The 137,500-nt window shown below is 41.1% G+C and overlaps 9 protein-coding genes across 20 annotated transcripts in view; 4 read left to right on the top strand and 5 right to left on the bottom strand.

The window, feature by feature from the left end:
- Positions 1-18,746, top strand: part of LOC306999733 (protein NLRC3-like) — a 33,310-nt gene extending 14,564 nt beyond the window's left edge. Inside the window, exons 8-14 of the mRNA XM_079614654.1 lie at positions 1,236-3,005; positions 4,561-4,734; positions 12,804-12,977; positions 13,858-14,031; positions 15,402-15,575; positions 17,385-17,558; positions 18,612-18,746. Of these exons, the coding sequence (XP_079470780.1) occupies positions 1,236-3,005; positions 4,561-4,734; positions 12,804-12,977; positions 13,858-14,031; positions 15,402-15,575; positions 17,385-17,558; positions 18,612-18,618 (2,647 nt within the window). The 3' untranslated portion in view covers positions 18,619-18,746. The remainder of the gene's footprint in view (positions 1-1,235; positions 3,006-4,560; positions 4,735-12,803; positions 12,978-13,857; positions 14,032-15,401; positions 15,576-17,384; positions 17,559-18,611) is intronic.
- Positions 18,747-31,378: 12,632 nt separating this feature from the next.
- Positions 31,379-34,586, bottom strand: LOC306999754 (ras-related protein Rab-20-like). The gene is made up of 2 exons (XM_079614702.1): positions 34,148-34,586; positions 31,379-32,588 (listed from the first exon to the last, which is right to left on the bottom strand). Exons 1-2 carry the CDS (start codon positions 34,335-34,337, stop codon positions 32,038-32,040), a joined length of 741 nt encoding a protein of 246 aa, XP_079470828.1. The 5' UTR covers positions 34,338-34,586; the 3' UTR covers positions 31,379-32,037.
- A 646-nt stretch (positions 34,587-35,232) lies between these two features.
- On the bottom strand, positions 35,233-45,734 carry cars2 (cysteinyl-tRNA synthetase 2, mitochondrial). Of its 4 annotated transcripts, XM_079614672.1 has the most exons (18): positions 45,639-45,694; positions 44,780-44,998; positions 44,536-44,643; positions 44,114-44,296; positions 43,967-44,017; positions 43,429-43,546; positions 43,227-43,298; positions 43,037-43,142; positions 42,844-42,924; positions 42,428-42,557; positions 40,722-40,855; positions 40,512-40,579; positions 40,364-40,430; positions 40,122-40,260; positions 39,537-39,660; positions 39,312-39,407; positions 36,879-37,103; positions 35,233-36,125 (listed from the first exon to the last, which is right to left on the bottom strand). In XM_079614672.1, the coding sequence occupies exons 4-18, from the start codon at positions 44,179-44,181 to the stop codon at positions 36,069-36,071; spliced, it is 1,536 nt and encodes a 511-aa protein (XP_079470798.1). In that variant the 5' UTR covers positions 44,182-44,296; positions 44,536-44,643; positions 44,780-44,998; positions 45,639-45,694; the 3' UTR covers positions 35,233-36,068. The 4 variants fall into 4 exon arrangements, 3 of the variants coding, with proteins under 3 accessions (XP_079470798.1, XP_079470797.1, XP_079470796.1); XM_079614671.1 differs by having other exon boundaries at positions 44,114-44,643; positions 45,639-45,734; XR_013797915.1 differs by having other exon boundaries at positions 35,309-36,125; positions 39,524-39,660; positions 44,114-44,643.
- LOC307000224 (inhibitor of growth protein 1-like) lies at positions 44,710-50,816 on the top strand (the record flags this gene model as incomplete). The annotated part of the gene is given in 6 exon segments (XM_079615657.1): positions 44,710-44,724; positions 46,498-46,555; positions 46,653-47,025; positions 47,027-47,074; positions 50,373-50,588; positions 50,590-50,816. Coding segments are annotated over 6 exon segments (810 nt in total). The 3' UTR covers positions 50,690-50,816.
- Positions 50,817-51,127: 311 nt separating this feature from the next.
- Positions 51,128-53,733, bottom strand: LOC306999758 (ubiquitin-conjugating enzyme E2 A-like). Of its 2 annotated transcripts, XM_079614708.1 has the most exons (7): positions 53,466-53,733; positions 53,203-53,398; positions 52,859-52,939; positions 52,538-52,563; positions 52,345-52,434; positions 51,851-51,939; positions 51,128-51,751 (listed from the first exon to the last, which is right to left on the bottom strand). In XM_079614708.1, the coding sequence occupies exons 2-7, from the start codon at positions 53,244-53,246 to the stop codon at positions 51,623-51,625; spliced, it is 459 nt and encodes a 152-aa protein (XP_079470834.1). In that variant the 5' UTR covers positions 53,247-53,398; positions 53,466-53,733; the 3' UTR covers positions 51,128-51,622. The 2 variants fall into 2 exon arrangements, with proteins under 2 accessions (XP_079470834.1, XP_079470833.1); XM_079614707.1 differs by having other exon boundaries at positions 53,203-53,574.
- A 460-nt stretch (positions 53,734-54,193) lies between these two features.
- On the bottom strand, positions 54,194-74,835 carry ankrd10a (ankyrin repeat domain 10a; the record flags this gene model as incomplete). Its single annotated transcript, XM_079614691.1, has 6 exons — positions 54,194-55,094; positions 56,270-56,356; positions 56,441-56,676; positions 68,874-68,965; positions 71,775-71,927; positions 74,638-74,835. The coding sequence occupies 6 exons, from the start codon at positions 74,833-74,835 to the stop codon at positions 54,727-54,729; spliced, it is 1,134 nt and encodes a 377-aa protein (XP_079470817.1). The 3' UTR covers positions 54,194-54,726.
- Positions 74,834-86,609, top strand: hsf2bp (heat shock transcription factor 2 binding protein). Of its 2 annotated transcripts, none has more exons than XM_079614684.1 (8): positions 74,834-75,185; positions 76,273-76,420; positions 77,784-77,887; positions 78,292-78,441; positions 78,591-78,732; positions 78,851-78,968; positions 79,330-79,433; positions 84,647-85,722. In XM_079614684.1, the coding sequence occupies exons 1-8, from the start codon at positions 74,883-74,885 to the stop codon at positions 84,871-84,873; spliced, it is 1,296 nt and encodes a 431-aa protein (XP_079470810.1). In that variant the 5' UTR covers positions 74,834-74,882; the 3' UTR covers positions 84,874-85,722. The 2 variants fall into 2 exon arrangements, with proteins under 2 accessions (XP_079470810.1, XP_079470811.1); XM_079614685.1 differs by lacking the exon at positions 74,834-75,185 and adding an exon at positions 75,665-75,856 and having other exon boundaries at positions 84,647-86,609.
- Positions 86,610-111,241: 24,632 nt separating this feature from the next.
- On the top strand, positions 111,242-118,109 carry LOC306999739 (serine/threonine-protein kinase SIK2-like). 7 transcript variants are annotated; one of them, XM_079614667.1, is made up of 12 exons: positions 111,242-111,679; positions 111,998-112,153; positions 112,363-112,479; positions 113,138-113,201; positions 113,320-113,481; positions 114,144-114,268; positions 114,377-114,500; positions 114,691-114,914; positions 115,507-115,870; positions 116,015-116,287; positions 116,380-116,563; positions 117,464-118,079. In XM_079614667.1, exons 2-12 carry the CDS (start codon positions 112,013-112,015, stop codon positions 117,693-117,695), a joined length of 2,010 nt encoding a protein of 669 aa, XP_079470793.1. In that variant the 5' UTR covers positions 111,242-111,679; positions 111,998-112,012; the 3' UTR covers positions 117,696-118,079. The 7 variants fall into 7 exon arrangements, with proteins under 7 accessions (XP_079470793.1, XP_079470795.1, XP_079470791.1 ...); XM_079614669.1 differs by having other exon boundaries at positions 111,381-111,679; positions 112,037-112,153; positions 117,464-118,109; XM_079614665.1 differs by having other exon boundaries at positions 111,413-111,679; positions 114,123-114,268; positions 117,464-118,042.
- A 1,081-nt stretch (positions 118,110-119,190) lies between these two features.
- cryaa (crystallin, alpha A) lies at positions 119,191-123,622 on the bottom strand. The gene is made up of 3 exons (XM_079614706.1): positions 123,234-123,622; positions 122,485-122,607; positions 119,191-120,128 (listed from the first exon to the last, which is right to left on the bottom strand). Exons 1-3 carry the CDS (start codon positions 123,423-123,425, stop codon positions 119,922-119,924), a joined length of 522 nt encoding a protein of 173 aa, XP_079470832.1. The 5' UTR covers positions 123,426-123,622; the 3' UTR covers positions 119,191-119,921.
- Between the last annotated feature and the right edge of the window lie 13,878 nt (positions 123,623-137,500).

The following is a 137,500-nucleotide window of genomic DNA, read 5'->3' as shown; positions in this document are numbered from 1 at the left end:
GTATGCTGCAGGGACTGTGAAGACACTGAATTAAACTCAAAAACAGCCCTCATAATAATCACAAATACACTTACATTTCTATAAATCAGTTTTTATGAATAAATGGCTTGTTCTAACTGTTGCTCTGGTCTTCGTCAACAACACACGCTTGCACCCCCTGCTGGTGAGGTTGATTAACAGCAGATGGAGATTATGCTCGGTAATCTACTGCTTTTCCTGCAGTTCCTGGATGTCAATGTTGAATTTACTGTCGAATTTCAACCACTGAATTTGTGGAAGCGAATTTATAAAGCGAAATAAAATGGACCGAAAAATTGCCTGTTGAATATTATAGGTTGTATTTTTAAACAGTTTGAATATTTTGGAAGTGAAATATGAAAGGTGAATATGGATTATTGAATTTTTATTAATGAAAATGTGTTTGAAATGTTTTGAATTGAAATATTCACAGCTTAAATATACAACCATGTTGAATTTCAGCCCATAAAAATGCAAGCCCTAAAAATACAATGCATTAAAATGCAAGCATGGTTAATGCAATGCATATTTTTTTCAAGTAGTGCAATTCAACAGGCTTTTTTATTTCAAAAACATTTGGCATTATTTTACTTCCATATGCTACATTCACCCTTATCACGTGACCTACCAGCAGCAGTTGCGTCGCGTCACCGCCATTCACAAATCCTATCCCGTGGCCTCAAAAAATAGTAATGTGTCCACACTTTAGAATCTCGCTGGAATAAGTAGGTTGTCCAGGTACTTTTTGCCTAATCTTTTATGAGTAGTGTGAATTTGGACATACTACTTTTGTCTATAGTACTGTTTTCGCCTACTATATAGTAGGGAATGGACTTTATGCACAGCTGCACTACTTCCTGAACTTTAGCCAGCTCCTTTGTTTCCTGTCTGCCATTATTGGACAAACTGATTAATCCAGGTGTGCCTGACCAACAACAATAATCAGACACACCTAGATTAATCAGTTTGTTCAATAATGGCAGACAGGAAACAAAGGAGCTGGCTAAAGTTCAGGAAGTAGTGCAGCTGTGCATAAAGTCCATTATGTGATTTGGGTACCACAGTGAAATTTGAAACTAGATAGATAGATAGATAGATAGATAGATAGATAGATAGATAGATAGATAGATAGATAGATAGATATGTTTACTATCACTTGTCAGAGTGTTGTAATCTATTTATGAATCTTCTTTTAATGGCACTCAACTGGTCCAAAGCACATTCAAATCAAATGTGAAGAAGAAGTTTCAGTGTATGTATGAAGGAACAGCAAAAGACGGATGCCCAGCACTCCTTAATGAGATCTACACAGAGCTCTTCATCACCGAGAGTGAAAGTGGAGGTATCAATAATGAGCATGAGGTGAGACAGATTGAGACACTATCCAGGAGAGCAGCAACAGAAGACACACCAATCAAATGCAATGACATCTTTAGACCGTTACCTGGACAAGACAAACCCATCAGAACTGTGATGACAAAGGGAGTCGCTGGCATTGGAAAAACCGTTTCTGTGCAGAAGTTCATTTTGGACTGGGCTGAAGGGAAAGCAAATCAGGATGTCCAGCTAATTTTTCCACTTCCTTTTAGAGAACTCAATCTAATGAAGGACAAAAAACTCAGTCTTTCAGATCTTGTTCAGGTTTTGTTTACTGAAGCTAAAGGAATGCAAATATGTAGTGACGAATATAAAGTTTTCTTCATCTTTGATGGTCTGGATGAGTGCCGTCTGTCTCTGGATTTTCAGAGCAATGTAAGGTTGTGTGAAGTAAGTGAATCAGCCACAGTGGACGTGCTCCTGACAAACCTCATGAAGGGCAATCTGCTTCCCTCTGCTCTCATCTGGATCACCTCAAGACCAGCAGCAGCTGATCTCATCCCCTCTGAGTGTGTTGATCGGGTGACAGAGGTGCGAGGCTTCAATGACCCACAGAAGGAGGAATACTTCAGGAAGAGAATCAGTGATCAGAGTCTGGCCAATAGAATCATCACACACCTGAAGTCCTCAAGGAGCCTCCACATCATGTGCCACATCCCAGTGTTCTGCTGGATCTCAGCCACTGTTCTAGAGGGAATGTTGGGGAAATCGTGGAAAGGAAAGATCCCCCAGACTGTCACTCAGATGTACACACACTTCCTGATCCTTCAGACAAACATTAAACATGAGAAGGACTATGAGAAGAAATCGAAAGATGAAGACGTGATTTTCAAACTAGGGAAATTAGCTTTCCAGCAGCTTGTGAAAGGCAACTTGATCTTCTATGAGGAAGACCTGAGAGAGTGTGGTATTAATGTGACAGAAGCATCAGTGTACTCTGGACTGTGCACTCAGATCTTCAGGGAGGAGTTTGGCTTGAATCAGGGGAAAGTCTTCTGCTTTGTTCATCTGAGCATTCAGGAACATCTAGCAGCTCTATATGCGCATCTCTCCTTTACAGACTACACAAATGTGTTCGATCAAACCACAGAACAAAATATCTTATCTAAGGTTTTAAACTGGATGAATAGTCATTCATTATCTGGGCTGCATAAAAAAGCTGTGGATGAGGCTTTACAGAGTAAGAATGGACACTTGGATCTTTTCCTGCGTTTCCTGCTGGGTCTCTCACTGGAGTCCAATCAGACACTCTTACGAGAACTACTGACACAGACAGGAAGCTGCTCCTACAACAAAGAGGAAACCGTTCAGTACATCAAACAGAAGATCAGAGAGAATCCGTCTCCAGAAAGATCCATCAATCTGTTCCACTGTCTGAATGAACTGGGTGATGATTCACTGGTACAGGAGATCCAAGATTATCTGAGATCTGGAAAAATAAGTCAAACCAAACTCACTTCTTCACAGTGGTCAGCTCTGGTTTTTGTGTTGTTGACATCAGAGCAGAAGATGGAAGAGTTTGATCTAAAAAAATTTATTGGAGGACACAACACAGCAGATGAAGTTCTTCAAAAACTGCTGCCTGTGATTAAAGAAACCAGATCAGCTCAGTAAGTAAAATTTACCATGTGTGACATTTGGTGGGAGGCAATGGTTTATAGTAAAGTTTCAAATTTGAGTTTATTTTGCTTAGTTTTTTGAAGCGTCAACTTTGCACTTGCATTATATGGACTCGCATATATGGATTATTTTTCTAAAAATATGTTTATGAAAACAAGTCATACATTTGGGATGGCATAAAAATAAAGTAAATACATTTTTAGTTGGAGTATCCCATTACAGTTTTTCTCGATTGCTTAAACACATTACTTGAAACTATGCCTCGTATTCTCAAAACAGTAAACACAAATCCAATTCCCCAAACATCCTATTTTCAGGTCAAAATGAAGCTCTACACTCAAAACCATTCACTCTAGCTGAAAAACCAAACTTTGCCCCCAGACAGGACACACAAGCCCCCACAACACACATACTACAACATAGTCTTACATACTGGTGTAATAAATTCAAAACAACATTTCCAAAACTGGTAAGTTATTGCATGTGGTCCACAAGCCCCCCATCATTTTCACATGATGAACACAAAATACACAACCAATGGATACATTGGCATATTTTTATTCGTTCATGTAAAACTCTTTTAAAAGTACTTTTTTTTTTTTTTACTCTCTCCTCTAATTTTTTGTAAAATATATTTACGTAAGTAAAATATATATTTACTTACGTAAAAGAGTAAAAGAGCACACACAAACCTTATTCAAATATGGAATTGTATTAGAATGGTAAAGAGTGTTGTACGTGACAGGAGCGCCTCCACTCAAGGACACAATATGATGAACAAGTCTAAGAGTTCCACATTGAAATACCATCATTGGCCTAGAAAGATAACATTCTGGGGAGTCAAGTCTATAAAGGAGGAAGGATGCTCTCCCTTCACTGTCACACTCTGCAGACACTGTGTGTGACTGTACGACTGCTGGCCTTTTCTAGCAAGAAAATAAACCTCATCAAAGACAATTGGAAATGTTTGTCTCTTATTCAGTGATAGAATTTAGTTTGCCACCACACCTCCCTGAAGCTTCTGATGATGGAGGTGACGTGAAGTGACTCAAATTTGGCCTTACTCGTAGCCCAGCCTCCTTCATAATCATACCATGGACAAGGACTTCTTTCTTCATGTCTTTCTGGAATCTGGATCCATTGTTCCAAAACTCAATAAACTGATTTGGGCCCTTTTATCTATCTATTGAAGAATCTGATTGATGTGTGTTAAATTTTGACTCTTATAGTTTTCACCTGTACGGCAATTGTGTGCTAACTGAGCTGAAGCTGTGCTGACTTGAGTGAACAATGCTGAATACCAGTGCTTTCTAAATGACCACATGGTGTAGGCAATGAGAAATGAAGGGATTTGTGTTTATAGTTTAGTGAAATGGGTGTGCTTTTTGATAAATGGCATTATGGTTTTGAAAATTTAGTTCAAAAGCCTGTTTATAGTGTTTAAGCAATCGAGAAAAACTAATATATGGTGTAAACTGGGTCTAAGAATATATTTAACTGCAGCTGGTATCAGTTCATCACTCTTATAAACTTCCATTTATACAGGTTGTGTAGGTGTGGTGTCACAGACAAAGGTTGTGATGTTCTGGCTTCAGCTCTGTCATCAAACCCCTCACACCTGAAAGAACTGAATCTGTCTGGAAATAAACTACAAGATGCAGGAGTGAAGCTTGTCTCAGATGGACTGAAGAATCATCACTGTACCCTGGAAACACTGCGGTAAGATTGTATGAAATCATCCTCATCCTCTTTCCCCAGCTACTGGGGTCAAGTCACCTTCATTTATATAGCGCTTTTAACAATATAGATTGTTTCAAAGCAACTTTACAGTGATACTAGGAATTAAAGTAACAAAGATTGTTTTGGCTTTACAGCAGCTCTAGGATAAAGTTATTGTCCAGCTAAAGTTAGTTTTGATTGATTCACTTCCGTTGCAAAGATCATTAGTTATAAACTTAGGGGCCGGTAACACGACACCGTTCTAACAGAAAACCCTTAACGCGCTCCGCCCGCTCATTCGCACTACAGTGCCTGGTGGCTCGAGAACATAAACCTTGAAATAGGTTCCAAGGTGCAATCCTTGAACAATTTTGAGGGGGAAAAAGTTATCTCTGCGCAAAAACGTAAAACGTGAACCTGTGAAAACGCTGACGGCATGCACATGCATATTACATGTTTAGCCTTTAGGTATGCACGTTTGTAGTTTATGTGCGCAAGTGTGTAGTCTTTACAAATTGACCTCAACAAATTACTTGTCTGGCCTTAATTTTATAATACATAATTTATCGCTTCCGCGTAGCCATGTGAACTGGATTTTTTTTTTAAACGTTTTATCTGTACAAAGGTAAAGGGAAGGGAAGGAGGCCTACACAGGGGAGAGACTAGATGACACTTCAGGACTAGTGTCAACTAGAACAGTAGACGCCATTCTTCTTATGATGTAGCGAATACATCAGGATTTATGGGAAGTGTAATTCTAGGTATTATCAACTGGCCGGATTTTTGAAATCGCAATAGACGTGAAGGACTATAATGCGTTAAGAGCTCGCTCAAGTACTGGGGAGCTAAACCATTTAGTGCTTTGTAAGTAATCAGCAATATTTTTAAATGTATACAATGTTTAATAGGGAGCCAATGCAGTGTTGACAGAACGGGGCTAATATGGTCATACTTCCTGGTTCTGGTAAGAACTCTAGCTGCTGCATTTTGGACCAGCTGTAGTTTGTTTATTATGCGTGCAGGGCAACCACCCATAAGAGCATTACAATAATATAGCCTTGATGTAACGAACGCATGATCTAATTGTTCCACATTTGTCATTGAGCGCATATGACGTAATTTAGATATATTTTTAAGATGGAAGAATGCGGTTTTACAGATACTAGAAACGTGACTTTCTAATGAAATAATGGTATCAAAGAGCACACCCAGGTTTCTAACTGACAACAAAGACTTTACAGAGCAGCCATCAAGTGTTAGACACAGTATTCTAGGTTATTATGTGAGGAAGTTTTTTTTCCAATAATTAGAATTCCACCCATTGGCCCTTGCCAATCATGGCCTCCTAATAATCCCCATTCACTGAATTGGCTCTATCACTCTCTCTCCTCTCCACCTATAGCTGGTGTGTGGTGAACCACTGGCGCCATTATACTGTGGCTGCCGTCATCCAAGTGGATGCTGCACATTGGTGGTGGTTGAGGAGAGATTCCCTGATATGATAGTAAAGCGCTTTGGGTGTACAGTAGTACATATGAAAACGCTATATAAATGCCTTCATTCATTGATTCAGAATTTTTCAATATTACAGTTTTTCTCGATCGTTTACACACATTTTCTGAAAGCATGCCTCATATTCTCAGAACTCGACACACAAATCAAAGAAACACACACACAATGGGCAAAACCCCTCAATTCTCCTGCAAAATTAAACTTTACATTCAAAACAATGTTATTTCTTCTCAAAATGTTTTTTTTTTTAAATGACACACACAAACCATCATATGAATAGACATTTATAAGAACCAGTTGAACACTGATGTGCTCAATGTAAAACACTGTGATGAATGGAAAACACTTCTTCTCCATTCATTATAATGACTATTTCAAGAATAAAGATATTTGAGAATGTTGTTTTTATACTCAGAACACACAAATACACTGTAACAAATATATATTATTTTTTCCACAAAAACAATGTACACAGTCACCGTGTACACCCCAACCAACACAAAGTTGCACATACAGTGGTTCTACATACAAAACAACCGAATAATTTTGAATTTTTTAAGAAAAATCCAATGTTGGCATCCTCCACTTCAACCAACCGGAACTGGACAAATACTCATGATTCATTCTGAACTCCTGACCTGTAATGCTACTGAATCATAATCATACATCGTTCACTCATTGGCCAGAGGAGAACTGGCCCCCGACTGAGCCTGGGTTGTCCCAAGGTTTTTTTCTCCATTCTGTCACCTGATGGAGTTTTGGTTCCTTGCCGCTGTTGCCTTACCTTCTGGCTTGCTTAGTTGGGGACATTTAATATTCAACAATATTATAGATCTGCCTTAAAGGTGGATGATGATAAAATTGTTTTTTGTATTATTTTCATGTTATCACTGTGAAGGTGCTTTGATACAATCTGTATTGTAAAAAGCACTATATAAATAAAGGTGACTTGACTTGACTTGACTTGACTTGACTTGACTTGACTTGAGGAGCTCACCTGTTGCCCTTTTATGCTAAAGCTCTGATTGCTAATTGTAAAACTGTGTGACGGGTGTTTGCCCATGTGATGAGTCAGTGTGCATATTTTAATGACAGTGTGTTCCTTGTGAAAACAAGAGATTGTCTGCATGAAAATTGTGCCAAATGCTGAGAATTGTGTGTAGTGTTTTGAAAAAGGTGTGTTTTCGAACTGCAATTTGAGTGTAAAGCATGAATTGTGCTTGTAGTTTAGCAGAATTGGTTCAGGGGGTTGGTGCATGAGTTACATGTTGTGGTCATTGTTTCTCAAGTACCAGTATTTGTGTGTAAACAATTGAGAAAAACTGTAAGTAGTAGGAAATGACTAGTCATACAGTTTTTTATATCAGCTATGCATTCCGTTAATTTTGGGAATTGGTAAGTTTCGTCAGGGTGTGAAGAAAGATAGAGCTGAGTATCATAAGCATAACAGTGAAAACTAATGCCATGCATCCTAAATATATCTCCCAAGGGTAGCATGTACAGAGTGAACCGCAACGGTCCTAGTACTGAGCCTTGTGGTACTCCATACTGAACTTGTGATCGATAAGACATCTCTTAATTTACTGCTACAAACTGATAACAAACTGATAACGGTCAGATACGTATGATTTAAACCATGCTAATGCAATTCCACTAATGCCAACATTATTTTCGAGAAGAATGTTGTGGTTGATAGTATCAAATGCAGCACTAAGATCGAGTAACACTAATAGAGATACAACCACGATTGGGTGATAAGAGCAAATCATTTGTGACTTTGAGAGCTGTCTCAGTACTATGGTACGGTCTAAATCCTGACTGGAAATCCTTGCAGATACCATTTCTTTCTAAAAAGGAACATAGTTGTGAGCATGGGCGTCGGAACCATTGTATATGGGTGGGTCAAGACCCATCCACTTTTTAATACCAATGATATTAGACCCACTCACTTTTACCGTCTCTAATTCAGCGTATGTATGTTCCCTTTTCAGCGCGCTGTCAGTCAAATCCATTCCACTTGAGGAATGCCGTAATACATTAAACTCCATTCCGCGATTTAGCTACAGCATTGATTTCCACGCTACTGCTCAAATCCATTCCACTTGGCTCACACCAAACCCTTACTTTACAGGCTAGATGAGCCCATGATGCGCATGTGCTGTCCTAAGCGCGAGTCTCAGGTTTCTATGGGAACCGGAGCTTCTAACAGATCGATGCAGTGATGCAATGACTTTACCAATCAGCGATTGGCTCTTTTACCTAGAAGGCGGGAGTCGCGGGACAGTTTCTCCCATTCATAAGTAATAGTAGTGGACTGGACTGTATTTCTAGTCTTTGATATCTAACTTAGCTCAGGTGGGTTCAGCTGTTATTTGCTCACTCACTATCACTGAACAAGCTGGTATTTGAGGTGAATGTTCATTCATAATTTGTTCGCCTGTATCTTTTAAGGGCATAGCGTTGCCAGCCGTTTTTTTGTGAAAATGTACTTCTAAAGTAGAATTTCCTGGTTTCAAATTAATCCGTTTCCGTCTACTGTTACTTTGTTTTCTTCATGGTTGTGTACATCCAATCCTGTGTCCGTAAATGGGTAAAAACGGTTAAAACAGTGGATTGGCCAATGCCAGGCGTTTACTTTTATTTGATTGGAAGCTCAACTTATCGCCTAGCAACTGCCTGTGCTGCGCGCGCGCATCAACACACATCCAGGATTAAACAGTGTGAGTTCAGTTTCTAGCTAGCTTTTAAAAAACGTTATATTTACATTTATTGTGTGAAATGGGGGGAGAGACGGACGAGGAGGATAACACAACAAAATCGGATGAGCCACCAGTGTCAAAGAAAAAACTATTTACAACCTACAACTCAGACTGGGCGAAAAGAGAAAACTTTTCTGAATGGGAAAATATTTTTCCCATTCCCCTAACACTACATATAGAAAATACCAATATGCCCCTATGCGCCGCATATAGCCTAGCCTGCATAGCGCATACCCACTTTTTGCGCAACTACTACCTGAACTCTTTTTACTGTGAAGCCACACTGTTGTAACATTTGAAGAATGAATCTTGGCATTGTCTTGCTAAAATAAGCAGGAATGTCTCTTAAAAAGATGTTGCCTTGATGACAGCATTATGCAAAAAAAAAATGTATCATGCTATAGCCAGACAAAAGTGTCAAAACACATGTTATAAAATCGCACACTTCCAGTTGTTGCTTGTTATTGGATGAGCTGTGTTCGATGCCATTGTAATATACTTTGTAACCACACAGTTGAGAGTCGTAAAAAAAAATGAGACAACGCGCAGCCAGTTGCAGAGGGGGAAAAAACTCACAGTTCGAGCGCCAAATACGCACAGCGAGAATCAGCTTCAAGAGAGTGAGACAAAGAAATCTATCATGTAACTTATCACATTAATACGAAGTTTAAAACATTTAAATAGACACATCAAGTTGTAATTCATGTATATGAATCTTTGTTGATTATAGGCTATAAGAGCTGGTTTGGTTGCTGAGAGACGGAGACGCGCAGAGACGGTAATTAATGCGCTGTTTGATTTGTGATCGTGCTGTGCAGTGCTTATTTCATTCATTCGAGTATCATATTGTACAAGGCTTAAATCATTTAAATATACATACAATAATTATAATATTTACGATATCATATCGTAGAAATATGATGTAGGCCTAGTAGCCTATACTTGAGTTGATACTTTTGCCAAGCTCTGATTTCTGAGAGATGCATGCCTAGACAGATTTGCGCTCATTTCATTTTTAATCTCACTCATTCCCTTCACTCATTATTGCATAGATTTTAAATAATGTATTTGGCTTCGGGAATCTACTCCAGTAAAAAAAAAAAACTGGAGTATGACCCACCCACATTTTTTTTGCTTGTGAGGATACTGCCTTTTCTAGTATCTTTGACAGAAAATGTAGATTCGAGATCGGCCTGCCCTTACGATAAAGAAATATACTTCAAGTTCATTTTGAAGTATACTTAAAGTATACTTAAACATATACTTGAACATTACTTATGTAGTAAGTATACTAATATCAATGTGTACTAGTAGTACAATTGTAAGTGTACTATTTCAATACTGCTTGGGACTAAATTGGCCCACTTTTAGTACTGTATATAAAAGTATACGTTTAAGTGTAACAGTAGTAAACCAAGTACACATTTAGGTTTCTCATTTGTAATGCATCTGTACTACAAGTGAACTTATAAGTATACTAGTAATTTACTATTTTAATACTAGTAAATTTTTTAGTTTATGAAAGTACACACTGAAGTGTACTCTGTAAACTACTAGTAGTTTATACTGCAATTATACTTGTATATATTTCTTCAAGTGAACAAAACATTATACTTATAGTTTACTATTTATATTATGTTTGCACTTGCAGTTGTCACAGTGTCTGGTGGTTCCCTGGGTTTAACATTAGAGGTCTCAGTTTTCACGGTGTCTAGGCTTTTTCACTACATTTCCCATAATCCTGTCTGTCACTGATTGTTCATTTCCTTCAGCTGTTTCTCGTCACCTTGTTTGCACTTGTGTATATATACCCTGTCTGTTTCAGTGTTTGTCACGGAGTCCTTGTATATTGTCCCCACACTTCCGTTCCTTGTTCATGTCGTGTGTCTTTGGATTGCTTATATGGATTTTGACCCTTGCCTGGACTAGTTTTGTGAGTACGGATTACCCTATTAAAGTATACTGCATTTGGATCTCTCTCTCCTGTGTGTGTTCCGTGACAGAAGGACTCCGTCATGTATAGATCCAGCAGTACGGGTTTTCGTATCCTTCCCCCCACCACTGAAAAGGAGAGGAGGGGAAGACTCAAGAATTTAATGTCCCTACGTCAGCAGGGTCAGTCGGTGGGTTGTCTGTCTCAGACCTTTTGGACTCTCTCTAGGGGCATGGGCTATAATGAGGCGGCATTGAAAGATTTTTTTAATGACTGCCTTGATGAACCTTTGCCTCGGTTGGAGATGAAGGGGCTGGAGATATTGGACTTTTGGGGGTTCACCCTATATCTACAGCATCGTAGCCAGTGGGATACACCAGCTACGCCTGTGGTCCCAGCCTTTTCCTGAGATTGTAGAGCCCCCAGAGGCGGTAAGCTTGATCCTACCGTCTTGCCATCATAAACGGAGGAGGAGGAGAAAGCAGGCGTTCACCCTTCGGCAAGAACTGGAGGCCGTCCCCTCCGAGCAGCCTGCTGTCGTCCCGGAGACCGTCCCCTCCGACCAGCCTGCTGTGGTCCCGGAGGCCATCCCCTCCGACCAGCCCGCTGTCGTCCCGGAGGCCGTGCCCGTGCAGCCCGCTGTCGTCCTGGAGGTTGCGCCCGAGCTGCTCGCCCTCCCGGCCCCGCCCGAGCCGCCCTGCTAAATAGGAAAAGGATCTACCGCCAGCAGTCGATTTTGATATTCTAGGTATTAGCTAGCGTGTTATGGGCAACAACTCAACCTGTAAGAAATCGAAAGGACATAAGTACTTGTTCATTCAACTATTGACCTATAACCCATGTTGAACTTGCAAAACCTACAATCAAATCTGAGATTTCTCAATGGCAATCGGGTGAAAGAGACAAATTTAGCCGTCTAGCTCCATAGACTCCCATTCATTTTGCACTCGGGCGATTGCCCCCAGTGGAACTCTGGTGGAACTACAACTACAATTCAGTACAATAGGACTTAATAGGGAGTGGCCAGGCTCTCCGTAGACGGGCTCTGACGTCACAATGAATCAGCTTATGACTCGTTTGAAAAACGATACATTTCATTGACTCAGAGTCGACTCTTACATTTGAAAGAGAATAACTTTATATGCGGTGCACTTTCCGATTTAAAACTTTGCAGGATGTTTTCATTCACTTAGAGCTATGTTGCACACTACATGAAAGGTCATTTTCAAAAATCCATAATATAGGGCCCTTTAACAACTACAAGTCAAGTATACTTTCAATACTTAAGTATAATTAAGTATATCTCGATCAAAAGATTGAGTTCAAGTACAGGCCAAATATACGTTGACTTTTCTCTCAATACAAGAGTGTAATTTTAAGTATTTCTGATAAGTACATAACGTATATTTTTGAGAAGTATATAAAATGTAGACTTTCTTATTTTTAGTTTAGAAGAAGCATACTAAACTAAATGCTTCTAAACATACAGAAAAAGTTTCTGTCGCAATATTGAGTTCTTGTAAGCTATCTGGGATGCTGAGGAGATGAAACTGATCTGGAATATTATTAATAAAGCAATCTTTAGTGGCAGAAGTGATAGGTCTAACATATTTTAAAAAAGCACAAATGTCAGGGCATGTCAAAACATCTCAAGGACCCCCAAATCACCTTAGACCCCAGAGGGTTAAAAAAAAGAGAGACCACTTAATCCAGTTAGGTCCAGTCTAAGGTACAATTCAGGACCTTAGACTAGGCCTGTTGATTGTGCAGTGGATTAAGTCTCTTTTTTATTATTGTGAAGTTCCTGCTTATCTGAGCTGTACATCCTGAACTGAGAGAGTGAAGAGAGTCAATGTTTTCTACAGATTGAGTCATTGTGGTGTCACAGAGGAAGGTTGTGCTGCTCTGGCTTCAGCTCTGAGTTTAAATCCCTCATACCTGAACCTTCTGGATCTGACTGGAAATAAACTAAAAGATCTAGGAATGAATCTGATCTCTGCTGTACTGGAGGATCCTCAATGTAACCTGAAAATACTGCGGTAAGATTATATAAATGTGTCAAAATCCTCTTCATGTGGTAAATAATTTCTCTTGTGGTAAATAATGAACAAAATTAAAACAAAAACAAGACTAAAAAGGGTCCTGTCATATAATTGAAGAGGATGTTGTTTTAATCTTCATTATATTCTTTCCAAGAGTATAAAGATGGTTGTGTGCACTCGCATAAAAAAAAAAAAATATATATATATATATATATATATATATATATATATTTATATATATATATATTTATATACATTAGTTGCTCAAAAGTGATCCATTTATTTTAAAGACCCTACAAGTTTGATTAAATCTACAAAATACGACGAAATATTTAATATTTTAAATATCAGGGTAGAACAAAACACAGAAATTGGTTAAGGTATTATTTATCTTACAAAATTATTTGGCAAAAAAAGGGGCAGACTACTGCTACAGCTTTATTTTTACTATGCAAAAAGTAATGCATAGAAAAACAAAAATCTCGGGAAAAAAAGTGATATTTCGTTGGTTCTCTTGATTTTTGCATGCACTTATAATTTCTTTGTATGACAGCCTGGCCAAAAATTATATCCGCACTATTTGCCATGTTTCATTGCGTTATAACAAATAATAAAATTGACTCCTAGCACAACTATGCAATAAGCTTAAAAAATCTTTAACAATTTTTGTAAATAATTTGAATAAAGGGTGAATATGTTAATTTTCTTACTATATATATTGTAATTAACACGCTCAAGCATGTAAAACCAGGTCTGCACCTTAGACTAGACTTGTTCATTTTGACATGGATTAAGTCTGTTTGATTGTTAAATGTCTGCTTATCTGATGATCTGTACATCCTGAACTTAGCGAGAAGAGTGTCATTTTCTTCTACAGGTTGATTGATTGTGGTATCACAGATAAGGGTTGTGCTGTACTGGCTTCAGCTCTGAGATCAAGCCCCTCCAACCTGAAAGAACTGAATCTGTCTGGAAATAAACTAAGAGCATCGGGAGTGAATCTGCTCTCTAATGGACTGGAGGATCCTCACTGTAATCTTGAGATACTGTGGTAAATCATGTCTCTGAGAGTAATTCACACTGTTACTCATTAAAACATGTCTCTGAGAGTCTTACACACTGTTACTCATTAAAACATGTCTCTGAGAGTCTTACACACTGTTACTCAAAACATATTCACAAAGAATTAATAGTTCTGACAAATATGTCTATAAAGTTTTATGCACATTAGAATATGTCCCAAGTGTAAAAAGGAGAGGCAAATATGTGTTTGGAAAAAAAAATCGTATTAATGCCTCTCAATATTCCTAAATGAAGTTTGTGAGGGAACTGCACTGGGTTCATGAGATAATGAAAAACTAATAATCAAATCAAATGTAAAATTAAAATAAATCAATGTGGCAGTAAAATTAACCAAAATAAATATAATTATTAGGCCTATAATTATAAAATAATCAGCTTTTATTTTACAGGACGATTGTAATTTACAACACTAATATATTTATATTTGTATAATTAGAGATAAAACTAATAATAATATGCCCCATATACGTGCATCCAATCATTAAAAAATAAAAGCACTTACTTCAACTTGCATGTCATGTGACTGAGAACTATGAACTTGAATGTTGTTATTTAAAAAAAAAAAATTATATATATACATATTTACTTTAAATGGCTGAAAGTGATGTCCGGAGTTGATATTTTGTTTTTAATCTAAATTTAATGGGGAATTTTTTTTTTTTATATATATATATATATATATATTAAATATGAGGGGTGAACAAAACACTAAACTTGGTTTAAGTATTTGTATGAGGAAATTATTGGCATTCTACAGCTACATGTTTTACTATGCACACAATGCTGCCTAGCCCTAGATAGCATTCAAATGTAGTTTATTACAATACAATTAATACAAATATAATCAATAATAATAATATACAAATATTAAATAAAAAGAAACGATCAATGAATGGATTCAAAAGACTGGGATGGCATCGATAAAAAGTTTTGTAGGCCTATATTATTTTGTTCTTGCATATATATATATATAAAAAAAATATATTTATCTAGTTACAGGTTTTTTTTTTAAACCGAGCTATGTAGGAAATTTGTAGCCTGTGTCAATGGTCAATTAAATACATTTATATGCAAATAATTATCAACATGTAAAATATTTTCATATCCTTCTGACATTTTAAGTACATGTTTTTCAGTACGTTTTCATATCATAGACGTGTTGAGGATTTTGGAGTACTTGCATTAAATATTTATTATTAAATTAATTGGGTTTGCTTCATACACTGGACCTGTTAATCTTTCCTTATATTTAGTCTTTCTTTTTGATTGAGAAGTTCCTGCTTATCTGAGGTGTAGATCCTGAACTGAGAGACTGAAGAGTGTCATTGTTCTTCACAGGTTGGTTGATAGTGGTGTCACAGATAAAGGTTGTGCAGCTCTGGGTTCAGCTTTGAGATCAAACCTCTCACACCTGAGACATCTCAATCTGTCTGGAAATAAACTACAAGATAAAGGAGTGGATTTTCTCTCTGCTGGACTGAAGGAACCCAAATGTAAACTAGAAACATTGTGGTAAGGTTGCAGTTTTCCTCCTATGGTTATAAAAGACTTAAAAAGTGTTCTGTCAAATATCTGTAGCGTATATTTTCTTAATTTTCATTAGATTCTTCCCTAAGTTTCTGACATAATTTTACTGTTAATACTTTGCAAGTATAGATTGTTTTCATATCACTCGGACGTGATGAGGAAAAGGAAGTTAAAAAAAAAAAATGATATTAACTCCCTCAAGCACTCATGTAGAACCAGGGGCCCGTTCTCCGTATGTGGATTACTCAGTTATCTGGATTTTACTGTTGACATGATCAAGGATTGTTAGGTTCTTCAAAGCTCATCCCAGAGATGCGTTCATAGCAACAGGTCTGTAAACTCAAACCTGCTCTGGACTCGGGAGCAGGCCTTTTTCGTGTAAACAGAACTCAAAAACTGTTAAAAAAAAATCAAAGCCATAAATCGAAACAATTTGTGTTCCAAATTTGAGGTTGATATCTCAAAAAATTAGCTTTCAGACAGATTTTGCTTAACAGATTTTCCTCATTAGATACAGCAAAACTCCACTGGTGCACACAGCGGTTGGATTTGTGATTTGCACCAGTTTTTTTCTCTCTAATATGCAGAAGCAGAAAATAGGAATAAAGCAACTATTTGTTTTATAGGCGAAACCAGAAAAAAATGGTACCATCTGGTGAAAAATAGTAAAATGTACATTTTAAAAGCCTTGCTAACAGAAGGAAAGCCTCTAAACAAATTGCATAATTTTACAGTTAAATGAAGTAATAGTTTATTAAATAAATAATGTTACTTGTGTAAAATAGATTTTTTTATTATTACTTTTTATTTATTTATTTTTTATTACAATACAAATACATACCTGTGCAGCAAAACTCCACTGGGACACAGTGGTGGGATTTTAGATTTGCAGTTGGGTTTTTCTCTCTCAAGATTATAAGCACACACACATTTTTTATTATTATTACATGCATACAAACCACACTCTGACATCCATACCAACACATCCACACAATTATCGCTGCATAACTTATTCAATTAGCTCTATAATATGAAATAAAGCGAGTATTTGTTTTATAGGCGAAACCAGAAAAAATTTGTAAAATTGTAAAAATAGTAAAATTTACATTTTAAAAGCCTTGCCAACAGAATGAAAGCCTCTTACCAAAGATTGCATACTTTTATAGATAAATGGCCCTGGGATTAAAAATGGCAAGTGTTGGGAGTAAAAAGGGGAGTTGCTTGATGCAGCGCAGGAGATGCAGATAACTTGGTAAAAACATGCTGTCTGCTGTGCCATTAGAAAAAAAATTCTTGACACCTAATAAACTTCAATTAATGCTGTCACGTCAAATCAGCATCATAGGTAAAATTAAATGAATTGCTAATTACAATAATAATAAAAATGTAAAGCCTGCACAAATACAAGAAATCGTGAAATAATGGAAATAATTGGGAATCGTGTAACATACAGTACACATTTAATTGATCTATTATAACTTTTATGTCACTTTGGTCATTTGGCTGTTTCCTTATAAAGGTCTACATTGCTGATCATGGTTTTGAGTATCAATATATCTGCACTTTCCAATGATTTTAAGAATGTGCAGTAATCTCAGCCAGATATTTTAACACAATCTGCAAATATGTTTCAATAACCAAATTAGCCAGAGATCAGTTATCACGATTAGAAGATCTGGCAGGTCTACAAAGCAGGTCTGCACATTATCTGGCCCTAGTAATCATGACATGGATTAGGTCTCTTTTTGATAGTGAAGTTTCTGCTTATCTGAGCTGTGTCATTGGTTTCTACAGGTTGATGGATTGTAGTGTCACACATAAAGGTTGTGCTGCTCTGGCTTCTGCTCTGAGATCAAACCCCTCACACCTTACAAAACTGGATTTGACTGGAAATTTTCTTGCAATGTCAGAAGTAAATCTGCTTTCTGCTCTGAAGGATGATCCGCATTATAAACTGAAGACACTTCTGTGAGTAAATTTTTTTGACATTGTTATAGTTTAAGGGATACTCACCCTCATGTCCATTCCAAACCCACTTGTTTATCTTCGAAACACACAAAAATGTATTTTTAATGAAACCTGAGAGAAATCTCTCTTCATTGAAAGTCCATTCCACCAAACCTTTGACCCTTCAAAAAATTATAAATCATAAAAGTAATCAATATGAATAAAGGAGTTTAATCCAAGTCTTCTTAAAGGTGCATTAAGCAACTTTTCATGTTAAAAATACTCGTTTTCTAACCCATACATGCTTAAACAATTGCCTGATGGGCTGAATGAGCCCTTCTCTGATCACTGAGATTGTCTCTATAATCCTGTAAAGTAAAATGAATAAGAGGGATTCGGGCCGGAATTTTAGACTGGGCGTGACGTCATGCGCGTTCACGGCACGCTCACATAGCTATGTCTGGCAGGTTTGTGTATTCGCCGGCATTCTCCGTAGAAGATGGATTGTAAGAGACCTGCTTGTAGTTCATTTCAAACACCAACGCAAACTCCACGTAAGATAAAAAAAATGAAAACTTTTGTCTAGTGCGTGCACATCTCTGGCTGCAGTTTCGTTTGCCGCCAGAGGTGGCATAGTTCTGCAAAAACTCAGAATCTTGCGCTATGCACCTTTAAGAAACATGATCACTTTATGTGATGACATATGTCATTTAGGCTTTTATTTGCTTTTTTTTCAACAAATTAAACATGTATTTTAAGGTTTGTTTGTTTTTTAATTTTAGAATGTGAGAATAGCCATTCCCAAGTGTTTCACCTAAAATTATGTATTTTAAGAAAAGATAGAGGTAAATATGTATTAACACTTTCATTATTATAAATGAAAACATTACACATAAGAGGACAGGTGTACTTAATTATAGGTAAGGGTCTAAGGTTAAATCCTAAATGGTTAAAAAGGGCACTGCTGGCACCATGCATCATAGGTTTATACTAATATCTTTTGCTAATAGAGCATTTTGAAGTTCTTCTATAGTGGACAATTCTCTCAAGCATTTGATTGTGTGTGTTTTACAGATTTTAGATATTGTATGACCTTCTCTGGATCAGCTGAATAAGAATAAAGAGCCTCAACATCACATTCAACAGAATCAACAGAGACAATTCCATAGTGATCATAACACAAGTCATTGCATGTTAGTAATTAATTTAGGTATTAAAAAACATAATATGATGTTTATTGTTTTATTGTACCATACAGCTCAGAGGAGCACTTGACAGTGTTGAGTCAATGAAAATCAAATCAAAACACAAATACAAATGAATCACATTTAAAGGGCACCTATTATGGAATTTTGAAATGTACCTTTCATGTAGTGTGTAACATAGATCTAAGTGAACAAAAACATCCTGCAAAGTTTGAAATATGAAAGTGCACCGTATATAAAGTTATTGTCTTTCAAAAGTAAGAGTCGACTCGGAGTCATTTTTATGAATCGTTAGAAGACCGAAGCTTTTTCTCTGACTAGATGACGTCAACTTGTCAAGTTATTTGAATACGATACGCCCACTTATTGCGCTCCAAGGCCAGGGAAAACATCATGGCGACGAGACGCTGTGTTCTGAAGTGCGGCTCAAAAGCCAACTTTTTTCATCTGCCCAAGGAGGAGCATTTGAAGACTAAGTGGCTACAATTCATATAACTATACCACAGAAGTATAGTCCGAGCCTTGTGCTTTGTTCGCGCCATTTTGAAGACGATTGCTTTTTAAATGCAATCAAACTTGGATTCGCGAGCCGGCTGATATTGAAGGAAGGTTCAGTTTCAAGTGTATTTGCATCAGCTTCCTCCTCCGTATCACAACCTGTAAGTGTTATTAATAATTGTTGCTTTTATGTAGCATGCTTACTTATTATTTTGTTTGTTGTGTAAGCACCGTTTAGCTTCTAGGTCTTCAATGGCAATTGTATTGAGATATGTGAAGTGTTTGTCGTTGTTTTCGGAGTTGTCTTAAAGAATAGAGTAATACCTCGTAGTAACGTAACTGCATTTTTTTTTTTGTAAAAACGTTATGTTTATGCATCGGGCTAATGCAAACAAAGACTGATTGTGCTTTTACAATATGAACTCTGGGCTATGCTCGCTAACATAACATTAAATTCGTTATCTTATTTTTAGTTTTTTACTACAAACTACAAAGCAGTGGACTATAATCATTATTATAACACGATTTAATTGATAAAATTATCATTGTACTCCGTGTTAAACAATAAGTATTATCTCTGTAAACACTGCTGGGTCATCTGACCGATCGCAGATTAGCGTCGCGCAAAGGAGGGGTTTGGAAAAATGAGTCGTTGAACGAATCATTTGGGAGTCGGTGAGCAAATCAGGTAAAAATAAATGCATATTATACGAAAACAAAAGTGTTTTTTGACATTGCATGCACGTAAAACTGTTGTTGGGGACTCCCTAAACAACATTAGGAACATTTTAAATGTCATAATAGGTGCCCTTTAATTGTGCACTGTGTTACTGCTCTTGGCCTATCACATTGGGATTCAAAAGAGAACGTCTCGGTTACGGATGTAACCCTCGTTCCCTGAGTAGGGAACGGAGACGTTACGTCGAAATGACGACGAATGGGGTTCGCTTAGAAGCCTATCCTCTTCGAATATTAATAAAACGAGCCAATGGCAAGCAAATGCCATGGGTCTGCTGAATTTGCATAGCGTAACTCCGCCCCACAGTGTGGGTATATAAGGAAGTGAGCCGGCAACATGCAGATATGTTTCTTCGCTGAAGGAGCCAAGCTGAACTCAGGCTGTTCCAGCGGTACAGCGGAAGTGGCAGGAAGACGTAACGTCTCCGTTCCCTACTCAGGGAACGAGGGTTACATCCGTAACCGAGACGTTCCCTTTCGTAGTCACTTCGAGTTACGTCGAAATGACGACGAATGGGGTTCCCAGTCCAATCACGCCACCTCGGCTGTCTTCCAGTGCCCTGCGTAAGTCTGAGCTCCCTGTCGTGAGACTAGCACGGACGAAGGACTCCTACTTAACACAGGAATACCAAGGTACACTGGGAAGCATATCACAGTGGAAATATGCAATCAGTGCCCGCCCGAAGGGGGGGGACTTAAGAAAACACATATGACCCGGAGGGGGGTGCATACGGATAACACTGGGGTGTCCAGCCCGTAGGGTGGAGTATTTCAACCCCAGGGGTGGCAGACTGGCTTGCCAAGGGAAAGACACATGCTCGAAGGAGGCTTACAGTGGAAATACACACGTGGGGGTCGCCCAGCGGGGGAACCATGCACATGGTGGCACCTAGCCAACGCGAAAGCTGCCGGAGGCATAACTCTGGCGTTGACGTCAACAGCGCTGGAGGAACTCAGGGCTTATCAGGCTCACCTGAGGAGAATATCGCACGTATCCAGTCCGTGGAGTGGAATGGCGAGCAAGCGAAGACACCTGAGCGGGTCCTAGCACCGGCTGGTTGAAGCGAGTACTCGGGAGGACACTGGCTCCACTCGGAGATTGTAGAATCTGGCGAATGTGTTGGGTGTCGCCCAGCCTGCAGCTCTGCAGATGTCTGTTAGCGAGGCGCCATGCGCTAGAGCCCAAGAGGAGGCCACACTCCGGGTGGAGTGGGCCGTCACACCAAGGGGGCACGGTCGACCTTGCTGCTGGTAAGCCAAAGCAATGGCGTCCACTATCCAGTGAGACAACCTTTGCTTGGAGAGAGCCCTTCCCTTCAGCTTCCCACCATAACAGACAAAGAGCTGGTCTGAGGTCCTGAAACATTGCGTTCTGTCTACGTAAGCACGGAGGGCGCGTACTGGACAGAGCAATGCCAAGGCTGGGTCTGCCTCCTCCAGGGGCAGCGCTTGCAGGTTCACCACCTGGTCCCGGAAGGGAGTGGTGGGAACCTTGGGCACATATCCAGGCCGGGGTCTCAGGATCACGTGAGAAAAGGCCGGCCCGAATTCCAGGCACGCTTCGTCTACAGAAAATGCGTGCAGGTCCCCTACCCTCTTGATGGAGGCCAGAGCAACCAGGAGCGCTGTCTTAATTGACAGGAACTTAAGCTCCACTGATTGCAGAGGCTCAAAGGGAGCACTCTGCAGGGCAGTTAGTACCACTGAGAGGTCCCAAGAGGGAACGAGAGGAGGGCGAGGAGGCTGTAGTCTCCTCGCTCCTCTCAGGAACCTGATGACCAGGTCGTGCTTTCCCACGGACTTACCATCAACTGCGTCGTGATGTGCGGCGATAGCGGCAACATATACTTTCAGGGTGGAGGGAGACAGCCTTCGCTCCAACCCATCCTGCAGGAAGGAAAGCACGACACTGATCGGGCATGATCTGGGGTCTTCTGAGTGAGAAGAGCACCAAGAGACGAAGAGGTTCCACTTCAACGCGTAGGCATGTCTAGTGGACGACGCTCTAGCGGAAGTGATGGTAGCCACCACCGCTGGTGGTAGGGTACTCAAACCTGCCTCGTCCCGTCCAGGAGCCACACGTGGAGGTTCCAGAGATCGGGACGAGGGTGCCAAAGGGTGCCCCGTCCCTGAGAAAGGAGGTCCTTCCTCAGAGGAATTGGCCAGGGAGGTGCTGTCGCGAGGAGTACAAGTTCGGAGAACCAGGTTCGGGTGGGCCAGTGCGGCGCAACCAATATGACCTGCTCCTCGTCCTCCCTGATCTTGCACAGGGTCTGTGCAAGAAGGCTCACTGGGGGAAACGCATATTTGCGGAGGCCCCGGGGCCAGCTGTGCGCCAGAGCGTCCGTGCCGAGCGTGCCCTCGGTCAGGGAGTAAAACTGGGCGCAGTGGGACGAGTCGTGGGAGGCAAACAGGTCTACCTGTGCGTCCCCGAACTGATCCCAAATCAGCTGGACCGCCTGGGGATGGAGTCTCCATTCTCCAGGAAGAGGCTGAAGCCGTGAGAGCTCGTCGGCTGCACAGTTCAGGTCTCCCGGAATATAAATGGCTCGAAGCGACCTCAGATGCTTCTGACTCCATAAGAGGAGGTGGCGGGCGAGTTGCGACATACGGCGGGAGCGTAGACCACCTTGTCGGTTGATGTACGCTACTGTCGCGGTATTGTCTGATCGGACTAGTACGTGCTGGTTCTTGAGCAGCGCCCGGAAGCGGTGCAGAGCGAGACGTACTGCCAGCAACTCGAGGCAATTGACATGCCATAGGCGGTGGGGTCCTGTCCAGGAGCCCGCGGCAGCATGTCCATTGCACATGGCACCCCAGCCCGTGGAGGAGGCATCCGTTGACACAACAACATGCCTGGAAACTCGTTCTAAGGGCACTCCGGCCCGTAGAAAGCTGAGGTTCGTCCACGGGGAGAAGGTCTGACGGCAGGTCGGAGTAACTGGTACTCGGAGCTTGCCCTGGTGCCATGCCCACCTCGGGACTCGATCGTGAAGCCAGTGCTGAAGCGGTCTCATATGAAGCAATCCGAGCGGCGTTACCGCGGCTGCAGATGCCATATGCCCCAGGAGCCTCTGAAAAAGTTTCAGTGGAACCGCACTCTTGCTCTGGATTTGTCTCAGGCAAGTCAGCAGTGACTGCGCGCGCTCGCTCGTAAGCTGCGCGCACATGGCGACCGAGTCGATTTCCATACCGAGAAAAGAGATCCTCTGCACGGGGCAAAGTTTGCTCTTCTCCCAGTTGACCCGAAGGCCCAGACGGACTAGGTGCCGGAGCACTAGGTCCCTGTGTTCGCAAACCTGGTCCCGAGAGTGAGCTAGGATTAGCCAGTCGTCGAGATAATTCAGGATGCGAACCCCGTGTTGCCGTAGCGGCACAAGGGCTGCCTCGACGACCTTCGTGAAGACGCGAGGAGACAGGGCCAGCCCGAATGGGAGGACCGCGTACTGGTATGCCTGCCCCTCGAAAGCAAACCGTAGAAACGGCCTGTGTCGAGGAAGAATGGAGACATGAAAGTAGGCGTCCTTCAGGTCGATCGCTGCAAACCAATCCTGTGGCTGCACACATTCGAAAATGCGCTTGGCCGTGAGCATCTTGAACGGAAGCCTGTGAAGGGAACGGTTCAAGACGCGCAGATCCAGGATTGGTCGTAACCCACCGGTTTTCTTGGGGACAATGAAGTAGGGGCTGTAGAAGCCGGACCTCATTGCGGCTGGAGGGACAGTCTCGATCGCACCCTTCGCCAGCAGGGTGGCGACCTCCGCTCTCATGACAGGGGCATTGCCACCGACCATAGTGAAGCGGACTCCCCTGAAGCGGGGAGGAGACCGCGCGAACTGAATCGCATAGCCGAGCCTGATGGTCCGCGCGAGCCAGCGGGACAGGTTGGGAAGCTCTAACCAGGCTCCCAAGGACTGTGCCAGCGGGGTCATGCGGACGACAGACGTCCCCGCGGGGGTGCAGCGAAGCGGAATGACCGGCCCGGACGTGGGTGGCATAGCGGCCCGGTGTGGGGGCACGGTCATTAGCCGCGTCCTGCCAGAGGGAGCCAGGGAAGGACCAGCGTTCCACGGGGGCGTGCTCTGGCAGGGGTCTGGCGACAGAAGGGGATGAGAGCGGCGGGGCCCGTGGGCGGCGCGCACTGTCATTCCCTTCTGGGGGCTCAGAGATGGGGATATCAGTTCTTTCTTTAACCACATTAGGGTGCTGCCCACCCGTGGGTGAGCAGCGGGGAGTGGAGAACAAAGGATTCTCCCCCGGCCCTCCACCGGGGGAAGGAGTGGTCCTGCTACCATCTCCTGAGAAGAACTGATGGCCATCTCTGAGCAGCCCGTCTCAGGAGCGCCGCTTGGCCTGGCGTTTAGCGGGGCGCGGGGCTGGAGAGGGCTGGGGCGCCTGCCTGCGGCGTCCTCCACGACGCGGCCCGGGTGAAGGCTGCTGCTGGGGCCGTGCGGGAGGGGCGGGAGCCGCGGGAGGGCGCCCTCGGCGGCGAGCAGGCTGAGGCGTCTGAACCGACGGCTGGGTGGAGGCAGCAGCGGGCCGTCGGGGCAGAATATGACGAATAGCCTCAGTCTGCTTCTGGGCGGTTGAAAACTGTTGGGCAAAATCTTCAACCGCTCCGCCGAAGAGGCCAGCCTGGGATATGGGGGCGTCAAGCAGACGAGTCCGCTCAGCGTCCCTCATATCGGCCAGGTTGAGCCAGAGGTGTCTCTCCTGGACCACACTAGTGGACATCACCTGGCCCAGGGAGCGTGCGGTCACTTTCGTCGCCCGGAGAGCGAGGTCAGTGGCGGCACGCAGCTCATTGAAGAGCCCTGGGTCAGTCCTCCCCTCGTGCATGTCCCTGAGCATCTGGGCCTGGTAGACCTGCAGAGTGGCCATGGCATGCAATGAGGCGGCTGCCTGCCCCGCAGCTCTATAGGTCTTCGCCACCAGGGTCGACGAAAACCTACAGGCCTTGGAGGGGTGCTTAGGATCACCACGGGAAGAAGCACTCTGTGGACACAGTTGCATCGCAACAGAGCGTTCAACCATAGGCACCCCAGTGTACCCGTAAACAGCCGCCTGATCGAGAGGAGGAAAGGCGGAGGAGGTCGCCGAGCGATCACGGGAAGACAAGGGTGTCTTCCAGGACCTCGAGACCTCCTCATGCACATCCGGGAAGAAAGGCATTGGGGTTGGACGCCGACGTGAATCGGCGGCCGCGCCCAAAAACCAATCGTCCAGACGCGAGCGCTCGGGGCAGGGCGGCGGATTGCACTCTAACCCGATGCTCGCGGCTGCCCGGGAAAGCATGGCCGTCAGCTCGGGATCAGGATCGGGCAATGCTGACGCGCCCGGAGGCGGCAGCACAGCCGACCCCTCATCTCCCGAGGACTCCTGCCCACCTTGTGATGCTGTGATCGACATAGCATCGTCATTAGGAGCGCCAGACGGCGCACTCGGTCCGCCGCCGACCGTTGGCCGGGACTGATCGAGCGCATCATCTGGTCGGCTCGCGGGTTGCGGCACTTGAGAGGGGGATGTGGCCCGAGGACGAATCGTCGGTTGTTGTTGCCACACCGTCACCCTCAGGTCACCCTGGCCACCAGCCGAAGTACCAGCTCTATTACTAGAGGGGGTAGATCGGGGTGTGGATGAGGGGACTCTCACTCTTTCGAGATCACTGAGTCTCGACCGTAGTGTCGCGATGGTCATGTTTCCGCAATGAAAACATGAGTCATCCACAAGCGCTGCTTTGGCGTGCTCTAAGCCCAAACACGCAAAACAGCGATTGTGCCCATCTAAATCAGACAGCCAGTGACCACAACCAGAAGGGCACGGGCGATGCATCTTTAAAAAGACGTGCCACGCGCTTTGCTCTTTTAGAGAGAAGGAGAAATCCCCGCAGATGCTGAAGCGACCAGGGAGAGAACACACACACACTGGCAGATCACTGCTCAGATCGCAGGGAATGTGCACTCGCTGGAACTCGCTGTCACACCAACACCTGGAGGGAAGCTCGTCTCGAAGAGGAATAGAGATGATACTCAGGATGGCTTGTGGAGTGAAGGATAAACTTGGCTCCGAAAGCGAAAACATATCTGCATGTTGCCGGCTCACTTCCTTATATACCCACACTGTGGGGCGGAGTTACGCTATGCAAATTCAGCAGACCCATGGCATTTGCTTGCCATTGGCTCGTTTTATTAATATTCGAAGAGGATAGGCTTCTAAGCGAACCCCATTCGTCGTCATTTCGACGTAACTCGAAGTGACTACGAAAGGGAACATCTCTTTAGTAGTTCAATTTAGGTATAGAACTGTTGCCATTAATTTATTTAGATAACAAACATCGAATGATTGATATTCAATACAAATGTTCAGATGAAAATCGTGAGCTGACCACAGAGAGTTGAAGCTTCCTTACTATTAATTAAAATTACTTTTAACATTCAAAAACAGACATGTTCAAAATCCAAAGCTTGATTGTATTTGATAGTAGACTGCCTTAATACAGGTGACTTTTTTTCCGATACCCTTCATGTACAGTATAAACGATTATTTTTTGTTTCTTTTATCATGTTTCAAAGGTTGTAGTTATAAACCAGAATGATTTACAACAGGTGAAATTGTGCCAATAGCTCCCTATATGCACAGCACAAGATTTGTTTTTTATAAAAACATTAGGCCTACTGTAAATCAAGGGGTTTTTCATGTCACAAAGCGTGTGATAGACCAGACTGACTTATTACAGATGGAATTGTGCCAATACCTTCCTGTAATTCTGCAATTCACCAAATGGTTTTTATTTTATTTTAATTTATCAAATTATATTATAATAAATTATACGTTTATTTATACAACATTTTCCCAATAATTCAGCATATAGCTAGTCTTTATTGGTGGAATTGCCAGACGTTCCCTTATGGATCATGCGCTGTGGTAGCGCGTCCAAGCATTCTCGAGTATAAACACGCAGCTATAATTCATGTAGGTTATTTTGAAGTAATATTTTATGTCGATATACAGTGGTTACACTGTTAAAACTAATCGTGGTATTGATATATTAAGACTGCTGACTCTGTATAGAACAAAGGCTAGGAAAACTAACTTTTCCGCGCTCCGAGAGCCCTCTGGTCGCGCTGCGAGAGCCCTCTAGTGGTCGGGAGCATTTCCGTTGTGTTGCGGCTTTCATTGTGTTGTAGATTTTCCGTTGTGTTGTGGCTTTATTTCATTGTGTTGTGGCTTATTTCCGTTGTGTTGTGGCTTTATTTCATTGTGTTTGTAGATTTTCCGTTGTGTTGTGGCTTTATTTCATTGTGTTGTAGATTTTCCGTTGTGTTGTGGCTTTATTTCATTGTGTTGTAGATTTTCCGTTGTGTTGCGGCTTTATTTCATTGTGTTGTGGCTTATTTCCGTTGTGTTGTGGCTTTATTTCATTGTGTTGTAGATTTTCCGTTGTGTTGTGGCTTTATTTCATTGTGTTGTAGATTTTCCGTTGTGTTGTGGCTTTATTTCATTGTGTTGTAGATTTTCCGTTGTGTTGCGGCTTTATTTCATTGTGTTGTGGCTGATTTCTGTTGTGTTGTGTGGCTTTATTTCATTGTGTTGTAGATTTTCCGTTGTGTTGCGGCTTTATTTCATTGTGTTGTAGATTTTCCGTTGTGTTGTGGCTTTATTTCATTGTGTTGTAGATTTTCCGTTGTGTTGCGGCTTTATTTCATTGTGTTGTGGCTGATTTCTGTTGTGTTGTGTGGCTTTATTTCATTGTGTTGTAGATTTTCCGTTGTGTTGCGGCTTTATTTCATTGTGTTGTGGCTTATTTCCGTTGTGTTGTATGGCTTTATTTCATTGTGTTGTAGATTTTCCGTTGTGTTGCGGCTTTATTTCATTGTGTTGTAGATTTTCCGTTGTGTTGTGGCTTTATTTCATTGTGTTGTAGATTTTCCGTTGTGTTGCGGCTTTATTTCATTGTGTTGTGGCTTATTTCCGTTGTGTTGTGGGTTGTGGCTTTATTTCATTGTGTTGTAGATTTTCCGTTGTGTTGTGGCTTTATTTCGTTGTGTTGTACATTTCCGCTGTGTTGTGGCTCGTTTCCGTTGTGTTGTAGATTTTCCGTTGTGTTGTGGCTTTATTTCATTGTGTTGTAGATTTTCCGTTGTGTTGCGGCTTTATTTCATTGTGTTGTGGCTTATTTCCGTTGTGTTGTGTGGCTTTATTTCATTGTGTTGTAGATTTTCCGTTGTGTTGCGGCTTTATTTCATTGTGTTGTAGATTTTCCGTTGTGTTGTGGCTTTATTTCATTGTGTTGTAGATTTTCCGTTGTGTTGTGGCTTTATTTCATTGTGTTGTAGATTTTCCGTTGTGTTGCGGCTTTATTTCATTGTGTTGTGGCTGATTTCTGTTGTGTTGTGTGGTTTTATTTCATTGTGTTGTAGATTTTCCGTTGTGTTGTGGCTTTATTTCATTGTGTTGTAGATTTTCCGTTGTGTTGCGGCTTTATTTCATTGTGTTGTAGATTTTCCGTTGTGTTGTGGCTTTATTTCATTGTGTTGTAGATTTTCCGTTGTGTTGCGGCTTTATTTCATTGTGTTGTGGCTGATTTCTGTTGTGTTGTGGGTTGTGGCTTTATTTCATTGTGTTGTAAATTTTCCGTTGTGTTGCGGCTTTATTTCATTGTGTTGTGGCTTATTTCCGTTGTGTTGTGGGTTGTGGCTTTATTTCATTGTGTTGTAAATTTTCCGTTGTGTTGCGGCTTTATTTCATTGTGTTGTAAATTTTCCGTTGTGTTGTGGGTTGTGGCTTTATTTCATTGTGTTGTAGATTTTCCGTTGTGTTGTGGCTTTATTTCGTTGTGTTGTACATTTCCGCTGTGTTGTGGCTCGTTTCCGTTGTGTTGTGGCTTATTTTCGTTGTGTTGTGAACTTATGTTTGCTTTTTAAATTTTGTTGTGTTGTTCACTACTGGGCCACCGTAGTGTAGGAATGGAGGAAGGCGAGTTCTCAGAAGCGCACGAGGACATGGCTACCCTTAAGAAAGACTACGAGGAGGCTGTTGTTGCTGATTCCACTGAGGACTGTGGGGAGGATGAAGAAGAATATTGAAAACATTTGTAGCCTACTTTGAGTGAATAAATTTGAAAGCATGTGAACCAGTTTTGTCTTTGGGATTGTTTGGGTGTTTTAGGGAGCATAATTCAGTTCAGCTGCCATCACATTTCAAAGTGGCGTGAGGTTCATTACATGTAAAACTAGCTATTATTTTTAAATGATTAACCACTTGTCACACACTTGCTTGTTGTGAACTGCTTCAAACATTATCTTTTTGAAACTTGGGGGGAGGAATGTTCAGTTGATGCTTGCATTTTTTTCCTTCCATGTCCCATAACATGCACGCTTCGAATGGACTTTTTTATAGTCTGTCTTAAAGGAAAACTCCACCGTTTTTTGAAATAGGGCTTATTCACCGTTTTTCCTACATTTAGATAGGTGGGCAAATGCATTTTTGTCTCAGTGCATGCATTGTTTTAGTTTGGCAGGGTCGCCGCTAGCTTAGCTTAGCATAATGAATGGAATCCTTTGTTGCCAGCTAGCATGTCCTGAGTAAAAGAGATAAAAAAATTAAAAAAAACTAATTACTTCTTGTGGCCTGCGTATTCACAACGAGTACAAATAGCTATGCAGATTAAGACTAGGCGATTTCCTAGGCAGATATTGACTTGGGACTATATTAGGGTGAAGCACAGGCGAAGCACTGCTACTTGGGCGCAGAGATATCACGCAACTGGCTTACTCATCGATAAGCCAGTCATCTACTGCATCTTTACCTCTAAGTTTTCAATATGTCCTTCCTGGCGCATGTTGGTCTCCAAGCAGCAACTGCTTTACATTTTAAATGCCATCAATCTACAAAAAACAACAACAATGACTTGTGATGTAGCTTGGAATCATAACAGAAAATAACTTGATTTGGCATGGATTTGGGACTTTTGGCTTGCAATTCTGAGTTTAAGTTTAAAAGCAGTACGAAGATCTTAGTTTGTTTCTCGTTAAGTTATGTTTCAATAGAAATTGCTAGCAGGAAACATTTAGATATTTCTCAGCCTTTAGAAAATATTTAATAGCCTTTCCCTGCTTTTTAAGAGTCAATTCTTAATTTTAAGAACTTCAGTTTGATGCTTAGAAGAGCCTATGATTCTAAATGAGTCTAATCTACCAAAACACTTCAACTCATTCTTCCACAACACTAACAAAGGTTTTCACCCAACAAACACACATCACTCATAAAAGACCAACCTAAAAAAAGTTTTTTTTTTTTTTTTTACAAAACAAGAATGACAGTTCTCTACTGCTTATAATTCACGGCAGTATATTACATAGTCTTAGGAATAATTTTGTACTGCAATGTAAACATGGACTAACGCCTGTTTAGGTGTTCAGCTACATCTAATTAATTTGATATAATGAAAAAATGTAGTACTGTATAAATATAGAAAATTGTTGTCTTATTCATGTTTGTATTCGGTTTTGAACTTAAATTTTACCTGTTTTGAAAAGAGTATGTAACTGTGCAAATTGGCCTGTACAGAGTTTTGGCTGTTTGTGTCTCAGTGAGAAAATAAATGTATGTAGTTATTTGAAAGATGTAGTAGTCATTGAATGCATTTTGTGCCAAAACAAAGATGATCCACAGTTTAGAGCACATATACTGCTGTTGTGCTCACTGTGTGAATAGTTTTGAAAAAGTATTGAGAAATAGGTGCTAGCGATAAAAAAATAATAAAAAAAAACTGTAATTACTTTGTCTAATGTCATGTACTTTCAAAACAATAAATTTGATACAGTCACTGAGAGAAGCTTGCAATTCATAGTCACTTGAATCAGTAGGTGAAGTGTGGCCAATGCACATTCCAGGCTCTGCTTCTCAAGTTAATGAGTGTTTAATTCAGGGCAAATGTTACACCACAGATTAATCTGAGCAGGAACAGTAGAGAAACCCAGATAATAAAAATTGTTGCATAAGTATGGCCCAAAAAAATGAATGTGACTTGACAAACAACTCCAAATAATTAAAGGGCACCTAATAATAACCTAATAATTTCCATTAGTGTGTCGTATGCAAGGAGCCCATATTTCGATTTGTAATGAATGTTTAGGATTCAGTGTGTGCTATTCTACAACTTCTATTCTATTCTTACTTCTATAATTACACAAGCACGCCATGCAAGCATGCATGCATTTGAACCTTTAGCCTTTTCTCAGTGTTATGCGACCTCTACTGGTGAGACATTGTAGTAACATTATTGCATAACGAACAAGGATGACCCAGTTTTAAATGAGTGCAAAGAATTGTAATGACAGGAGACTATAAAAGTGGAAAAGAGAAAAAGTTAAAAACAAACCTATCAACAACGTTATTGAGTGATAATTGTATTCATAAACCTTTATTAAATGACAATCACAAGTCAATAACAACAATTTACATACACATTTTCATAATTTACTTAAAGTTAATTCAAAATAAAATAATTTTTAAAAAGATTTAAAAAAGTATGATTAACTGTAAACGCTTGTTAATATTTGACACTTTTGTAAAAAGGCATACTATGTGTTCAGAAGAACATAAACAACTTGAGGGCTAAAACACTGAGTACCTTAAGTTCAAAGTCCTTGTGCTCGATTTGTGGAAAAACAAGACTATCTTGTAGATATAGAGAGATATATTTGATTATAGAGACTCTCTTTCTCTCTCACACACACACACTAATGAGCCAAAGCCGAGGCAATGTATTTGTTTAGTGACAACGTACAAGATTTGCTGTGAAAGTAAACAGTTATTTTTTTTTATTTTCTATTTTTATTGCAAATTAACCTAACAGTATCCATCAATGAAACACATACAGAAGAGTGAAAAACAAAACAAAAACAGAGAAAGAAAACAGCTAAATATAGATATCGATATAGTGGTGTATGCAGGCAGTTCTACATACAGTTCTGTTTACTCATCAAACAGATCAACAGTGTCTATAAACTGACAGATGTCCATGCATGATTCCAAACACTCTTCAGCAAATATTCTCATGTGCAACAGCCCCCTTTACTCTTCCTCCCCTCTTCATTATAGTCCTCCAAACACAATGTGGGTGACTCACTTTGGGAGCGTTTTTGAATGATGGATGGCAACACCAGATCAAAGAGTGTTTCGAACATAACATCCACATTAAATCCAGTCTTAGCACTTGTCTCAAAGCACATCTTCTCTGCTGGTGGACTGATGCCCTCTAGTGCCTTATAGCGTATTATGCGGTTGTAAAGTGCTATGGCATCGTCCCGATTCACCTGTTTGTGCAAGGGAAAGTCTGGGGGTGTGGGGCAGGATGGAAGGGGAAGTACACTACCTTCTTCTGCCCTGACTTCCTCTGGGGTCATAACATGGGCTTGAGGGTCAGTAAGGTCTGCTTTGTTGCCCACGATGGCAAATATGCTGTCACTATTGGCAGAGTCAGTGAGAGAGAGGAAGCGTTCTTCAAGCTCCACTAAGCTCTGCCAGTTTGTGACATCATACGTGAGAATGATGGCTGCAGCGCCACGACAATACATGGAGCCCAGACCATGGAACTGTTCACGACCTGATGAAATCAGAAGCACAGAAATACAGAGATGAATAGATCACATATATTAAAAACTGGCTACAGTCCAAGATTAGCATAATATATATTTCTATATAAATATATAAACACACACACACACACACGTATAAGTTATTCAGTAATCTTGCTCTCCAGTGAACTGTCACCCTGAGAACTGTTGTGTCAATAGCTGAGTCTGTAAGCTGTCAGTCCAATTTGTGACTCTTTAAAAATTGTATTTGTGTGACATGAAAAACATTAAATGTAATAATAATAATGCAACATTTTTATGTTTTGGTAACCTATTATTTTCCCTCCTTCCTTCATCAATGAGGTAAGTACATTGTGGTCAGTTCTTTTAACCATTACTAAGAATTAAATCAAATAATGTTCCTTTTTCAACCCCATCTCAAGGTCAAGTTCTCAAGATTTTTTTCTGATCATTTATGGGGTCAGTGGAATTTTTTCTTTTTTTGACAGTGCAGATTCAGCTGTGAAATTTCTGTTCCTCACTCAAAGACCTTTCACTTTCATTGTAATAGAGTATGAACATGTCATTGTCTAATTCTAGACTAGTTTCACAGAATAAAGAAAAGCATTGGGGTTTGGAAGACATGAGGTTGAGTAAATATGACTGAAATTTCATTTTTGGGCAAACCACCTCTTTACTAGAAGCGGTTCAGCAAAAAAAATCCACATTCATTGCTGAAACTACCAAGATTGCAAAATCCTGCATAAACACGAGATAACTGCAGTCATTGATGCAATATGGCAACGTGCTTTTTTGTCACTCCTCCACGCACTGGAAAAGACAAATAAATTGTTTCCCCTCGTAGAAGTGTAGATAATTTTGGCAGATCATACATAATTAATCAATCAGATTTATTTAGATTGATGAACGGAATTGACATCTCAGGAGTGTTGCATAGGATGGATCAGGGCCATTCTGGAACTACCACAAGACTATAAGGTTCGTCACTTGATTTCATCACAATCACATGTGGGTCAACCATCTCAATCTAAATACCACAATCTGACATTTAAAAGAATACACAACTAGAGCTGTAAAACTCTAAAATATATATGACCAATGTTTTAAAATAGGACTACAGGGAATATTTAATTTAATTGCCAGCATATTTTAATTGAAGATATGTCATAATAGCAACACTCTGAAAGATTTCTGAAATGTACATCTATTTTCATACTGAAAATAACAATTAATTACGAATAATTATTCAATTTAAAAATAACACTTGTAACAACATGCTACTTGGACCACTCTGTGCCAATTCTGGGGTGTTGGTCATCTTATCCCAAGGGTCTAATTTTATATTAATAACTTTTACTCTACAAATCCCTCATAAACAAATAGACATAAAATAACTTTGATATTCAACATAAAACGTCATATTGGCCAGAAACACAAAATTAGATAAATAAATCTCAAAACTGTTTTGACTGACTAAATCTCACAAATGTTGATTAAGATTAATTAAAAATTACGCAATTTTTATTTATTATTAATTAAGGTATAACATTTGGATATCAAATCTTACCAGCTGTATCCCAGATGGAGATGTTGTATGGACCCCACTGCTTCAAGAAAAATGCTCCACCAATTGTGCTCAAAGTATCCTTAAAGTTTCTCTCTGTGTACCTGTGCAGCAAGGACGTTTTCCCTACATTCATGTCTCCTATGACAACCATTTTAATATCGGGCTTTCTCATTTTCCCAGGTGGAGACATGATTTTAACTGAGAGGACACTCAAAATTATATTAGACTTCAAACTCCGCCTTCCATAACAAATGCGCGCCGTCCACGGTTTCTTCTTATTGTCTGGTGGTTATCAGTTTTGGCTTGTATCGTACAAAAACCTTGAGAAGCAGATTCTCACCAGGTCTTCCGAGATATTTAAGTGTTTTGAAATGGTCTTATTCGTGCTTAAAAACACGGTCCATGTCAAAGCACTTATAAGTTCATAAAATCTAGCAATGACGCAACAGGAAACTCAAGACCAATGGCACAATGCAAAAAAGTCCTGACTCCCGATTTTAACTGCAAATGACATCACATAATCAAAAGACAGATTTTTTTTTAAAAATAAAATACTTTATTTATAAATGAATCTTCTCGAATTGTCCCAAAGTTATTTATGTATATTTAGGTGTAAGACATTAGAGGAATGACTGCTTCCCAGGCCTTTAAATTTTGTTTAATATTAAGTATTTTATAATAATAATAATAATAATACATTTTATTTAATGCGCCTTATCAGGACACCCAGGGACACTGTACAAAGCAGATAAAAACATTAAAACAGTATACAAATAAAATAAGACACATTGAGGAGATATGGGTCAGGTGGAATATGACTGTCTAAACAACAGAGTTTTGAGTTTGGATTTGAAGAGATGAAATGAGTCAATGGTACGAAGGTCAGGAGGGAGTGAATTCCAAAGATGGGGAGCAGAGCGCCTGAACGCCCTGCTCCCCATTGTGACAAGACGGGCAGGGGGGACAGAAAGCTGGCAAGTGTGGGAGGATCGGAGTGAACGGGTAGGGATGTTTAAATGGAGGAGATCTGAGATATAAGGAGGAGCCATGTTATGAACAGCTTTGAAAGTAATGAGAAGTATTTTAAAAATGATCCTCTGTTTAATGGGAAGCCAGTGAAGTTGTTGCAAGATAGGAGTGATATGATGAAACAGACATTTTGACAGTCTTTTTATTTATTTTTATTCTAACATATTTTACTCTTATTCTTCCCCATTTAAGGAGGAAACTTATGACAGTGGTCCATTTTGATTTTCCATAACCAGTTTCAAATGTTATAGGCTACTGCTTACCATGTTGACAAACAAGCATTGTTGTTTTCAAATAGTATTGTATCATTTTCAGACATTATGATAGTTCATAGTCTATCTCACATACAAATGTCTGTCTTGCTAAAACAGTGGTATAATTCTTTTGAATGTACAGAGGTCTTCAGAGAAACACAACAGAAAATGCTCTAATATATCTAATGATAAATCTTTCCAGAAAAACATAAGATGTGAAATTATGTGAAAATAGACACTGCACACAAGTCTTCCACCAATCAAAGTAGCCAAATGTGAATAACTTTGCCCTAACTTGTAACATTGTTATGATTCGTGTGTACCATTCCATTCTGACCTTAAGGATCAGGTCATAGGATAAGGATCCTTTGCTTTAGTTATTTCTGTATGAGAATGGTTGAGAAAGGCTTAAGCTCTACTTGAGGATAAACTATGAACAACTTTGTTTTATTAACTTTTACAGATTCAATATGTGGTTATGATTACAGTTGTGTTCCAACTTTAGTTGAGGTAATAACTGGATTTTTTGTAATTGTCTTCAGTTGAACTGTAATTTCTTTGAAGAAAAACCGCTGAGATGCTTCAAACAGCATGTGCAAGTTCTAATAGATACAGGATTGGTCCAATTCAGTGAGTGGTTAATTCTTCCTCATCTCTCCTCTTGTAATTTCCCAAGTGGAGATTGTGCCTCTATCCTGAAACCAAAATCAAAATATTAACACCGTTAACCACAATAAGCCTTGCAATGTGCTTTGACAGAAGTTGTTGAAGTTGAAGGCTCTGCTGCACTTTGGCTGTTTCTCAATATGTGTTCTTCAGCGGTCTTGTGTCCTTGTGTTCTCGTACTACTTCATTATCAACCGTCAAAGTTCAATTCCAATACTCAAGAACGCAAGTACACAGGATGTGTTCTTGATATCGAGGATGCATCGAATGCAGACTTGAAAGAATCGAACCGTTAAAAATCCCAGAAGATGCTGCGAGCGGTCGACGTACGGAAGCCTGTAAGCTTTAAACTTCTCATTCTCACTTAAAGGATTCCCGCTGCAAGTTTGAAATACGTGACAGCTCGTGAAAGTAAACATTTGTCTGTCTCCTTTGCTTAATTTTAATAAAGTGATAAAGACCATAAGAAAGCGGCAGTATTTTTATTGGCATATTAAGAAGAATCTAACATTGACTTATATGAAAACAATGTCTATAATAATATGAAAGAAATGTTTAATTGGTTGTGATGCTATATTGTGTTTACTGTGCTTTGGTTGTTAATCGCTATTTGCTGAGATGTTCAGTTTAGCGGCAAGAACGCAGCACATCTCAATTCTCACACAGATGCGTTCTGTGCCCATGCGTCCTTCCGAGTTTGTTCTTTCAAGGTCGCCTGGCAAGACCATTTTTGCGTTCTTGGAATTGAGAAACAGCCTTAATCTAACAGGATGAAATCTTACCTTAATGTGTACTCCAAGTGGCGCTAGATTATTCCTGAAGGCATCACAGGCCTTCAGCAAGGGTATTCTGTCTGGCTGTGGATGACTCTTCTGAATTTCACTGCCAGGCTTGGGGTCTTGTGGAGCTTGGTCTTGCACAGAAAGTGCAAATTTACGAACCTCACTCCGAAAATGCACCAACTCCTCCACCACATTATTCAAAACTCCGGAGGAATCATGGACTTCCTAAGGGACACAGTGTAAAAGCATTGAAATGTACGAGTTCACACTTACATACAGTATAATTAAACAGTGTAAAGGTTATGCGTATTAGAGTTCTCAACGGGCCTGAAAATTACAACCCGACCCGACCCGGCCCGTGGCTTTTAAAGCCCGGACCCGAACTAACCCGACACATCAACATGAATTATCTGCCCGAACCCGGCCCGCGGCCCGACGGCCGTGTATTTTTTTTTCTCATACACGTATTGACCAGCAGACGGGAATTCAAATCAACCTTTAATGTCCACGCCTTTTAACAATACAAACAACTGAAACAATAAACTTTAAATATATAAATAGGCTATATAAATATGCCTTAGTCTAAATAAAAATCTTCACACAATAATAAATAAAAAGAACTCAAACATGTACCCAGCCAGCGAGCGGGCTGTACATAACCTGTAGAATTTCCATCAGAATCCAGCACCAGTCCAAACACTTTCCAGACCTCTGATTTCCCACTCCTGTAGTAGCGATGGTGAATTCACCTGCGGCAAGTTTACTTTTCACCAACTCCATCTTCTTCTCCAGGCTAAAGGAGACGCAGCGCGCAGCTTGCACGCAGGCGTCAGGTCTGCCCGCACCCCTCTCCATGATGCACGCCACGTTACACGCACACGCAGCAGCCAGACTTTTTACGGTGAACAGCAGCGATGATTAATAAATGTTTATTTTTTTTTCACTGAGCGGAAAAGATCAAGCCCGAGGTCCGACCCGACCCGAGTAATTTGCTTATATTTTCGACCCGAACCCGGCCCGACCCCGCGGGTCCCGTCGGGTTTGTCGGGCCGACCCGACCCGTTGAGAACTCTAATGCGTATTTGCCGGTGTCCGAGGGGAGGGCTCCGAGCCCGGAATTTGGCACGAATTCCAAGTTGGGATAGGAATAGTTGGGATCAAGTTGGGATAGGAATAGTCAAAAGTGAGGAGATGGGGTGGTGGAGGGATGCTGGAAAACTGTCATGGAACAGAGGTAAGTCTGCTGTATACTGTATATACCTCTGATGTCGTGAATTGAATTGATTAACTGAATGTGCTCCTCCTGTGTTAATTAGGTTCATTATCTGAAAGTGCTCCTCCCGAACTTTGTTAATAAAACATCATGTGTTGCAATGATTTAATAATTATAAAGAAAAATGTCAATGTCTACAAGGAAGAAAATAATTTATGTGAATATCTTGGCTGAGATGAAAACTGCGGTTTTCGGTCAAATGTTGATAATAATGTAAGTTATCAAAGAAATATGAGGCATCTACTCATCCTTGGATGTAACTTTGTGTCCAAGTATAATATGCCCATATTATTGTGTGGGAGTGTATACGAGTGTGCAGGTATGTTTGTTTCCTGTTCTCTGTGCTCATCAGTGTTTGACAAGCTGGCTGATTATATGGACAGATCGGAGAGGCTCAGGCCTTGTCCACACGAACACGGGTATTTTTATAACCGTGACTTTTTTTACGCGGTTCGCCCGTTCGTCCACACGGAAACGCAGTATCAGGTCACTGAAACCGAACATTTTTGAAAACCCCTGCCAGGGTGAGGATTTTCAGAAACGCCGGTTGCAGTGTAGTCGTGCAGACAGTAAAACCGGAGTTTTTGCCTTGCGACGTCAAAGTGCGCGCCGTTATCCGCTGTGTTTGACGTCAGATTGTGCGTCGCTGACAGCTTCTGATTGGCCAACGTGGCTTTACGGTTAGGGTTATATCGCCGACTGCTGGTGTGGAATGCTCTTGACGGCGCTTGATAGCGTGTTTTTGCGTTTTCATGTAGACGGAGATTTTTTTCAAAAACGCAGGAGGAAAAACTCCGGTTATAAAAATACCCGTGTCCGTGTGGACATGGCCTCAGAGTCGGCAGCTCCTGCTGTACTAGATAGAAGTGGTGTGAAGATCTCCATTCTTCAAGTTTCCCTCTCCTGCTTCAGACATGTTGCTGTGTGATCTCTTAGCTCTTGTGTAACTTGCTGTTTATTTAACTAACGCTTCTTGTGTGAAGTCAAAACTGTTGAACGGTGTACACGGGTGACTGTATTGAATTATTTATTTTAAGGGCGCTGTCTTTGTAGGGAGCAGGGTGCCAATTTCTTTTATATCACAATGTCTCCTATTCATGAAAAATTAACACATTTTATTTTGAAATGTTACATTGAAAAAAAAAAAAGTTTGATCTCACCTTTTCATCCAGTAGATCAACTCCAAAAACATCCATTATTTCCCTGACATAGGACAGCATGGCTCCAAATACAACAGGACTCCTAGGCCCATGAACCTTCCAAACACAAAAAAGACAGTAAAATGAGTCTTTGACTAATAAATATAAATTAATGTTTAAAATATAATATTTTGTAAAGAGGAAATAAAGAACGTGAGGCCTCAGTGACCTACCCTATGATGTTACCTTAGTAACAGGCTGAAGCTGACAGTTGCCATGGTGAATGAGGCTCATAATGGCATCCACAGCTTTTGGGGTGTCAAAATCATCAGCGAGTGCTTTCCTAACACTGTTCTGTGTAGCAGACAACCTTGACCAAACAAAGACAGTGAAGACAAAAAGGAGTTGAAGACAATTTTATCGTTCATCAACTGGAAAAAATTTTTATCAAAGTGATTCCAATGATATTGTTTCTCTATGCCGTTATCGTTGTGGTTTGGAGTTGGACTCTGCTATTCTTTTACATTGATAATGATTTTTAGAACTATATCTTTGTCGTTATAGTTATCATCCTTGGTGTGAACGGTCCTTAACACTTGCAACCATAGTGACAGCGTCTGAAGTAACTATCATAGATGGTGACATCCATAACACAAGGATTTGGATCACATCCAAAACACAAAACTGATGGGAGCAGTGACTGGATATAAAACCTTTCCATGACACACAGCTCCTATATTCACACATGAAAAAACAGAAAACACACAGGAGAAGTGCGTGAACCTGGCCTTATTCGTTTCATTCTACTGTCCAAAATGTATCTGTCTTTACCTCTCCCAGAGAAGTCCCTCCTCTATAGGCTGGCACTGTAAATGGCCCTGCATGTAGGCCTGTGCGTTGTGGCAGAAGGCAGAGATGGTGGACAAGGTAGATCGGGCTTCATTCATGCTAGCATCACTATAGTCAATTGCTGGAAAGGTTAAAAGACCCACAGAAAATGTATAGTAAATGTAGAATATCTGTCTCTTTGTAGGAGTATATATTTCAGGAGTCCCTTTCAGCATGTAACATACCTGATCTGTATTTGGTCAGAAGGCAAAAAAGTCGAAACTCATTAGCAGTGTAAGATGCCAGAAAATCCTAGATTATAAAGAGAGACGCTATTGTCTATTAAATACGTAAAAACATGCTTTGACAATTTTATTTTTTATCATTTGTTACCTTTATAGTTATATAATTCTTCAAGGATTTTGACATCTTCTCTACATTTCCTTTCAAATGAAGGTGTCCTTAAAAACAAAGTTCTCATTAAATAGAGCTTTACGAGCCGTAAAGCTAAATATTCACAGATCCTATGCTACAAAATATAGTATGCTCATTAAAATGTTACTACCCATTACTAATACTTAACCAGAAGACTGAGGGCATTACCGGAGTGCAGGAAGTAATTTCCCCATTGTTCACACTGATGATACGCCTCAGACTGGGCAATCTCATTCTCATGATGTGGGAAGGCAAGGTCAATCCCTCCGGAGTGAATGTCCAACTGACTTCCAAACACTGAGCTGCAGACAAGAAAAGCAACAACAACAAACAAAAAAATGGTATAGGAGTTATCGTTTCATGTGAAAATATGATTTTGTAATTCTGCTAAAAACTTCATTCATTCCTAATCAACCATTTAGAAAGATGCTTTTAACTTTTTTTGGGGGGGGGGGGGGGGGGGGTTGCTCCGTTGACACTCAACAAACCTAGCCAGTTCAGATAGTTCATGTGCTAGCTCAAGCACACCTGATGCAACTAATGAAGCCCTGAATTAGTTGCATCAGGTGTGCTTGAGACAACACCTGTTTTGCAGATTTGTGGTGTTGTGAGTGATTCTATTCAGGGGGTTGAAAATTTTGAGACTCCAGAAGTCATTAAAATGTGCATTTTCAGTTGAATTTGAGGAAACCACTTGAGGAGTTGAGCCTGAGTATGTAGATTTAGCCAATAAACCTGATTTACAATGGGGGTTGAATAATTTCGATTACAACTGTATCTGGATGTAACAGATTGTCGAAAAGGAAAAAAATATATATTTAAAATAAATTTAGCCTTCTATGAAACTAATTGTGAAATCACAGCTAGAAAATAACATTATGACTTTATTTCAAATATTTTTAAGACTAAAATCATTTTCCAAAATTAGTTTTCTACATCTGACCTTTGACCTTTTTTTTAGGGTGCCGTCATTTATAACCAACTTTGTCCTATTAGGGTAAATTATGTTTTACAAAAAATTGCAAATTGTCTGAAACTTTACCCACATTCAAATGCATTTTCACTATCTGAAAAGTTGTGAAAATGTCTTCGTGTTTAAAAAAAACATTAAAAAAAAGTTTTATTAACATTCCATTTCATCTTCTGCTACTATATTGAACTTGCATGTGAAAATGTCAAAAACTTGACACAAATTTGACTTGACGCTGCCTGGAAAATAGTGAAACCATAGTGTTTCAAAAAGCATTTAAAAAATAGTTTCTTTCTTGGAATTTCAAATCAATTATTGTAACAAGTGAAAAAACAACAAGATTCTTCTTTTTCAGTGTGGCTCACACTTTCCAGACGTAACTCGATGTTGACCTGTTTAGTCATCATTTATGGACCATCCCTGCTTGTCAGTGTAGTCATAGTGGGATCTCCATTATGTTGTGAACAATAGATACATTTTCTCAAACTACTACCTAAGACTAAATGTACAATTGGCATCAATTCTTAATAAGACACATCAAATCAGTGCAAAACAAATATCAAGATCACATTTGGTATAAGAAGTCAATTGGTTAAGGCACCCACACAAGATAATCGGGGGCTAATTTTGGGCCTAATTCTCCCCTTCCTACAATCCTAGTTAAGTCCCGTTTATGTTGATGGTTCAACAGACTATATTATCAGATTTTCCTGTGATGTGATGAGTGTTAAAAGTGATTGATAAATGTACTGTAAAAAGTATTCCAAACACTATTATAGTCATTTCTTCTTGCCCGTCATCCGCCATGTTTGTTTACTCTAAAGTCAGGATTTTGCGATTTTGTCATGTTTGAAAATCTGGTAAATCTTTTAGTGAAGGCCATTCCTTGAGGTAGAGCATTTACCTTGCAATTGTAGAACATTCAATGTGCCACCCAGGTCTCCCTTGTCCCCAAGATGAAACCCAATGAGGTTCATGTGGTTTGGATGCTTTCCACAGAGCAAAGTCCCTTGGATCCCTTTTATCCTGAACCCCTAAAATACAAGAAATTGTAAAATACTCTATTGGATTTAGGTCATGGTTTCTAGAGCATATTAATTATCCCAAAAAAAATTACATATCTTATCTACAGACATTACATATTATAAGTAATATTTGTACCACCAGTAGTTTTGTCAAGCAAGTTAGCTCAATAACACAGAAAAAGGTTATAATAAATGTGCAATGACAAATCATATGTGATTAAAGATTGAGGATACCCACATTTACTGTTATTGATGAAGACCTCCAAGACGAAAAAAACAGATGTCATAAACATACCTTGCTCCCCAACAATGCCTCCGAGATTCACAAGCTTGCCATAACGGCTACCAATGGACTGAGTGTTGAAGTAGACGTTCCCTGGGTCAACAAATCATACTGGATATTTAGTTTCATCTTCTCTTCATATTTAGGGGGGAAATAACTGGAAAGACTTGACCTTAAATTGTCAACAAGAAAGATAGAGAGGCACCTTGATTTGTGACATAGGCATGTCCATTTCTGATAATGCGCTCTATGAAAGCTACAATCTGGGGAATGTTGTCTGTCACCCTCATGTATACAGCTGGTGGAAGAACCTGGACAAATGAACAAAGACCAGACAAATTCACATTAATGTTTCAGTCATTTAGTCAAATCACCACAAACATTTTTGTATTTACCCGCAGTGCTTGCATGTCCCTTTTAAACTCTTCCTCATGCATTCTTGCAAGGACGGTGGGTGAGATGTTCTCCTGCAAAAGAAATTAAACCAAATAAATATTCTACATGTCTTAGAATTGCCCAGTGTAAACATCCTTCCACATAAATGTCTAATCTTGTATGTACTGAACCATGAGTGAAAGAGTATAACTTGATACTTACCTCAAGGCTTCTTTGTATGATTTTATCATCAATATCAGTGATGACCATAACATGGATGACATTGATTCCAAAAAGTCTGGATAAGATCCTTTGCAGAATGTCAAAACGGACATATGAGCTGCATACGAGGAAGAAAAGGAAGAAAATAAAGGAAGCTGGCAGAGCAATGCATTTACTGCTGAACAAAGACCAACCCAGGGTTATTATAGTAAACTAAAACTGTAAATAAAAGCATTTTTGATAATTGAAATAAAATAAATGTTAACTGAAATAAAATATAAAATAACTTTCAGCTAGCAGTCAAGGCAACATTTCACACTTTAATTTGTTTTACTTATTGCATCAAAAAAATAAAAATAAAAACAAAAAATAGCTAAAACTAAGACTTACTAAAATGTGCAAGTAAATGTTATAATTATAAAAAAATATATAATTGTAGGCTATATCAATGATATTACAATAACCTAAAACAAATTATGTTTCTATCAACGTAACCGCAACTAAACTCTACGACTAGCTAGCTAGCAGAGAAACTTACCACGCATGGCCGAGATGGGCATGGTCATAAACAGTGGGACCACAGCTGTACCTGGAATTGACTAAACATGTTATATACACACACACAAAAACACTTATTACATGTAAGATAATCTCAATTAACGTAATGGACCACTGTGTACCTTACCAGGAAGCAATTTTTTCTTGAGCCAAAACCAGAGGTTCTTTCTGCTTGGTAAGACTGTTGTAAGTCATTACACCGGTGTCATAGCCCACTGGTTTTATCCAATTTCTCTCTGCCCTGCTGCATATATTACAACTGGACAGCAATGACGTTATCGTAATTCCATTATTAATCCCATGCCTGATTCTAAAGCCAGAAAGCAGTTTTGCATTTGTAATGAATGCTAAAGGCAGCCTCATTTTCATTCAACTAACGTTACATAAATATTACACAAAACATTTGAACAGAGTCCAGGTGGTGGTTAAACGATTGCGACAATGCGATGAAATATAATCTATCTCTAGACATTTAAGCGCGTTTTCCCAAATGGACTGATGACATATGCTTTCCCAGTTCCTCGATCAGTTTCTTTTCAGCATAATTACATTGAAAGTTCAGCTTCTTTGGTCCACAACTGTTAAGGATAATTCATCTGTCACACCGACGCACGCATCTCTCTGGCTGTTTTGCAGTGGGTTCAAGATGGCCGCGTACTGAAAAGCATTCCGGGGGCAAAATAAATTAAAGACAGTAACATGAACAACTATGCAGTTGCGGAAATGCTCTCGATTATGGTGTACCGATCCAAATAACAAATTCAGTAACTAAGGGAAATTTAGTAACGTTCACCTTATGAATGTATTTGAGGGATGGAACTGTATTTTTAAGTGGGAGGAGTCTGTATGTGACGCAAAAAAACACCGTCATTCCGTTCCAAGCAAGTGGTGCTGCTCACTGCAGAACCAAATAACGTCCAACTCTCCCTCTCTGGACGTCACGAGCAGCTTGACCTGTCCAGCAGGTCCACCAGCTCCAGCTAATGTAATCCAGTACGTTACCATAAGGCATCTAGTAAAAGGGCAAGACAAGTTTCAGTTATTTTATGTGTGCGTTTCGAGCTGTTTGTGTTTACAACGAGAAGATATGTCATTTGTCTTTTCAGTCTTTTTCAATGGTTTTTTATTTTGTTTTGAAAGACCCGCCCCACAAATAAAGTGACAATTTCTTTCCCGCCCCAACCCGCGGGTTATGAGACGCGCAGCACTAATGCACGATACTACGATATTTCTTCAAAAGCAGATTAAAAAACGTGATATTGCACACCCCTAACCAGTGGTATTTAAACTTTTTCTGCCAAGAAATTTTTAAAAATTGTGATTAACACTGTACGGAAACTCTACACCATGTGTACGAACTCTTTTGAAAAGTAAAGTAAACAGAACGATTTTAAACTGATTTCATTTTGTTATACATTTATGTTAAAGGATTAGTTCACTTTTAAAATGAAAATTATGTCATCATATACTCGCCCTTAAGTTGTTTCAAACCTGTATGAATTTCTTTCCTCTGCTGAACACAAAGGAAGATATTTAGAAGAATGTCAGTAACCAGATAGTTTTTGGTTCCCATTGACTTCCATAGTAGGAAAAAAATATACTATGGAAGTCAATGGGATACTTATTATTATAAGTATATTACTTATACTTACTTTTTATTATAGAGTATTGTCCAGACAGTTTAATAGGCCCTATGCACAGCTGCACTACTTCCTGAACTTAAGCAGGGTCCTTTGTTTCCTGTCTGCCAGGATTGGCCAAACTGATTAATCCAGGTGTGTCTGACCAACAACAATAATCAGACACACCTGGATTAATCAGTTTGGCCAATCCTGGCAGACAGGAAACAAAGGACCCTGCTTAAGTTCAGGAAGTAGTGCAGCTGTGCATAGGGCCTATAAGAAGATATTTTATACATACAGTCAACTTCACGTATACAAGCAGAAGCCATCTTTGAAAAACAGACTCGATCAGTCAATCAACGAAACGCCGATCCAAATGCGCTGAACTGTGTAGAATCTCATATGGTCCAGTGCATTTAGATCAGCGTTTCGTTGATTGACTGATCGAGTCTGTTTTTCAAAGATGGCTTCTGCTTGTATACGTGAAGTTGACTGTATGTATAAAATATCTTCTTATTAAACTGTCTGGACACTGTCAAAGTTCTCAATGCTTCGGTTTGAAGGTAGGGACCCTCATTATGCTACCGTGTTAGTGTGGGGCTATTTTGAGCCTTGTTAGTGGTATTAACAAGCAATTTTTATTTGTCATTACTCTATGCCCCATATACTAGCGTTATACTAGCGTTATAGACTAAACTGTTTTTAGAGATAAAACTATTTACATTCGATAATCATGAAAACAAATCTCAGATAACGGTTGACTAGGTAACAATGTGTAATTAGACTAAAGGTTCATTTTGTGCTGGAGTTCTCCTTACCTGCCAGTGTAGTCAAATTAATTTCTTTACCCCATAAGACTCTTCTTCTTTTTTTTTAATCTGACCAACAGAAAGCAGCTTTGTATGAAAGTGACTTCTGTGTGAGCTGTGCTTCATACATCACTACCGGTACACTGTTTACAATAGACCATTTTTGCCTGTGAAATTTCACTAATGTGACACCACACCATAATGCATTCACAATAAATATTTTGTATAATTTCAGAGCTCCTCGAAGAGTTAGATGAGGCCTATATGAAACACGGACAGGAAGAGGACCCCATCCAGCGAAGCCGTTTGCTGCTCTTTATCCAAAGAACCCTTATCCAAAGTCAGGAACTGGGCGATGAGAAGATCCAACTCGCTAGTCAGATGGTGGAGATGCTGGAGAATCGTAGCCGGCAAGTTGACAATCTTAATGAGCTTCTGGAAGCCCGACATGAACCCCATGAAAGCGTGACAGCTACTACCACATCTTCCATTATTCCCAGTAAGAGAAAGGAGGAGGAGAAACAAAAAGAGGAATCCCTTGGTTCCATAGATGGGCTTTCTGGGGCTAACAAGCACTCCAGACGTCAGAAAAATAATAATAATGACTCTTGAGAACCCCTCCTTGAACTGCCACCTTAACGTGGTGGAGGGGTTTGAGTACCCGAATGACCCTAGGAGCTATGTTGTCCGAGGCTATATGCCCCTGGTAGGGTCTCCCAAGGCAAACAGGTCCTAGTCGACGGGTCAGACTAAGAGCGGTTCAAAACCCTTTATGAAGAAAAATACATCGAGGACCGTGACGTCGCGCGGTATGGCGCAGCCGGGGTCCCACCCTGGAGCCAGGCCCGGGGTTGGGGCTCGTATGCGAGCGCCTGGTGGCCGGGCCTCCCCCCGCGGGAGCTACGTGGGGCCGCCTTCCCGTGGGCTCACCACCTGCAGGAGGGGCCGTAAGGGGCCGGTGCTTAGAGGATCGGGCGGCAGTCGAGGGCAGGGGCCTCGACAACCCGACCCCTGGACACAGAAACTAGCTCTAGGGACGTGGAACGTCACCTCGCTGGTGGGGAAGGAGCCTGAGATCGTGCGTGAGGTTGAGAGGTTCCAACTAGAGATAGTTGGAATCACCTCTACGCACGGCTTAGGCTCTGGAACCACACTCCTTGAGAGAGGATGGACTCTTCACCACTCTGGAGTTGCCCATGGTGAGAGGCGGCGGGCTGGTGTGGGTTTGCTCATAGCCCCCCGACTCAGCCGCCATGTGTTGGAGTTTACCCCGGTGAACGAGAGGGTCGTTTCCCTGCGCCTACGGGTTGGGGATAGGTCTCTCACTGTCGTGTGTGCCTACGGGCCAAACGGCAGTGCAGAGTACCCGGCCTTCTTGGAGTCTCTGGGAGGGGTGCTGGAAAGTGCTCCGACTGGGGACTCCGTCGTTCTACTGGGGGACTTCAACGCCCACGTGGGCAACGACAGTGTTACCTGGAGGGGCGTGATTGGGATGAACGGCCCCCCTGATCTGAACCTGAGCGGTGTTCAGTTATTGGACTTCTGTGCTAGTCACAGTTTGTCCATAACGAACACCATGTTCAAGCATAAGGGTGTCCATCAGTACACGTGGCACCAGGACACCCTAGGCCGTAGGTCGATGATCGACTTTGTGGTCGTTTCATCTGACCTGCGGCCGTATGTCTTGGACACTCGGGTAAAGAGAGGGGCGGAGCTGTCAACTGATCACCACCTGGTGGTGAGTTGGATCCGATGGCGGAAGAGGAAGCTGGACAGACTCTCAGCGTACTGTAAGGGTCTGCTGGGAACGTCTGGCCGAGTCTCCTGTCAGAGAGATCTTCAACTCCCACCTCCGGCGGAGCTTCGACCGGATCCCGAGGGAGGCTGGAGATATTGAGTCCGAGTGGACCATGTTCTCCACCTCCATTGTCGAAGCGGCCGCTCGGAGCTGTGGCCGTAAGGTCTCCGGTGCCTGTCGAGGCGGCAATCCCCGAACCCGGTGGTGGACACCGGAAGTAAAGGATGCCGTCAAGCTGAAGAAGGAGTCCTATCTGGCCTGGTTGGCTTGTGGGACTCCTGAGGCAGCTGACAGGTACCGGCAGGCCAAGCGAACTGCAGCCCGGGTGGTTGTGGAGGCAAAAACTCGGGCCTGGGAGGAGTTCGGTGAGGCCATGGAAAAGGACTATCGGCTGGCCTCGAAGAGATTCTGGCAAACCGTCCGGCGACTCAGGAGAGGGAAGCAGTGCCCCACCAACGCTGTTTACAGTGGAGGTGGGCAGCTGTTGACCTCAACTGGGGATGTTGTCGGACGGTGGAAGGAATACTTCGAGGATCTCCTCAATCCCGCTGTCACGTCTTCCATGGAGGAAGCAGAGGCTGAGGTCTCAGAGGTGGACTCGTCCATCACCCAAGCTGAAGTCACCGGGGTAGTCAAAAAACTCCTCGGTGGCAAGGCACCGGGGGTGGATGAGATCCGCCCTGAATACCTCAAGTCTCTGGATGTTGCGGGGCTGTCTTGGCTGACACGCCTCTGCAGCATTGCGTGGCAGTCGGGGACAGTGCCTCTGGGATGGCAGACCGGGGTGGTGGTCCCTCTTTTTAAGAAGGGGGACCGGAGGGTGTGTTCCAACTACAGGGGGATCACACTTCTCAGCCTCCCCGAGAAAGTCTATGCCAGGGTACTGGAGAGGAGAATACGGCCGATAGTAGAACCTCGGATTCAGGAGGAACAGTGCGGTTTTCGTCCGGGCCGTGGAACACTGGACCAGCTCTATACCCTCTACAGGGTGCTGGAGGGTTCATGGGAGTTTGCCCAACCAATCCACATGTGCTTTGTGGATTTGGAGAAGGCATTCGACTGTGTCCCTCGTGGCGGCCTGTGGAGGGTGCTCCGGGAGTATGGGGTCCGGGGTCCTTTGCTAAGGGCTGTCCGGTCCCTGTACGATCGAAGCAGGAGCTTGGTTCGCATTCCCGGCAGTAAGTCAGACTTCTTCCCGGTGCATGTTGGACTCCGGCAGGGCTGCCCTTTGTCGCCGGTTCTGTTCATAATTTTTATGGACAGAATTTCTAGGCGCAGCCAGGGGCCGGAGGGTGTCTGGTTTGGGAACAACACGATTTCGTCTCTGCTCTTTGCAGATGATGTTGTCGTGTTGGCCCCATCAGACCAGGACCTTCAGCATGCACTGGGACGGTTTGCAGCCGAGTGTGAAGCGGCTGGGATGAGAATCAGCACCTCCAAATCCGAGGCCATGGTCCTCAGTCGGAAAAAGGTGGCTTGCCTACTTCAGGTTGGTGGAGAGTTCCTGCCTCAAGTGGAGGAGTTCAAGTATCTTGGGGTCTTGTTCACGAGTGAGGGAAGGATGGAACGGGAGATTGACAGACGGATCGGTGCAGCTTCAGCAGTAATGCGGTCGATGTACCGGTCTGTCGTGGTGAAGAATTTACCGGTCAATCTACGTTCCTACTCTCACCTATGGTCATGAGCTTTGGGTCATGACCGAAAGGACAAGATCCCGGATACAGGCGGCCGAAATGAGCTTTCTCCGCAGGGTGGCTGGGCGATCCCTTAGAGATAGGGTGAGGAGCTCGGTCACTCGGGAGGAGCTCAGAGTAGAGCCGCTGCTCCTCCACATCGAGAGGGGTCAGCTGAGGTGGCTCGGGCATCTGTTCCGGATGCCTCCTGGACGCCTTCCCTGGAAGGTGTTCCAGGCACGTCCCACCGGGAGGAGACCCCGGGGAAGACCTAGGACACGCTGGAGAGACTATGTCTCTCGGCTGGCCTGGGAACGCCTCGGTGTCCCACCGGAAGAGCTAGAGGAAGTGGCTGGGGAAAGGGAAGTCTGGGCATCTCTGCTTAGACTGCTGCCCCTCGCGACCCGGCCCCGGATAAGCGGAAGAAGATGGATGGATGGACTCTTGAGAACATCACCATAGTTCACCATGATGAAGGGATCAGTGGTGGCACTGCCAGGGAGAAGCAGAACAAAACCTCAAAGAAGAAAAAGAGGTCCAAAGCTGACAAAGAGCCTTCACCTACAGATCTGCCTATTGATCCGAATGAGCTTACTTACTGCTTGTGTGAGCAGGTGTCATTTGGAGAGATGATTGGTTGTGATTATGATGAATGTCCAATTGAATGGTTCCATTTTTCATGTGTTGGGCTTAATCACAAACAAAGGAAAGTGGTATTGTCCAAAATGTAGGGGAGGCACAGAGAAAACCATGGACAAAGCCTTAGAAAAATCAAAAAAGGAGAGGGCATATAATAGGTAAAGCCTCTCTCGGCTGATCTCTCATGCTTTATTTTCTGTTTCATCTGGAGACCGGTTTCAGATAATAATTTAGGAAGTATCATCCAAGTGGTTGAAATCTCTCTCAGAGGCAGAAATACTTTTTTCAAAAATTATTTATTTGAAATATGGATATTTCATTTGAAAACTAAATGAATCTTTAATCATGTGTTAGGTTGCATTGTTTTTGTGAAAACCGATTCTTTGTAAGTTGCGTGCAAGCATGTGGCTAGTTATAAAAAGCTTTCACATACAATAAATGTGTTTGAATAATTTACTACCGTATTTCCGGTCTTTAGACATTGAAAAAATCTCTTATTATCCCTTACTCTTTATACTAGTGTTCATACTAATATTTTGTGTTGATTCGTTTTTCTATTTACCATATTAAAAACAAGAAAATTAATACAGACACTGATCGTACACAAAAATTCAAAGTGTATTATTATATAGTACATAAGAGCCATTCAATAACAATATAGTACATAAGAGGCATTCAATTCAATGAAAAAAAAAACACACTTCCAGGCATGTAACAGAACACACAAAAATAGCATAGCAGGATCCCTTGAAGGTCAGAGTCAAGATCAATTCAATGATGGCAGGCCGGCACCGTGTCCGTTCAGAGGAGTTTGGTTCCTCTTCTTGAAAAAATAGCACCTGCATATATCCTCATATAGTCCAGGCTAACACAATGTATAGTCACTTTTTGGTTAGAAAATGACCAAGTGATATTGGCTGAGCACAATTTCTCCAAGGGGAATAGGGGATGTATTTTGGGTAAAGTGCATCATAACAGTATGAGAGTTGTGTGAGAGACAGAGATAGGAAAAAGAAAGAAAGAAAAATTAAACTTCCTCACAGTTCACTCAACTAAACTCCAACCACATAAAGTTCTGTGTTCTGCAGTGTAAGGTCAGCTGTCCCTCCAGCTCTGCTCGACAATAGCTGACACACGCTTCTCATACTCCCGTTTGTTTTCCTGGTAAAGTTGAGCTGCTTGGCTGTTAGCTGGACTGTTTGGATTTGGTTCATCAAGCAAAGACTGAGGATAATCAACAGAGGACAAAAAGCTGATCAAGCTGCGTTTTGATTTGCATTGATACTCATAATGGTAAAAAGCATCACCACTACAATGTTTTACCTGGATTGAGGTAAGAATTGATGACACGTCATATGTTGGACTCCAACGGTTTTGTAATATGTCAAGACATATACTTCCATCTGCATATACTAAGGTATCATTGAAAGAGAAAGGAGTGGTTAAAACACGTCAAAGAGGCAGTAGCCTTCGTAGGGCAGCGGAATTAAACTGCCATAATATGGAAGCTTGTTGCCGACAGAATAAAAAATAAAGAAAGGTAATTGCAACTTTTTACAATTTTGTATTTAAAAGAGTTCATATCTCACAATTCTGAGGGGGAAAAAAGTCTGAATTGTGAGTTTTAAAGTCCGACATGCAAGATATAAACTCGTAATTGTGAAGTACAAATTGGAAGATAGATACTTCTAAAAAAGTAAGAACTGTAAGATAAGTTGCCATTATTGTTCTGTTTTTATTTATTTGTTCCGTGGTGGAAACAAGCTTTCATACTATATTTGTGATTCTGAATGAATAAAAAAATAAAAAAATCTTACCATTAGGATGAAACATTTTTGAGATGAATCTAACTGTGGGTGGTTTGTTTGGGTATTCTTCTGTAAATTCTACTGTCAATTTGAATGTACCTAAAACAACAACAAAAAGCATGTATACAAAATACATAAAATCATATACATGCCTTGAATGTCAAGAAATTATGCATTTCAAGAAGTGAATGTTTATATTTACCATCTTCAAATGGAGTTCCTTCTGGTCTGTGAGAAAAAGAAAAAATTAAACATTTAAATTGGTAACATTTGAATAATCACAATAATGCCACCACGTCATCATTTGCTTTCAGTTTCAGTATATGAGAACAGGCACAGGTGGATAACAAATGCTCAAGTGACAAACACCAAATTTGTGAACTTTATAAAAGGACGGTCTCAGTTTTTGCAATTCACAGGTTTTCACGAACGACATAAACATGCTTGGGTTTCAGTAACGTGAATCTGACATAATAAACTTGGTTTAGTCCACAGCACAAATATTTTCACAAGAAGTACTTACCCAAATATCACTGCATTCCATACCATGATATTGTTTTCTGACGGTGCACCGCTAACACCTGCTGGAGGATCCTCTTGGAGTCTGTTGGGTTTGTGTCAAAACAAACAAGGGAGACAGGTCAGTTTTAGGAAACTAAGGTCAAAATAAACACAAAACAAACTAACGTTACTTTCTTTTTTAAAGACGATTTTCTTCATTTCTATTTGAATATGAATGTCGGATACGAAAAATAACTTTTCTTTAAAAAATAAATAAATAATCCCGTCTAAATATTTATCCGGTAACTTAACGTTACATCCGGGAGCAGTAAACAACAGCTCTTATAGTTTTATTTTATTATTCACCTTTTAAAATCCCTCATAAGTCGCCTTCGCGCTGGAGTAGACATTGCTTAAACCGTACAATTGTCAGATACAATTTTTTTGTGATATAACTGTTCCAAATGTGCCTTTTTCCCCACTTGAAAGGTCATCGACTCATATTCGCTTTTCGGCTCAGCTTGGAGAATTTCAACACGGAATTGTAGACGATACCACTTTCCTGTGGGGGAGTGCGACATTATTAACAGCCTATAACTTCGTTAATACTGTAGAGATTGTATAGTTACCTTGTACCATTTAAATAATCTACAAATGTAATATTTGCTATTTAATATACTAATGTACGCTTTTATATTCAGTATATAAGACCAGTCACATGTATTACAAATGTTTCCCCCTTTTACAAAGAATAAAATCGAAGATCCATCTGTTGAAGGCGGAGCGCTAATGACGTTAAGGTATCGCAGTAAAGGTCGACGCAGAAGACAAGTGACACCCGTGTGTCCAAACACGTGAGGCAGGAAACCAAGGTGGGCGTATCAGCTTCCCATGGGAACAGTTTGCTAATCAAATTTCACCTTTTGTTATTCACCACGAGCACTCTTTATTTCAGATACGGCATGTATTTAAAAACAAAACATTTTAAATATATGCAGTGTTAATGTTTACTAAGGAATAAGGTTCCATTTTATTTTGATAGTGGATCACTTTTTAAAAAATGTAATTGGCTTTCACATAGGAATCTCTTCACTTTCAAACTATTCTTGCCGTTATATGAGAGCATTATATACAAAATGCATGTCAGAAATAAAACGTTCCATGAAATAGATGTAAGAAAAATGTTGGAAACTTACAAGAAAATCTTCTTACAAGAAAATCAGCCAAATATGGCAAGGTGGGCTCTCTTCTCTTCTATGGGCTGACCTTAAAATAAAATAAAATTCCTGCAATTTAATAGAATAATTGTGTTCACGTGGCAATGAAAGGGGTTTCTTTTGTGTTTTACTTTTTTATTAGAACATAGGGTAGAAATATAAACAAAGGAATGTCATACATCTTTCAGCTTTCTTTTGTAAAAAAACACTGTTTTACAGTCAGCATGTCAGCTTTGCTTCTTGGGGTAGGGGGGGGGGGGGGGGGGGGATGCTGACAAGCATACAACAATTATATACAAAATTATCCTTTTCCAAAAAGCTGGTTTTCATTGGCACAAAACTAACGTTACAAACTAACAATTAATCCACATAAAAAAAAAAAAATCAACTCCTTGTACATTCTAAACTTGCATTAAAGGGAAAAAGAAATGCACCCAAATAGCTAGGTTGAGTTCAAAAACATACATATAATAAAATAAATTCCTTAGGTCAGATACAAAATGCAATACAATGCTCCCCTTTGGTAGAAAGATTTCCCCCTATATCAAAAACAAACGAACAAAAACTTTTATTATAGCCTGCATTAAGGTGCAAGATTTAATTAGTTTAAGGCGGATAGTGCTGCCACAGACGTGACCACTTCTAATTAAATGGACGGATATCATTTTCTCTTTTATGATCCATGGAACAGCTGCACGGCACTTAGAACCTCTTGGTCATAGTGCTGCTCTACTTTCACGGTGGTAGTGTGCTCGTGACAGCTGCTTGCATCTTCCAGGTCTTCTGCCGTATCTCCAAAACCATGGTAGTGTCCATAATGGAGATGTTCACCGGAATCAGGCAGAAAAGCACCCCATGCAGGCCGGTGAGACACGCAGCTGCTTGGGCTACCATTGAGGTGCAGTGAGCCACACATGTCGTTTCTCGATTCAGCTTGAATGAAAGGGGACTGATAGCATTGCCCGTTTGTGGCGAAGCTGTTGACAGTGAAACTGTTCTCCTGCCCATGACCATTCCTCAAACCTGTGGCTATGGCTTCATCTGTCATTTAAAACAAGACATGCGTCAGAAAGTGATGATGAACAAATGGCCTTGATTACATATGAACTTCAATAAGAACAGAGAAACAAAAACATTTTGCTAATACATTGTAGTTGAAAAAAACATTTCATTTTCAGTATAAGCACATTTTTGCTCATATTTCAAGTGGACAGTATATAATTATGGATGTCCTGAGCCGATCTCAAGGCTCGGTATCGGGGCTGATTAAGCATTTTCTTAACTGATCGGTATTGGGTATCCTAAGCCCCGCCTGTCCTTTATTTTACGTCAGCTGTAAGACAGGTTTTAACAAGATGACAAGTCATCAAGCAGACTTCTCTTCCAAATGGTCACAAGGGGAAAAGGGGTATAGTGCACTGGAACACCTAACTGCAAAAGTCAGCAGTGAGAAAATCTACAATGTTTTTCATTTTACTCTAAGCATAACCACTATCCAAAAAACAAAAAAAACAACATAAAATGTGCCTTAAATGTTTCAAATAAACCTATGTACCATTTCAACATAGAATTCAAGCAGATTACATTTGAAATCTTTAACGTGGTAAAATATTACCCTATGCATTTATTATTTTGTAAACAAGACATCATCTACATGAAATATCATAAAAATCCTTAAATGCTTTCATTGTGAAATATATTGCTGGAACTTTCATTACATACAAGCCTGTATTTAAGATAAGAACAGTAAGCTAATATACTTTTACAAAATTGATTCAGAATTACCATATACAGAATATATGGCAAAAGTAAATGGAAATAAAGCCAAGAAAACGCTTCTGTTCGTGTCTTTCTGTATTATACTAGCCACTTTGTCTTAAGTCAAATTCCATGTGAGTGCGCATACTTAAATTAAACGCTTTTAGATTAGGAAAAACGTACGTTTCATCCCAAATAATATTATATAGCAGATATATATAGAAGAATAGATTATCCCAGTCTTTCGATCTGTCAGCTTGTTGATAAGACTGGGGAAACGTGTTGATAACCTGGCCATCATAAATAAGCATAAGAGTTTGTCCATAGCCAGGGGCCAGGAACAGAAGTCATGGATGTGGGCTCCAACATTTTTAGGGTGGGAGAGGAGTTCCTCAAAGAAACACTGTCTTCATGTTGTTCAAAGTCAATAGAGATTGGTGGAGAAGGTCCAGTCCCACCTGATTGGTTTTCAGCAGTTGATTCCACATTCATACTCTCAAGCTCCTCTCCAATTCCATTGTTTGTCTTCACCGAGAAATTCATGCCTGAATGGAAAACATACAATATAGTCAGAAAAATATGGTTTTCCTTTGTTTAAAATTTATGTTTTGCACAGACTATTTACATACTCTCAGTTCTTGCTTTTTTCACATGGTTTGGCTCTGTGCAATCGAGAAATCTTTTCCTATTGGCTGTCCCGTTCAGAAGACTGCGGCCCTGGATGTGTGTGTGGTCAGTCCCATTATGAGCAAATCCATTTAGCTTATTTAGCTGGTTGTGTGCGTTAGAGAGGAGCTGAGCACAATCATGGAAGCCTTGAGCATGGGCCAGGTCGGCTGCTGTCAAACCACTTGCATTCCTCAAGCTGCACAGTGAGTAAAAAAAAAGATGATTAGTCGGATCTGGAATTGTCTGATTAGCACGGTTATGCTAATGTTATGCTACCATTTCACATTTAAGGCTGCAAAGACTTTCCCTTTTATTCTAGAGGCTAGTTTTTGGAAAGGCCCAAAAAGTTAGTTGTTCACACACTGCAGCAGGAAATAATATTGTTCTGAACCATTTTTTGTCTTAAAATATATGGCAAAATACTTTCTCTTACATCATAATTGTTGAGATCAAAATATAACAATCTGATACAGTTAAATACTAACATGATTTGGAGAATTGTAATTTTAAAAGTACCGAAGGCAGTCAATTTTTGTTTCAAGAGGCACTGTAGCTAAAACCAGAACAAACTGACCTTAGTTCATTAGAAAGTTACAGAAACGTTCAAAACATATTTATCTCCAAATGCAGTGTGTGCACTTAATGAGAATTCAGACATGAACCAACATGTTAAATTAATAAAAGATGTTTAGACAGTCGTTTTAATCAGATTACATTCTATATGGTTTAAAAATAAATGTTTGCCATTTTGCAAAAAAGGACATAAGATTAATGGAAGTTCACTTAAAAATGAAAATTCTGTCATAATTTACTCACCATCAAATTGTTTTAAACCTGTATGAATATCTTTCTTCTGCTGAACACAAAATAATATATTTTGTTTTGAAACAACTTGAGGGTGAGTAAATTATCATTTAATTTTCAGATTTTTAAGTGAACTATTCCTTTAAGCCCAGTCTGTTTGACATTGATATACAAGATACAGATTGATCCTGGCCTTTTAATGGTGCCTTGTTAAAAATTATCCCTTCAATTCTTTTTTGTCTTGAACATGTTTTAATTTGTATTTGGAAAACCACCCCCAAATCTAACGCACTTGTGACAATTTTAGTTTTTTTTGCAATGTAAAAGTAATGGAGAAAGAATAACATTTGGGTCAGCAGTTGGTTCATTTATGAATTCGGTCTCTCCCTTTGTATTTTAAAAGGGTTTTACATTGAAAAAAAGGAAAAATAAAAAGAACATAAAAAACATGTGACAATGCCTCATAATATTTAAGACAGTTTTTCAAAAAAGTTATATGATTGGTTTGCATTCACACATTCCTGCTTAAACATCCCTTTACTGTCAAATAAAATATTAAATGCTTCCAAGTATGTCAGATTGAATCTTTTAATCTTCCAGAAACATTCAATCTAAACATCAGACAATGCCAGACAATTCTTTAGCCTAGGAATTCACTGAACTAGTTAAGAATGACCATTTATATGCCCAAGTAAAAATGTCAAAAGTACTGGTACTTCAGTACCAAAATGTAACAATACCAGACTTTTGCTGATAATTTACTTGTGACATCATGTAATACGCAAGTACGTTGAAAAGGTCACGCTTGACGTAGGCGGGACTGGAGTCAGTGTTTACAAGTTGAACGTGCAAACAAAGTCAAACGCCGTTTACAAAAAAAGGAAGTTAAAGGTAAAACAACGATCTCGGACGATTTTGAACTTAGAGAAGATGAGATGGAGTTTTTTTTGGGGGAAAAAAACAAAAAAAGACTTCACATATAAAAAAGAAATACAACAAACATTTCCAAAACTGTAAAAGGTTATATAAAAATAAAACATTCATAAATTATTTCGTGATAAACATATGACTGTCTTAGGTGAACTCATTTATATAAACGCAAATAATAATAATTATCATTATATTATTACAGGCTACATTTAAAAAGACGCTGTTATCCAAAAAAAGGAACAAAGCATTTCGTCAAATGTCAGTCATAATCATATGTTGAAGATTGTATCTTCTGTTATAAATATGAAGATTGACATTTCGTTAATTAAAATATTATAAGCACATAATATTGTAAAAAAAAAAAATAATTTGTTCTGTTAGACGACTACTTTTTGTATAATTATATCTCTAGGAATTGAAGAGAGCCTATATTAACAAAAAATATAATAATAATAATATAATATATATTAAACTTTTATATAAAATATAAGCCTATAGCCTACATTTTTAATAAGGGCCTATTTTTTCCTGGTTTCGTTCGCCTCAAAATCCCTCAAAATTGACTGGTATCGCTACAAACCGGAGTCGCCGTCATGGCGGCTTGATTGTTTAGAGCAGAATAAGGTGAATAAGCGTGACCTTTTCAACGTAATTGCGTATTACATGACGTCACGAAGGCGCATCACAGAACAGAACAAGCATTTGTGCTTATAAAACTTTAAACTATTTATTTTTGAAATGAGCGATCGTTTCGCTAGATAAGACCCTTATTCATCGTCTGGTATCGTTTAAAGCCCTTGAACCGTTTGGGGCCCATTGAAGTCCATTGTATGAAGAAATGTTTTCATCAAAAACCTTAATTTTCAACTGAAGAAAAAGACATGGACATCTTGGATGACATAGGGCGAGTAAATTATCAGCAAAAGTTTTATTTTTATTTTAAAGTGAACTAATCCTTTAATGTTGTACACAAGGACATATTGTAGACAGGTTGTAGACAGAGGGCTTCTTTCAACTGATTATGCAGATATTTGTGCATATTCTCTCAGATGAGCATCCATGTCTGATATTCAATGTATTAATGACGGTTTACTTTTTTTAAGGCAATACTTAAAAATAGTAGTCAAAGGCTACATGTCATTCTTTTAATGCATTTATTTATTATAAAAAAAAAATAATTGTTAAAAATAAACACTTAAAAAGGAGTGTAAAAATAGCTTTTGCTATTGAATATTTGCTATTATACTAAAATGTTGGAGTTATAACAAGAGAAAATTTGTTTTTTTTATCGTTACCCTTCATCTCACTCACACGCAGAATCTGATTGCTAAAAACCTACTTGATCATTTAGAATACATTTTATTAACATCATCAGTATTTTTATTATCATCATCATCAGTATTTGTTAAATCATTGATCTAAATCTTTAGATAAAGATCACAATGTAATCCAAAAGTTGTCAAATCATGAATAAGGTATAATTAGAAAGTTTAAGAACCGTTTTGAAATTGGATGTTGCGATTCATTTCCTTGTGTTCTTTTGGGCCTAGTGGGCGGTGTCAGGTTTCATATTACAACATTTATTTGAACTACTTAATGATCAAAACCTTTTCTAATATTGACAAAGAATATCGTCGTAAAGGGCCTGAAGATTTCATATTTTGAGATAGATGTGATATTTTGACAGAAATATATTAATTTGTAACAGGAGAATGCATTAAAAAAAATTCAATGGAATGTGGATGACAACCGGTGGCTATTTTTTGGTACAGCGCCTAAACAAAATCTCATAGGAACTTAATATCAACTTGGCACACAACTTGGTTAGACATTTGGTTTTGATTTTTACAGTCACGGGATGCAATTTGCTCTGTTATGGAGAACCAGTGCCGCCACTCCCACCACGCGCAGTGCGTAGGGCACCAAGAGCTGAGGCGGCACCAAAAAAATAGCCTCCCGGAAGTTCCAGGAGTCTCCCGCATATTGATAGCGGCTCACTGATGCCCGCGAATTAGTTAAAATCTCCGGAATCTAGAGCGAGGGCGCCCGCGAGACAGACTGTGCTCCAAACCACCTAGCGCGTGCACGGCAGAGCGGGAGAGAGAGCAAGAGACCGCACGCGCCTCATGAAGCTTCTCGGGGTAGAGGGCATCATAAAGGAATTATGCTTAGGGCACCAAAATGGCTAGCAAAATGTGTTTAAAAGATCTAATCCTACATTTGAGAGTTGGCTACAAATATTTTCTTGTTTCACTCTGTCAAAAATAAGTTTAGAGGCCCGTGATTGTACCGTGGATGCGTAGATTAACTTTGCATAATCTGCAAAAGTCGTTTACAGCCATGTTCACTCCGGTATTTCGCACGCATCATCATGTGTTTACAGCAGGTTTACAGTGGAAGTTTGATCATAGATTGGAGTTCGATGCATGATGTCAGTGGTTCGATGCGGCTGTACAGGCGCATAACATACGTCCTAACTAAACTTATCTGATTGGCTTACGGGTAACCAATGATTTTAAACTTCAGACAAGTGCCCCCTAGCGAGAGAGAAAACACTTCTCTATTATGCCATTCCAGACTCTGTCTACGAAGCAAAGTGAAGTAGCAGAGTCTGGTATTACCAGGCTACAGACTGCCTGCGTTGCGTATGATATGTATTTATCCCAGGTACAGTGGCATATGTCAGCATGTCATATGAATATAATTTCATGGGTTTTATTTTTTTCAAAGATCGCGTAGCTCACATTTACAAGCCAGCGTCATTATAGTAACGTTAGACTATTGGCTACCGTTTTACATAATGGATAATATGCCAATTCAATTCAATGTTTGTGTGGTAGGTAATAACCATATATCGTCAATATTATAATATCAAACAACCATAGATGAATCTGCCAATTAGAAAAATCGATTTGCATTATAGCTTGAGGCAATACACTTTCACCAGAAAAATAAATAAATAGACAAAATCATATTTTAGGATAACTATCCTAATGACTGCAGGCTGATAGTCATGTTTGTTTGTCTAATCATGTAGCTATTACTAGTCCGACAGCATGACGGCCAAGTCAGCATCGGTCCCTCCTCCTCCTTTAGCTCACGCAAGCGAGCGAACGCTGGACCAATATTGATCCTCGTCCGGCCTTTGATTTTATCACTCTTTTTCTCTCCCTAGTCTCCGACAAAACCTTCGCCTCCTTCGGTTTAGCTTCGGCCGTGACAACAACATACAGACGCTATACCAGCCGGCAAACAAACGCTATTCGGCTCTCACGTCCGAATTTGAGCAAGTGGGAGGGGGAAGTGAGGTATGCCGTAAAGCAGTCGAATATTGTAGTTCTTTTTGTGCTCGGGTTACTTCCGTAGTGCCAGTAAAAGCGATACAGACCCCGTCAGTCTATGGCAGACGTGTCATTCAACCTATTGTAAGTCGAACCTATTGTACCAAGGGTCTTGGAAATATATTATGAAGGTTGAAAAACTACTTGGTGTTGCTTTAAATGTAGATAGTGCATTTCCACATCTATTCTCAAAAAGGGGGGTGACAGTTAACGGGTTAAATTCATGCATTTACTTTATGCTAAACCCTCTATTGGTCAATAAGAAGGTGGTCTGCACATAGAATAAAGTTCTAAATAAAAACTGGTTTGGCATGAAAGACGTATTGCTACAATTAATTGTCTGGCACTGAATATGAAGAGGTCCTACATTTTAGTATATTTGCTCAAGGAAGCATTTAATGTTTTACAACATTATTTTCTTTGTAATCTTAACATAGATTTCTAATGTTTTGCTTACAAGTGTACTCCTATTCAAGCTAAATTCAAGCTTATTACTGTATGATTAACATGTATTATTGAGCCTCCCCTTATTCTTGTTAGTTGAGAAAAAAATAGGTAAAGAAGTAAAAAAAATATTGCAGAATAAGTAACAAGACATTGCTGTCTAGGCAAAGCATGCAGGTCTAAATGCTATCATGACTGTTCTCCTAGAATCAAAACCAATCACCACAAGAAATACCTCGACAGATTGCCAGTGTGTAGATACTGAAGGGAGCGATAGTGTGAACACTCAATGTAAGGGTGTTCGCTGAAGAACGTGTGGCAGCAGTTTTTGGAATGCTTCCCCCCTTTTCTGGGCTTTACTTGAGAAAATCAAGTCATGTTCAAATTCAACCGCTGCAAAACATTGAGATGTGTAGGGATTTTCCTTCTCTGTAACGGTTCACAATGGATCTTCAATATTTTTTTTGCAAACATGCTACTTTAAAAAGAAAGGTAACAGATATAGTACACATCTAAGAGGCATAAAAACAAGCAGACATTCATGAAACTTATCTATATAAAGTGTTGACACATCCTTGCTTAAGTATGCTGTGTTCTGCTGCAGTAGAGCTATACCCTAGACCATCTTTAACTCTTATTATAGACAGATATTGTGCAGATCTGACTGGAAGTAAGTTCCACTTCCTATTTGCATTTTCTAAGAGTTATAATAAGCTCATTAGAAAGATGGACAAACATTTTTTTTTTTTCTATATGTGCCTATATGTTCAAGTCAGATGGGACACAACTAAGGCTGTCAGATATTAAGTTTTAAAGCACTCAGTTAATCTTTCTGGCTTACTGAACTAAACTGTATTATTATTGTTGTATTCTCTTTTTGTGTATTGTAGCACTTTGAGTATAAGAAAAGCGCATTAGAAATAAAATGATTTATTATTATTATTATTATTATTATTAAACGCTACACTATACAACTGTTACACCTTGTAGTGGCAGCAAATTAATTTACTTTTGTTCCAAGTTTGGATTTAATTAATAAAGTCAGAGTCACTGAATTTACTAATAAACCATTTTCTAATAAACATGAGCCCGCCCAACTATGGACTTTTGAGGTTTTAGTATTAAAACCTGCAGCAATGCTTTTTGAAAAATACATAGACTCCAACTGTAGTCAAGCAGAAAAGAATAAAACCATTTTAATTTCAAATTGGGATTTTTTATTTTTATTTTGCCAAATACAATTTAATGGCGTTTAACAAATGATCTCTTAATCTTTCAATACATTGACAGCCTTAGTGATTACATATTTTGATGTAACAGCTTGAAAACATTTTTCTTTGGTAAATGGTGTCACTCACTTTGGCTCTGTATAGTAAGGAAGTGTTAACTTAAATTACAACAAAACGAAGCACTGCTATGCTACATAGTATAGACAATTGTATGGACAATTATTTCAACCAGTCTTATTGACAGTTATAAATGACAATTATCACGATATATCAATTAGTGTTTTGATTGAAACTAAGTTGAAGAACTTGGCCAATTAAAATATACAAGCAAACAAATAAACACATTACAGACAATGCTGTACCTGTATTTTTCGTATGTTAAGCAAATGTGTCTACAAATTGATAGATATTTTAAGAATTAACATTATTATTATTATTTGTTACATACAGATGTTTTGAAGAAAAAAAAGACGATGAATAACCTGTGAATAATTTTATAAGTCAGCTTTACAAGTAGGTTCATCACATTATATTCAATTCAGAGATTGTTTTGTGTATACTAAAAGCAGTGCTTCAATTTTGTCAAAAACTACACAACTGTATAATTTTGTGGTCTCATTTGAAAAATTAGAAAAATTTCCAACACGTGTCAAACCAGTTCACACCAACTTTCCAAGGATATCTAACACGGATCCAGCTAAATTTACTCAGTCTGGTCTACAGAAGGTCCTTGATGCTAAATGCAGTATAACAGACTTAAACCACTGCAAAACTTTTACACAAGATAATTATTTCAATGGAAAAAACAGGCAAACTATAAAACATAAGAACTTATTTCACAATAGAGAGAGATATGTCTGTTTATTACTAATGTTTGCCAGATTGTTAGGCCGCGTGTCCACCAAAGCGTTTTTAGCCAGTTGAAAACTCTAGGCGCTCTGCAGACACCAAGCTGTGGTTTGAGAGCGTTTTGGCAGCGTAGCGTTTTTTTTCCAGTTGAGACGCTCTGCTTGTTATTATACATAATATCCGCGGAAGTGTTACTAGCATCTCATTTCACGGATAGTTTCTATATAAAAATGTCGATACAATGTGAAGTATTTGCTCTGGCTATTGTTTTAAATTACTTGGATCCATTATTATGCTTGTCGTCATCTTTTGACGTTGTACAAGCAGAGTGTGGCGGTTGGTCGTTGTTGTATTAGTCCCGCCCCTCCTCCACTGTGATTGGATGGTTGGGTAAAAAGTGACAGTGATGAGCCTTGCTTTTTACCCAAAGTGTTATGGTAAAGTTTTATAGGTAAAAAAAACTGAGCGCTCAGCGTGAAATAGACGCTCAGTGCCTCGGTACACTCCTGGAGTTTTAAAAACGTGGTGCTCCCGTTGAAAACAATTGGAAAAATACGCTAGCTGCAGGAGAAAAAAGCTTTGGTGGACACGACTTTAATGCAAGTTTGTGATCTTTTCTGGGGCATGTGCTGGTATACACTGACTGATGTATCCATGAACAGTAGCGGTTTGAGTGTGCCATTAACTCATAAGAAATTTCTGTATGATTTAATGAGAACTCAATAAAAATTTAGTTTTGAGCTAATCTGGAAAGAGAAGTCATTTCTTTGAGACAATATAATAAACATTTTATTTCATTAAACACACAAACACAAGGCAACATGCTTTTAAGGTTACCTACAGACATACTTTAAATAACAAACAAATGCACAATTACTCAAACATCCACCCATCTTTCAGCCTTCACATACGAGTGCCATTCTCAAAAAAACTATCCTTTATTTTTAATGGTTTTAGGACCAGTACTTAAAGAACCGCCATTCACTTACTGGATTTAAAGCAAAATGTAATTGCATTTTAAGAGGTCTCTAGTAATCCAGCACAGCCAATATGATAATCTACATACCTACATGTCAGTGTAACTTTATTGGCCAAGAGTGATACCTTTTTTTTTTTTTTTTTTTAAGGATCATTTATTTCTCATATTGAATATTTCCAAATTGCAGTTCACGTTCTATGCCAAGATTAGTAAAAATACCTCAGATCGGCTGGGTGGGAAAATGAGGAAATGTGCATTTGTTTTGTGCGATTTTCATCTTAACCTCAAACTGAATCACTAAACAGAAACACACCTTTTAAGCTAAATGAGGACAAAAAGCTTAGACACAGACAGTCATGTTAATTAAAGAAAAACTCCACTAAAAAAAGCTCTGCAGGCCTAATGCTGACTGTAGCTGCATCCAATAAAACAGAGCAGTACATTTAAAGGATTAGTTCACCCAAAAGTGAAAATTCTGCCATTCACGTCATTCCAAACCTATAAGATTGCCGCCCATCTGCAGAACACAAATGAAGATACTTTTATATTCTCTCATCATTTTATATTCTCTCATCATTTTTGTCCATCCATCGCAACCAAAAATTTTACTCAAGAAGAACAAAAAGTTTCCTTATGAATCAACCAATTTAATTCCAGTCTTCTGAAGAGACAATCGCTTAATATGACCAACATATATGATTTAGGCTTTAATTACTTTAAACATTGATTAAAGAAAATAGAAGCTCAACTGAGCTTGCTTGAAGCACGAGAACCAACAAGGCTTGTTCTTTTAAGTGTCACACAAGCACGTTCAAGCTTCCATGAGAACTAATGAGGTTTGTTCTGGCGTATCAAATGCAGTTGAGCTTCTGTTTACCATATTTTATGTGCTCAATGCATTTGATTTTTTTTAATGCAAATATAAGTTCAAAATATAGCTGCAAGCAGCCATTATCGGAGCCAAGTGCAAAGAAGACAATAAACTAGGGATGCTCCGATCGATCGGCAGATAATCACATTTTATGACTTGATCGGTACTCACTAACTTGGCCGATCTCAAAAACGGATCACAATTAGATGACTTCAACACAGGAGGACGTACATGATGCGCGTGGACTTAAATGATTTGGTGCAGCAGTCGGTGTGGAATTGCCATGTTTCGAGAAACAATGAAAAATTCGCTATTTGCAGTGTATGTTACTAGGAAATCTCAAGTGGAGGAGCATTGTCCAAAACATTTCATACGAAGAACCTGATTCGGCACTAAAGGACGAGCCACCACTCGCTCTGCTCGCTCAGCTCGCTCAGAGTGCCCTTTGTGACAGGCTGGTTAGAAAATATATGAAATAAGTAGGGCTGCCCGTGCACGATTAAAGTTTTTCTCTCTAGACGACTAGTAGTACATTTAAGCAATTAGTCTAATCGCATATTTATATTAATTGAATTACTTAAATATATATGAGAGAGAATATAAGCGCTATCGTAAAATATTGCCTATTCCGCATCTCAAGCGCATGCATAAAGCTTGCCACAAAGAATTGGAAAAAGTAATGATTATGCAGCATGATACATTATAATTGTGCTGCAAAGATAAAGTTTGCGTTGCTGACTCGCCATCTTCACAGTAGGGAATGCGCCTATAGAGAGAAATGCACACTTCGGATTAGCCTATACAGAAGCAGAGAGTTGCCCATTTCTATGCGATTTTAATTGGGGGTTTTATTTCAAGCTTTCTATAAGCCAACATATATTTCTCAAGTCTGTGAGGAAAAGCTTACGCTGAGTTTCTGTTCATTTCTGTGACGCGCATTGGTTTAAATTAAGATACAATTTATACAAAACGAAATTCACTTTTAAGAATGGCTTTCTACAAAGCAGAACTTAAGTGTTCAAAATCATGTCTGACCCACTCCAAATGTCTCCTGATTGGGCATCTTATGATCTTATACCCATCTGATGGTTCCCTTTTCATATAATCAACAGATAAAATGAAAAAAAAAAAAAAAATCATTATATTATTTAAACATAAATATGAAACGTATATTAAAGTTTGTTATATTTAAACGTCACATCGCTCCACTTTTCTCACGTGTGTAGCCTATACATGCATGTGTGTGTGCATATGGGGGAGGGGTGCCATTTTTGAATAATAATTGAATAATACCCAGCGATCTTAGAGTATAATTTTTGCTTGAAATGCCTATCCCTACTAACGAGTCGCATCAAACTACTCAAGTTTGTTCTTTTAAGAGTTTAAATGTTTATTTTTTGAATTAATTTCGTCCTGCTCAGACTTGTTTTGGACAATTTTTAAGTTACATCAGACTTTTCCATTTTAGGTGATTAAATGTTTATTATCAGACTGCTCCATTTTCTCTGTTTTGTTTGCATTTATCTTTGTCTTATATTAAGTGTATTAAACATTGGGATCGGTATCGGCCGATCACCATGACAAGAAATCGGTAATCGGTATCGGCTGCAAAAATCCTGATCGGAGCATCCCTACAACAAACCATGCCAACATGTCTGGAAGTTTCAGACAAACTGCAACAATGAGCAATTAAAGACATTAAGATAATTTTAGGCAAAATATGTGTAAAAAAAGATAAAGGTTTCGAAGATATTGGCAAATGTTTTTTCACAGGTTAATTTGGGAAAGGTTAATTCACAGCCCATTTCCAAAGGGACGTCGCTCAAATGCCTCTGGGCGCAATTGGATAGACCTGAAACCAATCAGAGTGATCGTCATCGTGTAAAGCCCGCCTCAACGTTTGTTATTGGTGCCTCGATTTGGAAAAATTGGAAATGGACTTGAATGGGCTCTTGGCCAGACTGACATGCAGAGCAAATCTCAAATTTGCTGGAAGTTCGTCAGGGTTTTCCCAGGCTAGAAGGATTGAGTTAGAGACTCCAAATTTGCTATGGTGACAGATCAGACGGTCCTCTATCAGAGTGCCAAATTTCATAACTTTCTCACAAGCGATTCTATGGGCTGCCATAGACTTCCAGAGCGGAAGAAGAATAAGAACGGCAACGATTTCAATAGGTGCCTAGCCTACGCACCTTCGGAGCTTGGCCCCTAATTAAACCTCTCCATCACATGGACTACTTTGACACAAGAAGTACAAAAAGATATTGTAAAGTTTTGGTTGCGTAGACTTTCAATGGATGGACAAAAATTATTAAAGAATATTAATAATACCTGTAATCATCTGTGTTCCGAATATGAAAAGAAGTCTTATGGGGTAGGAACGACATGAGGGTGAGTAAATTATGACATTTTGGAGGGGATGAACTATCCTTTAATTGAAATACAATTTAAGTGATTGTACATTTGCAGTTGTTTTTAGAATTGAAAAGTGTTTTGAAAGAAAAATCTAGGAATCTAGGGAAATGAGGAAAATGTAAATAACAAAATGACATTTATTTAGAAAATTTTATAACTATAGACATTGTACTACAAGGGTGACAATTACTAATTGCATGCTAAATAATTCTTGCAATAATATTTGCATTTACATTCTTCTGATTGTGGCATAAAGTCAAATGATTTTTCAGGACTCAATTAATAGAAGCGTCTAAGGATTTTAAAGCTTTCTTGAGCCGATCAGGTATAAATGTGAATTATCAAGGCTTTCTAGTTGCATTTCATCTGGTTTCATGACATGGTCAAAATCAAAATGCAGGCTCAATGGCAGAGCTTTTTTTAATTTATGGAGATTCCCTTTCACACTGTGATGTAACAAAAAGCGTCTCATGAAGTCACATGATAAAGCATTTAAAAACAAAACAAAAAAACAATAAGACAGTGACTTACTCCGGTTTGCCTCCCTGGACCAACAAGGCATTAATACACTCCATGTTACCGGCCCGTGCTGCTTTGTGAATGGGTGTTTCACCCACATAATCCTGAAACCATATGGTAAATGAAACATTTTGACAGGCTTTCACAACATTAATTGAACAGTTCTTCAAACTTGCCATGCAACAGACAGGCTGACAACATTCTGTACATCCATTTATTTATAATTCAAAAGCTTTAATGAGCACAGCCATCAGCATGGTTGAAAACAACGTGGATCTAAAATGCTGTTTAAAGGTCCATGTCTGCACCTCTGGTAGATATCACTCTGAAGAAGAGAAGAAGAAGAGAATCTAACAGAACACTGAGTGAGTCATAAGGAAGACATTGAACTCTTCACCCTAACACAACAGCTCCCCCTAAAGGTGATAAACTAAAGCACAGACAATAATTTGCTCCTAAATGACCCAGATAATACCACAAAATTAAGGTCAAACCACACAATTACTGCAGAAACAGTAATACAACAGGGATTGTTCATTCACTTCCTCTTGAACCAACACAATAATACAGGATGGACAGCTCCATCAGTCTCTGTGCATGTTTGTCTAGTAAAACATATGTGATGTTAAGTATGTCACTATTAAACAAAATGACAGTTAAATGCAAGTCAAGCAAAGACAACTTGAGCCTGATTTGGAATGCCTGATTGATCGGCTGCTTATTTAAATGGTCCAGTAATCACTTTTAAAGCTGCACGATTCAGGATACCATTTTCTGTTTAAAATAGAGATCACGATTGTGTCACAATTCTGAATAAACAACTATACAAAATAATATATTTACTAAAGGTTCTGATAAATAAATAAGAATCAGTTGCTGCAGTCTACAGCAGTTTTTTTTTTATAAATCAGTTTGAATGAATGATGATTCAATTACTCACTCAAAGACTTCACTTGATTCATTACTGGACGAATCAGAATTTTGGAACAAATCTCTTAAATGACTGATTCAATGACAAATGCAATTTTTAACAATCACTTGTCGACACTTACTGGTGTAACAATGTAAATTATACAATCTTTATTTGAAGAGTCAAGTTACTTTCAAAGCGTGGATTACTCTATTTTGATTGTTATCGTAACCATCAGTGTTTATATCCTCTTATCGAAGTACAAGTGATAATGGAAATATTGTAACATAAATAATGATACTGTGTGTGGTTGAAAAGATTTGTGAAGATGTTTTTATCATGCGTCAACTGTTCTCTCTGGGTCAGCGGCAGTGTAAAGGCAGATTTGAATGTTTCGCTGTGATCATACTTGTCAAAGGTTAAATATACATAGTCGAATCGTGGTCATTTTGTAATAGGATCGCTGGGTTGTTTGAATCAAGATAATCTTTTAACAATTAATCATGCATCTCTAATCAATTTCTAATGCAAAACACCTGAACCTATACTTTTAAGACTTCAGCATCACTTTCATATCAGTTGCAACTGCAACTGTGGAGAAATTAAAATCCAATGAAAACAAAATCCAAAAGAGCATGGGGGAACACAAAATTTGAAAGACTCAAACCAATCCAACAGTTAAGACAGGACACATTCTGAAGTATGTTGGCATTCTTAAACAACTCCTGAGCAAATGGCCTTAAACGGTTCAGTCTGCACATGTAATAATTAAATATAGAATGTTTAGATATTTAATATAAATTTAACAGACATTTATTTAAAGATAATTAGGCATCACTTTACAATAAGGTCTCATTTATTAACATTGAGCAATACATTTTTATATTAACTGTTAAATGTTACTTAATTAAAATGTTCTCAATAGTTCAGTGCATTTAGTAATGTTAAAAGAAACAACTTTTGACCTTAATGTATATAAATGTTGAGATTAACATTAAATAAGATTAAAAAATGATGTAGAACTATTGATCATTGTTAGTTCATGTTAACAAATATAGTCAACTAAAGTTAACAAATGAAAACTTGTAAAGTGTTACCGAAAATGACAATCTGTCATGCATGTCACCTTTTTTTTCTTAGTCTACTTGTCTTCATATGTTGTTAAGGGGTGAGTAACCTCTAATGCCCTTTAGGCTAATTCACAGACTTCAGTGCTCAACCCTTGGGGAAAGACGTCACCATTCAAAGATCTGTCTATCACAAAGAGGATCATCCCTAGCAATAGGATCAGTTTGGCAGAGATTTGTGCTCCAGGACACCGGAGAGAGGATAGAGAAATGAAGGAAGTGGAAGCAGGGATGATAAGTTAGGCAACTGATAAGAGGACTTTAAGGCACTTACTCAAGATAAATGGTATGAAAACAGTAACTAGTAATGCAACCATACCAATATTTTACCAAAACACTGAAACTGAAATTTGTTTTAATTTAGCTGAAAACCACAAGTTTAGTTAATAATTAATTACTGCATATAATAATTTAAACTGCACACAACACAAGGCAGTTTTATTTCAAAAATTGTATGTTATAATCGTTTCTACTCCAATTTGATCTTTAAATATATATATATATATATATATATATATTAAAAAAAGTGGCTATAACAAAAGTTTTCATTAAAGATTTATTCAAACATACATTGATGAAGACAACTGGTTAAAAATATAATGCATATATTTTCAAAATGCTCCTCTCTAGAGTTGATTTTTTTATAGCTGACCAGTAGATGTAACATTACATGACATACGGTTTCACAAGCTGTTTGGTTTTGACATCTTGGGAAATAAATTCATAAGGCTTATATCACCACAAATAATAAAATCTCAACTCATTTATCAAGTTCAAGTCACATATAGGACATCACAAGTCCTATATATTGTCATACCAGTATAGTATAGTACTACCCTCATCACTAATGCCAGCTATTATTGTACATGGACCAACCTGTCTGTTTATTTCAGCCCCAGTGTGTAGGAGCCACAGCAGGCATTCTGGGTTTCCTCCAAATGCAGCAATGTGAGCCGGGGTCTGGGCGAACCGTGTTGTCAGTGCATTAACTTCACATCCCACCTGCACCAGCCTCATAACACACTCCAGCTGTTTGTGACAGAGAGAAGAATTTTTTTTTTTTTAAATTAAAACCAACAAACCATTGAAATGACTTTGAACCATGCTTGTCAACAATAATTTCAGAACATTTTATGTGATAAGGAGTGAGCCTTAAACTGCAGTTTATATCATCAGACTTCAGTGGTGAACGGAGTAAAATATTCTCATCTTTTTTAGAAGTGGCTGTTTATAATAATAAACACGCATGAGTAAGCAGAGACATCAAGACAAGTATCTTACCTGACACTGATATTAACATGAGCAGTCTTCGCAGCTTGCACAATTTGGTTCTATTTATTAATTTTGTGATTCTATTTTTTTTTTGTCGGATACCATCCACATTGAAATGAAAGTATGCGAAAGATTGGTGTTCAAACAGTAGCTCAGGTAGTTCAAACCAGACACAAAGAGAACCCTTAGTAGAATACAACATCGCAATCACAGACATTCACATGCGGACGGGATCAGATTTCTCAGAGGGCCGTTGAGTTTGCCGAAAAACACTAGGTAATTTGCCCTGGAATTTTTACTGAGGTTTTGTGAGAAAACCACAGACATGGCAGGTTTGGACAGGATCAAAATCAAAGTACGCCTGTGAAACACAAATTTCTCTAACGCCCTCCATGAAAACTAGTCCCGTCTGAATAGGGCTTCAGAAATTAAATAGTTTGAGCCAGACTGACTGCTGATCTGTCTGACTAGGTATTTGAAGCTCATGTTCTCTGCTCTGCTGTCAGAGACCAGCAGCTGTGTTGCAGTTTCAACATGGAACACCATGGTGTAAGGGAAGTTTACTTTATTATAGCCTACACGTACTCCTATATTAAGAATTACACAAAATGTTCAAATGTGCATGATATGCTTGTCTGACTCTGCATATGTGTGCATCTTTTCCTTTACCGGTAATTTTCTGACTGCATAAATCTTGATATTTCCTATCTTTGGTCCTCCTTTTCTCTTTTTTCATTGTGTCTGTATGGGAAAAGTGTGTATTGTGTATTTTCACATTAATGTTTTGCTTAGTTTAAGTTAATGCATTGCTAATAACATTTATTTCACAGAAATGTTAAGGGCGAATTCACATTGTAAAATACTTTTATCAGGTGTGTTGTGTGTCATTCACCTTGTTAATTCTTTGTAAATGTATCGCCTTGTTTGTTTCCTTTCCTGCATTTTGTATGAGATTGGGAGAGAAATGTAAAGGGCGAACGCTGTAAAAGACTGCTTTATCTTTTATCAGTTGATGCCCATCTATTACACTACAAGACAACAATTTACAATGGGGCAACTTATTACCCAATTCTCTGGCTGTTCTCCCTTCTTGACATTAATCAAACTCTCCAACACATGGAAAAATTGTGGAGTAAATCCTTTAAACATTCTCTAAGTCCTACCACCTCTGTTATCAGTTTGAAACTGCTTCATGGCCAAAACATCTGTGAAATGAGCAAAATCAGCAGCAATAGGAGCAGAAAAACTTACATTCCTCTCCTCATCTAATATTTGTGAACTTTGAAAAAAAGGAGGGAGAGGATAAAGCAGCTAAAAATGTATGGCAACACATCACTGGTAAAATACGAAGAATAGTATTAAAACGTTTTTTTTTTTTAACTCAGATGTGTACAGAAGTGTAGAATGATCATCACGAAAAAAAAATAGTTGTATTAAAGCTGAGGAATTTGAGCCAGTGACAAATGTGTTGAAGTGTGGAAAACGCATTTTACAGGACTGGTTCTTTGCTCAGAGGGTTTCTGTGGAAACTTCCTACACCACTAAGGCTTTTCCTTTTCTCCATAATGAATGTTGGCATTGAAAAATAATGAGGTGATTTATTTGAAATAACATTAATTTTTAAGTCACTGTGGTTTGCATTTGTAAACTACTGGACTATTTAGGCATTAACATAACAAAAAAAAAATTATGTTACAGTAATTATGTGCAGCCTTAATAACCATTAGTGAATTAAATCATGAATTAAAACGCATGGCATGGAACTCTTAAATTAAAAAAAAGGACAACAATAAAACTCGAAGAAAAAAAAAAAAAGTTTGAATTTTAAATTCGCGTTTTTGGCGCGTGGTGTTTTATTGGTCTTCGCCCAGCCAATGAATGAATCAGTGAGCTCGCGCCTGTGCGTACTGGCGCCTGTGATGTTGCAGCCTTCCTGGCCACTGTCCATGCAAGTTGATTTGTCCAAGTAATGTGATCCAGAAACAAAGAAACAACCAGTACTGTCTATACTCGGCTTGATTTCTTCTATTCAACATAACTAGCCAGGTTTATCCGTAACAACATACTCGTTACGCACTTTAGATAGACAACACGGCCACTGGCGCTGTAGTCTGCTTCATCTCAGATATAATTCATAATGCTCTCACTCGCAGTTCAAACATGTATTAGTGATTAATCTCTGCCCAGCATGCGAGTTTGCACGCAGCCGCTGCGAATGTGACCTGTTTTCTGCCGATGGCCTTATTGTCCATGCAATACGTCAACCCGTTTCTTATTGATGAAATTTGTTAACATATCCGAGTTTTGTTTGTATATGCACATGTTGTGGTTCAGTTCTTGATGACAGCCCGCCTGACTAATGATGTTACACCCTCATTATTCCCTAAATCATCGCGTCTCCGGAAGCTAACGTCACTTGGAAAAGAACTGCATTAGAACATACATGAGATTAATGTTTGTCTGTTACCTTCCCGAAGTGTGCAGCCCAATGAATAGGGGTCCAGCCGTAAAACGAGTCTTCGGCAACCAGGTCCGCCTGGTTGGTGGAGCGTTGAAGTAACGAGCACAAAACGCCGACGTCTCCATCCCTGCATGCGCGGTGAAGCGGGTAACGTACGTTCAGCACCTCGTCGTTGGAGAAACCGGGCTCCAGCTCTACAGACATGCTCCAGCAGTTCTGCTGTGACGCGGAAACCCCGAATTATTTGGCTTATGAACGCCGTAGGGGTGAGCAAGGCGCTGTGCTCAGATAGCAGCACCGTCCACACCACACACACAAAGGAGGCAGTGAGACTGACTGAACTGCTGAGAGTGAACGGCGCTCACTCTCTCAAAAAGTATCTTGAGTGGCTGTTTGTAAATCCCGTGCTGGAGTTCTCCTGGGGCTGGGATCAGGTTGACCCAGGTCCCAGACAACGTAATGACGTATGGAAAAACCCGTCATGGACTTTCACCACCAGGCGTGTTCAGGATCTCGGTTTGAAACCAAAATACGCATTTCACAGAACATTGGTGGTAATAATTATTCAAATTAATATATTAATGCGATCCGGCCTAAATGTAAACTCAATAATGTGCGATATTTGTGGTAACATCTAAAGTAACTGGTTTCATGCAAGTCAAAATATAATTTAATCTGAGTAATTTATGTGAATAAATCCTGGAAGTAATTGCAGGTTACAGGTCCGGATTAATCACGTTCACCTTTTTGTTTTCACCAAGTAGGCCTACAACGTTTTCCTGGATCAACAAGTTTAAAGTTTATGTCAAGTTTAGGCTTATAACTAGGTTTAGGTGCTTACATCAGTATTATTCACCAGTCATTTCTCTTTGATTTTAGGGATAACTTTAGGGTAGGGATAGGTTCAGGGGTGGGGATAGTGTTAGAACCATAGACTGTAAAAAAATAGGTTAGAACGAAGGATATTTTTGGATGGGAATGTACGTTGTTCAAAATACATTAAAATCTTCGCGGAGGCGCCCCTGTTCTCGGTTAGGGGGATGGGTGACAGCAGGGAGATTACTTGTTTTGCGCCGAACAGTGGAGGGCGCTAAAGACATGGTTTACACATTTTAATAGGTCAGAGGTCTTTCGTCCAAATCCAGAGGTCTTTATCAAATTAGCACTTTTTGAAATGAAAACAACCAATACATCTTATGTGTCGTCTCTGTCATCTGCAGGAGAGGTAACTTTACCATTTTTACCAGTTCAAGTTTGTTGTTGAGGAAATTAACGTTAGTTCAGTTAAGTGGATGAAAGCTTTAGTGTTTAAGTAAGCTAATGTTTGTTTGATATTTCTATACCCCTGAAACCATATCAAGACTTGTCACCACAAAGGCATTTTAATGGTTTTCCAAGACAAACTCTCAGTTATAACGACGTTTTAAACTAGGATAGTTGTATCAAGACTAACGCAACCACCAGCATTACCACAAGATGTCATTGTTCCACCACTAACACACGTTCAATAATACACAATACACTTTGGTGGAATTTTGTACCGTACATACAGCAGATGGCCCTGTCCAATGTCAGACTTACACTGTAACGTTTGTCTACCTCTAACAGTAATCACAAATTATCCTGTCTGTGTGTTTAAAGGATGTGGGATCAGATTGCTTCGTTCGAGTCAGAAAGCGAGACTTGGAGAAACTGGAGGCAGAAGTCAGAACACTACGAGAGTTTATGCCAAAAGTAATCAATAGTGACTTTATTGATACTATCCATAAAGGACGGTCTCTGGACACATGTAAGCAAAAACTATTTTATATTAATAGAGCACAGTTATGACACAAAAGAATATGGACTAATATGAAAACAATATGTGTTGTACTTTGTTTTGTACATGCTACAGTCCTCGATATATAACGTTAGGCCTAGATAAAGCTGAACTGAAGATTTTAATTCAGGAGCTGGAATTTGAATTAAACTGGCCACACCTCACAGGAAGTTGAATTGAAATTTGAATTGGAATAACAGGAAGGGGAATCTACTACAATTTAAAAGAAACCAACCCGGTTAATGCATTCTGAAAAAATAAAGCATTTTTCCACTATAGACCTCATTCAGATCAGTGCCATGACATGTATGAAAGCTAGGCTGTTTTCAATGGCATCCACTGTAAAAAGCTGAATTTGTCTGAATTTTTTTTTCTTTTTGTCTACTGACATTTTGTCAGCAGAACAAACCAAAAACACATTAAATGACAGTACAATCCACTGAAAATCCCTCACAGTATCGCTTTCATTCATGTTAAAGGACAAGTTTGGTATTTTACACTTAAAGCCCGGTTTTCAGATAGTTTCTGATGAAATAGAATGGTTAAGATTGAAATTTGGACACATGCTGCTGGCCCGAGAATTTTCGGTTTCTGTGGTAGCACCCCCCACCTCCACAATGGCTGCATAGGTGCACTGGAACAATCCTTCCTAAAACGCATTCAACTTTCGTTTACAAAGACGTGAAACTCACAGAGTGGTCAGGGGTGTTCACTGATATGCTCACACAAAAATCGCTGCAAAAGATGCTTTCCAACAGGTTTTATCGTAGTTTTTGTAATACTGTACCTTACATCCAAAACAAGTCAATGGAGTGGAGTTGGACAAAAACTAAGATAAAACCTGTTGGAAAGCATCTTTTGCAGCGATTTTTGAAACGATCTGAAAACAGGGCTTTAAGTGTAAAATACCGAAAATACCGTCCTTTAACAACGCTGCTGTGAATTAGGTCAATGGTTTTCAGTACTAATACAATATTTGTCACTTGTTCAATATAGCTAGTTTAAAACATAGCTTAAAGCCCAACAATCAAAGTTTGTCTTTGCAAAGGCAAACTCTTCTAATTTTTAACTCTTCTAGTTAACCATTCCAGTTATTCCATTCACTTCTACTACTTACATTCAAATTCAAATAGCAATTTAGCATCCTGTTCCCTAGATCAATTTAAATTCAGGACAAATTCTGAAACTGAACCAAAATTTAAAAGACCTTCTCAATTCGGTTCTGAATGGTGAACAACCCTGTTTAGCAGCATTTGTAACACTACTAAATGGTGAATCTTAATCTTTTTATTCTGACTGTTGACTTATTAAAAAATGATTGATTGTTATATAGTCAAAGAACGCAGTGACCGTGAGCAGCAGCAACAGAGAGACGATTGTCTGCACATCCGTTCCAGACTAGATGCTGCACTGAGCGACTGTCAAAGAGAGAAACAGGTACCAAAATAGAGGAGTAAAGAAAAGGATGAGACCACACTGAAAAGAAACATCATGATTTATAGGAAAATTCTAAGAAAGCATCTGCTCAAATTATTCAAAATAAGTATAAACAAAAAAATATTTTATACATATGAACAGTTGGAATTGGAAACCCTAACCAATATACATGTCAAGCTCTACAATATCTTATCAGGTAGAAATTGCTGAAGTTTAGTTCAATTATTTATATTAATTTTATTTAATCATATTAATATACACATTTTAATATATTCATTTGTTATATATTGCCAAAAGTAAAATGTACCAGAACTATTTTGGGGACCTTTGATTATTATTATCTTTGACAATGAAGGGCCTAGGAGTCAAGAAGGTTGTTATGCAAGTATCTACTACATTTGTAGGAGAAGCTGGTTCTAAAGCAGCAGTTATGGGAGTGCAGAGAGCAGCTGCAGCAACAGAAAGACTTTTGCACTGAGCTGGGCTCTGCGTCTTGCACCCTGCTCTGGAGTGCATCTCAAAGGGAGGAAGCGATCAAAGACATATTGGCTGATGTAAGTTTGTACCATTTTGAGAGTGGACACTTAAGCGGTGACTTCCAGTTTAAGTGAAACCTGGGTTGTTTTGAGAAAAGAAAAAAAACCCGATACATTTGTTTTACCTCCACTGAGTAGGTTTACTCTGTATACACGTGTGTCCACAGGGTAAACTGGAGCCGTTCCTGAGCGTAGCAGGTCAAACCTTGGAGACGTTCATCAAGTTTATGGATGACGATGCAAAGCCACAACAGAGTTACAACTCGCATGAGCATCATTTCGTTCTGGCGCTGGCTGGCGTTGTTACCAGTGAGGGCACTGAGTTTGTTTTAAATACTAGTTCCATCTAACGGTCATGACTTATTTATATATTATTACCATCTCAAGAACATGTGAAATGGTAATTTCATCTATTCACTTGTTTTAGATGTAGCTGCTGTGTCTTGTGGACGAGACTTCCTGTCCTCTTCTGCCCACATCTTATTGGGTACTCTGATGCGGCTACTGGGACTAATGAAACCAGGAGTATTTCCAAAACTCAAAGTGTATGTCACAATTTAAAAGTACACATCTGAAAATGACTGATATTTGTGATTTAAATGATTTATTTGTGAAAATAATAAACACGATGTGGACTTTTCAGGGTGTAAGGAAAATATGTAATTAATTGGTTTGCATAATGGTTACACCACATGACATTTTTTGAGTCATAAATAAAATGTTTTAACTATATATTTTTTTTATTCCTTTTACCTGTGGACACTTATGTGATTGACCCAATATGCAGTCTTACTTTCACATGCAGGTGTTTTAGAAGAAATTGAGTTGTTATTGTACATAATGTTTATTGTAAGTTGATTTATGTGCTTCTTTCTGAAGTGTGCAACTTTATATTTTTGTTTGCAGATTGATGCTAATGGCTTTATATAACATCACTATCAGTGTGAACGGACTGAAGCTTATAAGTGAGAGTCCTGGACTTCTACCTCTTCTGTGCACGCTTCTGGAAGGTGTGTATGTATATGTTTGTGAGTTTCTGAGAGAGCTTCTCAAAGCTTTCGAGTTTATAAAATCCCAGTCAGACGGCATCACAACACTGTTCATGTAGAGCAGGGTTTCCCAAATACGTGTTTGCGAGGGAATTGCAGGGGTTTTGGTAGTTGACGAAATAAATAAATGCACAATTAGTCAAAATAAAACTGAAATCAAGATATACCTTAGTGTGTTATCAGATCAAATGCTGTGATTTAATTAAAGTCCCTGTAAAGGCAATTCTAAAAAAAAATTCTAAACACATTATAAATGTTAGAAATGTATTGCTATAACATATTAAAAAGACTGAACTATGAAGTACTGAATTGTGGAGTTAGACCGTTAAACAGTTTTTCACCATTGCTGTGTTCCAAATATTTTGGGCGGGGCTAAAACGGGGGCTCGATGACGCACTGAAGCCACTGAGCTCCTGGACACGCCCCTACTTGATGGCGCACTGGAGCCACTGACGCTGGCCCCTCCCCTAACAATAGAGCACATTCACATCAGTTTGCCGCTCAATCGCGAGTTACTGTCAGTAGTACTATTAGTTACTACAGCCTACAGTTTGCTAGCTAGCTATGCCTTCGTCACGGAAATGCATACTACGGTACCTGGATGCAATCACGAAGGCTACAAAACAGATCGGTGTCCTTATTTAAATTTCCAAAAAACGATTACACCAAGAAGATTATTTTGTGAAGAGCCACCTTGATGGAGAGCTGAGGATCACCGCCAAAACCCGCCTCTGTTGTTTTCATTTTACACGGGATAGTTTAATAAACTTTAGTCGATTCACTGATAATCCGCTGTTACTGGTGAGGTGAATGGGGCCGAACCGACTATCTCCCGCCTTGGCCTTGGTGTAGCGACGGCAGCTTTCCCGCAAGTGGGCGTAGTTTCAGCGCAGCCAGCGGACACGCCCCCGGCGTTTGAGAGCAGAGACTACTGCTCATTTTTTCAAGATTTTGATTGCTTATTTTATGTACTTGATGGCTTTTTTGTATCATTCAAATTTGGCTGGGTGGCTAATAACACATTTTTCTGTGATTTGACAAACTCAGAACACATACTTAATTTTGACTTTACAGGGACTTATAATATAATAATCCTATAGTCTGTTGACTTACACACAGTTTACAGTGTTTTCAGCATCAGAGCACCTTGCCTTCTCACAAACGTTATATCTGATTCTGTATGTAAAATGAGTTTAATGTGCATTTTGGCAAAGCAATGTGTGCTAAGTTCACTTTATTTACACATCTCCACAATTTTTTTGAATAGAACTTTACAACATTTCACCAGTATTCCGCCAAAATAAAAGCTTGCGTATTTGTACTTTTAAAAGTGAAGAATTGAAGACATAAGTACTTGTTTATTATTATTATAACTTGCAGTATAAAATAAAATAATCATTAGGTCTATAATTATGTATTTTATTTTACAGGACAATTGTAATTTACAACAGTAATAAACTGTATATCTTCATTTTTATTAATAAAATAGTAATAATAGTAAGCCTTTATATATGTACCGCCCTATATATAAATAATTTAATATAATTAATTAAAACATTTACTAAAAATAACTTGCATGTCATGTGACCTTTAACCAACATTAGAGAACCATCCACATGCAAATGTGATGTTCAATTATTGAAATATTAACTTAAAATCACAGTAGCTACTTCAAGTAAATACACTACTGGGCTTTTCACATTCTGCTTAAACCGGTTATCGGTTATCGTCGTTCTAAACACCGCTTTTAACCCCGGGGTTATTAAACTCTGCACCGCTTCTGCGGTGTTAACTCCGCATGGCGGTGCCAAACTTGTACAGTGTGAAACGATGCGGTGTTAGAATGTTTCAACTAGATGCTTAGCAACCGACAAGCAATTGCATGCCTTATTATTCACGCGCTTTGGGCAGTCACGGAAACACCATGCAATGTATATAAACAGTCGTTTCTGAGTTTGATAGGAAAAATGTCAATGGAAAATGTGTCCATTGGAGTGAAGAACAGACCATTTCATTCTTGCCTTCATAGTTTGAAAAGTTCACTCAGAAAAAACTTGATATTACAGTCAGCAATGTGTAATATGAGGACGCACAATGGAATAGCCTTTATGTAAACAGGCCACGTGCTGCGTTTGTCAAGTCAACACTGACACCACAAATAAGGACTTTATCCTGGGGTGTAGGAATGTGCAGTGTGTAACGGCAGCTTATGAATACCCATGATTAATTGTTAACCCTGGGTATAGTATGAGCAGTGTGAGACGTGAATAAAGATAACCAGGATTCCGTTTACCTGGGGTTTAGAATGACTATTTTAAGTGTGAAAAGCCCTTATATGGACAAAAGTATTAATTCTTGAATTCAGGTGTTTCAATCAGATCCATTGCTGTCACAGGTGTATAAAATCAAGCACCTTGTCATGCAGTCTGCATTTACAAACATTTGTAAACATTAGAAAAAAATGGGTCTCTCTGAAGAGCTCAGTGAATTCAAGCGTGGTACTGTGATAGAATGCCACCTTTGTAATAAATCAGTTTGTGGAAGCGTTTAGGAACAGCATTAACTCAACAAAGTAGAAGACCACATAAAGTCACAAAGTAAGGTCACAGGGCCCTATCTTGCACCCAGCGCAATTGACTTTGAACACCGACGCATGTATCATTCCTATTTTGCACCCGCGCACAGCGGACTTTTCCCTCCACAGACGCACGTCGGTAAATTAGGGAATGAACTTGCGCTCGCGGGGGCGGTTCAGCGCAAAGAGGAGGCGTGTTCCGGCGCAAAACTTCCCTGGTGCTATTTTCCAGTTTTAGAAAGCAATTGCGCCACTGACAAGGATAAAAACAGTCTAAAGACAGTGGCGCGTTGCGCGTTAGTCATGTGGTATTTTAAGGGCGCGTGCTTGGCCATAATGTAGCGTGTTAACGCGCATACCCTTTGATTCTCTAATAATTATAAACAGACGCAGCAGTTTTCATTTTTGCAAATCATACATTATTACAAGGAAAAATATTAACACACGAGGGAGGTTGTGTCCGTGAAGATGTGAAAAAGATCTATCTAGATTTTTAAAAAAATAATCTAGATTAGGCTACACATTTACCCAAATTATACGCCTGTTTAACGGAAGCTAATTTGGGTGGGTTTCTCCCATCATCCCCAATGTCACTTCTCTGTGTTTTACGGTCCTGACGAGAACGTCGGTCTCCTCAGCTGTGAACTGCTCCTGGCGTGCGCCGGCAAACCCGCCGTTATAATAGCAATCCGCCATGGAACAAGCGCGCCTGCTCTTAAAGGGAATGTGAGATGACGCTCTGATTGGTTTATTTCACGTTACGCCCAAACCACACCTATGAATAATGAAGCTACTTCAGACCAACCCCTTTTAGATTTGCGCCAGGCGCAAGAGTCGTTTATCCCGCCGGGAAAATAGCAACAGCGCCGGGATCCGCCCACAAAGTTACTTGCGCTTTGCGCTTTGACACTTGCGTTTCAGATCGTTAAAATAGGGCCCACAGAGTGCTGAGACGCATGGTGTGTAAAAGTCGCCAACACTCAGCTGATTCCATAGCTGAAGAGTTCCAAACTTCCAATGAGATTAATATCAGCACAAAAACTGTGTGGCGGGAGCTTTATGAAATGGGTTTCCATGGCTGGGCAGCCTCACTTGACTGATCCATGCACCAAGTACAATGCCAAGCGTCGGATGGAGTGGTGTAAAGCAAGTAGTCACTGGACTCTGGAGCAGTGGAATTGTGTTCTGTGAAGTGATGAATCGCACTTCTCTATTTCTGTCTGATGGATGAGTCTGGGTTTTGCTGATACCAGGAGAACCTTACCTGCCTGACTGCATTGTGCCAAACAATAAAAAAGTTTGATGGAGGAGGGATAATGGAATGTGGCTGGTTTTCAGGGGTTGGGCTTGGGACTTCCAGTAAAAGGAAAACTTTGGGCCCTTTCACACCTACCTTGTTTGGTCCGGATTTTCAGTTTGATCCGATTCAAAATTACAGGTGTGAAACCTCCCTCAGACCACGTTCCGGACCTAACAGACGAAATTTGGTCAGACGAAAAGAGGTAGTCTCGGTCCGGATCAAACTGAAAAAAGGTTTGGTTCGTTTCTAGTGTGAAAGCATTTTCTGTATGGTTCGGACTTTCAGACCATTTGCAGGAAGTTCCGGTGGTTCTCGCAGGATTGCTTGCAGTCTTCTCCTCCTATCCTGCCTGCGACGATAAAATGTTTGCACAACGAGGATGTTCATTTGGTGAATTTGAACTAGGCTCGAGTATAGTTGGTGCTGCTGGTGGTAATGCCCTAATAATAACAGTAAAGTGGCATCGATATGCGTCTGTTCATTCATTCTTGTCAAATTCACCCGCCGAATTGACAACACGCTGACGTCAGACGCACGTCCGTTTACAAACCAATCAATGTCAAGATGCAGTCCATATAGATGATGACAACAGGACGCAAGTATGTCTTGTAAAGTTCTTTAGTGCGCTCGCATAATTGCAGTGTGAAACCAAACCAAAACTTACCGAATGTATAAATTGTATCAAAATATGAACTTTGGTTCGGACTTTGGTGCGGACTTTCAGGTGTGAAAACGCCCTTAATGCTTCAGCATACCAAGACATTTTGGACAATGCTATGCTTCCAACTTTGTGGGAACAAATCGGGGAGGTCCTTTTGTATTCTATCATGACTGTGACCCAGTGCACAAAGCAAGGTCCATAAAGAAATGGTTGGATGAGTTTAGTGTGGAAGAAATTAACTGGAAAAGCACAGAACCCTGACCTCAACCCCATCTTTGGGATGAACTGAAACGGAGATTGTGAGCCAGGCCTTCTCGTCCAACATCAATCCCTGACCTCAGAAATGAATGGGTAAAATTCCTACAGAAACACTCCAAAATCTTGTGGAAAGCCTTTCCAGAAGAGTGGAAGCTGTTATAGCTGCAAAACACATATTAATGTCTTTGATTAGAATACAATGTCCTTAAATCCCTGTTGGTCTAAAGGTGAGGTGTTCCAATACTTTTGTCCATAGAGTGTATTTTGCATCTAAGGGGTTCAAGCTGACAAAAAGTTTGGGAAGCCCTGGTGCAGTGGATTACAGACGTATCTCTTACCCCATGACAAACAAAGAAACTCTCTCTCTCCCTCTCCCACAGACCCTGACCCAGAAGTGTGTCTGCAGTCATTGAGGCTCCTTCAGTCTTTACTGCTAGAGAGAGATGCCATGTCACACATGACCACTGATTTTCTCAGCTCTTTCCCACTCAATCGTATCCACCATCTAGCTTCAAGCCGCCACCCCACTCTCAAACAAACAGCCCAGGAAACACTGGAAGATCTGGCTAGCCTTACCAACACTAAAGTCGCAGAGAAGGAGCAATGAGTCCCAGGCTTTCATACTCACTTAAAAATGAGAGGTCTAAGTTTGAACTAGGTCCACAAAACCACATACTAGTTCTGAGACTTGGCCATGTTACAGGCATAATCATCTAAAGAAAAAAAGAGTTCCAATTGTAAGCAATGCTGAAGCAAGTGCTATCCTTTTTTGTACACACAAAAAAATTCCTTTTTTTTAAGTTTTCATCTTTTTACTGTGGCCCTGGAGATGTGTAAAATATATATTTTTTGTGACGTGAATTCTGACCACCACTATAGATCGATGTGCATGTCTTTTATAATATGACAGAGAGGCTGTACCACATTCTTATATACTTTGTGTTTCCTTTACATTACTTTATACAATGATTATCATCAAATCAATGTGTGTGCTGCCCTTTCTAGCACACCCACAACAACAGCATCTCTGTTGTCCAACATACGTGGAATTCTAAACTTAGTATCACTGTTAGGACAGCAGCAGAATAATCACCAGATAGGAGTTGGACGTCACGGAACCAATTTAACTACGGCCCTTTGGAAGTCAGCAGCAAAATGTTAGACATAATGGTGCCCAGTCTATCTAAAAAAGTTAAATGCAGAGCTTTTTAAGGTTGCACTTTCAGTTGATGTTTTTCCCCAATTGTTTGACTAATAGAATGTTCTCTTTTTATTTATTGCTTTGATTGTGGTCTTTCTCCTTTTCCTTTACACTGTTCATATGTATATTTATTTTGCAACGTTATGTTTCAGTTATACAATTAAAAGGTTTCACAAGTTTTTATTTTATTATTATTCTGATGATTTGTTCTGCAGTAAAAGTGTTTGTCAGTGAAGCAAGATTTCCATCTCAGAGAAATGCAACAAAAAAGACCATCAGCCAGGTTTCACATAGTCTTTCTCTTTCTTTATTACATTCTCACAACCCTCAATGTGTGTTGCTTTTATAAATTACATAATCATGTTGAATGGCAGATAATGATGATGGAAAGAGGAAATTAAGTCATTTGATAATATGAAAGCTGACGTCAATCAGCTAATCCGGCAAAAACACGAGGACTGCATCCGAGAGCATACTTCCCTACTATCAAAACGGTATGTGACCAAAGTATGTCTGAATTCATAGACTGCACTTTCCTGAGTAGCTGCTTATTTTGAATATGGTATGCACACATCAAAATCTTGCTGGATGCAGAAGGTCCTGGTACTTTTTGCCTATACACTCCAATGAGTACTCTGAATTTGGATATACTTTTGTCACATACTGTTGTTCACCTACTTAAAGTATTTGTGAATGGGAGAGGACAAGGAACACAGACCAAAATTAAAGGCAAAGATAAAAAAAATTATCTGTCTGAATGCATGGACAATATGTCTTGATTATTACTTAAAATTATAAAAACTGACCTTATCACGTCACTAAAAAAAACGGTGATTTAAAGGATAAAAAAAACATCTTAATGTCTATATGATGTTTCATGTTTTAACCAGTGGCTGTATAGTCAATTCATAATGAAGTGGAAGTCCATTAGCAGTCTTTTCCTAAAAAATATTAGTTTGTACAGTAGTCGCTGTGTATAGGACTATGTGCTGTAGTGGGGTAGATGAGACAACTGAATCATGAGATAAAAGCCCTTGTCAGCGAAAGCTTGAAGAGAAAGCTCCTTTCGTTGACGTATGTATTCTGCATTTGTCATGCAAATTCATGTCTTGTTGGTCTCTTTTGACATGTTATTGTTCAGCAAAAAAAAAAAAAGTGTATGGAAATTTTTAGGTTATTATGCATCCATGTTGATTTTTAATTAGGTAGAGATCAGATGCTTTGTAGCATCAAGCATAGAAGCAAAACAGCTTAGCCAGTAGTAAACATATACAGAATAATCATACACTCAACTATATATACGTACTATATACAGAAACTCGAAAAATTCGAATATCGAGCAAGAGTTCATTTATTTCAGTAATTCAACTTAAAAGGTGAAACTAATATATTGTATAGACTCATTACATGCAAAGTGAGATATTTCAAGCCTTTATTTGTTATAATTTTGATGATTATGGCTTACAGCTTATGAAAACCCCAAATTAAAAATTACAAAATTGTGAAAAGGTTTTCATAGCTGTAAGCCATAATCATCAAAATTATAAAGGCTTGAAATATCTCACTTTGCATGTAATGAGTCTATAAAATATACTGTATTAGTTTCACCTTTTAAGTTGAATTACTGAAATAAATTAACTTTTACACGATATTCAAATTTGTTTGAGTTTCACCTGTACAACTAACCCTGTGCTATCTTTATGTGCTTGTACACTGCTGAGCTAAAACAGTAATAGGTGATCCGAATTTCGTTCATCGTCTCATAACAAGGCCACATATTACTGCACTGTAAAATGTAATAAGTTGACTTTACTTAGAAAAAGTGAGGAAACCGATTGCCTTAAAATTTCCAAGTAATATAGTGTATTAATTTTGAGTTGGCATAACTTCATAACATTTGTATAGAAAACATACTCGGTTACCTAACGTAACCTCGGTTCTCACTAGAAGAGGGAACTTTAGGTTACTTACGTAACCCCGGTTCTCTGATAACATGAGTGAGGTATCTCACTATGGGAACGCCTCTGGGCGTGACAGATCTGAAAGAACCAATTACACCACGTCTGTTGACAGACCAATCACGACAGTGATGCGGGAGTCCCCTTCCCACATATTAACCACTGCCAGTGGTCCCTACTTCATTCTCTGCATATCTCTTCTCCGTGCACTGCAAGGAGGGACGTGTGGTGAGATACCTCACTCATGTTATCAGAGAACCGGGGTTACGTAAGTAACCTAAAGTTCTCTTTCAAACATTCGCTCGGTATCTCACTATGGGATATAGACAACTCCCGTATTGCAGATATGCTATCCGAAGCAGGCATGTCAACTAACTCAGTGATGCATGTAACATAACAATCCACAATGAGTGTTTTTTTTTTTGTTTTTTTGTTTTACACACTTAAGACGGAATGAGCCAGTGATGGCTCAGTGACATCCAGTCTATAAAATCGGACAAATGTGTGAGGCGAAGCCCAACTTGCTGCAGCACATATGTCCTGAACTGAAACGCCTTTAAACAGTGCCCACGAGGTAGCCAACCCTCTGGTAGAATGAGCCCTCAGCCCTTCCGGAGGACAGAGACCACTGCTATTATAACCTAATATAATAGCTTCCACTACCCAGTTGGACAGGCGCTGACGCGAAATAGGTTTCCCCTTATGAGAATCAGCCCATGAAACAAACAACTGATTACTCTTCCTTAGCGCTCTTGTTCTGTCCACATAGTGACGCAACGCACGGACAGGGCACAGGCAATAAAGCCGCGCATCCTCTGACGAGAGAAAAGGCTGCGGATGGAAAGCCCGTAAATTCACCTGCTTACAGGCGAGAGCTGACTCGCTAACTTTAGGGACAAACGATGGATTCGTTTTGAGAGTTACTCCCGAGTGGTCCATAGCGAACTGCATACAGGACTTATGCACCAATAATGCGTGAAGTTCACTAACCCGCTTAGCGGTAGAAAGAGCCAATAATAAAGCAGACTTTAGCGAAAGGAGCTTTAATTCAACACTCTCTATAGGTTCAAAAGGAGGCTGAGATAGTGCATTAAGGACCACCGACAGATCCCAGGGCGGAATCAGTGGCTTTGAAACCCTGTTCAAACGCCGTGCACCCCTCATAAACCTGCATACAAGCGGGTGTTGACCTATAGTGTTTCTGTCAACCCCCACATGACACGCAGAAATTGCGGCAAGATAAACCTTAACAGTTGAAAAGGCTCTGCCCTCATCCAAAAGTTCCTGCAGAAAACTCAACATGTCCGCGACAGAACAGAGAAAGGGAACAATATGTCTGTGTGCACACCATCGCTCAAACACAGCCCATTTCCGATCATATGCCGAGCGCGTTGAAGCAGCTCGCGCGTTCTGAATTGTCTCAATCACCCTCGGAGGCAAACCTGTCACACTCAAGTTTAACCTCTCACGGGCCAGGCCCAAAGAGCCACTTTGTCTGGGGCTGGGTGAAAAATCTCCCCGCGCGCTTGCGAGAGAAGGTCCCTGCGCAACGGGGCTGTGTGTAAAGGAGCTGAATTATCTCCGTCAACCACAACTTCCCTGGCCAGTTCGGGGCAATCATTATGACCGAGTGACCGCACTCTCTTGTCCTTCTTAAAGTTGGAAAGATCAGACTCAGTGGAGGAAACGCGTACAGTAGTGCGTTTGGCCACGGGTGCGCCAGAGCATCCACACCCATAGGCGCACCGCTTCTCGCCAGAGAGAAGAACAGAGGACACTGAGTGTTTTCGTGCGAGGCGAAGAGATCTACGGTAGCCCGGCCGAACCTCTCCCACAACTGGCTCACTACCTGAGGGTGGAGAGTCCATTCTCCATACAGAGGATTCCCCCTGGACAAGAGATCCGCCCCCACATTCATCATTCCCGGGACGTGGGTTGCCCGTATAGTGAATAAAAATGCTTCACGCCCCACAAGATTATTTTCTGTGCCAGACTGTGAAGCAGATGGGAACGTGTGCCTCCCTGGCGGTTTATGTATGCCACCGCCGTTGTGTTGTCCGACCTGATCAAAATGTGGGGGTTCCTTAGGAAGCGCACAAAATGATTCAGAGCCAGAAAAACTGTTAACAGTTCCAGGAAGTTTATGTGTGCGTTTTGTAGCGAGACGGGCCATTTTCCCTTCGCTATCCTGCCCTCGCACACTGCACCCCAACCTGTGAGCGACGGATCCGTCGTAACCACCTTTCTCAGAGAAACTGCTCCCAGCGAAGTCCCTGACTCGAGAAAAGAGCGATCTCTCCACTGACGGAGAGCGCGCATGCAAAGTGACGTCACTATCACTCTGCGGTTGAGGTGGCGTTTTGGACACAAGCCCAGCGCCGCCGTCCAGTTCTGAAACTCTCTCATTCGCAACAGTCCCAGGGGAATGACAGAAATTGTCGAGGCCATCAGACCCAGAAGACGTAAACACAGTCTGAATGAAACTCTGTTTCCTTTTTGAAAAAGGGATAGACAGCCGCGAATTGACCTGATGCGCTCCTCGGACAGAAAAGCTTGATATAGGTCTGAGTTTAGTCTGAGACCCAGGTAAATTATCTCCTGTGTAGGCACCAAGCAGCTTTTCGTTTTGTTTATCTTGAAACCTAAGCTCTGCAAATGAGACACGAGCATTGTTGACTCTCTCTCTGCCTGTTGCCATGACGACGCGCACAGCAGTAGATCGTCCAAATATGCTGACACTCTTAGACCCATTATTCTCAGCGGTGTGAGTGCTGCTTCTACACATTTGCTGAAAACCCTGGGCGCCAAAGACAAGCCGAACGGGACTGTCAAAAACTCGTAGGCTGTGTCTCGATAGGCAAACCTGAGGAATTTTCTGTGTGCTGGGTAGATGCTTATGTGAAAATATACATCTTTCAGATCGACTGACGAAAGCCAGTCCTTGGGATGAATAGTTTGAGATAACGTCTTTAAGGTCAACATTTTAAACTTGTATTTCCTGAGGTGTTTGTTGAGGTTCCGTAAATCCAGAATAGGACGGAGACCACCCCCTTTCTTGGGAATAACGAAGTACCGGGAGTAAAAACCCTGATGGCTGTCCTCCGGCGGCACAACTCGAATAGCTCTTTTGCTCAATAAAGAGGCTATTTCTTCCTCTACAACCTGAGCTGACTCCCCCTCTGCTGCTGACATTAACACACTGTTGAAAAGTGGAGGTTTTACAGCAAATTGCAGACGATAACCCCGGCTTATTGTGGATAAAACCCATGGGTGTACTGCGCATGCGCGCCAGCTCTCCGCATGAGCAGCGAGCGGACCGCAGCAGCTCTCGTCCACTAGCGGCCCGCCCTCTAGTGGTGGAGCTGGGGACTGCAGCTCTGATTTTGAGAATTTTGTTTTTGTGTGTGTTTTTATTTTCAAACATAGCTGTGCCCTTGGCCCACTGCCTGGATTCACAGGGAACGTGTTTATTATTTCCATAGCACACATGTCTTTTGGAAAACAGCCCTCTACCCTCTGTTGTAACCCCGTGGGTGGAGGGAGGGAAACTTTTTTGTGAGGCACTGGGGGAACTGGTGCAAACTTCACATTTGAACTGGTCATTATATAACTCGTGAACAATTCCCCTGTCCGACGCCTTCTCTTGGCGGGAGGGGGAGAAAATGACCGTTCTCTTTGAGGGAGGATAGCAACAGATACTCCGTGAGTGCTGTTGCTCATCCCTTTGTCCTGAACCTGACGAAATACTAGGTTGCTCGCCGTTTATTCCCTCCCTGAGGGTTTGCTGGACGGTGTCTGGCTGCAGCCGCTGCAAAGGAAGGTTTACCCCTCAGCTGAGCTGGCTTAGACTGCAGCTCAGAACGCTGAGGCTGAGAGGGTCTAGGGCCTCTGAAATCTGACCGACCACTCCATTGAGGGGCTTCAAACCTGGGCCGTGGTGGTTGAGAAGGCCTAACAGTGGATCTGCGAGGGAGGCAAGTCTGGAAAGCCTCGCCCTCCTGCTTCTTTTGATCACACCGTTCTCTCATAGCAGTGACCGATGCCCCGAAAAGGGCTTTGGGCTCAACTGGAGCATCCAAGAAATCTGCTTTCTCTCTGTCTGACAGCCCTGACAGCCCCAGCCAGAGAGATCGCTCGCCGACCACTGCCAAGCCCATGCTGCGGCCGCAGCTCTGGACCGCACCCCTGGAAGTTCTCAGGTTGAGATCTGCAATAACGCAAATCTCTTCCCAGAAGGCTGGGTTTGGTGACCCAGCATCCATTTGCCTCCCCATCTCTTCCATAAGCTCTGCCTGATAAGCAGTGAGGAGAGAGGTGGCATTAAGAGCTCTCTCTGCCAGTGCAGAAGAGCGATACATTTTCTGAAAAACTGATGCCGTTAGACGATCAGTGCGACCTGGCAGTGAAGCTGAAGCCGAGGAAAAAGCTGTCCTGTGGTTAGGGTGGAGATGATGTGCAACCGACAGCTCGACAGGAGGGGAATTTGACATCCCTAACTCCTCCATTTTATCCACATCCAGCCTAGAAAATCCCTTTATGGGAACTCTGTGAGAAAACGGCTTATCCCAGAAACGTTTCATTTCCGAAACGCACGCGGGGACCGCTGGAATGAGCTGCTTAGCTGGTGGGGCACGTGACGGCAGTCTCTTGCCGTCATATAGATCTCTCTTCGTCCCTTGGCCCGTCTGCTGTGATGGCCAGTCTATGGAGAGTTTTGCCGCCGCCCGCCGGCACATTTCCAGTAGGTCGAGCTCCGCCTGAGCCGGGGAGGGTGAACCCTCGCTTAACGTTTCGCCTCCTCCGCGGGTGACGGAGAAAAGCAGGGATCTCCCTTATTAGTGGCCGCGACACGCACTCTTCTCTCTAACACCCTCGACGGGAAGAGAGAACAGTGAGGACAGCCCTCGGGGTTAGCGAGGGCTGCCTGTGCGTGTCTCACCCCCAGACATGCGATGTATAAAGGATGAGGATCCTTGCCCGATATCATCGAGCCGCACGCACACGGGCGAGAAGTTTCTGCTTTCGGTCCGCCGTTTTCAGAACTTGAAGTTGCCATAATAATAGTAGGCCTATCTAAGCTCACCGTAACGTGCAACTCAGAATAAGGATAGGAATATCTAAGAGAATTCGCCGTAACATGTTAATTCTCTTAAAGTATACCAAAAAACAAATAACACTGCCAACAAAATAGCTGCGTTCAGCGACGTACCTTGACGGCTCGTCTAAGAACCGTTATACAACTATTTCAAGACAGGTACTGAAGGATAGCTTCCAATTTGATCTTCACGGGGAAGAGATCGAAGAATGAAGTAGGGACCACTGGCAGTGGTTAATATGTGGGAAGGGGACTCCCGCATCACCGTCGTGATTGGTCTGTCAACTGACAGACGTGGTGTAATTGGTTCTTCCAGATCTGTCACGCCCAGAGGCGTTCCCATAGTGAGATACCGAGCGAATGTTTGAAAGAGAACGAGTACTGCGTAATGTAAAATTACGCACCGGGTAAAGTCATCTTTGCTCGAGATATGAAGCCTAAAATTTATCCTTAAATTTGTATATATTGTCAACGCAGTGCAGCAGCGGCTGTCTTGCGCGCTCATTGGCTGCCTACCACTGAGCCTGGCGTGACGTCACACCCAATGAGGGCGCTTTGCGTGTCATAGCCCGCCAAAATGGGGTGGCTTAGTGTATAAAAAGACAGCTCCGGACTGCTTACCTCTGGTTTTTCATCGCCTGAAGCGAAGTGAGCTCGGGGCGCGACACGACAGGGAACGTAGTACTCGTTCCCTCTTCTAGAGAGAACCGAGGTTTTGCTTGGTAACCGAGTATGTTCTCTTACGAGAGGTTCTCTCGTACTGCGTAATGTAAAATTACGCACCGGGAACCCCTTGTCAACGCCGTGTGCGGCAAGCATTCACTACATGAATCCCAGGGGGGAACGCCTCGGGGGACACAGATAAGTGAGAAACAGGCGGCCAACATAGTGGGCTCGCACATGTACATAAGCACAACGAAGGGGATATACATACAGAACGGCACCGCCGGTCTATACTGAACTCATCTACCCTTATAGCGCAGCTCAACCAGGGCAGCCGTTAGAGACTTTAAACTGAAAGAAGTCTGGCTTGCAGGGTGGGAACTTCCAGGTTATAATACCTAACAAATATAGAGGGGGAGGCCCAGCCTGCCGCCGTACAAAAGTCATGAATAGAAATCCCACTGGACCAAGCCCACGAAGAGGTCATGCCTCTGGTGGAGTGAGCCCTGACGCCCAGAGGGCATTGCAGGTCTTTTGACGCATAAGCCGCAGCAATAGCGTCCACTATCCATCTGGATAGGCTATGTTTCGAGGCGGCGAGACCTTTGGTGCACCCACCAAACGAAACAAAAAGCTACTCCGAGCGCCTGAAGGCGCTAGAGCGCGTGATGTAAATTCTCAGCGCTCTGACAGGGCAAAGGAGGTTCGCGTCAACCTCGCTGCCGGATGTCGGCAAAGCTGAGAGTGAAATGATCTGCGCTCTGAAGGGGGTGCCGATGGTTTTGGGGACATAACCATGTCTCGGTTTAAGGACGACTTTAGAGTCATTAGGTCCGAACTCGAGACACGTGGCATTTCGGCGAAACGCTGCAATGGTCGCGACATATACTTTGAGCGTGGAGGGGGACCTGCCCATGTCCAACAGCTCTTGAAGGAAGCAAAGCACCCATAAAACTCCGGCAAGTTTGTGGTTCTAAGCCTTTGCCAGTGTACCATTTAGTATACACAGACCATTTTGACGCATAAAGCCGCCTGGTAGAGGGGGCTCTAGACTGCGTAATCATGTTCACGACCCCTTCTGGCAGAGCAACGGGTATCCCCGGATGAGGATGCCAAATCGACCCGCCGGCTTGAGAAAGGAGATCCTTCCTCACCCGGATCGGCCATGGGGCTGAGTCTAACAACCGCACCAACTCCGAGAACCATGTCTGGTTCTCCCATCGGGGGGCTATGAGGAGCACCGAATGACGCGTTTCCCTGATTCTCCTGATTACCTGTGGTAACATTGAGACCGGAGAGAACGCGTATAACGGGCATCTGGGCCATGTCTGGGCCAGAGCGTCCTCGTTCTTCGAAAAGAACCTTGGTCAGTGGCCGTTGTCTTTCGATGCGAATAGGTCGACTTTCGCCCTGCCAAAACGACTGTCTGTGGGTGCAGGGACCATTCCCCCGGGGGAACGTTGTACCTGGACAGTTTGTCCGGGCCGTCGTTCACGTACGACACCACAGACATGTTGTCCGTGCGAACCAGTACGTGTTGGCCCTGCAGAAATGGGAGGAAGAATTTCAAGGTGTTCTCGCCCGCTATCATCTCCAGACAGTTTATATGGAGGCGCTTCTCCGGGTCTGACCAGAGGCCAAAGACCGGTCTGCCCTCGAAAAGACCGGCCCAACCTAGGTTGGAGGCGTCCGTCGAAATAACTTTTCGGTACGAGACAACTCCCATTGTCACTCCCCGCTGATACCAGTCAGTCGCTATCCAGGGCTGCAGAGCACTCTGATTCGCGAACCGCCAGAGGCCCAGGCTCGGTGAGGTACACGAGCGCTCAACCAGCGTTGCAGAGGGCGCATACGCAATAGACCCAGCCGGAGCACTGCTGCAGCTGAAGCCGTTAAGCCCAGCATTCTCTGAAATGTTTTCAGGGGAAAAACACTGCCTTTCTGGAAAGACGAGGCCAGATGCTGAACACGGCGCGCGCGTTGGTCCAATTGACCGTGAGACCCAGGCTTTCCAGATGACTGAGTAGCACAGTTCTGTGAGACATGAGTCCTGCCTTCTGATTGTGCTAAAATCAGCCAGTCGTCCAAATAGTTCAGAATTCGCATACCCTTATGCCTCTGGGGAGCGTGAGCCGCGTCCATGCACTTCGTAAATGTACGGGGTGCTAATGACAGGCAGAACGGTAGGACGGTGTACTGATATACCTGACCGTCGAAGGCGAATCTCAAGCATGGCCTGTGACGGGGTATTATCTGGATCTGAAAGTATGCGTCTTTCAGATCGAGAGAAATAAACCAGTCCCTCGGGCGAATTTGCTCGAGGATTTGTCTGGTCGTGAGCATTTTGAACGGTCTCCTCATGAGAGCTTTGTTCAAATGTCTCAGATCTAGTATAGGTGCGTAGCCCTGCTTTTCAACATTCAGCACCCATTCTGACAAGCTCGGAATCGCTTCCCATGCTTTTGCACGCATAGCTAGGGGCAGAATGGTCTCCGGGTTCTGATCGCCGCACTGCGCGGGATCGAGAAACTGAGACGGAGATATCAGCGCGGCGCTCGCTCTCGATGTCTGAATAGGGCAGGATGTATGACAGCGACGGCCGGCTGTTTCACATTCAATGACTCGATCGCTTTGGACAGAGAACATTTTGTGGCGCGAACAGCGGGGCGCGTGAGCGGCGTTGGTGTTACGGTGTTTGTTAGTAAGTGTGAGTGCTCTTGAGCGGTCACAGGGCTTTCATTCACAACACGGCTGGTTATACAATGGTCTCCGTGTTCCGATCGCCGCACTGCGTGGGGTTGAGAACCTGTAGCGGAGGTATCAGCGCGCGTGCTCTCGATGTCTGAATAGGGCTGCTCGCTGACAGCGACAGCCGGCTGCATTACACCCAATGACTCGATCGCTTTGAACGGAGAACATTTTGTGGCGAGAACAGCGGGGCACGTAAGCGGCGCCGGGGTTGCAGTATTTATCAGTAAGTGTGAGTGCTCGTGAGCGGTCACAGGGCTTACGTTCACAACACGGCTGGTATACTTTAAAGTTTTCGCCCCCTGGAATAACTGTGTAACAGAGCGGGCAGTGAGTAGGTGTGGGCACAGCAACGTAGGCACATATCCTACATCTAACACTCGAGCGGCGCGTGCCCGCTTATGTGAGTGGGCTCTGTGACAGTGAGGAACACCGGGGGGATTGTGCTTGTGTGTAGGGGTGAACACAGTGTCGTGGGCACATCTTCTACACTCGAAAACACCATCGGCGTGAGCCGGAAAAACAGACATTACACTCTATATGAGATTTATCTGGGTCGGCGTGGAACGGCGTCTGTGTGCAGGCGAGTGGTTTGAGCAACTGGCTCATTGGCTGCGGTATACACTACTGCAGTAGCCTTTGCTAAGGGGACTGGCAGAGCGGGTCGCTTTGATGGTGGTCCGGCCGTGGCGGGACTCGCGCATCTTCTCCTCCGTGCTAGGAGGACTTCGCGGCTCAGGTTTCAACGCGATCTTGGGCCGGGGTCCTTTGTATCAGTAGAAAACCTGTAGTTTTTTCAAATTACTATGCTTCCCTCCCTCATGTCCACCTGAGACGAGAGATTTATGCAGTTTTTGTCTGGAAAAATTCCTCCGATGACGCAAAATTGTCATTTTGCGTCATTGGAGGATTTTCGGGCCAGAGGCTAGGGACTACAGCCAGTAGTAGTAGCTAGTTCCATAGAGGATGGGATCTCACTCACAGAATGTACAAATAGTGTCAGCCATCTTTTTTTGGAAGCTAAGCTAACAGGCTCTTGTTCTGTGGAGAAAGCTGAGTAGTAGGGGTTACCATACATCCTTTTTCCCGGACATCCGTCGAGATCGTCCAAAATGTCTGGGATTCGGCTTTTGCTTACTACAGTTGCCATTCATTGTTTACATGCACACCTTTTCAATCTAACTGAATTCATTCCGATTGGTGAATCTGAATGTAGGGTTTACATGAACGCTAAACAAGTGATCGGTTGATGTGCGTTTTAGCATTGCTAAGAAAATTCCCGCTCCTCCCTGAGAGATAGCCTACGAGACCGGTGCCGCTCACAGGTGCTGCTCATCAGCAATCACACCACCGGCCTCGCGTCGTTCTCCCCCGGAAACGAACTTGAGTTCGATTCAATCGAACCAAACAAGTCAAGTGTGAATACACCCTTAGTCATCAAGAGTGACAAATTTCTTAATACAACTAAACTGAGTATCTCCATCTGTAGTGCAGGACATGAAAATTATCATCCCTGGCCTATATACTGTGGCATTAACCTCTACCTACGAGGGGATAAACACCTCACTGGAACGGGTAAAATTTTCCAAGCTACCAGTACTATCTTGAACACCCTTGACTGACTAAAGAACAGAGTTTTGACCTGAACCAATCTCAGTTTCCTTCTTGAACAACCTGCCTGTCAACAGCTTAAAGCACAGCACCATTTGGTGCCTGTATGCCATAATCTTTGTGACATTTTAAAAATTACAAGTGACATGGCTTTTGTCTTTTAGTCTTAAAAAAAAAAGCTATGTTTAGCTTTAAATCGCATGGTCCAGAAGTTGACAACTGGGCCTATTTTTCTAAAAGCAGATGGATAGTCAACCATGAAATTGTGTTTCGGTCCTAAATGCAAGTTAGGGAACAACTCTTGGAAGAGTGTATGATGGTCTTGAATGAGAGTTCGGAGGTATATTGTGGCCTCAGTAGTCATGGATGGGGGAATATTTAATTTGCAAACAAGACAACTGTAGAAGCAGCAGTTCCCAGTACTTGTTGTCATGTGGTATTAAGTCACCTGTTAGAAGTGGAAGAAATCACAACAGACACCACATTTGCGCTGCAGTCTTGACTGATGGTTTATTGCACCTATCAAAAAAAACATTATCAAAGCTTGTTAACCTGTAGTTTACAGTATTCAGGCTAATTCAGGCTTATTACACCTATCAACAAAACCATTATCAAAGCGTGTTAACCTGTAGTTTACAGTATTCAGGCTAATGTGACCTTAAGCTATAAGTTCAGACAGCACTAGTTTCATCTCCTCAGGGCCAAACCCCATTTGAAACGCAGTGCGTGCTTAAACTTTGCTCTCCACTATAGCCCAGGGCAGGAGTCCCGAGGCCCGTACAAGAGTAAAGTTATGAGTCCTATAGAGGCCAAACCATGTTGGGCTCTCTATGGGGAATCAATGAATGGGTCTCAGAGAGGGCCAATCCTTATAATATAAAATAGGACCAATATAATTGGCCTTATAGTCCTGTGCTTAACACTTATTATATTGAAAGAACCTTAGCTTCCAAAGCAGGAACTTCCAAGTTATAAAATCTCATAAATGTGGATGGCGAGGCCCAGCCGGCCGCCACACAGATATCTTCAATTGGAACTCCACTCGACCATGCCCAAGATGAGGCCATGCCTCTCGTGGAATGAGCTCTGATGCCTATGGGACACTGAAGGCCCTTAGACTCATAAGCCAGCGAGATAGCGTCCACTATCCACTATCCCTTTGGAGCGGCCTACAAAACACACAAAGAGCTGTTCTGACTGCCTGAATGGGGCAGAGCGCTCTAAATATGCTCTGATGGCCCTGACGGGGCAGAGCAAATTTGGGTATCTTTCATCCTCTGACAAGGGAAGAGCTGATAGGGAAATGACCTGTGCTCTGATGGAGTGGAGAGCACTTTAGGAACATACCCATGCCTTGGCTTAAGGATGACTTTGGAGTCGTTAGGCCAGAACTCAAGGCAGGAAGCACTTACTGAGAGGGCTTGCAAATCACCTAGTCGCTTGACTGACGCTAGCATCAGCAAGAGAGTAGTTTTGAGAGAAAAAGGCTTCAGGTCAACAAGCTTCTTTTTCTTCGAGTCCGTTGCAATTTCAGATGTCGTTCTGCCAATATCTGGCCCAGGTCACAGCTGATGTGGTCGGTTCAGCCAGGTCCTGGGCGCTGCACTGGGGGGCGTTTTCACACTAGAAAATGGATGGGACATTGTCTGTACTGCTTGTGTGTTTAGCTGGTTCCATTCATCTTTCTAAATGTTGGTCCTTGCTATTTCTTTGGTTGTCTGGAGAGGTGTGACTGTCAGCAGGAAACTGGCTCTTGATTTCAGACGGGGTGGGGGTGCTATGTGTCCGTGCAGGGGGTGCCTGGTGTCAAACTCCTGTGCTCTCCGCTCGTCTTGGGCGACGATGGATCGTCTGATGGCACGGAACTGGCGTTGTCTTTATACACCCCGTGATAATGCGGCAGGTGTCGTTGAGGGCTGTGTCAATCAGTTTGGTATGGTGGGAGCGGCTCCAGCTTTAGCACGCGTTTTCGGCTGTGGGGAAGCACTGGGCTAGGGCAGTTGCATGGATGGTTGGTGGATCGGCACCCCATTTTGAGTTTACCAGTTTGCACAGGATGTTATTACGAGTGTTGATCTTGGCTTTGGTGGTCAACGTGCTGAAGTGGCTCAAATGAGGCTCCTTTCATGGCCTGCAGGACCATGGAGAGGTCCCCGACGGGGACGGAGGGGGGTCGAGGTGGGTTTAACCATCTGGCCCCTTTGAGGAAGCGCACTACTAGGTCGCTTCTCCCAAATGATTGCCCAGTCACATTAGCGTGAAAAGCTGCTATTGCTGCTACGTATACTTTGAGCGTGGACAGGGAGCGTCCCGCGTCCAAAAGCTCTTGTAGAAAGGAGAGCAACGTCGATACTCCACATGAGTAGGGGTCCAGGTTCCTAGTTGTGCACCAGCTGGAGACCACTGATCATTTTAATAATACATTTTATTTGTAATGTGCCTTTCTCAGACTCAAAGCGCTAATTTTACAGCATAAAGCCGCCTGGTCGAGGGCGCTCTAGCTTCAGTAATAGTTTTCAGAGATCCCCGGGTACCCGTTGAGGGGCCATACTTGGAGGGCCCACAAGTTGAGATGGGGGTGCCAGATCAGATCCTTCCGTTCGCCTGTGTGTTCGGCAGTGAGCGTTGTCTTCTGAGGCAAAGAGGTCGACCCCTGCCTCGCCGAAGATGCTCCATATCAGCTGAACCACTCTCGGATGGAGCGACCATTCCCCTGGGGGAACTTTGTCTCTGGATAGCATATCCACGCCCTGGTTCAGAATGGCCTGGCACGTGCGCCGCTCTCAGCGAGCACAGGTTGTGCTGAGCCCATATTAAAAGGCTTTAGGCCATGGTGTACAGGTTCACGGACCTGAGTCCACCCTGGCGATTTATGTAGGAGACCAACGACATGTCCGTCCGGACCAAGACCCCTCAGATATGGGAGAAAAACTTGCAGTGACAGAGCGACTGCTCTCATCTCTAGACAATTTATATGTAGGCACCTCTCTGGGTTCGACCATAGGCTGGAGAAGGGCCCCACTCGCACTCACTGTCTCAGGAGGGCGAGCGCTGCATCCATGCACTTCGTAAATGTACGGGGTGCTAAATATTGACCGAACGGTAGGACAGTGTACTGATAAGTCTGCCCCTCGAAAGCGAATCTCAAGAATTGCCTGTGATTAGTCGTTATTTGGATGTGAAAATCAGCATCCTTCAGATCCACTGAGAAAAACCAATCCCCCGGGCGAATTTGCACGAGGATTTGTTTGGTCGTCAGCATCCTGCATGGGCGCATCATCAGTGCTTTGTTCAGGTGCCTGAGATCTAGGATGGGCCTGAGGCCGCCATCCTTCTTTGGAACGAGAAAGTAGCGGCTGTAAAAGTCAAGTCAAGTCACCTTTATTTATATAGCGCTTTTTACAATACAGATTGTATCAAAGCAGCTTCACAGTGATAACATGAAAATAATACAAAAAACTATTTCATCATCGTTCACCTTTAAGGCAGATCTATAATATTGTTGAATATTAAATGTCCCCAACTAAGCAAGCCAGAAGGCAAGGCAACAGCGGCAAGGATCCAAAACTCCATCAGGTGACAGAATGGAGAAAAAAACCTTGGGAGAACCCAGGCTCAGTCGGGGGCCAGTTCTCCTCTGGCCAATGAGTGAACAGTGTATGATTATGATTCAGGAGCATTACAGGTCAGAAGTCAGAATGAATCAGAGTATTTGTCCAGTTCCGGTTGGGTGAAGTCGGAGTGGAGAGGAGGAGAGACTGGTTGACACTTCAGGTCAGTGGCGTCGTCGTGTCCTGGTGCTGGTCCTTCATCAGATCTGGATACGGCCTGGTTCCGGTGGACAGCGGTAAACCTCGGGATAGACAGAGAGACTAATATTAGCGTAGACGCCATCCTTCTTATGATGTACCAAGTACATCAGGATTTACGGGAAGTGTTCCCGGTCCCGGCTGTTCTAAACTATGCAGCCTAATTATAGAAGTCTATAATGTGTTATTTGTATGCTAGGCCGAAGAGATGTGTTTTTAGTCTAGATTTGAACTGACAGAGTGTGTCTGCTTCCCGGACAATGTTAGGAAGACTGCTATTATTATTAACTGGCCGGAATTTTGAGATCGCAGTAGACGTGAAGGACTATAATGCGTTAAGAGCTCGCTCAAGTACTGCGGAGCTAAACCATTTAGTCCTTTGTAAGTAAAAGACTGACTCGATCTGTGGCGATGGGACTGGTTCTACCTCCCCTTTTGCTAACAGTTTCGACACTTCGGTGACAAGGACGTGAGCCACTTTGCTTCTCACTGTTGTCTCGACCACGTCTCGAAAGCGCGGGGGTCTGTGAGTGACCTGCAGCGAGTAGCCTCGTTTTATTATATTCAAAACCCATTCTGATGTACCAGGTATGGCCTCCCAGGACTTGGCCCGCATAGCTAGGGGTTAAATTATCTCTGGGGAGGGGCCGCTTTGTGATAGGGACCCGGCAGCCCAGCTGCTTTGTGCTTGTGACACTTTGGGAACAGTGCTTATGTGCAGGGGTGCATACATCACAGTGGGCACCTGACCTACATTTATTATACTTCCAGCATGAGCAGGAGTAAGAATACACAGACAAATTCTCTTTTTGAGTTATTTGGGTCGCGGCTAGGGCAGTTTTCGAGGCTCTGGGTCCAACACAATTCTAGGTCTGGGAACTGCTGACGTTTAGCAGAACGAGAGCGTTGACGTACCTCAGTCGCTGGGCGAGGCTGGCCACAAGATGGCGTCGCCCCGTCACCCATTAAAGCCAGCATCATCTTGTGGTGGCCCGAAGCAGAACTGGAGCGTTTAGGAAGAAAGTGACACTTAGCCTGCAACGCTTTTTGAGCCTCGGTGTTCGGTGTTCGACGAAACCCTTGAGTGCTGGCCCGATCAAACCGGTGGTGGTAATAGGTGAGTCTAGAAAAGCTGCCCTATATGCATCCTTCATCTTCGTTAAGTTTAACCTTAGATGACGTTCAAGGACTGTCAAGTTCGCCATGCTCCTGCCAATTGCCTGGGTGGTTGCCTTAAGTCAGTTGCGCTGCGCAGGTCTCTGAAGGCTTCCGGTTCAGGTCCAGACTCATCCATCGATCGGAGAAGTTTGGCCTGGAAAATTTGGAAGACAGCCATGGTATGAAGCACGGCCAGCGAGAGCTGAAGTGACGCAGCAAGGCTTGGACGGGTGAGTCACTTTAGCTTTTCATCCCGAGCCGGTGGGCGGGCAGAGGTATGCGGCCACCGCTTACTCGAGGGGAGGTATCGAGTTTTAGACGAGCTGAAGTGAGTGACGACCTTAGAGAGTGCAGCTTCCGCGTGGTCACGGCCTAGGCAGGAAGCGCAGAGGATGTAGCGATCTCCGCTGAAGAGCTGGCCTCTGCATGAGGCACAGGAGACCCGAGGCATTTGGAACAATGCCTGAATTTTGCTCTTTTAGGAAAAAGAGAGTCACAGCGACAAACACTCTAGCTTTGAAAAGGATATAGCACACCGGATGGCACAGTAGAACCACGAGCTAGAGCAGGAGCCGGCCGCCGGCGTGCTCAGGAGACGGTGCTTGTTCCGCTGAAAAGGCCTTTTTGATGGCGGTGAAGGCTTCGAATCCGGAGGTCAGCGAAGTGAAGACTCATTGAAGGGGATTAAATCTGGTTTTATGGCGAAAATGGGCCCTTATATAGATATAAGCTACGCCCATTCTGGCGGGCTATAAAGCACCCTGATTGGTTTGCGCGCATAAGCCATAGGTTTGTGCAGTTGACGCAGCACAGACAATGACCGTTCTTGGCGTGCAGCTGCACTGCGTGTTAAAAAATGTGGCTTCAATATTCTCGAGGAAAGGAGTTCTCTTACGTAGAGTTCTCTCGTACTGCGTCGAAAGAACGCTACGGGAAAGATATTTCTTTGTCGAGATTGAAGCCTAAAATTAATCCTTAATTTTGTAATATTGTAAAACGCTTTTCTGAAGCATACAACCTAGGCGGAGCAATACAGCTCACCCATTGGCTGCTCTGCCAGAAAAGCACAGCCTATGCGAGGCCAGAGACGCTGACCAATGAGGACGCTTCGCGCCCTTCTGCGTCACCTCCCGCCCAAACAGGCGTGGCCTAGGCCTATAAATACGAGCATAGCTGTCTAACACGCCGATTTTCTTAAATTCACGAAGCTGCACGCATCGTTGGATTGGATTCGAGCCGCCACAGCCGTTTGGAACAAGCACCTCAGCAGGACGCGCCTCTTACCTGAAGCCGCTGGTCATCGCCGCCTTCAGCCGCCGTTCCCTGCTGCGCTTCTCCGGCGTGGAATATCCTTTACATTATGTGTGTGTGTTTTGTGTGTGTGTTCGCCGTCGCGTCACACAGTTTTTCACCACTAAAAGAGTCGAGCGTCTTTTTCAAGATGCCTCGCACCTCCTGTGGCTCGTGTAGAGCCCCGCTCAGCGACGGGGACCACGTGCTTGTGTTTCCTGCCTGGGTGTGATCACGCAGCTTCAGCTCTCGTCGATGGCGGCTGCCATCACTGTAATTGGATGCCTACGGTGACTCTGCGGACTCGCCTGGGGTTCATTACTGAAGCTGCATCTTTCCGCCCGCTGTAGTGCCGCGCCGTGAAAAGCGCCGTGCTCAGCGGAGCCCGGAACCTCCCTCCACCACGAGGTGCTCGCCGCTGCTGCCGCCAGCTTCTCCGCCCGCTTCGCTGGACTCTCTGACCGACGGACAAGGGCCGCTGTGTGCCGCCGCGTCCGTCATGGACGAGGGGGAAGCCGCGTCTGTGGAGGACGACTGCTATTCTCTCCTCGCTTCGGGTAGCGAGGGATGGGCGAGCTCCGAGGATCTCCCCTCCCCCGCCGCTCGTGAGCGTCGACGGAGAAAGACCAGCATCGATGCGCTTGCCGGCTGGATGGCTGCTTTTCTGCAGAGGAACGTACGTTACCGTCCTCACGACCCGCGCCTTCTTCTTCCTGAATTCACGAAGAAATCGCGGAGTCCCGGAAAGCCCCGTTTTCAGCCAGGATGCGCACTTCTGCTTCGAGGAAAGCTACAGTGTTAAAATCCCGCCGCGGCCGGATTTCACTAAAATGTCTCGCTCGCACAGTCCCAACATACGCGACCGTGCCAGTGTATTTTGCAGTCACCAAATCGGCATCAATGCTCGTTTGCCTGCACACAGACGCCGTTTTCACGACGCCCCAGGTAAATCTGAAAATGTATTTTCTGGTGTCCCGGCCACGGCCGATGGTGTAATGTGTGTATCCGTAATGCCCACGACCTAGTGCCCATTCGTACACACAAGCACAGCCCTACACAATACAGGGCTTGCACACATAAAATCGACTCGTGTCGATTGTGCAATACATGTAAGTTAGTGAACGTGCCCGCTTTTCAGTGCCCACAATCACTACACACTGCATGTCCCGTGGTTTCTGTAAAAACGAAACGAATGCACGGTCAGTCGGTTCTGATAGACAGTACTCTCTGTGCTACACGGTGTCCCGGCCACAGCCGATGATGTAATGTGTGTAACTGTATGCCCACGACCCAGTGCCCATTCATACACACAAAGCACAGCCCCACACAATACAGGGCTTGCACACATAAAATCGTCTCAATGTCGATTGTGCATTATATGTAGTGAGCGTGCCCGCTTTCAAGTGCCCACAATCACTACAAGCTACATGTCAACATGGTTTCTACGGAGCTCGCACCGCGTGCTCTCTCTCTCTCTCTCTCAGCTGAGAGAGCTGAGCGCGCGCGGGCTGCCCACTCGATAAGCGCGCCCCCGCATCACGCCATGTTACAGCACACGACTGCTCTCGTGTCGCCGCCATTTCGCGACCAGAGCCCGGTTTTTCAACCCGTGCAAGCACAGCCCCGTACAACACAGGGTCTGCACACATAAAATCGACTCAGGTCGATTGTACTTTACATGTAGTGAGCGTGCCCACTGTCCAGTGCCCACAACCACTACACACTGCACGTTCCGCGGTTTTTCTGTAAAAACGAAACCCAACGGACGATCAGTCAGTTCACAAACACAGTATTCCCGGTGTTATAAATGTGCCCGCTACCACGCGCCCACATTTATTCACAAATATACGAGCCCTACGGGCAGCCCCGTTCAACACAGGGTTTGCACACTTAAAATCGACTCAGATCGATTGTGCTTTACATGTAGTAAGCGTGCCCACTGCCAAGTGCCCACAACCACTACACACTGCACGTTCCGCGGTTTCTGTAAAAACGAAACTAACGAACGGTCAGTCAGTACACAAACACAGTGTCCCCGGTGTTATAAATGTGCCCGCCACCAAGCGCCCACGTTTATTCACAAGCATAACGAGCCCTACGGGACTCGTCCCGCGCGCTCTCTCTCGACACAGAGAGCCGAGCGCGCGCGGGATGCATACTGTGTTAAACATGCCCCCCGCCTCACACGCCACGGCGTCCATGTCACAGCACACGGTTGCTCTCGTGTCGCCGCCATTTCGCGACCAGGGCCCAGATTACATTCAACCCCTAGTCACACGTGCAGATGCATGGGAAAGACTTCCCGGGGTCTCAGAATGGGTGCTAGAGACTATAAAAAGAGGCTATTCGCTACAGTTTCATCGACGCCCTCCCCGTTTCACGGGAAAAGTCGAAACCACGGTGAAAACAGAAGTAGCACATCTACTTCGAGCCGAAATAGCGAAGCTATTGAGCAAAGGGGCCATAGAGCCTTTATCTCAGAGCGAAGGGGGTCTGTACAGCAGATATTTTCTGGTACCGAAAAAAGACGGGGGTCTCAGACCCATTTTAGATCTCAGGCATCTGAACAAAGCGCTGACAAAGCGAAAGTTCAGAATGCTCACGACCAGAAGAATCCTCGCGCAAATTCGCCGAGGAGACTGGTTTATGGCGATAGATCTGAAAGACGCGTATTTCCACATACAAATTGCGTCACGTCACAGGCGATTTTTGAGATTCGCCTTCGAGGGCTGGGCATATCAGTACACAGTCCTGCCATTCGGCCTGTCTCTAGCACCTCGTACATTTACAGTGTGCATGGACGCGGCGCTGGCACCCCTGAGACTCCGAGGCGTTCGAATTCTGAACTATTTGGACGATTGGCTAATTCTGGCTCAATCGCCGTCAGAACTCGCTCACCACAAGACACTAATACTCGATCACCTCGAGTGCTTAGGTCTGAGAGTCAATTGGGAGAAAAGTTCACTGTTTCCCAGTCAAAGGATCTCCTTTTTAGGACTGGATCTGAACTCACTGTCTATGACAGCACAGCTGTCATCACAGCGCAGGCGAAATACCCTGCAAATGGCGAAATCCTTCCGCAGCGGCCACATAGTGCCACTCAGGAGATTTCAGAAAATGCTGGGCCTCATGGCCTCAGCCTCAACAGTGCTGCAGTTGGGCCTGCTGCACATGCGCCCACTACAGTTCTGGTTGAGAACGCGCGTACCGCGCCGAGCATGGTTACACGGTCGTTATCGCCTCAAGGTCACTCAGGAATGCATTTCAGCCCTGACACCATGGAGAGCGTCAGACTGGTACCGGTCAGGTGTAAGCCTGGGGACTTCCTCGAGCCTGAAGGTGGTGTCCACGGACGCGTCCACCTCAGGCTGGGGAGCACTGCTCGACGGCAGACCGCTCTTTGGCCAGTGGGCAGAGCGGGCCAAACTACCGCACATAAACTGCCTGGAAATGATGGCGGTGGACTTTGCGCTGAGGCGCTTCTGTCCCCGGATAAAAGGACACCACGTCCTGGTCCGCTCGGACAACATGTCGGTAGTAGCCTACATAAACCGCCAGGGTGGCGTGAGATCCCGGAACCTATTCAGGTTAGCGGAACGCATACTGGTGTGGGCCCAGCACAACCTGCGCTCGTTAAGAGCAATGCACGTGCCAGGCCACTTGAACGTAGGCCCGGACAGACTCTCACGGAACAACGTTCCTACGGGAGAGTGGTCCCTACACACACAGACAGTGCGTCTGCTGTGGAAAACGTTCGGCAGAGCGGAAATAGACCTGTTTGCAAACCAGGAAAACGCTCACTGCCCAGAATTCTTTTCGAAGAGCACGAACGCGCTGGCCAGAGTCTGGCCCCGCCGTCCGCTCTATGCTTTTCCTCCTGTCTCACTCCTGCCTCAAGTGCTGGAGCGTATCGAGGAGAGCGGATGCTCAGTACTACTAGTTGCTCCATACTGGACGAATCAGACCTGGTTCCCAGCTTTGATGCGACTGAAAAGTACTGCCCCGTGGCCGATTCCAGTGAGGAGAGACCTCCTCTCACAGGCCAAGGGCTCGATTCTGCATCCTCACCCCGAGCTTTGGTCCCTACACGTATGGGTCATAAACGGGTACCCGCTAACCTCCCAAGAGGAGTGTTAGACACGATCGAACAAGCTAGGGCTCCGTCTACTAGACGACTCTACGCTTCCAAATGGTCGGTGTTCTCTGGATGGTGTTCAGATCAAGGTCTGTCACCACTTCAGTGTGGAGAACCGGAGATTCTCTCCTTCTTGCAAGAGCTATTGGATAAGGGAAGAACCCCATCCACGCTCAAAGTCTATGTGGCTGCCATATCAGCGTTCGTTAATCCAACGCTTGGCCGTTCACTAGGCAGGAACGACCTGGTGGTCCGCTTCCTTAGAGGCGCCAGGAGGTTAAACCCTCCAAGGCCTCCTTCAGTCCCCGTTTGGGACCTTTCTACAGTGTTGAACGCTATGAAAGGGGCCCCTTTCGAGCCTATTCACTCAGTTGACATGAAACACATGTCTTTCAAGACCGTGTTTCTTTTGGCTCTCGCTTCAGTGAAGCGTGTGGGAGACTTGCAAGCGCTCTCAGTGAGAGCTTCTTGTATGGAGTTCGGGCCAAACGACTCTGTAGTCGTATTGAAACCGAAGCATGGGTACGTGCCTAAGTCCCTCAACACACCGTTCAGGGCTCAGGTCATCTCCCTGTCGGCCCTGCCGGCCTCAGAGGACGGAAATAGCTCCCTTTGCCCGGTCAGGGCATTAAGAGCTTACGTGTCCCGCTCCGCTGTTTTTCGACAGACGGAGCAGCTCTTTGTTTCGTTCAGCGGGCGCTCCAAGGGGCGAGCCGCAACGAAACAGAGTCTGTCTCGATGGGTAGTGGACGCCATTGCGCTAGCCTACGCATCTAGAGGTTTGGAATGCCCTTTGGGCATCAGAGCACATTCCACGAGAGGCATGGCCTCTTCATGGGCTTGGTATAGCGGAATCTCGTTACAAGATATCTGTATGGCGGCAGGCTGGGCCTCCCCGTCTACATTTATTAGGTTCTATAACCTAGAGGTTCCTGCGTTGCAGGCTAAACTGCTCTCGGTCTAGAAGACTATGTATAAGTGTTCCTGCCCCGCGCTGCGGCCCAGGTCACTTCAATGTTAATATGTATAAGTGTTCCTGCCCCGCGCTGCGGCCCAGGTCACTTCAATGTTTAATATGTATAAGTGTTCCTGCCCCGCGCTGCGGCCCAGGTCACTTCAATGTTTAAGCATCACTCACTGACAATGTGTCCCATGAGCATGCTATTACCCCTCATATATATCTATATTTACATATATATGCTATTATGCCTTAAGAGGCACTACTATAAAAGGATGATGCTATTTTAGCCGCTCTCCCTATACTTCTTGGGGTAGGCACTTGTATACCAGGGCGCGCCCGCCCTTAGGTGTCTGTGTCGGTCCAAGAGCACGCACGGCGGTTTACATAGGGTTCCCGTAGCGTTCTTTCGACGCAGTACGAGAGAACTCTACGTAAGAGAACGTACTCGGTTACTAACGTAACCTCGGTTCTCTCTAGGAGAGGGAACGAGTACTGCGTCTCATGGCCGTGCGTGCCCACGCTGCGTCGCTTCATTGACGAAAATCGGCGTGTTAGACAGCTATGCTCGTATTTATAGGCCTAGGCCACGCCTGTTTGGGCGGGAGGTGACGCAGAAGGGCGCGAAGCGTCCTCATTGGTCAGCGTCTCTGGCCTCGCATAGGCTGTGCTTTTCTGGCAGAGCAGCCAATGGGTGAGCTGTATTGCTCCGCCTAGGTTGTATGCTTCAGAAAAGCGTTTTACAATATTACAAAATTAAGGATTAATTTTAGGCTTAAATCTCGACAAAGAAATATCTTTCCCGTAGCGTTCTTTCGACGCAGTACTCGTTCCCTCTCCTAGAGAGAACCGAGGTTACGTTAGTAACCGAGTACGTTTTTCTCATAAGCGTAAGCTTACACAATACGAGAAACCTCTCAAAAGGGAACGAAAGTTATTATGAGTATTGAATCTTTGAAGCAGATATCATAACAAATGGCAGTAGACCGGGAAGATATTAAAATGAGCGGTTCATTTCTAAATCCATAAATCACACCTTGATGCTGTGGAAATACAAACCAGAAGACAGAACACAACGAGCGGTGCTGAATTGGATCGTGACAACATACCATCCTGGTAGCACATTCCTGAACCAAATCATTGGTTGGTTGGTGTTTCACTTTTGTAATATATTTACAGTATTTTATTCTCACACACTACATAATAAAGAGCAATGCATATTATACAGGTAATTGTCACTGCAGAGTTAAAATACTCAGTCTTAATAAAATCGGGGCAAAATGGCATAATACATTTTTTAAAAACAGGTGTTTCTTTACAGGTGTCTTTAAGTATTTAATAGCATGCACTTTGTCCATAATGGATTGCCTAAAAACACTAATAGTTTTATTTATTTATTTATTTAAATCCAATATCTCTAAATATGGTATCTCCCATATTCTAAATTAACCTCAGGTGATGTGTGTCCTCATATGGTCATGCTGCAAGTGAATGCCCGTATAAGGGTGTGGCTGTATTGTGCAGTGGGTCATAGATTACAGCAGGGAAAAACAATGCTAAATGCAAGTGATGAAATGCAACTAACCATATATTGTGCATTAAGATAGCAAGGAACTTTGTTTTCTGTGTTAGTATGGTATTTTTTATGCATTTACAGAATTGTCAATATTAATAACCATATGCCCAACAAAATTATAATTTTGTTATACTAAAAGTAAACTTGTATAAAACTATATTTACTGTACTATAGTTTACTAGTTAAATACATGTAGCACATTTTTTAACACTAACAGTAAGCTGAGTACACAATTAGTTTAACACTTTTCATTTGTGCAGCAACCATATACAAGTGAACTTGTATACAACTATACTTAGTTTAGTTAAATACTTGAAGCACATTTTTTTAGTTTATGAAAGTACACTTTGAAGTATACTCTCAGTAAACTAAACTACTAGTATACCTAAAGTGCAAAAATAGTATATGTAGTACAGTGATGTTAAGTTCACCTAAAGGAAACGTACAAGTATACTTGCAGTTTAGTTTACTGAGAGTATACTTCAAAGTGTACTTTCATAAACTAAAAAAATGTGCTTCAAGTATTTAACTAAACTAAGTATAGTTGTATACAAGTTCACTTACAAGTTGTAGGGTTGTGGGGTCAGTCTTTTTGATAAGTCAGAAAAGAGTTGTGGTGATGTTATTAATGTCATACACTACAATAACTTTTTTAAGCTCACAGGAGAAGTGGCATGCCTGTGAGCAACATTGTAGGTTTTATAACCAAAAAAAACTGATGTAACGTGTTATTTTACGTAGCCTATATTTCTAAGAAGTAGGCTACATTAAGTATCCTTCTAAGAAGTACTGAAAGTATACTCTCTTATGTTTAGTTTAAAAGATGAATGACGCACTTGAATAAACTCTTCTTTTTTTTTGTAAGGGCGTATCTGAAACTCTCAGTAAATAGGGCAGATTAGGGAGGAGGCTAATTATCTGTCCAATTATTCTAGTGTTACACCCCGTTAATCGAAGTAACTGTCTGGCAACTTTTGCAATCCAGTGTAGTGCTGTGTAAAGTTGCTGGGCAACATGACATTTCGTATCAGATCTCTGACGCAAAAGTGACGTTAATAAAGTAAGAATGAGTTTGCAATGGTATGTTTGCATGAGGCGCAGAGCTGACTTCATCGCCCGAACTCTGTGGGAATATGCATGTCTGAAACGTAGCTACCGGTTTTTGGAGAGATGACAGCCCAGCGCGAGACGACTACTCTTACTGACTGCTCGTGAGATAAACAAGAACATTATTGGATTGATGATTTAATAAAAAGGTTTACTGGCCTTATTGATTTTTTTTAGCACATGATAATTAATTCGAGCAAAAATAATCAAGTGCTTTCTGGCTGTGAATATGAAAATCACAATTATTATTTTGATTCATTTTTTTTCCATTATCTATGCACATTTTAAAAGTATATTTGTCCGTTTAGGTTGTGTGAATGACGCACACGTTAATGCAGGCTTTAAACACTTTTTATTTCAGTAGCCATATGTAATGCGTGAATTTTGGTGGTCACTGTTCTTGATCACTAATCTTGATTCAGTCCTCCTTTTTCACAATGGTGATTTTGTCGGAGGAAAAGGCAGCGAGGCAGTCCGGGAGACCACTGCAAGTGGGTTTCTACGAGATCATCAAGACATTAGGCAAAGGAAACTTTGCTGTGGTAAAACTAGCTAGACACGAAGTCACCAAAACAGAGGTATGTTGTGGTTTTTGCTATTACTTAAAGTCGTTTCATCTGCCATGTACAATTATATTAGTGTAAATTAATCGAAATTTAAGGGGAATTATTGCTAATTAAATTTCATGTTAAATAAATTATTTTGTTTCTAATATTATTTTTTTTACCACACGTTTACCTTTGGGCACCTCCTTCACTAAATAATATTCTCTGATTGTACTTTACAGGTTGCCATGAAAATTATTGATAAAACTCGACTGGATGAATCTGATTTAGAGAAGATTAACCGGGAAGTTCAAATCATGAAGCTTTTGAAGCACCCATACATAATCAAGCTTTACCAGGTGTGTGTGTGTGTGTGTGTGTGTGTGTGTGTGTGTGTGTGTGTGTGTGTGTGTGTGTGTGTTATTCAATCATTATGGTTGATACCCATAGGCCTATGCATTAATTTATTAGGCACATCAAGTGTTAATAGACCTTCGTCAATAATAGTAATGCTCATGTTCACTTGAAATTAGAGTTTAATATTTCTTATATTGTCCTCTTAAATCTCAACCCATGATATCAACTGATATCTACCAACTATAAGCTTTGATTTTTCACTTCATTAGTTTAAGCTGGCTGAAAGCCAGTTTACAGTGAGTTTATTCTAATGCACCATGACTTTCCCATGGCTGCTACTTCCTCTCTTTACTGCTCTCTCAGGATGGAAGGAGGGAAATAATGACCTTACAATGGAAAGGTCATGATACAACTGCTTTCTCAATAATTATTTAATGTTGGTGTTCCAAGTCCAAATCGAGCAGGATTCCAATTTGTGTTCCCTTGAGAAGCAGAGTGTCATGCATGTGCACTACCTATTGTTCCATGATTCCAATAAAATGTAACTTTAATTTTGATTCATCACTTTATTTATAAAGATCTATATAAAAAATGTAATTAATTAACTTTTTTTTAATGACTGCTTGTCACTAGTATGAATAATTTGTTTGTATCATGTAGGTTATGGAGACCAAAGACATGCTGTATATTGTGACAGAGTATGCCAAAAATGGAGAGATGTTTGGTGAGTCTAAAGAAAATTATTTAATTACCTACAGATCAGAATTTTTTTTTTTTTTTGCTTTTACGTCATTGCCTCTCATGCTGGTAACTAATAGTGCTATTATCTTTCTTTTTTAAAGATTATCTTACCTCAGTTGGTCATCTAAGTGAAGCAGAAGCTCGTAGGAAGTTCTGGCAACTCCTTGATGCTGTAGAATATTGTCACAAGCATCACATTGTACACAGAGACCTGAAAGCAGAAAATTTACTCCTGGACAGTAACATGAATATAAAACTGGCAGGTAAGAAAGATCTTGTAGCCGACCTCTATTTTCATCCATCCATCCATTTTCCAAACCACTTATCCTCTGTAAGGTTGTGAGTTGTAAAAATATGATTGCATGTAAAAAGTATGACAATCAAACAAAAAGTAATTGAATCCATTGACCATTGTCATATTTATATCCATTTCCCAAACGCAGTAGTTCTCCCTGTTCCTTGCGCCACCCCCCAGCTCTGCACATTTTGCATGTATCTCTTATCAGTTCAGAGGTTTGTTTAGTTCGACTGTAAGTGCCATACAAATTTAACTTCACAGTTCAATTTGTAGATGTATCACTTATGTCTCACTTATGATGTATTCCAACATCATAAGTGAGATTTCAATCCGAAAGGTCCATGTTCAGTTCAAAGAGCAATGCTAACACCATTGGGAACAAGGGAACATCGATACATCACTTCACGAGAAATGGAGTGGGAAATTTACACGTCATTGTGTATCACTCCAGCACTTGATGAAGTTAGAATAAAATAAGGATTTGATTTGGATTTCTGCAGGACCGGGATTGAAAAGCACTGCACTAATGAGAGTGTAAAAAATGTTGTAAGAGACCTTATTGTTAATAAAAGTACCTAATTTAGAGACATCTAATGACTAATGTAGTCTTTCTTTGTATTTCTTCAGACTTTGGTTTTGGGAACTTCTATCAGCCTGGTAAATCTTTGTCCACCTGGTGTGGGAGTCCTCCCTATGCCGCTCCAGAAGTCTTTGAGGGGAAGGAATATGAGGGACCACCCTTGGATATCTGGGTAAGATCTTCAGCTTTTGTATAACTGTTCTGACCCTCTGAAAATTTCCAGAATGTCCTCATTTGACATTAAGAAAACATCTGAAATGTGTCTCTGACTGCTTCCTAGAGTCTGGGAGTATTGCTGTTTGTATTGGTTTGTGGCACACTACCTTTTGATGGCACCACTCTCCTTGCCTTAAGAAGAAGAGTCACTGATGGACGCTTCAGAGTGCCCTTCTTCATGTCACAGGGTATGCCTCAATATAGAAGGTTCCTCCTACTGTATATAGAGGGGCATACAACATTTACATATAAAGTTCCAGCACCATTCTCATGGTCGTCTTAACTGAGCATTAATTTTCAATATTTTAGTTGAGTGGTGTGTGGAAATCTGGTGTCTTTAGCTCTTCTTTCACCCTTGCTGTTTCCATCGTTCCACAGACTGTGAAAGCCTTATACGGAGGATGTTGGCTGTTGAACCTACCAAGAGATTCAGTGTGGCACAAATCAAACAGCATCGTTGGATGCAGGCTGATCCCTCTGCTATATGCCATTCCCCTTTACACTTTTCCTGTCTTGAGACTCATCTCCAACAAGGGACTTACAATGAAGCAGTTCTGAGTATTATGCAGACAGTGGGTATTGACAGGAAGAGAACTATAGAGGTGAGGAGCCCTGAGATCAAGGTCTGTGTGTGAAAAAGACACCTTAATTCACTTTAAAAAACATTCTGTCATTATTTACTCACCCTCATGTCGTTCTGCGAAACAAACAAAACATAACTTTTGGTGAAAAAACACACTGAGACCTTTCTCAAAAATGTATTTTATGTTCCACAGAAAAAAGTTATACATGTTTGAAATTACATGAGGGTAATTAGATTATGACAGAATTGACCATTCCTTCAAGTCTAAATCAGGGGGCTCTTCTCCTGGAGAGCTACCGGGTGTGTTTGAAATCGCCCCCTATATCCTCATTCACTATTCCCTACAGGAAAGTTTGGCTTTGTCCTGCATGCATATACATTAATTTGACTAAAATACCTTGGCATTGTGCATTTGCTCTGAAGACAGATGTGACATGATACAAGTATTTAATCCTTCAAATATTGGGTTACACATTCATTGTGTCATGTGTACTGGGACAGACAGATGAAGACTAGTAGCTCAAACACTATACAGTAGCTTGATTATAACATGTATACGCATGTACTTACCGTGCATCACTTTATTGACTAAAAACATCCTCTGTATTCAGTCTCTTCAGAACAGTAGCTTCAACCACTTTTCTGCTATTTACTGCCTGCTGTTAGAAAGAGTGATGAAGCGTCAAGCACTGCAACAAAACAAACTGGGAACTGGGTGGCTGAAAGTGCCGGGTCACAACCCTTCTGCAACAATGCTGCCTTTGGAGGACGATCTTAGCACACTAGAGTACACATGCTCTGCTTCTGCTACCTGCCAGCTGGAGACTACAGGATATCAAAAGACACAGCCGGGGGATCTAAAAAAGAGGGAGGAGGACCATCAGTCTACGATCAATCCTTCTGTGGGGTTCAGAAAATCACAGAGACACACACTCTCAAATGCCTGTGCCTCCCAGAACTTTTCCTGCTTACCAAGTAAGTTTGAAGGAATTTCTATAGATATTTCATTAATTATGATTAGTCAATTTACACTAGCTATAAGTACTGTCACACATTGATATTAGTGTTGCAGAGTGTGTCTGACTCTAATTTATTAGTATTCACTGTCCCTTGCTTCAGGTATAGTCATAGATCGTGTAGATGGTGCCACCTCAAACTGCTGCCTCAGGTCCACTCCCTCTGCTTCTACTAGTTCTTCTTTCACCACCCTCTGCACCCCATTAGAGATGAGCACTGACACCAATGGCCGCATGACTCAGGGATTACGTCCGTGTTCACAGATATTACTAGGGAATTCCGGCACTCCCTCATCCACCCTTGGGCACCAGAGTTGTCTGCCCTTACCCAGCTATCCGGAGGGAAGGAGATCCTCAGATACCTCTCTTATACAAGGTCACGGAAACAGTACACTGTGCACAGAGCAAATTATATCCTTGTTACGGTAAACAATATGAATTTAACAATATTTCCTCTTTTTTTGTTAGGTGTGAAGGCGTTCCCAATTTATTTGAGAAAGAATGCCTGTATTAAGAGCCAGCTGAGTTGGAATAAACCTAAGGCGCCTGTGCGTCCCCAAAGCAGTAGTACGTCTGCAGTTTTACCAAGCCCTCCAAGCTCTCCAGTGGTGCTCCACAGTGGTGTCCAGGAGAATGTTTTAAAAAATAAAAGGTGAAAATAATTCAGTGATTAATGATTTACCCTTGATAAAAAAAAAATAAGAAGACCAAAGGGCTTAATTGTATTGGATGTGCACTTATGGATTAAAACGTATATTTAAAAAAAAAAAACTGTACTTGCAGATAATATAATATTAATGCAATAAAAGGCCCCTTTTATGACTATGGTTCTTAACACACTTAAGAACACTTTTAAAAAGTGGACTTTGTACTCATGCCAAATTAAAAGTTTTACTTTAAAGTACATTTTAAATCATTGTTTTAAAAATCTTTTGTCATGCTTTAAAGAATTACACTTATGATGTGTTGACTAACATTTTAAAGCACCTGTAAAACAATTGATTCTAATTTTAACTCTAGTTATTCAATATTACATTTGAAGTTAATATATTTGAATTGTACTAAATTGCAACTGTAATATTAGTAATGTGTAATTAAAAACATTTTCAAATGCATGACATACAAGTTTCAGTAGAAATTTTTATTATATTTTAATTTACCATAAATACTTGTCAGTAAATTCAGCAGTACACTTATTTCAAAGACGATAGAAGTAATTATGAAAAGATAGACTGTTAAGATGTACTTAAGTCTTTCTTAAGTGCATCAAAAAAGCACCCTTAAGTGCATTTAATATAAATGTAAACTATTATATATTTTAATTGAATTGGGAATATGAAATTAAGTGTCCAAAAACATTGCATTCAGTTTGCACTTAAGTTTTCTTTTAGTAACATTACTTCTGTAATAAGTAACTTCTCTTTCAGTTGGTGTATTTCTTTTTCACAAGGGTACTTTCAGCCATTACCTCATAGAAGGCATTACACATTTATTTGTCAATTTCAAAGAGCTGAAATCAAATACCTATAGACTCTATATTTTTGTATTTTAGGATGGTTCCCTTCCAATGCCATCAGAGCCAGCATCAGCTTCTCCCAGTGGCCTCTACTTCTTATGTTCCATTGAAAAAAACCACAGGCCTAGATTCACAGAGCTTTTTCATGCCAGCTCTTCCCCCACAGTATCAGAGGAAACCCATCAGTCTCTCCGCCTGCTTGCTCCCACCGCAGTCAGCTCCTCGCCACTCTCTATTTTCTCTCTCCTCTTCTTCCTCCATTGTGTAACCAGCCGCAAAGCTTCTTGAGACTTGACTGCAGATTACTCCACAATCTCAGTCTCTGCCTCAGGCTGGGATTTACATTGGCATTGTATTACCCTGGTTTTACCCAGGACCTTAATAAATAAAATATAGTTTAGTATTTGTCACAATTGAGAGTTTAAGAGTGAGCGAATTGACCTAACTAATAAATAAATGAACTAATAATAAATAATTGCTGTGTTTGTAAAGAGACAAAGAGTTTTATTGATACATCATATTGCATTGTTGTCATGATTGTAGCTGCTTAGTCAATGTCCAGAAAGTGGTGTGAATATTATTATTAGTATACATCATTAAACAGTTTACTAAGATCTTGCTGTTGTTTTTTTTATTAGAATTTATTTGGTACAAAAAAATATGAATAATTGAAGACTACTTTAGTTGTGGTTCATACTGTGATTGGTTTATCTTGACCATTATTATGCCGTAATTTAGGGGGCATTGCTGTTTTTAATAGTGAAATACTATGCATAGGGCTATTCGTTTATTAATACACACATCTGTAATATCTTTTTTTTTTCTTTTTTTTTACCAAATAAATTTCATGTTTTATTACTGTAAAGGTAATTTAAAAAATCCCACACTTGCATTATTGGCTTGCATATTACCAGTCCATTGAAAAGTGGTAACCTGCGTTGGTATCTAAATTAAAATACCATTAGCATTCCGTTAACATTTATACTGAATTTAATTGAATTGAATTAGGTTACCAGAAGTAGGTACCATACATAATAATAATTAATAATTTGTTACATTTATATAGCGCTTTTTCTGGGACCTCAAAGCGCTTCACATATGGAAGGGGGAAATCTCCTCAACCACCACCAATGTGCAGCATCCACCTGGATGATGCGACGGCAGCCATATTGCGCCAGAACGCCCACCACACACCAGCTTACTGGTGGAGAGGAGTCAGAGTGATGAAGCCAATCAGTATGGGGATGATTAGGAGGCCATGATGGACAGAGGCCAAGGGGAAAATTTGGCCTGAATGCCGGGGTTACAGGCCTGGATGCCGGGGTTACACCCCTACTCTTTTTCGAAAGACATCCTGGGATTTTTTATGACCACGGAGAGTCAAGACCTCGGTTTAACGTCTCATTCGAAGGACGGTATACATGTTCCATATTTAAAGATTTAATCTACTGGCAACACAGTTTTACACTAAAAACACTGAGCCACTTACTGTATAGCCCCAATTGAAGAGAAATACCAATAGTCAATAGAAAAGCAATCAGTAGCTCTTATGACAACGAGCAGATGGCAACGGTTTTAAACATTTTGGATCGTTTTCAGATACCAGTTCAATAAAAATCTGGATATGTCTTATTTGTAATTATATAAATGTATGCATCATTCAACTTATCCACAATAATATAAATCATCTAGACATTTAATTATGATGTTTGGTGTGACATGTATTGTATTACATAGCATTAAAAAAAGACAAACATGGTGTGTCTAATGGTTAATGGTACAACTTTATTTTTTAATCATTTTTTAGTAGACTCCTGATGAGTCTGTGATGAGTAGAACAGGGCTAAAACCTACAAGACAGGAAAGAGTCAATGACAAGAGAGGTCTAGAAAAGAGGTCTTGACACAGGTAAGAGAGGAAGCAGAGGTCTGACTGGTGCCAGTGATGGAATCTCTCAGATCAGAAATCTTCAAACAGAGCCATTTTAAACCAAGCTCTCCACCTCCCCTTGACAACCTATCATTTAGTTCTCCAATTAATCATATACAGTAAAGGATTATGCTTTTAAATCATAATTACCCTCATAATATATCGCCCAGGATGACTATGACTGCTTGCCACTTGACATCTGACTAGAGAGAAGGGTAGAGGGTTGAGTAAAGAAACCTTACAATCTTTCACTTCAATCTTTAAGACCCCCAGCCAATCATCCTGATCCATTACCTGTGTGAGTAGCATGTAATGAAAAAATGAAAACAATCATAGTGGATTATGGAGATTTTTAGCTAGTATAGTCTAATGATAGAAGGTATTAGGCCAGATATACACTGATACCCTTTGAGGTGGAAGTGGGAGGAAGGGCTTGTTTAATGATAGACAAATAAAGGATTTGCTTAAATCTACCTTTAGATGCCCTCTGCAATTAAAGCCTAGCCCCCCCTGGGAGCCCCACTCACACCTCCAAACCACCACCTGGCTGTGGGGTGCTGCCCGTCTAGGAGGAGGAGCCTGAGTTGGTCTTGTCCTCGCGAGTAACAGGGATGGTGCGCTCTCCGCGGCCAGCATCTATGCCACCAGTCTTGGGTACACAAAGAGTGAGCAGGCCATCAGCAGTCAGTGAGCAGTTGATGGCAGACTGGTCCACGTTGGAAGGCAGACGGTAGCGACGGTGGAACTCACGGGAGATGTAGCCATGATCATCCTGAAAGCCAACCATGCAATAGAAACAGGTGAGTGTGGGAAAAGGCCACATATTCATAAACCCAGATATAATTTTTTATTATATTACAGATATTATTAACATACTTTGGTCTTAGCTGACCTGAAGAGAAGACTGTTCTATTGAAGTAAAGCTTTATTCAGTTGAGTTTAAATGAATTGAGATCCCTGTTCCAGTTCCAGGAAAGATTTAAATAGGCCATGAGGATTCATTTTAGCTTATAATTGAATGAATACTAAAGTAATAAAGTGTTTAAGTATATCAAAGTAATCCATCAAGAGGTTGACACCCATTCCAACTGTTCAACTCTGAAGACAGCCTTTTTCATGTATTATACATTTTCTCCTAAATTGGTCTGAATCTTACGAATCTGTTTATAGGATATGTTACTAGTTTGATTACATTAGAGTATTTGAGGCCATATACTGTAATACATACAGTAACTGTATGGAGTACGGTTCAACAAGCACTGGTGAAACATAGTAGTCACCCGACTTTAGTGTCTGCTGTTGGTCATACAGAAAAACAACAGCTTTAGGGTCAAGACATTTTAGCACACACTCCACCAATAAAGCCTGGAAAAGATTACCCAGAAGTTCTTTACTGGATTTTGGGACTCCAAATAGGGTGGCAGGCTATGACGCAGAAGTAACGTCAATCTGACGCAAACATTCTGAGAGATCTGCTCACTTTTTCCTCATATGTGCCTCCCTTAAGGCTACTGAAACAATGAATAAACCCACCATGCTGAAAAAGTGCCTATGGGGATGGGAGGATGGAGATAAAAATAGAAAAGGAACTGAAAAGAAAAGAAAAACACTACTGGGAAAAATGGGAGGAGATGTGCAGTGCTGCGTAGCAAGCAACTGATTACATGTAATCTGGATTACTCAGTTTCAAGAAAATTGTATTAGATTATAGAACACTTTAAAATTGTAATCAGACTACGGTTAATTTTTTGTTGTTGATTACAAGAATAGATGTTATTCTCATAAATTATTCATAATTCATTGATTCTCCCTACCACTTTGTTTTACTGAAATTAATTGAATTGCACACACAGACAAACCACTATTCATGAGCCTATCCCTGAAAACTGAGACCCACACTGCATTTGATCACTGAATGTACAGAAATCATTTCACTTTTAACGTGTTTTTAACATTGCAACACTGCATCTAATCAGCTCCTTATTACACACAGAGTCATTTAGACATGTATTACTGTCTTTGGAAAGCTTTTTTCTTTCAAACAAGGCCTTTGTCTGTCAATAATAAAAAAATAGTCAATAATAAAAACAATAATATTCAAATTAATTTAAACAAATTTATCTTTAAAAATATTTTTTAGAAAGTGATTTATTTTGATTGTTTTTATTTTAAAAGTACTATTATTACTTAATAGCTTTTTTTCTGTAATGTAATGTAATTTGGAATCTGTAACCAACTACAGTTTGTAATCTATCCAGCACTGGAGATGTGAGGTGGTAAAAGAGAGCAATGCAAAGATTATTGTGCTAGGAATGGCTGATGAGTTTTAAAATAGTTATCTCATAAAAGCTTAAATAATCCAAAAGATTTTTTCTTTATACTAAATAATCTTTTCACGTATAAAAATATTACTTACTCCCTAAATTTCAAATAATTTATTTTGCTTCTATAAAACCATTTCACTAGAACAACTGCGTTGAAATATAAGCAGTCTAGTATGACTTCCAAAGAGTTTGCTTAATGCCTGTCTGTGAAAATGCAGGGTCTTATTTATTTAGGATGGTGTGATTTCATGAAATCATGAATTATATTTTACCATGCACTAAAGTTATAGAAAAGTTCATTAGTCATTACACTCACTCCTATTCAAATATTCCAAATGTCAAAGATGCTCATTTCTGACATAATGTGATGCATATGAAACTTGCGATTTTTAGAGAGAAGAATTCAGACTGATCCACTGACAAGAATTCATCATAGGCTACTGCATTTGTTACACTATTATTTCTTCCAGGCTGTTGAACACACACATACAATGACTTATACTATTATATTGTTGTACTGTTCACTGTTCATAGTTCACTGCACACTGAAAAATGTGATGGAATAAAAAATTAAATCACTGTAAATGAAGCATTATACACAAATTTCAGAGTCAGATTAAATAATGATTTAATACTTTGTGTTCAACTACCAACTTTCTCCCACTATAAGAAAAAAATCAGCACATCAATTGATAAGAACATTTGGATGGTCAATTTAATTTAATTGCGAGTTTCTAATTGCTAACCTCTCCAGAGAAGATACAAATAGATTCCCTGTCCTGTTGTAATGAGCCATGACCTCACCTGTCTTTCTGCATGCTTGCCCTCGATCTCCACATAGTCATCTGTCACCTTGACATTGAGCTCATCAGGAGAGAAGTGTTTCACATCCAGGTACACTGTGAATTTGTCTCTGTCAGACCTCACCTGAAAAAATGGCAAGCAGTCGAGTTACATCGATATGGTGTCAATTAGTTTCACAAGTTTTGCATGCATTTTTGACGTGCTGTCCGAGAGGAGGACACCGAGCTCATAATTGTGCCCGAACCCAGAGGACTTCCCCCATATCTCTGGCTGGGATAGGAACAATCGAGAGTGAGGAGGTGGGGAGGTGGAGGGATGCTTAGAAATTGTTGTCCAGCCTTAACATTTACCATGTTTGGGTTGAATGTACTTTTCTGCTAGGACATTATCCATTTGATAATTTCTGTATTTGTTGATTTCTTAAATTTAGCCTGATTCTGTTTTGCCTTCTGTCACAGTTTGTGCATATTTCCAAAAATTATGTTTTGATTTTGATAAAAAAATGTATTGGTCTTATTTGTGATTTAATTCCTGGAGTCTGTAAAGAAAAATTCTTGAAAAGTATTTTCCGGAAATAAGTTTCACATCCACCATATACCTTACTTTGAGGTGATACTAATATTGTATATGCTGTTTGCCAAAAAAATATTAAATTGATTAAATGATAATCAAACCTGTATTGGGCTTTAGCATCAACAATGGCATTATAAAATTCTAAATCTTCTCAATTCACAATAAAGAATTCATACCTCAGAGATGCCTGAGTTGGAGAAGTCCGGGAAGTTGCGGAAGAGTGAATGTCGATAGTAAGGGCTGATAGTTGAGGCAGCAAAGGGGAAGAGGTCAAAGTCGAACAGGCCTTCTCCAAAGAACTGATCGAAGAGACGGGTGGGATAGCCCATGTTGCGTCTGTACCAGGGGTGTTGGATGGCAATATCCATAATGTCAGGCTTGGAATCTCTCAACTTTGATCAGCTAAAGTGGACTGGCAAATCTCAGCGATTTGAGTCTGGCTGTGACTATTTCCACTTGATGTTGAGGAAACTTTCGAAGGAGAAGATGTAGACTAAAGGAGAGTACGAGGAGGTTGATAGAGGCTGGTACAGTAGACAAAGATCCCCAAATGATGTGTGCCGTCCTCAGTGGAGAAAACCCCCTGGTTATATACCTGTGCTTCAGAAAGAGGGGCTTACAAGTGGATCTCTCTGGAATGGCATTATCTCATGGTGGGAACAGTGCTGTCAGCAGAATTGGTGGGGTGCACCCTGACCTGAGAATGACAGTCTAGCTTTGAATAGCTCCCGGCAATACTCTGGTGGCCAGCTATCACCGGAAAATAAGTGGCTGCCAAAACAAACCAGACCATACAGATTAAGTGGAGTGGCTGCAGAACTTTACTAATGGTGTGTTATGGCCACTTGGTGCACCTGATGTCTCTTAGGCCTGACTACTTTAAAAGTACAAGTCTTCAGACGCTTATTTCTTCCTCAAAATCGAAGCTTTACTAAAATGTTAATTTGTTATGCAAAATTCTATTGAAACCGACGCTAAAATGTCCTCTTTTGGCACTATGTTACTACAGAATACAAGTCACATAACATCCTGAATCACGTGTACAATACAGTTAGTAAAGAGAGGGATTAGTGCAGGGAATGTAGTGAATGACTGAAATTCCCATGCTCTGCAGAATCAAACTAAACATCAGTCTCATGTACATATTTTTAAACCTTTAAAGCCTGACATATAAACTAATATTCAGAAAAATATTTGTATGTTTTATGTTCACTTTTTAAGTTTATTGGACCCTCAGACAAAATATTTTTTTTTTCAAACAACTTTTTTTAAAGTATATTTAATACATCAGGCTTTTGTGGGTCATGTAGTATGATATGAGAATATGAGGCTCACACTAAAAGCACATACAATGTATTCAGATGTCCAAACTGAGCACAAATATTTTGTGCAATAATTTGGTGCAGTTGCTGATGTCTATAACAGACTACTCACATAAAGTGTTTTAGTTTTGTGTACAAAAGGCTGTAGTTTTGTCACAGTGTCGGGTTTGTGTATGTCCACTAGAGGTCCTCTTCCCCCACAGGTGTCAGTCACTGTTGGACTACAATCCCCATCACTCTTGTTGGACTCATTAGTCATCATCACACTCAGCTGTTCCCACTCACCTTGTTAGTGTCTGTCTATTTATACCCTGTCTGTTTGATCGCTGTGGAATCCTTGTATTTGTCACCCGCTTCCCAGAGTCTGTTCTCGGTTTGTTTAAGTGTTTATTTCGTGTTTTTGGACTGCTTTCATGGACCTTGACCGTTGCCTGTTCCTGGTATTGTGAGTACGGATTACCCATTAATAAACTGCGCTTGGACTATCACCCATTTGTGTGCGTGTCGTGACAAGTTTTGATTGAGGCGGGGCAAATCATATAATATAAAGCAATACATGATGAATGAGAGATACAAATAAACGTTCCTCAAAAGCCAGCGTATCATAATTGTATCACATTTTAACATTATTGTAGGTCGTTTGGTTAAATAATTATGCAGTTTGTTTATTACGAGCCACCGTACTGTGTCGTGGCATCCAATCAGAATGCCCTGTGGCCGGGTTGACTTTATCTCTGGTCTGTATCGGCTGGCAGTTATCTAATGTTGAGATTAAATGCATTTAATGCAGTCATTTACATTCAGTGTGATTTAGCTTGGCTCCCCCCTCCTACGTACTTCCACTCAATTTTAATTTTCCTTCAGTACTACGTCTGGGGTTGTGGTATATTCTTTGGTTTTCTCCAATCGGCGAACAGAGGGAGTGGCTGAGAACGATGATGTTGAGGTTGTACCGTGCGTTAGTTTGAGTCGTCACAACCAAACGTTAGCGATTGGTTATGGCAGATCCAGTGTGGCTCTGGGCAGAACCAATAGTTTGAAACTTCTACAGAGTACCCGCCTTCAATGAAGTTAACGCTTGTCAATGGAGAGAGGCCAGACTCTCTGTACAAATTAAATGTACGAGAGTCTGGTAGAACCAAGCTACATTGACTCATGCTAACATACTCAAACTTTCTACAATTATGTTTTAAAAAGATGTATAGATAATTAAGTAAATGCTTCAGTCCAGTGTTCATCTTGAAATATCATTAACAATATAAAAGATCAAGATTTTACTGCAAAAAGACACGTGTAACACGACCTGAAAGTAGACATTTTTAGAATTAGGGTAAAAGGCATCAGCCAACAGAAGTCATGTAGTAGATTGCAAACAACAGGTAATTTTGTATTTTGTTTTTTCATTGAGACAATGTTGATAATTTAGATGCCTTAGAAATGTATGTATCAAATATGATACAGCAGGGTTATAGGGTTAAGCATTCGGAACCATGGGCAAACAAACAAGATGATTATTGCACATAATGCAAAATAGATCAAAAAGTTTGAATACGTTTTGAGAGCTGTATAAAACTGTTTGTATCATTATTACTACAGTGAAGTGTCACATATAAATACTAATGTTCACTATATTTGATCTGGTCTCTACATACATTAGTTGATCAGTGATTTGATTTGAGAGTGAATATACACTTAAAATTTAGATTTGTATGGATTCTGTTTTACGCTCCTTTTTGGAGCTTGAAATATTTCAAGCCCTTTGACTTTCAATGTTGTGGACAAAAGCAGCTGAAGCATTATTCATAATATCTTCTTTTGTGTTATGCAGAAGAAGGAAATCATACAAGTATGGAATGGTATGATAGTGAGTACATGATGACAGAATTTTCAGTTTTGGGTGAACTATTTCTTTCAGGATAATCCTGTAGAGAAAATAGTAATAAATATCGAAATAATCCAACCTCAATATGCATGTTCTCTATACTTTTTGTTAGCTGCACTGCTGTTTTTTCATGGTAATATTTAATACTGTATATAGTAAGTGCATTGACACACATACACATACACATGTACAGTGAAATGGCTTAGCAAAGGCTTTAGGTGTGGAATATTTAACTCATCTACTATCTGTCCGACATACAGCTTTGAACCCATAATTCCGATCCTAGATGTGATGACTTCCCCTCTGGTCTGTGTGGCAGCATTAGGGTAATCCCTGGGGGCTTTCACCTGGCACGCTGGTGAGGCTTAACTGTAAACCACCAGCAAGGCCCTTTTTCCATACCACAGACTCAACAGCCTTGGCAAACAGCCCCAGCCGTGGGAGGGTTGAACAGGCCAATGGAGTGAGGATGGGCGACCAGGCCACCGGATGAGTGGTTTAATCTTTGGTCAGGTTTCAGCTCAGTCAGCAGCTTTTGTTTGAAGCGTTTCTCAGTGGACTATACCACAAACAGAACTATTACAAGAGCTTGGGGTGAAAGGATATTTGATGTCAGGCCTGGAAAGAAGATGCAAACATCTGTAAGCCGCGCTATATTGGTCCAATGAGGGTTTCCAATAACACGGGAAGGTTTCTTGCGCGTTCCGTCTTTCCAGCATCTCAAAGTAATTTGGGTTAAATGCAATACATTTCTCATATGTATTTACTCGTTATTTCATCTGACTCCATAAATGAAAGGTTTTGATAATATCTATGCATCACTAAAAGTGAGCGAATGTTTGATTATTACTTTTAGACTATTAAATGAACATGGTCAAAATCAGTTTGAATAATCAAATGTAACAATTTATTAAATCAGGTATCAGGTCAATTGTATAATCAATTCAAAGATAATCAATATAAAACATGAATAAAAAGAAGAGATGCGAACCCAACCTGAAGCAAATACATGAGGCTGGAAGCTCGGTCACTCCCAGCCATCACGGGCCAGTCTAGATACAGAAAAGCCCAGATTATCCTGCTGCATTCCATTAAATAGCCAAAACCTCTTTCATATGTTAACAATGGGAATTTACATTCAGAGTTGACACCTTTTGGGGGTAGGAGACCATTTGCCAGAGACAACCTTCCTTTGTGTGCCAGTTTCTCTAAACTTCTCAAAACCTGATTTCTTTTTGTTTAATCTAGTTGGAAATGAGACATTTGTACCACTCACTCTGAGACATTTTAAATGATACTAAACATAATAATCATTCACATTAAACCACATATATATTCTTGTGTGAGTCTTTGGTGTGAGAGGGAGTGAAACTGTATGGGGGAGGTCAGATGGTAATTTCCAGCAAGGTCCTTTGTCCAGACCAGTCTATCTCTCTAACCAGTTTCTCCAGCCTTACAGTCCCTCCTTGGCCCCGTGGGTCACATTCGGATGAACACTTACGGGGTCACAGTAAGGCGTTTGTTGTAATCCTTGAGATGTAACTCAAAAAGTGTCTTTGCAATGTTAGCATCTGTAGAAGCTCAGCGGGCTGTGTTCACCTGCAGAACACCTGGTCTCACCAGGTGTATGTAACTTGAGTTCAGCAGGTGGATGAATGCGTTCAGTTTTTTCTTCTTGTAATCCTGTGATGTAAGCAAAGTTCATAGAGTCAATCTGGATATTTGTGACTTGTTCAGTTCAGTGTCATTCCTCCATGGAGAAACTTCTGCTTCCCTGGCACCTTCTCCACGATGATGATCTGACCCTTCTTGACCAACCCTGTCACCTCCAGCGGTACGGTGGTCTGGGCAGACCTCAGTGGATGAAGGGGTTCTCCTTCGATCCACACTGCTTTGTGTGAGACACCTGAAAAGCATCTTAAATGTCCGCTTCACAATTGAGCACATATGAACTTACAGTCGTAGGGAAATGCATAGGAACGCATAATGCAATAAAGCAAAATCATGTCATGTTCAATGTAAAATACCATGTTCATGTCAGCAAATGTGAGTGGTACATCTGGTCTCAAGTGTTCCTCAAGGTCAGGTAGGGTGGTCCCATTTTAAACATCCAATTCTTCACTACCCCCGTGATGATATTAAATGGTAGTGGAATTTAAATATTCTTGGTCTGACTTACTCAACGGAAATGCAGCAAGAGGTCGGTGTAATCTAAATAATCAAATCGATGGTACGCATCAACAAACCTTGTATTCACAGTAATAATATCTAATCAAAATCATGAATCAATACATATATAATAATCATTGTTTGTTCAGTAATCAGTAATCTTCCAATGCATAATACAAGAATGGAGATCGTTCATTCCTTGTAACAGTGTGTGTATGTGTCTGTGTGTGTCTAGTCACCCAACAGTTTGGTGTTTGTGTGTGTGTCCTTGGGTGTGTGTATGTGTGTGTGTGGTTTTGTGTGTGTGTGTGTGTGTGTGTGTGTGTGTGTGTTTTGTGTGTGTGTGTGTTTCTGTGTGTGTGTGTGTGTGTGGTTGGCTAAGTCACAGTCGATGACAGGGTTGAATTGTAACTTTTTGTAATTGATTGAAGCGTTCACACTTCAGATCTAGTTTGTTTTTATAATGTGTCTGTTATTAGAGGCATTGTTGAGAAATCATGGGCCCTATGACTTTCCAACCACGCCAATAACAATCAGTTAAACATTTTTGAATTTTAATAGCAGGTCTGCCTCTGCTTTAGAATTTGTATTATAAATTTTTGACTGTAGCCATTCATGTGTACGTTACAGTGTTTTCCCATGAGTCGGTAATGTGTACTGTCATCATGGGATCAGCTTTGCCATTCTATGTGTGTGAAGCTGTCTGGATCTGTTAGTGTGATGATGGACAATAGATCATTAGTGAAGTGTCACTTTTGTTCTCTATCCCATCTTTATCTTCTTATGTGTAGTGTTCAGTGGTAATGGAGGTGTGTGTTCAGTGTTCATGCCTAAGAGATGGGTGGAATCTAATCTGACAATTGTGTTGTAAATTTAGATCCAGTTCTAAACTGGGAGGCCATAGTTATGCAGTAGTGTGTTACTGTGATGTGTGAGTGGCCTCTTGAGTTGTCTTTTCACCCATCTCCAGAATTTCAGGTTATATTCTACAATCCCGCTGTCCTGCTTTGGTGCAGGTGGAGTCCGGTCCGTCCTGGCGTCCGTCCTCCGAGGAATTTCAGTGTTAAAACCTGAGACAGAAACAAATGCAGAGAGAACCACAGTTAATTCAGATATTTTCAACGGTTTCAAATTTTTAATTCCTGTTTTCACATGAAACCGAGTTTCATTGACCAGGTCTAAATTGTTGCTGTTGTTTCAGCGCAGTGTGTGACACCTAAGGCTGCTCTTGGAGTTCAGTCTTCACAGTCTGCTTGTGTCATGAGCATTAGAGATCCCAGTTCTGCTGGGGAAATCTTCTGGATTCATCAGAGTTTTTATCACTCATATTGTCATTGTAAGTTGCTCTCATTACAATCAGATCTGTGGGCAGAAATTTGTTCACCTGGATCGGTGTTGCCTGTTTTATGGTGTCATTCACACATTCGGTTAGTGCAGATATTTTTTGACCTGCAAGAAACTGTGGTACCCATCTGCTGTTTAGCATTTCACACCCTCCTCGTAAATGTACTTCTCTGATCAGATTAAATTTTATTTGGCTGTTACCTGTGCCACACTTCTAGTCGTGTTTGCAGTGGTAAAGGCAAAAATAAAGATATACCCCCCTCCGGTTTGGCACTGGGGAGCCCACAAATGAAATTCAATTTTAAGGATGATATTATATTTCGAGTTATAATACAATCGCTATATTTAAAAGAATTCAGATGTTAAAACTATTAAGCCATTTGCTATTGAGCTGCTACCCGACTAGCAAATGACGCTAATAGCTGAAGACCTTGAGTAATCAAAGTTGTCAGCTCAGTGAGCGTTTTAGATGCTTTTGAGCTTTGGTTGGAGTGCTGGTTTCTGTCAGAGTGTGGTTGTTTGCGTTTTTTGAAATAGGGTGGAGGTCTGCCTTTGCCCAGGGACCAACACTTTTCCTCTGTATGGCCTGTTTTGTGACAGGAATTACAGAATCTGTTCAGTTTTCCACAGTGTGGCTTCCTGGATTCTCCTGCAGACGGATGATTTTCATGACACTCTAACACAGCTACCTCACAATGCATTTGTTTTCGTGACTCAATTCGTGTTGCCCAGCTAACTATATCTTCAAATGTATTTTGAGCTGGAGAAGCACCATACGTGAGCGATTGCTGTACACGCGGACCTGCATTTGTAAGCAGTAATTCAAGGAGAGTTACATTGTTGTGGTTAACATTTTCAATTCCAGCATACTCCTCAAAAAGTTCAAACATATTTTCTGCATATGTCTCAAACGATTCTTCAGGATTCTGTTTCCGATTGAAAATCAGTTCCCATCCAACAGGACTACAACCACGCAGATCACGAAGGCATTGTTTGAGTCTATTAAAGATTTCACTCTCAGGCTCATTTTGACACATTGAATGCACAATGGTGCCTGTCATCAAAACCTGTGGTATCTTGTAGATCAAAACATCTGGAATTGAGCTGATAACAATTTGCCAAATATCTTTTGGTTCGAGTTGAAATGCATGTTTTAGACTTACAATGCGTCGCCACCACGGTTCGAATGGCCCTTTCAAAGGGAATGGTCCGATCTGTGCTTTAAACAAGTTACATTCAGTTACCGTTAAAGGACGTCGGATGCTTGACTCTGTGCCGTTTGGGTGCTGTATCACCTTAAGGGCTGAGACAGGCACTCTTTTCAAAATTTTATCACGTGCTTCATCTGTCTGAAAAGATACACGATTGTTAGAGCAGGCTGCCTCATCTAAGAAGTGCACATTTTTTGTCCCATCGCTGTTGAGCGTTATGGGAGACTTGGACTTTTTAGCATTTAGCTTAGCCTTAAGATCTGCAATGGTGTCTTTGTGATTTTTACACTTTTTAGTCAGGGCTAACTGTTCAGATAGTAATCGATCTAGCTGTGTTTGAAGATCTTGAATCTTTGCCTCTGACATTTGTGCCTCCGCATTTTTAGAATGCACTTCTTCACATTTAACCTCCATAAGCGAAGATAGAAATTTGGTTGACTTATGTAGCTGTTTATAACTTATGAAGTTTAACGCCTCAATTATCTCGCCATGTTTTGATTTCTTCTGCTTACTACCCACTGTTTTCCACCAAGTGAAAATTTCATTGTCAATAGTGTCTATGTTAAGACCTTTTCTACTGAGTTTGCACAGTGTAGGCTCGACCTTTTCGGCCCATAGTTTAAACAGGACATGATCATTATCCATGTTCTAATTTATATTTGCTTAATTTCACAATGATGGAAAGGGTTTTTCGTTATAGAATTAATGAGATGCGCGTTCGCGGTTTCTCTTTTTAGATTTCAAATGCCTATTCTTTCATTTTTAGTCTCTTTAAAGACTACGTGTAGGTAAAATTATCATTTTAATGTTTAATTATTCTCTTTTGACTCTTTAATAATATTTTATCCGCTTAGATTTAGGAGACTATATCACTTAGAGGTCCTGGTCTTTCGCAGGTCTCTCGACACAAACTCGCCAGTCCTGGTCATCAATCAGAGGTAATTGGTTATATATCTAGGATTTGCCGTAATTCACACGTACACAATAAAAGATACTTTTTCATAACCTTCTTGAATGCCCCCTCAGGAACTTAATCCAATCATTTACTTTAGTAGACAATTATCTAAAGTAACATTAAACTAAGAACAGAGGTATGAGCGTACCCACATTTAGATTGATCAAATAGCTTTTGCTATTTCTAAACGGAAATTAACCCGCTCCTGCATTCAAGTATACTTGCAATGATGCCAGGTCTCAGCCTGTTGCTGATCTGGTCGCAGAATTGTGGAAATATACGAATCCAATAATATATTTAGGAAAAAACAACCTCAGAGTCATTTAGAATGAATTCGAACGTAACAATGCATAAATTTTGTTCAAGATTCAGAGTTACTGAACCCTAATGCGCAAAGTTCTCTGGAACTTTGAATATGAGAGTTTTGTTGTTTCAGGATTAATAAGATGCGCGTTCGCTGTTTCTGATTTTCAAATTCATTGCGAATCACATCATAGCATGGCATAGACACACGTGTTTAATTCAGTTCAACACAGGACACATGGCCTAGAGGATATCTACAGCCTTTACCTAAGTGTTTCAAGTACACTTACAGTAAAGCAATCCCGTGTTTAAAGAATAAACTTAAATTTAGCCTATGCACATTGTTGTACAAACGGCTAAATTGTGTTCTATGAGCATAATGCGTTCATACAATTTCCAATTTGAAAATTAACAGAATTATTGCATGCTTTTTAATCTCATATGTGTTAAAGTTCAAGCTTTCAAATGTAGTTTATCAAGATTAGTTTAGGTTTAGTATAGGATATTAATGCTTTCAATGTGACTTTGGGCCTAAACCGGTGGGCCGGCAACACAAAGGGTTAAGCGTTTGGAAGCAGCATGGACATATTTAGCTTAGCCTAAAACTGATTTTTAGCCTGTAAATCATGTCATCCTATTTTTTCCAAACTTCTTTGCTTTTCATAAACAATTAATCGACCTGCCTTTTTATTTATAAAACGCGTTTTTCGATCGTTTATAAACTTAGATTTTTATTTCTGTTGTTTGCTCATTCTCTGTGTTGCTGGTTTGTTTACAAGCCAATGCAACAATGGCAAAAAACATGCGGCTGGTTTTAAAACGTTTAGGCTTTATTTTTTCGGTTCTTCGTCGAGTTATTCATTATTTGGAAGATGTTATTCCAATTTTAGGTTTTGTTTCTTGTTGCTTAGGCAAACAAGGAGATCTTTAAAATCTATTCAAGTGTTTTCATTCTTCATCTGCGCTGCTAATCTAATCACGTCCTCACACGTGTTTCTAGACAAAGAACCTTCCGACCTGTAACAATGCAAACATTTTCTCAAACACTTCTAAAAAGGGCAGAAAAAGTTGACTTACCACAGCGGCGGAAGAAAGAGAAGATGTTCAAACCTCTGTGTTGATTTTAGATTCCCAAAACTTTTCTGGAAAAGACTTTGCTCGCGAAATCCATCTGAGATCACGTCTCGGGGTCACCAATTTGTAAGCCGCGCTATATTGGTCCAATGAGGGTTTCCAATAACACGGGAAGGTTTCTTGCGCGTTCCGTCTTTCCAGCATCTCAAAGTAATTTGGGTTAAATGCAATACATTTCTCATATGTATTTACTCGTTATTTCATCTGACTCCATAAATGAAAGGTTTTGATAATATCTATGCATCACTAAAAGTGAGCGAATGTTTGATTATTACTTTTAGACTATTAAATGAACATGGTCAAAATCAGTTTGAATAATCAAATGTAACAATTTATTAAATCAGGTATCAGGTCAATTGTATAATCAATTCAAAGATAATCAATATAAAACATGAATAAAAAGAAGAGATGCGAACCCAACCTGAAGCAAATACATGAGGCTGGAAGCTCGGTCACTCCCAGCCATCACGGGCCAGTCTAGATACAGAAAAGCCCAGATTATCCTGCTGCATTCCATTAAATAGCCAAAACCTCTTTCATATGTTAACAATGGGAATTTACATTCAGAGTTGACACCTTTTGGGGGTAGGAGACCATTTGCCAGAGACAACCTTCCTTTGTGTGCCAGTTTCTCTAAACTTCTCAAAACCTGATTTCTTTTTGTTTAATCTAGTTGGAAATGAGACATTTGTACCACTCACTCTGAGACATTTTAAATGATACTAAACATAATAATCATTCACATTAAACCACATATATATTCTTGTGTGAGTCTTTGGTGTGAGAGGGAGTGAAACTGTATGGGGGAGGTCAGATGGTAATTTCCAGCAAGGTCCTTTGTCCAGACCAGTCTATCTCTCTAACCAGTTTCTCCAGCCTTACACATCTGTATCTTGCAAGTACCAGTATTTTCTGCTATTTGTGGCCTCCATCCCATCCATTATTTGTTGATTTATTATCAATTAGGAAATGAACAATATGTTTTTAATGTAACATGTTTTACATATTCTCTACTAGACTTATGCCAAGACAAAAATATACTGTTGTTTAATTGAAACATCTGTTATTTTAAGCTTTTTAAAATGGCTTTTATATTGTTCTTTCAGCTCATAGGTACTGGTCTCTCAACCGAGGTTGAGGAGACCATTTTACATTCCAGAGCTCCCTCCACGAGGAACCTGTATGCCCTGAAGTGGAGAGTGTTCACTTCTTGGTGTAGTGATCGTCGGCTGGACCCAGTTAACTGCCCAGTTGGTACAGTGCTGGAGTTCCTGCAAGAGCAGTTCACTGCAGGTCTATCCCAGTCCACTTTAAAGGGGTGGTAAAATGCCATTTTCACAAAATGTAAAATAAATCTCTGATGTCCCCAGAGAGTGTGTGTAAAGTTTTAGCACAAAATACCGCGCAGATATTTTTATAAACCATGTTAAGTTGTCACTTTTTGAGGGTTTGCAAAAACGCACCGTTTTGTGCATGGCCCTTTAAATGCAAATGAGTTGCTGCAGAGGGCGGAGTTTCAAGAGCTCATGTGTGTTAGCAGCTGCGATTACCTCACGCAGACACAATAAAATGACAGAAACTGTTCTGCCTTTAATGTTAAAATGGAGTCAGACAAAGATGGAGAGACTCAAGAAGAAGTGACAACATGTTGAATGCAACAGGACGTCTCTGAATGGTTAGTTGATGAATTGATGTTGCTGATTTACATTTACAATTACATTTAGTCATTTAGCAGACGCTTTTATCCAAAGCGACTTACAACAGAGGACTACAGCAAGTAAGTCATCGTAAAATTAACGCAAGAAGTGCTCAAAATACAAAGTTCAGGCATTGCTTTATACGGTATTTGGTGTTTGTGTCCTTTTCTCGCACCGCGACTCCACGCCTCCTTTGCTGGCATCGGCGGTCCCGTAGGGCTTCTGGTAGGGATGTGGACTCGTAGGAGCGAGTGGAAGTAGGAGGGAGCTGAGCCTATGGTCGATCTGTAAGCAAGCGTCAATGCCTTGACTTTGATGCGAGCAGCGAGTGGTAGCCAGTGCAGAGAGATGAAAAGAGTGACGTGGGCCCTTTTGGGCTCGTTGAAGACAAGACGGGCTGCAGCATTCTGGATCATTTGTAGAGGTTTAGTTGCACATGATGGAAGATCAGCCAGAAGAGCATTGCAGTAATCAAGCCTAGAGATAACCAAGGCATGGGCGAGAAGTTGTGTTGCATGCTTAGTTAGGAAGGGTCTGATCTTCCTGATGTTGTGCAGTGCAAACCTGCATGATCGAGCTGTCTTTGTGATGTGGTCTGTGAAGGTCAGATGCTCATCAAATGTTACACCAAGGTTTCTGACAAACCTTGATGGGGTGCTTGAGGTTGAATCTAGCTGGATAGTGAAGTCGTGCTGTAGAGACGGATTGGCAGGGAGGACGAGAAGCTCAGTCTTTGCCAGGTTGAGCTGCAGGTGATGTTCCTTTATCCATGCCGAGATGTCCGCCAGGCAGCTTAAGATACGTGCAGCTACTGTGGGATCATCAGGTTGAAATGAGAGGTAGAGCTGGGTGTCATCAGCATAGCAATGGTAAGAGAAGCCATGTGCCTGTATGATGGGTCCCAGTGATGTGGTGTAAATGGAGAAGAGGAGCGGTCCAAGAACTGAACCCTGAGGAACCCCTGTGGTCAGTTGATGTGCTTTGGATACCTCGCCACTCCATGCGACCCTGAAGGACCTACCTGTGAGATAGGACTCAAACCAGTGGAGAGGAGTTCCTGTGATGCCCAGTGATGAGAGGGTGGACAGGAGGATCTGATGATTCACAATGTCGAAGGCAGCAGACAGATCCTTGAGAATGAGAACTGATGATTTGGAGGCAGCTTTTGCGATCCGTAGGGCTTCTGTGACTGACAGCAATGGAGTTGCTGATGTGGAGTTAACTATCTTAAATTAGCATATTCTGTCATGGTAATCTATAAATCACTCATATTGGAACTGTTGTGAGATGCACACAGAGTGACTTTCTATTACATGTGAAAATATGGATGCTAAAGTTTGAGCTGACTCACAAATGAACTCTTATACAACAACTTTTCCTCTTCTCAACATGGATTGCGTGTTCCCGGGGGTGGGGTTTATGTACATTTTAGGGTTGCTGATGTCACTAACCCCGGAGGAATGTCGAGTAGTCCCTACCAGCCGTTTGTTGTAGTCCTTTTCTTTAAAAGCAAATATCTTCCTTTGCTTTGAACTTTGAGCGTTGTAACTTTGCAGATGTTGTTTATGCTCAAACAGCAACATTACTCACTAACTAAAGTTAGAAAAGTGAAATCATACTTTACCACCCATTTAATATGTGGCGTCCATAGCTGCTTACCACATTCCTTTGGGTGGAATGTCTTTGGGGAGAAACCCTTTGGTATCTCGTTTTCTCTGTGGTACTCTGAAGCTGAGGGCCTGCAGCTCGTACCAGGGAGCCGACATGGGATTTGGCCATTGTTCTGCAAGGCATGTCCCTAGCTTCATTCGAGCCTATTGCAGAGGTTCCGGACAAGTTTTTGACCTTAAAAGCTTTGTTCCTCCTTGCTATCACTTCTTTCTGCATCCTGCACCAAATAGGAGATCTACAAGCCTTGTCGGTTTTACCTTCAAGCTTGGAATTTGTGCCTGGTATGGTAAAAACGTTTCTTTACCTTAGACCAGGCTATGTTCCTAAGGTCCCCACAAACGTGGCTAGATCTATAATGCTGGGGGCCTTCTGTCTTCTTCTTCACGCCCTGACGAAACTGACAAATTAACGGAATGGATAGCTGATATAAAAAACTGGATGACTAGCAATATACTACTACTTAATTCTGAAAAAAACAGAGATTCTAATTATTGGACAAAAACATTCCTCACGTAATAACCTAGAATACTGTCTAGCAATTGATGAGTATCTGTAAAATCTAATTTTTTCATCGTAAAAATATATCCAAACTACGTTATATGCTCTCAATGAAAGATGCAGAACAATTAGTTAATGCGTTCATGACCTCAAGGCTAGATTATTGTAATGCTCTACTGGGTGGTTGTACTGCACGCTTAGCAAACAAACTACAGCTAGTTCAAAACACAGCAGCTCGAGTTCTTACCAGAACCAGG

Source organism: Phoxinus phoxinus (assembly GCF_949152265.1).
Source record: "Phoxinus phoxinus genome assembly, chromosome: 6".
In the NCBI taxonomy this organism is placed as follows: Eukaryota; Metazoa; Chordata; class Actinopteri; order Cypriniformes; family Leuciscidae; genus Phoxinus; species Phoxinus phoxinus.
The sequence above is the reverse complement of the archived record's forward strand: the minus strand, read 5'-3'. Positions and strand labels throughout refer to the sequence as shown.

What these genes read in the sequence shown, in the direction of transcription:
- LOC306999754 (XM_079614702.1), bottom strand. Translation starts at nt 34,337, where the DNA reads ATGTCTCCACCTGGGAAAATGAGAAAGCCCGATATTAAAATGGTTGTC. An exon ending in CTCCATCTGGGATACAGCTG is followed by an intron (nt 32,589 to 34,147) that starts GTAAGATTTGAT and finishes TGATTTCATCAG; the next exon opens with GTCGTGAACAGTTCCATGGT.
- cars2 (XM_079614671.1), bottom strand. Translation starts at nt 44,355, where the DNA reads ATGAAAATGAGGCTGCCTTTAGCATTCATTACAAATGCAAAACTGCTT. An exon ending in AAATTACTTCCTGCACTCCG is followed by an intron (nt 40,580 to 40,721) that starts GTAATGCCCTCA and finishes TTTGTTTTTAAG; the next exon opens with GACACCTTCATTTGAAAGGA. An exon ending in AGAATTATATAACTATAAAG is followed by an intron (nt 40,431 to 40,511) that starts GTAACAAATGAT and finishes TTTATAATCTAG; the next exon opens with GATTTTCTGGCATCTTACAC.
- LOC306999758 (XM_079614708.1), bottom strand. Translation starts at nt 53,246, where the DNA reads ATGTCTACTCCAGCGCGAAGGCGACTTATGAGGGATTTTAAAAG. An exon ending in AGGAACTCCATTTGAAGATG is followed by an intron (nt 52,435 to 52,537) that starts GTAAATATAAAC and finishes TTGTTGTTTTAG; the next exon opens with GTACATTCAAATTGACAGTA. An exon ending in CAATTCTTACCTCAATCCAG is followed by an intron (nt 51,752 to 51,850) that starts GTAAAACATTGT and finishes GATTATCCTCAG; the next exon opens with TCTTTGCTTGATGAACCAAA.
- hsf2bp (XM_079614684.1), top strand. Translation starts at nt 74,883, where the DNA reads ATGAACGCCGTAGGGGTGAGCAAGGCGCTGTGCTCAGATAGCAGCACC. An exon ending in TCAAAGACATATTGGCTGAT is followed by an intron (nt 78,442 to 78,590) that starts GTAAGTTTGTAC and finishes GTGTGTCCACAG; the next exon opens with GGTAAACTGGAGCCGTTCCT. An exon ending in GCTGGCTGGCGTTGTTACCA is followed by an intron (nt 78,733 to 78,850) that starts GTGAGGGCACTG and finishes CACTTGTTTTAG; the next exon opens with ATGTAGCTGCTGTGTCTTGT.
- LOC306999739 (XM_079614665.1), top strand. Translation starts at nt 112,013, where the DNA reads ATGGTGATTTTGTCGGAGGAAAAGGCAGCGAGGCAGTCCGGGAGACCA. An exon ending in CAAAAATGGAGAGATGTTTG is followed by an intron (nt 113,202 to 113,319) that starts GTGAGTCTAAAG and finishes TCTTTTTTAAAG; the next exon opens with ATTATCTTACCTCAGTTGGT. An exon ending in AGATACCTCTCTTATACAAG is followed by an intron (nt 116,288 to 116,379) that starts GTCACGGAAACA and finishes TTTTTTTGTTAG; the next exon opens with GTGTGAAGGCGTTCCCAATT.
- cryaa (XM_079614706.1), bottom strand. Translation starts at nt 123,425, where the DNA reads ATGGATATTGCCATCCAACACCCCTGGTACAGACGCAACATGGGCTAT. An exon ending in CCAACTCAGGCATCTCTGAG is followed by an intron (nt 122,608 to 123,233) that starts GTATGAATTCTT and finishes CCATTTTTTCAG; the next exon opens with GTGAGGTCTGACAGAGACAA. An exon ending in GCAAGCATGCAGAAAGACAG is followed by an intron (nt 120,129 to 122,484) that starts GTGAGGTCATGG and finishes GTTGGCTTTCAG; the next exon opens with GATGATCATGGCTACATCTC.